A 120,600-nucleotide genomic window follows, 5' to 3' on the forward strand; every position below is an offset into this window, starting at 1 on the left:
ATTTTAATTTATAAATTTTTATATTTTATTTTATTTTTATCTTAAAATATTTATTCAATTTTTTTGATATTTTTTTAAAATGTGATTTTATATTTTTCAACTATATAAATAGTTAGTTCTATCAAATATTTATGACTTAATAAATTAATTTTAAAAAAATAATTTTTAATTATTAACTAATTTTTAAACTTTTTAACTGACTTTCGAGTTTTTAATTAATTTTTTAACTAATTTTATGGAATATAATCTAGTGACAAATGCCTAGGTAGTATATTCACACAAAAAAATGAGTTTAAATATATTTTTTTTTGCCTAATCATATAGTAGTTCAATTTAAGCTTAGCTTGAAAAAATCGTGAAAAAAAAAAAGACTTTCGCGGAGTTTGAATTTGGTTTTGGGAGTTTGAAGAAAATGAATAGTTTTTGGTTTGATATACTATAAGTCATGAAAACTGAATCCTCTCCTGCATCTCCCTTGAGCTGCTTTATACATCTTAGCAAGCATTGATCGTTGAATGCATTATGTCCAACAGCCACACGCCTTCGTGTAGTCCTTCACCTGTGTTGGGTCTGTCACAAGCGGCGAATCCAAACTCGTCCTTCGCTTGCGACATTGGCTTCAACATTTGCCGCCATTATTTCCGCTTTAAGCGGAAAACCCAAATCAACCTTAATCATCATTAGCTACCGGTCTTCGTTTGTGTGTTCTGTTGTATTTTGTTTAAATTTTTTCTTCATTAAATATTTTGTGCGCATATGAAATAACTAGCTAATTATCTATAATTGTGATTGTTTATATATAATGCTACAAGCATTTTCTGATCTTCAGTGTCCTGATTCTTATAATTGCACACCTTATTATTATGTGGGGAGGATGAACATTACAGTTCTCTGGAATTTGATTAATATAGGTATTTTTTAAAATTAAATACCAATTTAGAGTATTCTTCAAACAATTTATCAAATTGAGTCTTATCATGTACAAAATTGATGACACCAATCAACTTAGCTCCATCTAATGGTGTTATTATGAAAAATGTCATTTGTTTAGTGTGTGAATAACTTGGTTTATCTAGTTAAACATATTTTTTAATTTATCATTAAATTTTGTTTTTCCAACGTGCATGAAAGACTACACTTGATTGAAAAATATATTTGATTGAACGAAGTTATTCAGTTGACGTTATTAGATCATTTACATATTTAATTGGGTAAAGTTTAGTTGATTGACGTCAACAATTTTTTTAGCATGATAAATTATTTAAAAACCATCCTAAAAGTGATATTTAATTAAAAAAAACTTATATTGGTCAAATTCCCACAGTTCTCGAACATTTCTTATGATGTTAGTTGACCCTTGGGATTGTTTCCAAATGAAATACAAGTCAGTAGAGTATAATATTTCATGCAAAAATGAAATCATAAGCAAAAAAAAACAATACATTAAGAGTGAGCAAAGTTTGCCAATTCTTTTGCAAATCCACCATTAACAAACCCTTTCTTCCAAAAAACATTTCTATATGTTATCTCAATCATAGTTAGAGATTCATTATGCTATCAGGTTTGGCACCAGGGCCAGAGTTTGTGGCGGTAAATGATGGAGCAGCTGTTGCGGGTGAAGGACAAATTCGGGTACAACGCTTGAAGTAAAGCCAACGGTGGCAAACATTAGAAAGGTCGTCATGAGTGAATAACAAAATAAGACTCTTTGGACACAAAACATGACACGAGGAAAGATGCATCTAACCATCAATGTTTATTTTTTAAACTTATAATGTTAACCGTCAGATGCATCTTAGGGACAATAAAGCAGTTGGAGAGGAATTCATAGAAGATTTGGATTCATAACTCACCACCACCCATGTCAGATTGAGTAATCTATTTTGTCACGTATAATCTTACAAAAGGAAATAATTATTTTATTTGTTTAATTTTTAAGAAAGAAAATAAACAAATAATGAAGAAAATAACATGCATAACAAAAAAGTGAAGGAGACAATATAAAAAATAAAAAATAAATGATATTTATATAACAAATTATACAACAAGGTATATAATTAAGAAAAAAAAAGATGAAAGTTGAATTTAAAATGCAATGAACGATAGAGTGAAGGAAAATATAAAGACAAAATATAATATTATATAAATTATTATATGTATATCATATCTCATATTATAATTATAATGACATAACTACATAATTAATTTATTGGGTAACAGATGTTAGTCAACTAAAATACTGTAGTAAGTAGTAAATATTTGACATTATTGTTAGGAGTGTTCGTTCAGTTTAGTTTAATTTTTTATCGAAAATTATTCGAATCCAACTTAAAAAACATAATTGGTTTGGTTTAGTTTAATTTTCATTTAAAATAAATTTCAAATCAAACAAATATTTTATAGTTTAGTTTAGTTATTTTTTGTGTGTTTTTTACTAAAATATTATTTTATTAAAATTTATATACTTTCTTTTCATATTTTAAATAAAATTATATTAAAAAAATTATTAACATAAATCTAAAAAACTTATTAATATGTTAAGTCTTTTGCAACAAAAATTTACAAAATATTATATATTTTAAATCAAAAATATCTTAAAAAAATCTTTTAAAAAGAAAAAATAATATATATGTATGAATTTCGTATACATGATATTACAAAAATATTCTAAAATATCAGTAGTACACGTAACACTAAAGTAATATTAGTGTTAGTATAAATGTTACAATTTAATTCGATTTCAAAAATATAAATCCAACCGAATCAATCAGTCTGAAAAAAAATCATATCAATTTGATTTTTAGTTGTTTTTAATTTTTCTATGATCGATTTGTATTTAAACACTTCTAATTAAGTGTATTTCATTCGGGTAAGAATAAATATAACGCAAGAAAATAGGTAGAATAGAAACTAGTGGGGATTTTTTTTCTTGCCTAGGTAAAGAAAGAAAAATAGGTAAAGAAAAATGAAAAAAAAAAAAATCACATTCAAGAGTTGTCTATCCTTTAATGCAAAGTAAACTAAAAGTGTAAGACAACTATCATAGATATCCATTGAAACCCCCGGTTCCGTAATATCAATAATGCACTGAATTAAATTTGAATTATAATATTACTAGTAATGCACTTTTGTAACTAAAAACTAAAAATAGAAAATCAAAATAGAGAATGTTTTCTTAACGATAAATCTCTTTTACAATTTTTATTCATTTTTAGTTTCTATGGAATTTCAAAAAATTAATTTTAATTCTTCTATTTTTTTTACTCTTTTCATTTTTTTATCCTCAAAATTAATCTTTGAGAGGATAAAAAATGAAAAAAAGGAAGCAAAAATCCAATCTTCCAATAACAAATTTTGAGTATTAAAGATAAAAATGGAGAAATTTGATTAAAAATGTTAGAATGGCTAAAGTTATTCATTTGAAATTTGACCAGAACTAAAAATCAACAAAATTTAGAAGCGAAACTAAAAAAACAAATCTGAAATAGGTGAGAAAACAACTTAAATAACCCTAAAAATTTCTTCCACAACTTCAATTTCTGGAGACAGGCATTTGACTATCACCCCTGGGGTATAAACACAAATAGATCTTGATAAATGATACTAATGGATAGTAATTTACATATTCTGATAAGTGTTGGATGCGCATGAATGAGAGATTGTAGCCAAATCGTCCAACTTCACTTCAATGTATCCGTACGTGACACATGCCTACCATTATATCAAGCTAGATGGAAAGGAAACCACGTCTTTATGGAAGAAGACAGCACCTGATCTTGAAACCTGTTTTATTTACCTCACTGCCGCGACATGCCGACATATAAACATGTTCTGATTCTTCATCATTTTTTTTGCTGTTTCAAAATTTAAGGGAGTTAAGTTTCATGAATTCAATAAGATAAAATAAAGTTCAACCTTTTAAAAGTGTTCGCAGAAATATTTATAAATTACAACTAGTATCGATTAATAAAGTCTTTATATCAACGACAAAAATTTAAATTTATATTTGAGATAAAAATCATACAATCTATAACAACTAGATCAATTTTGTAGACGGGTTTCCATCAGCTTGGACCAGGGTGTTGCATGTTTGAATACTTATCCAATTTTGCTGCTAAACGCTAAGCAAGCTAGCTTGTGCAAGCTTGAGGATGCACTAACGACGGTAGACGAAGTTGTCACCAGTACTGAAGAATTTTTTTTATTTTTTTATAAATAAGATATCAAGTTTGAATCTTCTTAAATGAAAAATATGACTAGAAAATAAGAAATTCACTAAAGATGATTAGTTAGTCAAATTTTTTATAAAAATTAATTATTAATAAAATTAATAAATATTTCATAGATAAATAAGATTATAAAAAATATAGTCTTTCCTGAAATAATTAGCCAAACTAAGAAATTAAATTAGTCATGAAAATAATAAATTTATTTAAAAAAAAACAAATTATGATGAAATGATATTTTTGAAAAAATTCATAAAGAGAAAGTAGAAGATAGTAAAGTACTGGTAATTAACTAGAGAGAAAAGATATAGAGCGTGTGTTGTCTAGATGCAGTTTAGTTTATGCTTTGTGTTTGGGAGGGTAAAGAGTGTGAAAGGAGAAAGGAAGGGTTAAGGATTACGCGGCGTGGCGATACGAGATTGTTGATAAGGCAATAATGGCGGACGCCTTAAGTCAACGTTGGGTGAAACGGTAGCGGCTCGTCTCGTCACTGCTTTCCTTGGACTTGGACCCCACACCAAATCTATCCTATTAATTATGAAACTTTGTCTTTTTTAATGAGCTTTAAGAATTATTTAATATATTTTATTGAATATTTTAATTATTTTAAATAAATATTAAATAATATTATAGTTTAATATAATAATATTTTTAAATATTTTAATATCGATTATTTTTTTATTTATTCAGCTAAATAAATCGATAGCATAATTTTCTGTACAATTATCTTTTCAAATATTCTCGAGTTGATTTTTTTTGTTTATTTATTTAAAGATATAAATTTCTAATAAGTAAGATTTATATTTTCCAAACAAGGCTTATTTTACAAAATATAATTATATTTTTTATAATTCTAGATTTTAGCAATAGTTTTTTATACGTGGTCTTAAAATATTTATTAAAGCGACTTTTACTTTTACGCAAAAATAACGAAAATTCAATTGGGTTTTAGGATTGGATAAGGATCAGAAATTCAGAATAAGGTAAAAGGTCTCTATGCTAAATAATAATAAATGCATCATCTCATGCTTGTCTAGGATAAAGACGTTGAAGTGTAAATAAAGAAAAGATAAATTACTATAATCAAATTATAAAAATTAAAATATAAAATAATATGTATAAATAAGTATATAAAACTATTCAATTATATGAAATGCCAAGGGTTATTTATTTATTTTTTAACGTAAGCTGTGCAAACTTAACGATTTTTATTTATTTATATTAGAACGTAACCATGACCTAGCACAAGAAGACAACGCAAAATGGATCTGCGATGGCCTTACGAGTTTCGAATACCAAATTGGATCACTTTCAAAGTGTGCCTTTTCATCATTCACAAAAATTAGTAATTCGCCGTTTAATAATAATCTCCAAAAAAAGAAATTGAGTGAAAAACAACACTATTTTTATACATTTCCGTCTTAATATCTAAATTTTCTAATTTTAACGTCATTTTGTTTTTGAGTTGTATTTGGTAGCACTCAGCAATGGAACGACAAGACCACGCTCTTGAGTAGAACGTGCGGTCACGCGCAGAAGCTAGGTCAAGTTTGCCGTTTGCACCGTAAAATACCTCTGGTTGTGACTCGTCCCCAAATCCCGTTTAGGGGAATAAATATGGAAAGGGCTAAAGAGCAATGGTCAGCATCGCTTAGCTGTGTCCTTTTTATTCCGTTGTCCTCTGCTCAGTTTTTTGCGTTCGTGAGCCAAAGATAAGCCCTCACAAAAAAGGCTGGCCATCCGTTTAGCACCATCTAAAAAATTAACTTCCAGATAGTAAATTTTATTTTAAGGGATTGATTTTTTCTGATAAATTATTTTTCATACACACGAACACAAATTGATGCGTTTAAGCACAAAATTATGCACCAATCATGTGTCACCAAGTTAAATTATATTAATCTTTAATTTCTCGTTTAAAAATATATATATAAAAAAAAAGTAAGAGGAATCTATTCCCTTATCTTCTATATCTCCCAGCCGTTCGACCTTTACACGTAATCCCATGACATGAAATTTCAACCGTTGGATGATCATGGTCCCACCCGCACTAATCTTTTCGCCCAAAAGCGGCGAAAGCTGAATCTGGTTTGCGGGTGCAAGAGTAAAGTCCACGCGAATAGATCTGCACTATGGAAGTTTATATATTCTAGCAATCAACGGTGTGTGTAATCTATGTGCAAAATTAGGAGGACAAAGACAATCTGGATTGAATGGCCTCGGTTTTTACGTTTTTAATTTAAAAATTGGTTTTAGATTATTCAAATTTTTCTTTACGAATATCAATGGAAAATGGGGATTGCTTTCCCAGGTTTTTCAAAGAATATACCTTTTCATATGCGGATCTTAGAATGCACGTGCCATGTTTCAGGATGAGTCATCCCAGGTCACCACTCACCACTCAACAACACAGCATTTTACAAAGATGATAATATAAATTAAATACTATGTTGTTCTTGTATTTTTTTTTTTTAAATAACGAAATAAAAAGGAAAAAGAAAGGGAGGGCAAAAGAAAGTAGAAGAAACAACCAACAAAAGTGACATCGTCGATCTCGAGTCTGGGACTTCGAGCATGTGTGCTTCTTTGTCCCACCAGATCTTACCTCTATATCTTATTCTTACTACTTGCATAGTACTATCACTTTTTAAAACAAAATAAAAAGAAAAATTGTGCTATTAGGTATCTTTATACTGTGGGGTTTGGGCAGTAACTCATGGCATTACATGAAAAAAACTGTCTTAGATCACAATTCACATTTTTTCTTTTATAACAGACCACTCTGAGATAAATTCAGCTTCAACTCTTGGTAATTTTGCTTAATAGCTACGTAATTATCAATGAAAAGAAAGTTATATATAACAGTTTTCTATTGAAATAGTCTCTTGATATAACTTTTGTTTAAAAAATCAAATTATCATATAGTTATTATTCGTCTACATTAATACTATTATATTTGTATAAATAAATACATTATGATAGTTATTATTCCATTTGTATAAAATATTTTTTTAGTCATAAAAAACTTTAGAGATTGGTCTGAAGATCGTCTATATATTCAAGCGTATGATCTATTCATTTATTGGGGTGCTTCAAGGTTGAAATATGACTCCATAAACAGTTATCCCAACGTGGGAATGCCCTAGTACAATTGTGTCATCACTATTTGATCCTCAACTATCAAGATATGTAATCTAACATTAGTCAAACTAACCCTCCATGAACTGAAGCCAAGTTTTAAAGCCAACTCGATATAAGAGCACGATTTCTAATTTTGTCGATTATTTATTTATTTAATCGAGGGGTGTGTATTAAATACTTTTCCAAGCAAGGCAATTGCAAAATGGGATTTCAATGTTGTGTGAAATGTGAAATAAATTGTAGAAACATGGAAGTGGGAAAATAATAATACAAGTGGAGGTAAAGGTTTGGAGCGGTAGACTGAGAGTGACGTGTGTCCATCCACAATCGTCCCTTTCACCACTTTCTCATTCAAAGACCTTAGGAATGGCCAAGCTAATGCCACGTCTGCCACTGCAAATTTCCCCAACTTTTAGGTTTTAATCCTTTCACTCACCTCACATGCCTCTTTTTTTTTTTTTTATCACAAAATATCTCCCCTGAATTGGAATTGAAATATATTCTTAGCTTCATTTCCTGAAATACTTGTACGTGTTGCATATAAACAAGTTCATTTTAGACTCTGTTTATAGGTTACAGATCTGAATTGGTACACGAAAAGAGAAATTATACCACAAAAGAGAGAGAGAGAGAGAGAAAAAAACACGCACTTGACACTAGCATATATAATCACTGAGTGATTAGAGATGTAAATGACTAAAAATATTGCGGAGAAATGTTAGATCGGATAATACTTCGAAGATACACTTTTTAATATACCCGTTCAACTACATAACGAATTAGAGAAATTTATTAAAAGTCACAACTATTTGTTAAATCTCACACGTAACTTCTTAATTTTTAATTAATAGTACAGAATATGTCAATATAAAAATGATTTAGGTTCAGATCTTTTAAATAAAATTTTGTATTTAAAATCTCGTGGACAAACATGAATATAATTAAGATAGAAAACCTCACTAGAATGGGTAAATCTTTTTGTAGTAAAATTTAACTATAGATTAAGCCAATAAATATTTCATACTTATAATATTATAAAATAAAATATTAAAGAATTTAGTTTTAATACTTTTTAATAAAAAAAAATCTCGCTAACCTATACTCTTAAAACTTTGATCAAGAGCTCAATAAATATTTTTATTAGAAATCACAGGTGATCAATACTTTAAAAATTACAATGGGATACGTTGGTATCATTTTTTCCGTAAAATCTTTTTACTTTAAATATCCTGATCTGTGTCTTTACGGGCACTTATTAATATCTTCCTAAAGAAAACAGTATCCTTACTACACTAGAGCTTATATTGCAATTATTCTCTTAGCACACAATTTGAATTCAGGTTGAACCAAGAATTGAAGACGCGCAAGGAGAACGCACCCGATCCATAGAGTCAATATTTAGTTTCTCATCGCTGCATAAGGTATATTCCAAGACATACACAAATGTAGTTTCTTCATGCTTCACCCATAGTGCACTATCTACGGAATATTAAACTGTGGTCAAAAGAGCATCAACATATATATACATATTCTTATGCTTGTAATAATGTTAGCCGCCCTAACCCTAACGAGGGACAGTTGAGTCATGCATTGTCTGGTTGGAAGAACATGTTCTTTCCCAATAATGGTTCCTTTAGAGGAACGTCAACCATGTCGCTACTGTTTATAGCAATCTCTCAGATTTTATATTAGATTTCTTTGGCTGAAATTTATACACAAGACAAGATTTTCGTAAGAATCAGTTTTCCATAAACTGTCTTGCAAAAATCTTTGGTGATTTCTGACAGGGCCTTCCTTGGGCTCAAGACTTTCTTAAGCTGACATCTGAGTTCAGTTTTCCAAGTTTTTGATCGAAAGTTAGCCCATATAATATAAACGCCCAAAATTTGTAACATTGTCCACTTTAAAATATGAGGCCGAAACTTGTAAACAAAAAAAAAATAGTGAGGCCGAAGCTTTTCTATGAATGGGCCATGGAAAATCACAACATTTTTTCTTTCCATTATTCTTATTAATTATAAGTTTGAGTAAATTATACTAATCACTCACTCTTAAAATTATGCAAACTCTTTTTGTTTCCCCCCTATTTTTCTAAATCTATAATTTTAGTTCTCCTATTTTTTAGTTGAGACATTTTGTTTTTTATTTTTAAAAAATTTACAATTTTAGTCTCTATTTTTTAATTGAAACATTTTGTCCATCAATTTTTTTAAAAATTGTGATTTTAGTCTCCTTGGTTAATTTTAGATTTCTTCACTATTTAATTTTTAATAAATTAAGTTTGTTACAAATTAAATAATTTAAAAAAAAATTGTCATGTGTATAATAATCAAATAATTGTAAGTAAATGTTTATAGAGTATACATATCAATCTTTTAAATTGACCATAAGAATTAAAATTACAAATCTTTTAAAGGTGGGGATGAAATGTTTCAATTAAAAAAATAAAGGACAAAAATTATAAATTTTTTAAAAATGAAGAACAAAATATTCTCATTAAAAAATAAGGAAACTAAAATTATAAATTTTAAAAAATAAGAAACAAAATTTCATTTTAACCTTTTTTTAACATTTATAATAATTTTCTTTATATGAAAATATGACGTAATTTTTTTCAAACAATTAAAGGATGTTAATAAAATATATAAAAGGATATATTTTTTACAATTTAAGGAGAGTTAGTGTAGGACTGGACAAAAGTAGGGACTGTCAGTGTAATTTCATAAAACTTCAAGATTAATAAGTGTATTTTTTTTTTACAGAAGCCTTTTTAGAATAGGAAGAAGCATAGTTTTTTTAGGAACGTTTGTTTTAGGACCATGGCTAATATGTAAGTGGGATAGGTCCTGCACCGTGAGAAACAAAGACGGACCGTCAGATATGATGGTTTTCGGAGATTACTATGGTCTGTCTATACTGGACTAAATTAAAAAGAATATTTTTTTTCTTTCTCTCTTTCCTCTTCCTCTATGACACCGCGCCTTCTACAACCACGACCGCTACCTCCGTCGCGCTCTCCGACTAATGCGCAATGTGGGGATCCCTTTCATCGTCTTCCTCTCCGCGAACAAGATCTCCACTCATGTTCAACCAAAAAAGCCAAGAAATTGAAGGTACAGTTACGAGAATGAAAGCCACCGTTCAGCCGCACTGGTGAGCGCCAAGTTCACGACGGTTGCTGTCGCATTCGCATCAATAGACCCTCCATCATCGGGGTCCCGCTGACCCACTTCGCAACTGCGCAAGCTTCCCTTCCCTCAAAGCCCCCAAATTTTCATCGCACTGGAACCTACGAACTAAAATCGACCAGAAAACTCAGAAATTTCTGAAATAAAAATCCAAACAATGAAAAACGTTTTCTTTTTTCTTCTCACATGTGCAGGTGTGCTTTCAACAACAACAGATTGGAGCCATATCATGCGATGCGGGGGAAGAGGAGGAAGGAAGGAGGGTAGTTCAATAGGTTGGCGATGGAATTCGGTGGTGCCACGGAAGCCATTACTATTGTCGTGGCGTTGTCGGAGGTCGTCGGAGAAGACGATACGACCGAAGAGGAGTGGTTGAGGCTGTATTTTGAAGTTTACTTTAGGATTTTTATTTTTATTTTTTAAAATTATATGCTACTTTCTATCCCTTGGCGCACCCTCACCTATCTATCCCTTCATTTTGATCTTACGGCTTAAATAATTTTCCCATAGTGCAGGACCTATGAAGGTCACGTACAGTAGAAGCCGCCTTGTTATAGGTCATTAGAAAGGAACATAGACTGCAAAGTTAAGTTTCAGATATTTGCAATATATTAATGGGCTGGTCCAAAAAAACGTTGAATGGTTGCAATTGCTATAAAAACTTACCCCTGGCGGTTGGTGGAAAAAGTACCCGTTTAAGTTTCTTTTGTAAACTATTTATTAATAGGGGTCTGTTTTTAAACATTTTTTTTAGAGATCTGTTTTTATTTGCATTGCACCAAAGAAAGGGGCGCAATACAATGGGGAGCTGACATGTGGTATTGAACAGCTATTGTGTCAATAGATATGCACAATGAGTTATTACAGTTGTAGTGGTGCAATCACCTTTTGTCAGCATAGGCGCAAGGTTATAGGCACAAGTACGTACGCATGTGAACATGTTGCGCCAAGGGGGTTGGCGCAATACTCCTTCCCCCCAACTCTCTTTCTTCGCTTATAAATTGAAAAAACACATGCATGCTCCCTCACTTGTAACAAACACCCCCCTCTTCTAGCAGTTCCCTTCTTCTTAGTAAGTATTTTGTTGCTCCATTCCCTCCCAACTTGTTCTCTCTCTTCTAGTTTGCTCTCTCTCTCTTATAATATTTTTATTTCATGTTCTTTATTGTTGCTAATGACATTAAATGACACTTACATGTTTTAAAATATGTGATATTGTATTTATATTTAAAATATTTAATGAGTACATTTAATGACATTAAATGACACTTACATTTTTTTAAATAATTATGATTTTGGTTTAGAATTTTTTTTGGAATATTAGCTTTTTACAATTTTTTATAACATATGATATTGTGATTTTTTTTAACCTGTCATGTAACTTAATTATTATATGTGAGATTGTAAATTGAATTTTTAAAATGTTTGTGATATATGTTGTTATTAATATGGTTTTAAATAAATTTAACTATGTTTGTAATATGCAGTGTATTTGATATGGTAAGTTCATCATCCTCTTCATCCAGTTTTGATGTGGTATCTAGACCACGTGAAAATGATGTGTTGTGGATGCAAAATCAACATGTATCCCAACATATTTGGAACGGGGATACAAATAGAAAATTAAGAATGAGACGAGCAATTTCAACTTATCAGGGTATAGAACAACCACCGCAAAAAATTATTCCTCTGTTACAGCAGTATAGATTATACACAACAATAAAATTGTGTAGAATCAAAATCAATGGAGAAATTGTAAATGCCTTTGTTGAAAGGTGGAGGCCAGAGACACATACCTTTCATTTGACGTGTGGGGAGGCCACCATCACACTACAAGATGTGTTTGTGTTGCTAGGTCTTCTCGTGGATGACAATCCTTTAATTGGCAGCACAAATATTGATGGGATTGATATGTGTGAACAATGCCTTGGAGTCAGGACAAATGCTAATGCATTGGCTGACGAAAACACATTGAAATTAAGCTGGTTGGCTTCAGAGTTTGCAAATATCCATGATTATGTGGACGACAAAGAGCACCTCAAAATGTTTGCACGTGCTTGGATTTTGAGATTTATTGAAGGTGTCTTGTTGGTGGATAAAAGTAGTAAAATAGTCCCCATGAGATATTTGCAATTTTTGGTAGATTTTGAAGAGTGTAGTAGTTATGCGCGGGGAGTTGCTGCATTGAGTTATTTATACAAAGAGATGTGTAACACAACAGATTATAATGTGCAATCTATTGGCGGTTACGTTCTCTTGATTCAATTGTGGGCATGCAACTACTGTAGCCAACTTAATGAATGGAATAGTCTCTATGAAAGATGGTTTCAAGAAACGCCACCACAAGTTGGGCCCCTCAATGTGAATTATGAGTATATGAAGTGGTTTAGGCATAAAACCAAATTGTATATCAGCCGACAACATGCAAGAAGAGGACTAATGGTATTTATTAATTATTGTAGCTCTTACTTATTTATTTAAATATTCTAAAAATTGGTTATTATTTACATACATTTTCTAAATATATGTATTATTTAACAATTTATAAGCAGGGTGAAATTATAGAAATAATGCAGTTCATGTTGCTCCCATATGGGAGAAGTGTGTCAACTTTGGATGATCTGGCGTTGTGCCTTGATAAGATGACTCTTTTAGCTGAGGAAGATGATAGAATTATTGAGGCACGCGAAGAAGCTCCTCCTTCGGTTCCACAATTTGAAGGTCAAGAGTTTGACATGTTGGGTAGGAGTGTGGAGCCCCAAGGTTTAGGGCGACATAGGGAAAGTGTGGATGCAGAAGCACATGTTATTCCTGCGATGCCAGAGCGACAACATGGAATGTATTACACACTTGATCAGTTCACCCAAGTGTCGTCTCAAATGTCCCCCCTGTATCCGTACCCATATCAAAGCGGAACTTCATGAGGTACAATTTTTGTGTTAATTTAATTTATGATGTCCATTAATATTGTATTTTATTTAATTTATTGTTTATTTATTATCTTATATATCGTGATATGTAGATGCATATTTCATGGGAACGCAACCTCCGCTACAACCAGGATATATTACGGCTGACTTATTTGGGTCTCCTTCTCCTGCGGGAACCCCTTCATTTGCACATGGTTGTCAGATATCAACGCCTAACGCCCCAATGGGCCCTCAATGGAGTGTGCCGGGAAACATTCCTAACATTATTGATTTATTAGGGATAGATTTAGGTCATGAATTTTCTGCTGAGGCTGATGAAAGGAGGGGCGATAGGATAAGGAATCCAGATTGACAAGCTCAGAGATGGGAGCGACCATGTTGGACGTCCTCCCACCATCGCACACATCGTGATGATGATGATTGATTAGTTTTATTTTAAATTGTTTGAATTAATTGAAGAACTAAGTTTGTGCCCCCCCCTCCCCTACTCCGTAACTTTCCATGTATCAGTTTTTTTCGGATACAATTGCCCTCATATAAAAAATGCATAGGATGTCATCACTTCGATTTGGGCAACAAACGACATAGTTTTATGATTTTGATTCAAGAACTTTAAAAGTTTGGTGCACCTTCATAACATACTATTGCAGTGCATTCTTCACTGCATTTTTGCTTTCAAATTCCATGCCAACAAATAATTTTTGACCAATATTGAAGATTGATGCCATATTGAAACCACAAATGTCTTCTTCATCGGGATGACTCCAATTAATGTTACTATAATGAAAAGCGGATTCCCAAAATGCACTCTCACTTCCACTTGCAAAAAAATCTTAACATACGATTCTTTCTCGAACATATTTATGAAAACAAATCTCTTTTAGTGCTATTTAATGTCCATTAATGGTTTAAAACTATATACCAATACGGGCCTCTGTATACTATTAACAACAAAATATTATAAGATTACAATATTATTTAATTAAATATACCTTCTCTTAAATTCTTTGGTTTCCATGATGGGTGATTATTAAGGAGTTTATTTGACTCCTTTTTTATTAAAAAAAAAAAACAAAAGACTCCCTTTCCTTTAGTTTGAGCCCAATTTTAAAACTTTATGAGTCTAATTCCAAAATGTAGAGGGAAACTAAAAAAAATCCAAGAAATCGATCAATCTTCCAGGAACAAAACAATCATACATGCATGTTAATCATTATTTAATAAATTCTAAATAAGCAGAATAAATGACGACGTCGAGCTTAAGCCGTGGAGCCGTCATATACATATTTAGAAAAACTTGGGTACTAAGAGCATGAGAGAACTCCTACGTACGTACGACGTCGTATGATATATGCCTCCAACACATTAAAAAGATAACATAAATGACAGAAAATAAGAAGAAATTCACGGCTAGCTTGATTGATTAATCACCAACATTCGAACAAGTTAATATCCGCACGAAGCCTGAAATAAACTTCCCCTTCAAATGCATCCGTGGAGAGAGTGGCGACACCCCTAGTCATGAAGAAGTCACCTGTCCCTCCAATTACCGAAATGTCCCTGGTCTTATTCATCAAAGGGTCAGCACCAGCGAAGTTAATGCTACCTCTATGGTGGGTAGAGTTGAAGACAAAAGAGAAGCCAAGCCAAGCGGTGAAAATCTCCTTCTTATCGTAAACGTAAAACCCTTGGGCACGTCCAACCGGTGGCGAGTGCAAGTTGTTGTCCAAGGTGATGGGGTCATCGAACACAACCAAGTCACCGAAGTGGTTCTGCCCCGCTAGTATGGTCCTGTTTCCCCATGCGGGTGTTCCAACAATTGCGGAAGTGGCATTCTTGGAATTGTGGCCGTTGTAAATTATGTCGTGGAAATAAAACACCAACTTCTTGCACGGCTCGCGAACCCTTTTTTTTCTCCAATGCTGTGGAGAAGCAGAAGATCCCACCGTGATCACTAGCAAGAAGAAGAGAACCGAAATGAGCCTCGTCAGTTCCATATTTTTATTGAATATTACTTGGCTGGCTAGCTCAATAATGTGTGTCACGAAATTGGATTTTATAAGCAGTCTAGACTTCACGGATACACTAAAGTTACCATTAATTAAATATATTCGTGTCAAGACTTTCAAGTTTAAACTGAACAACTTCATTTTCTAGTTATTTGAAGCAATGTACAAGGTTAGGAATGCTTCTTTTTTTTTATGATTAGATAAACTTTTATAAGATGACTAAATAACACAAGTTTCTTTTTTGGTTTGAGGGTTGCTCTAAAGAACATTATCTTAGCTGGCCTTTTCTCTTTAATAACTAAGCTTGGCTTTAAAGGTTTGGTTAATATCAACCCGAGAAGAAAATTACAGAGAAAAAATGGCCTATATTGGTTTGCTTTATGTGTACGACTCGCAAAATCATTGGATGCACTACTGTAGACGTAAAAGGTCTACAGGGAGGGACCCAAATGGATAACCACTAAACGTGTTTCTGGTGCAACTAAAGCTGGTCTAATTGCTGGTTGGTGCTGCGTCGGAAGCAAATAGCTAGCAAGCATCTCATCTCCAACTCCAACACTTAGATTAATATTTTTTAGTTTTAATAAATGAAAATCCTAGTGCTATTCTCTTATAAATGAAATTTTCTTAAATATATGCTTTAGGATTGAGTTTGCTTTTATTGAGTACGATTTAATATATGCCACAACTATTATGAATACACAACTTAACGAATATAGTCGTCACACATATAAAAATGTTTATATAATGGGAAATAGTAAATCACATTAAGCCCATCCTATCAGAGAACTGGACGCGAGACACATTTTAAATGTTGCAAAAGTGAAAAACGTCTCTTACTGATCATATAAATATTATATTTATTAGACAATAGGAGCAAAAGCACCTGTGCAATATTAAAATTTAACCTTGTTAATTATACTTATGTTACGGATTGAAATAGCTCAAATTTACTATTTTATATAAACTTTAATTTCCTGTTTAAAACTACTAAATATTCAATCAATTTTTTGCTCTAAAATTTCAAATTAGAAAGAAGAGGTTCATTGGATATTAGGACCTTTCTAAGTCAAAAGGAGTAGTTACTCCTACTTACAAAATAATTATAAATTTCAAGTAGAGGCTCGGTGTAAATTTGGTGTTGAATCAATATTGCAACATTCTAGTGGAGTTGTTGTGCCGTATTTGCTCCATTATAGTTATAGGTTATTATGAAATAATAAATCACCAAACCAGAAAGTCAGATTCAGATTTCGTAGTTCTATTGTCAAACCCTTCACGTTCCTAGCTAATTGATTAGTAATTGAACATGCATACAATAATCGGAATGTGAGAAAAAAAGTAAAGTGATGACAACCTTTTCAAATTTATATCATATATCAATAAATATAAAATACAAATGATTTTTTTATTAAAAATTTCAGAGAATATATTGATTATATTTTTTTGAAAGACCACAATTATATTATTGCAACTAATAAAGGTACCAAACCCAGCCTTAGGAGTGCTGTTATTTGGTTACAAGTGAAAATTTACAAGAATCCAAGAGTAAAAGAGAGACCAAATTTAGAGAAACTTGATAAGTGTAATTACAAAGATTTCCCATAATATGGTCACTATTTCCAACCAAGATATAAAACATACATTAGACTTGGAGCTCAATAAAAATAGGAACAGCATGTGAAATCCGAACCACATATGTTTAGTGATTGTAACTTGATAGCTTCCACGTTACATCAGTTGCAATAACCTTTGCTTCATCGTGACCTTGCATCAGAATTCTCATCAATTACCCACAAGTTCAACATCGTGACGAAATTCAAACTAGCATTGTTTTGTCAGCAATTCAGCAAAAACTTATATTTGTTAAATTAATGATCCAAAATTCTTGACGGTTTTATAGTAGGCGAAAATCCTTTATGTAGTTTTCTTTTTTGACAGTGGAAAAACTGGTTTTATTCAATAGCATTAGAATCCATTAAATCATTTGAAATATGAATGTCCACTTGATGAGGGACTTCATCTAACCAGTTTGTGTTGTTGTTCAATAATTAGTAAAATGCTTTTGGAAATCACTTGTTCGAGTCTAGAGACTAGGTTAGTAGAATGGTAGTAAAAATAATGTGTCATTTGAAAGCAGGAAAATTTCTACAATTTTTTTTTTTGATGAAAAAAATTTCTAGAATTTGTCATATGCATTTAAGTGATTTTCGATCTCTTTTTGATAGCTCTTCCTTATAAGTTGCACGTTACATTCATATGGCAGTGAAGTATAAATTATTAGAATGTCGTACTCTTCAGCGGACATTCTCACCAGTCAAGAATTTGTAACTGCATATTAACAAGAACTTTGTTGCGTATAATTAATACTTTTATTTTAGTAAGATTGTCTCCAAAAAATATATGTATCAAAGGAGGAAAAAAAAATCCTTACCACACATTTTTTTACAGTTAGTAGCTCATATTTTATAATCCTTCACACTAAATTAAATTAATTAGTTATTTATAAAAATGATATTTTTATTTTTCTTAGTTTATTTGATAAGTATTTAAATTTCTTCGGTTAATATAATAAAATATACTTACAAATCACCAATAAAATATTTTTTTTGCCAATTAAATCAATTTTTATATTTTTACAAACTAAACATTTAAAAAATATATAATTTTGAATATTTAATTTAATTTTTTTACAATAAATTATATTTAATTTAAACTATTTTAAAATATTTATATTTTATATATATTTTTATTTTACTAACATCTATAAATTGTTATACCATAGAAGATTTTTTGTTGTTGTGAGAAATATATAATACACGTATCCTAATAAGATAATATAATTATGAATGATAATGTTCATTTGAATGATATCAAATTTGATCATTTCAAGTAAAATCTAAGGTTGTTAGGGATGATCAAAAGAAATTTCACTAAAATAATTAATTAAATTTTTTATAGATTAATTATCAATAAAATTAACAGATACTTTGTAGGTGTCAAAATGAGATTTTTTTTTAAAAAAAGTCAGGAGTTTGGATATAAAGTTGGTAGGTTTAAAATTCTACTTGTTGGTTGAGTATGATGAACTTGAGTACAAATTTTAGTTAGGTTCAATAATTCAAAATTAATTTTATATCCTTTTTAAAAAACCCGTGTGGTAATTAAATATAAAACTAAGGTTTAAATATGCTACTCAAAATTTCTATTTTGTCAAATAAATATTTTATGTTTCGTTAGTCTCTCTCATTCTTTATTCTATTGTTTAGGTTTTAGGTGATAACGTGACCGAGACAAAGTATCGTGCCATTAAATTTAATTACTACAAATCATTGACCATCGTCTTTTTCCCTTCTTTTCCTTCTAAAATGGAGACCACCATCATCGCGCCAGCACCGTCGAACGCGCCACCCTGCTGGTCAGCTTCTCCTTCCTCCCTTCCATCACCCCCTCCATCCTCACCATGAACTCCTTCTTCCCCGTCACCCTAAAATTCAGCTTCTTGGCCACCCCCTGCATCCTCATTTGTATGTTCCGGTGAATCCAACAGGGGAACCGTGTTCATTGCGCCATGGAAATCCTGCCCTTTCCCTGCTTCTCTCTCTCATCACTGCTTTTTTCCCTTTTCATTACTTTTTGATCGAGTAAGGTTAAAAGGAAGGAAGGAAGAATGAAACGAAAAAAGCGCCTCGGGATCCTCGCACCTCAACCGGCTCGCCAAGAACATCGCCGCCGACGTCACCCCCGACCACTACAAAAACATCAGACTCGCTATCGACTTGCTCTTCCGCGACAAGCTCCCCAAGTCGTCGTGCCGTACCTCACGCTCGACTCTGACAACGAGAAAAATCCCCTTCGCCGGAAGAACAGTGACTTCATTCCTTTATGATACCTAAACGAAAACACCCTTGGCTTCCCCAACGATCCAAACGGTGAAGGCCTCTTGCTCCAGAAACTACTACTCCCTCTACGGTACCGCCACGGCGACGCCGTCGCCGGTTCCATCACCATTCTCTCTGACGGCAGACTCTGCATGTTCAAATCCAAACGAGTAAGATCTCTTCATCCCTAAAACAATCCTTTGAATTCATGTTCGCATGATTCTGATTCCTCCTTGGAGAGTTCTCGTCGACTCAGGGTGTAATCTCCGGCACGGAGGAGATAGCTGATGCAGGATGTGGAGTCATTTTAAATATATTGTAACTGCAGTAGTTAACTTTGTAACTGCAGTAGTTGTATTTTTGAAGATTAAGAAAAAGAGCATTATCTCTAAAACTTGTATGTCATTGTTCTTTTTAACAATGCAGGCTGCAACGACTGATTGATGAGAGGATCTATACTGATACGGTGCAGAATTGTGTCGTCGTCGAAGCTTGGTCGGATTCTGGTGGCCATCATCGGAGTGAAAGGTGAATCAATGAAGAGAAGGCTGAAAGACACGACATTTCGTCTATTACGTGATTATTTAACAGGATTGAACTATAACAAACTGATATTAAATTGAAATATAATTTTTTTAAGTAATTATTTGAAAAAAAATAAATTTAAGATAATAATTAAAAATAACCTATTTTTTAAATTATAAAAACATAACACATTGAAAACTCCAAATTATGATTGGAACAAATATTAATGGTATGGAAAATTCCCAATTGAAATTTCTAAGGATACAGTACTAGTACTCTGCGGAGAAAAAACGTACACATGCAATCCAATGTAAAACATTTGATCAAAGTTCGACATTGAAAGGACACCTTAAATATTACTTTATTTAGCATAAACTTATACAATAATTACTCATCACCAATAAAATAATTTTTTTTCCAATTAAATCAATTTTTATAATTTTACAAACTAAACATTTTAAAAATATAATTTTGAATATTTAATTTAATTTGTTTACAATAAATTATATTTAATTTAAACTATTTTAAAATATTTATATTTTATATTTTTTTATTTTACTAACATCTATAAATTGTTATACCATAGACGATATTTTGTTTTTGTAAGAAATATACAATACACGGGATACTAATAAGACAATGTAATTATGAATGATAATGTTGGTTTAAATGGTATTGAATTTGATCATTTCAAGTAAAATTTCATGTTAAAATTTTAGGGATAAAAACTAATATGATTAAAAGAAATTTTATTAAAGTAATTAATTAGATTTTTCAATAGATTAATTTTCAGTAAAATTAATAGATATTTCGCCTAATATTAACTTTAAAAAAAAGTTATTTTGTGTCAAAATGAGTATTTTTTTTTAAAAGTCAGGAGTTTGGACAAAGTTGGTGGGTTTAAAATTCTACTTGTTGGTTGATTTCGATGAACTTGAGTACAAATTTTTGTTAGGTTCAATAATTCAAAATTAATTTTATATCTTTTTAAATAACCCGTGTGGTAATTAATTATGAAAATAAGATTTATATATGCTACCTCAAAATTTATATTTTGTCAAATAAATATTTAATTTTTTATGTTTGATTAGTCTCTCGTCCAGTTATTAAATAACATAATAGATGAAATATCATGTCATTAAGTTCCTTAATCACACGGACGATATTAAATAACATAATAGATGAAATATTATGTCATTAAGTTGTTTAATCACACGGACGATGTATCATTACTTAATAAGATTAAACTAATAATAGATATTAAGTTAAAATATAATTTTTTTAGATAATTATTTGATAAAATAAATTTCAGATAATAATCTAAAAATACTTATTTTTTAGATATAAAAAATATATTTAAACCTACAAATTATGATTATGATTGGAACAAATATTAATGGTATGGAAATTCCGAATTGAAATTTCTAAGGATACAGTAATGTAAAACATTTGATCAAAGTTCAACATTGAAAGGACACCTTAAATATTGCTTACTTTATTTAGCATAAACTTATACAATAATTACTAATCACCAACACTCGTAGAACTTAATAAACTTCACCTTCAAATGCATCGGTCATAATTGTGGCAATTCCTCTATGCATAAAGAAATCTCCAGTGCCACCAGTGACGGAGATATCTCTAGTCTTTTGCATGATGGGGTCAGCTCCAGCGAAAGTGATGGTTCCGTCATGGTCTGTGTTATTGAGAACGAACGTAAATCCAAGCCAGGAAGTGTAGGTATTCTTGGTGTTATAGATATAAAAGCCTTGTGCCCTTCCAACGGGTTTGGAGTGAAGGTTGTTATCCAATGTGATGGGGTCATCAAAAACCACTATGTTTCCAAAGTGGAACTGATTTGCCAATATGGTTAAATTGGCACCTTCTGGGGCTCCTACTATTGCGGACGTTGCATTGGCTGCATTGTTTCCGTTGTATATGATATCGTGGAAGAAGAGGACCAAGTGTTTGCATGGTGTATGATATTGCTTCCTCTTGCCTGGGACGGCTGAAGAACATAAAGCAAAGAGCATAAAGAAAACAATGAGGGAAACTAATTAGAGAGAGGAAGCGAACAATGAACCTCGACTTCTAGCTTAGCGATGTAAGCAATAAGCGCAGCCTTATCTATGTGCTTAATCAATTCCTCATAGAAAAAATAAAATATAAAAATACAAGATTTTATTTAAAATTTTATATAAAAAAAATTTATTTAAATTTTTTTAAAATCAGTGAATGTTAAGCAAAAGTTTTCACAAATTATTTCAGTATTCGATAGCCAATAAATCCAAGAGATAATATGGACAGATTTGCAAAAAGAGACCGTTGAGATAATTCTGAAGATAATCACCTATGTATTAGAACAATTATCAGTCTCACTTTTTACTAAAATAAAGTGTTGACTGATAATTCTAGAGATAACCTAGTAAGTGGACAGAGGGGAAACCTGTAGTGGCACACGAGTTCAAGGGAGGCCCCGGCGATGCCGTTAAGGAGGGTGCTATTGCGGGAGTCGGTGGCAGCCTTGGGCGATTGGTCCTTGTTAGGACTTTGGCAAGTGCACCAAATCGTGACAAGTAGTAAAGCTCGGAAGTCCGAGTGTCGTGTCCGCAGGGATTTTATTGCACTTATTCAATACCTCTCAATTTGTAAGTGGGAGTAAAGTAGTAAAGTAGGAATGAAAGTAGGAATAGAAAAGAGTGCTATTACTAAAACAAATAAGTAAAAGGGAAAACAATTGATAGAAATGCCAAGACCAGACAAACCCAATTGGTCTACGATGCATGTAAGTATGATATTCATTATCAATGAAATGGTGTTAGTTCTACCCACATCTGTTGACTACTTGCCCCTGATGCCTCACGTTGGCAAACCTATTTTAACTACCTATCTCCCAAATGCCTTTGTGAAGATTCAATAATTAAAATGCATTAAGATTACGTTCTAGATGTTGCTTAAATGCATGGGCAGTGAGTTATCATTCTATGCCTAGCAATGTTAACCCAATGATTCTTTTCTTTAGATGTTCTATTAGGTGTTACCCTTTCCCAAGCGATTAACCCCTAAAACTGATGCATGCATTGAATCTTAAATATTATTGAGAATTACCCTCTCCCGAGCGATTAAAACCCAAAAAGAGATCTAAGAATGAATGCAAGAGTAAAAGAAAAGAAATAGAACAAAAAAACCTGGAATAAATTCCTTTGCATTGATAACTCTTGAGGCTCATTGTACATCGTTGGCTTTTTAGGCCTGCCAGGCCCTAGCTAGGGGTTTAGCCACTCATGGCCATTGAGGGCTTACAACTGGGGATGAAAGAAAGAATAGGCTAACAAAACAAAGAATATAAAGAGGGAAGAAAACTCAGGCTTGAAGTACTGAGAGTGATGCTCTGAGATGGGATGAAATTTCCTTGGGACTGCCTCTCTATTTATAGTGGCTGAAGTGGGCTTACGGGCCTTCGTAGTTGCGCTCAGCGCCACACCTCGCGCTTAGCGCATTCAGATCGCACGCTGGGCGCGCCATGCACGCAGCGCCTCCAGTTAGTTGCTCGCTTAGTGCCTGATGCGCGCTGAGCGCCCCTATTGGATTGGGCCTGATTCAGAATTTCTTCTTTTTTCTTCCTTTCTGTGCCACTTTTGCTAAATGCAACCTTATTTTTCGTATCTGCAACCAGAAATTCAATTTAAATTAATTTTCTCTTTTAATTATAAATAACTGCTAAATAATTAATTTTAAGCCAAAATTTGACTATTTAACTCTATAAATTCACAATTATTTAGCAGTTATCAGTCCTCCTGGAGGCGGACGACGTAGACTTCGAGGACGTTGGCGACGGTGACGACGGTGACGACGAGGTTGGGGAGGGAGCCGACGTGGTGACGAGGGCGAGAGGCCCACTCGACGTCGATGTCGTCGGGCTGGAGAGGGACGAAGTCAAAGCGGGAGTGGGTGAGGAACCCGACGACGCAGTTGTCGATGCCGGTGGGGCACTGCATCATCTTGTATGTCGCGAAACTCATGGTGGAAGAAACACGTTAGAGTCGAATTCGAAGTTGAGATTAGGGTTTGGGTTTGGCGGGAGTCAGTGTTTCTGTGTGTCCTTGACTTACTATGATGTGTCAGCGTAGTTCAGTCTCAGTGGCGAAAGAGAAGAGAGAGTATGAGAACGTGAGAGTGAGATGGTCAACTGAGTGGAGGCCAGCAAGGAGAAAGATTCAAGAACTAGGGTTCGCGAAAGGAAGGTGGGAGGATGCATTTTGCTTTTTTTTTTTTTCTGAATTACTACGGTTTTTTGCTAAAACCTATTGTAAATTTAATTACATATAACATTCTAAGGCGGTTTTCAATAACTGTCTTAGAATGTGTGTCGTAAAATGCTCTAAACCTTATAATATTTACAAATATGTCACCGTATCACTTTCTAAACCAGTTCCTATACAATCGTTATAGAATAGGTGTCGTAAAAAGTTATTTTTATAGTAGTGTCATTATTTCCTAGCTAAGGAGAGGGAGAGAAACACAATACCATGCACTTTGAAATCGATCGGGAAGGAAGCAATACTTACATGATGAGGTTCTAGTGTCCTTTTATAAGGACTGATGATTTGCAATTTCTTGAAAACAATTGCTAGGAAATACTAAGTTGGAAGAAATTTAATAAAAGAAAAAGATGAAAAGGATATTAGTTTTTACGTACCATATATACGTTCGCAAGATATTTTGATAACGAGTTCACATGAATTCACTGAGATGGGATTGTTACATCTTAATATATATATATATATATATATATATATATATATATATATATATATATATATATATATATTCAAACACTAACCATTAATTTGACCTTAATTAGTGAGTAATATATATTTTGTGAATAAATATACTGTATCTTTCTACAATTTTTATTACCTTAAAAAATATTAAATGGAAAAATAAATATATTTATGATCTTAAAATATAAAAGATATTCAGCATATAAAAAAGTAGAAAAAATAAAATATAGATTTAGATTTGTTCTTTTTTTTATATAGAATTTAGACTTGTTCTTTAGTAATTCATTTTTTCCCTTTTATTTTCTTGTGATGTATGTTGGCTATTAGTTAGGGTGCCAAGTTGGTGGTGTTAGGTATATATTGATTTTTAGTGGCAAATGAAGACATTATAATAGGGGTTGGTGAGTCGTGCTTGGCTAACCCTATTCACCGTTGCAAATTCCACAGATGCACAGCACCACATAACATTGGGCCAATGCTTTTAAATCGATTTTTCCTGTTTCGGCTTCATCTACTAGCCATTATTATGTTAACGAATCTAAGACGGCATCACAAAAAGGGATACGTCGGTGGTGTTGGGTCAAGGAGAACTGAAAAAAAAACAAAGCGTCTACACCAATGAGCCATATAATGAACCATTAGTATAGATGCGACGTTGTATTTTTACCCAAAATTTCAAAATATTATAGATATGAGTCAATTTTCTTATATTATTTTCATCAAGTCCAATCTTAACTATTTTTTTTACTGCCCAATCTTAACTATGTGAAATTTACGTGCACGTCAATTTCCAACTATTAAGTTTTATAAGCTAAACCTATTTGCTTAAAGGAACATTTTCCGTTCTCTATGAATTGAAATCCCTCAATGAAGTTGTTGACCTAAACGGTTGACATCGATCCTTGACATATTATCAATGGCCTTGGTGGCCAATAAAGAGTGATATATAGTTATGTAGAATAAATGAATGGTTGAATTAGTAAGTGACAGTGTCTTAGACTAATGATGCAGACGAAGCATTTTATTCAAAACGTAGTTGGAATAGAAAAGAAGACCAATGGAGATCTTATAGAGTCATTATCATTATTATAGAAAAACTAGTGAGACGCTTGTACACGGTTGCAATTTCACCCATTATTATTCTGATACTCCTATCTACGTGAACTAGATGCAGTCGCAGGATTAGCTTATATTTTTAGGGAAAAATAAATAAAAGCAAAAGAAAAGGCTAACTGGTTTCGATATGTTTTAAAATAAATGACAGAGAATTTCCTAAGTATAACCAATTTAGTGTTCGGTAGGTGTTTTTCTCCTCCTTAATTATCAGATTTTCGTTTGATGGATACACAGAAAAACGAGAACAAAAGAAATTGTATTCATCACACTCAAAATTAAACGCCATGTAACCACACAGTCCACACAAAAAATTAAAAATCACGAGGACTCTACACTCTACAGTCTATACCACCACAAGCTTTTCTATATTAGTGCGGCCATAAATATGATGATGAACAGAGTACATGATCCATTGATGAACATGGTATTTGTTCTAAACTAAACAACTCAAAATAACACTAATTTTTCAAGATTCAAACATTTTCATCTCTAGTGATACGAATAAAATAAAATAAAATAAATATTTTCATCTCTAAAACAATCATAACTATGCTCCACTCTATGCTTCTTTATATGAACTAGAGAATCAGTATGTTGATTGCCATTGTCGATCTGCTACTAGTGCTTCCTTCTTCATCTTCAACAACCGACAAGGAGGAGGGAGATGCATGGTAAACGAGTTGTTTGAATAATAGGTAGAAGAAAGATAACTGCAAAATTCCATTTCCTACCAATGAAGATAAAGAAACTATTAAAAACAAATAGTAAAGCCCAAATGTGCCGAAGCCTACAGTATAATAGTTCACAACACAATATTTTCCATTAACGAACACACGTGGTGATGGCAGCGTCGTTGAGGAGGATATTACAACTACACAAAGCCTCTCGCTTCTACTCAGAAGGCTTGGGCTTGAACACCAACGTGTGCACTCTTCGTTGGGCCGAACTTCAATCTGGTCCTCTCAAACTTGCCCTCATGCAATGCCCAAAGTACATTTCTTTCTCTTTTCCTCGCATGCCCTCCATCTATTTGATAATTTGTCAATTTGTGACTTACCAACACTAACAACGACAACAAAGAGCTTTTTTACACAAATGGATAATTTTTCTGAAAAATTACAAGAATAGGTAAATTTTAAAAATATTTCGGATATGAATAAGTCGTGGTTTAAAATACGACTTAAGAAAGTTAGGTTAAAAAATAATAACATTAAAGTTGTGTTTTAAAACATAATTTTAAGTATTATTTTCTTTTTTTAAAAGAAAAATATGAAGTCATGATTACAATCACGATTTTAGTAACTTTTTTTAAAAATTATTGAAGTCGTGATTACAATGACCACTTTAATCTTTTCTTTCTTTTTTTAAAATATTGAAGTCATTTTTTAAATCATGACTTTAGTCTCTTTTTTTAAAAAAAAAAATATTGAAGCTGTTTGCTAAATTACAACTTTAGTTTTTTTTCTTTTTTATTTGAAATATGAAAGTGGTGTTTATTTTTTTATGCAATAGGTATTGGTGTTGTGTATTTGAAATATATTACATGTATAATTGTATATTATTTTTATTATTTTATAAATGTGATAATTATTTAATGAGTATTTTTTTAAATTTTTTGAAATATTAATATTTTTTAAAAATATTAATAATATAGAAAATTACTCAGAAATGTAATAAAAATTAACATGAAATATATTACAAATACATGGAAAATAAAGTTATCTGTGGGAGGAAGTCCCACATGTTGGTCTTTTTATTTGTCGTTTTGATCTTTACATTGGTTGTTGTTGACTTGGTTTAGCTTGTCTTCTCTTTGTTCTATGACCATGCCGAGTTGGTATGTGTTGTTTTTGTGGTAGGATCCTCATGTCTACCCATTTGTCGACGTAAAAAGGACATAAGTTCATGATGCATCTCATTATATATGTGGGCAAGTATGAGATATCCTCCCACAAATAATTTTATTTTTCACATATTTGTAATATATTTCATGTTAATTTTTATTACATTTCTATGATTAATTTTCTATTTTTTTATATTATTACTATTTTTTAAAAATCATTAATATTTCAACAAATGAAAAAAGTACTCATTAAATAATCATCACATATATAAAATAATATACAATTATATGTATAATATATTTCAAATACACAACACCAATACCTATTACATAAAAAACAAACAACACTTTCATATTTCAAATGAAAAAAAAGACTAACATCATGATTTAACAAATGACTATATTTTTTTAATAAAAAGAAAAAAATACTAAAGTTGTGACTGTAATCATGACTTTATAATTTTTTAAAAAGAAAATAATACTTGAAGTCATGTTTTAAAACACGATTTCAGTATTTTTTTTTTAAATATGACTTTCTAAAGTTGTGTTCTAAAACACGACTTTCTCAATACTTTTTTTTATATGAAATCGTATTTTAAAACATGACTGACCCGTAATATTTTAAAAATCTATTCATTCCTGTAATTTTTTTAAAAAATTTACCCATTTGTATAAAAAAGCCCAACAAAGCATTGTAACTCTCTAGTTTTATTTATCGAGTGTAGTGTGCTTAAGAAATGTTACCACATCACCATCCGGTGACAAAATTTTGATCATTTGTATTCTACACAAAACATCAAAAAATGTTTAATTTCACAGTGGCCGTCATGCAGAAGGAATACTCCTCATTTCTATCATTTACGGTGACTGACATCAATGGAACCGTAACTAAATTAAAGGCATTAGGAGTTGAACTAGATGATCCTATAAAATATGAGATCCATGGAAGGTAACGATTCATTTAATTAAACATTCAAAACTACTTATTGTCAAAGCTTTTGATACCAAATGGGTAAGGTCTCTATGTGATAAGGTTGCAGCTATGCGGTGTATTGATGGGCATATCTTGGGCCTCTATATATGAACCAGCATAACAAAGGAACTGCAGTAACAGGTTCTTTTGCAATTCTAATGACTTTAGGCTGCTTTAGAATCATGGTGACTTTTGAGGGGAGATAGAGCAAACATGTGAAACATCTCCTTTTTTTGGATTCCATTCAATAATTGATAGTGTTTGTTTATCCAGATCAATAAGGGCAGTACAGAGGGTGTGAAGTAATGGACCTGAGAATAGGAGAAAGAAAAAGTGATAATCAAGAGTATATGTACAACAAGGGATCCAAATGTGAGATGTCTTCAGTTTACCAGTCGTGTAGATAGGGTATTTTTTGTCGTCCATATCTTCTAGAAGTGACAGGAAATCCCCTTTTGATTCTTTTGTCAAGACAGCTGCCCTTTTCTGTCTGCTGATTGAATTCTCATCTTGTACCTTTGAATCAAATCCAAATGATATTTTAGTCTTAGATACGCATGTTTCACTCAGAATTTTTTATGATATCTTGACATGCAATTTGCTCAATAGTTCAAATATTCATTTGATGAAGTGAATTGAGACATTTCCAAGCAGTAAAACATGCCCATGTGATTTGTTATGGGGTTGTCTGAATCAGACAAATGCAAAAAACAGGATTTTGTATCTATCACTTGCCTGATTAATAGGTAGGTGGAGGTACATGTTTGCATGGAAGAAAGGTGTATTCCCCACCTCATAAACTGAAATCCGCTTCCTAGATGCGGTTTCAACATTAACAATCCTGCGCGTGCTTGTTTCAAACAGGTTATAAGAATGCCCCACAGAAACTTCTGACGATTTGATCCTCTGATGAAATAATCGCAGAAAGTGAAAACACTAATCTTATGAAAGAGTTCACTAAGATGGGAAAGAAAAGGATGCAAAATCTAACATTCATTGCATCATCCATGCTTGTAGCTTCAAGAAGGTCTCGAGAAATGAAGTTGCGCCCAATGCCACCAGCCACAATCTCATCTTCAGCTGGGGGATCAGAATCCAGAGTGAATGCCTGCAGATCATAAAGCCAGTTTTTTTTTTTTACTTGCATAACATTTTTTCATACAATTAGGAGGACATTGCTAGGCTCCATGACTAGGTTTGAATTTGATAGAAAAACGTGGAATGAAATGAATTAATATTGAAGTATAATAAAATATAATAGAGAATAAAACCTTTGTTTTGTTGTTTGGATATGTTACGAAGGAAAAGAACAAAATTTCCATTCCGTTATTTCTCCAAAATTTGGAGAGAAAACGAAGGTAAAAAATGAATAAAGTAGAACAGGTTTCACTTGCTTCTATTATATTCCATCCTCGTTTTACTAATTCAAACAATGGAACATGATACCATTATATTTCATTCTCCTTCGTTTTATTCCCTTCCATCAATCCATTAGACAGAATGTCCGAGAATTTACATTTTAATGTATTTAATTACATGGTAAATCCTTAAATTTATTAGATTACATATTTTAAATTGAGAAATTTACTTTGAGGGGAAAAATAAAGAACCTTGATTGTTGATGAATTCATAATTTGCCTGATACAGTGATTATAAACACATATTCTATTATAATTATAAGAACAGTAATAATGAAAAAGGTTTCTATGATTTCTTACCAGTCCCTGGCTATTGAAGCCAAATGCACAGTCTACAAAGAAGAGTCCATCCGGCAAGATTCCTTTGATTAAAGTAGCTGCACATGCATGTAATTCCACACATAAATATTCGAATTCTGAAGCAAGGAGGAAAAGACGACATGATGAATAATCAATCAGCAAGCTAGCTTACGTGTGGCCAACAAGGGCAACATTTGCATCTTCGTTGTGCGCCGCAATAGCCATAGATTCACTGATAACAAGAACATCAGAGCAATCATCCGAGGTATCAACATTGTCACTTTTTGCTCCTTCTTTTGGAATAAACGCCAGAATCTACTTCCTGAAGTTGATAAGCAAAATCTGCTGACACACACACAAGACAGTAAATATTAATGTTGTGGCAATGTGGCATAGTAGCATTTGCTTATGTATAATAATATGGTTTTGCAATATTTACATCATGAAGTGGCACACCGCTTCTCAATACCTTGGAAATTTGGTTTGGTTGTTAAAAAAAAAGTGGTTTGAGGAGTGTGGGGAAATGGTCGAAGCTGGTTTTGTAGAATGAGGTCTGTGACCACTCTACTCATCATTTCGGAGAATCCTTGTCCAATTAAGAGACCCATTTCGTAACCAGCTTTGCATGGTCCAACTTCGAACACCCTATCCACACTGCAGCTTCCCATTTTGCTGCTTGACAAGGCTAATGCATAACTTCATTCAAATTCTCTTACTGTATAAAAACATTAAATAAAAATAAATATATTTATTGTGTTAGAAAAGGTAAGAAAATGTGAGAAACCATATAATAAGCAATAATTACAGACCCTTGGTTTTATATAGGAAAAAAATACATCAAAATAATTTAATTTTTGCAATGGGTGAATTAAAAAATAGGTTCGATAAATAGAGACACCAAATGGATACACAATTTCGGCCCAAGGAATTTCGGGCTACCAACTTTGGAATGAGATACAAGCATTGATAAGGAAAACTAAACTAAGAAAGGAGATTTTTTATTTTCTCAAATTATAAAATAAACTAAATCTAAATACATTATTTTATTTAAAATAAATATCATAATTATAAAAGCTAGGTCAAAATTAGGTGTTTAAAATTATGAATAAAAAAAATAAAAAACTATAATTATATTGAAAATTCAAGGAATACCTTAAGATAATTGTTAATAGATATTTAGTAGTAAGTACATTTTTTAAGGCTAAAATTTAAAAGTCTTGCATATGAGATCCCAACTCAATTACATTTGTACTAACATAATGTTGGTTTTTATTTTTTTAATTTAAAATCGCATTATTATTAACTTGTTATACAATAAAACATATAATTTAGTCATTTATAGTGATTTATAATTTTTATATTTAATTTTTTATAATTTATTTTATTTTATTATTCAAAATATTAATATGATAACTTCCCATTCGGCCATAGTTTAACCTTGGTTTGGTTGAACCAATAAACTGTAAACTAATGTGTTTTTTGATTCAATTATGAGTCTGATTTAAAAAATATTGATAGATATTTTCTTTTTTCATTTTAAATTTTTTTTTGAAGGATACATGGAGAAGATATTTATTTACTTTGAAGTTTTAGTCTGAACTCTTAGGTCTAGACAAGGGTTGAACTTTCAGTCTAGTCTAACTCGTGCTCAAACATGGCCTGTGCTGCGAAAGTTTGTTAGTATATTCTTATGCTTCTCGTTGTGGAGGAAGACTCGAACAAGAACAAAAGAACCTTCGCTACTCCATACATATCTAACAATTGGAAATCCATATTGAACTGAGTGCTATTTAATTTTTCCTTCAAATTAACAAGTTGAAAGTTAGCCATATCAAGTTACATTCAGATACCATATCAAGATACATCTTGATTGATATGCTAAAAGAGCTAGCCAATGTCATTAATTAAAACTAGATTGAAAGTTACATTCAGATACTATATCAAGTTGTATTTTACTTCCATTTGTTTCCCACTACCAAATATTATTATTATTGTCACTTCATTTAGATAAGCTCCTTGCATGTAGCTAGCAATACATTACATCCATGTGCATTTTCTCTCACTATAGCTTCTTTTTTTTTTTTTGTGTGTGTGTGTGTGTGTATTCTCTTCGTAGTTATTATAAGGAGTGGAAAAACAAGTAGAGCCCTTGCCTTGACTAGCTACTGTTTTAGGAGGGGCAGACAGATTCGCGAGCAGCCCACACTGAAGATTTATTTATTTCAATATCTTATATACTAGTTTAATACCAGGCAAGGCTTTAGTGATTATAGCAAACTATCCATTTCACCATTTCCAAATGGGTTGGAAACATCTAGGCCCCATAGAATAAAGGAACATTAAACTTTAGGTAAATCAAAAAGATTTGCATTTTAACACAACGCAATCCTTTGTCAAAATTCCAAGTACTATATATAATGTATACTTATGCATTAATTAATCAGTTAACCAGTGGTCCTTTAAGTGATTAGCACGTGGAAAATTAAGATATTTATTTTGTTAATTGTATTCAATGACAAACAACTTTGGTTATTGTGTTGGTTAAAGATGGGGCAATGATCAATATAAACAAAACACGTAAAAAAGGCTGTTAGATTCGGTTCAAGTGGAAGATTGTATTGTATAGCTACAAATCCAACAACAGTGTCTTCTGGGTTTATGGAGGTGAAAGGGCAGAACACCTGCAGGCAATAACTTCCCTTCCATGGGATTGCTATTTAAATCTACTATTTTCTTAAAAGAGAAATCCTAAAAATTCGTTGTAAATCTTCCTAATATTATCAATAAAAATAAACACATTTAATATTTTAATAGTAATTAAAAATATCATGCTTCCTTAATCATAAATAAGAAAATAAAATTTTAGAATCATTATTTCTTAAAACTTTTCTAGGGCTCCCCCGCTCCGGCACCCTTTGTAATAATACACTCATAATCTGCACTCATTTGATTTGTAAATTTTATAAATTATTATTATTCTTATTAAAGTAAAATACGTCTTTTAAACATTCCTCTAATTGTGAACTATTTCAAATAAATCCTTGGGAATTTACTCTAACAAGGAAACAAATGCTGTCAGATACACACAAAAAAAGACAAAAAATCATCAGGTGATGTATATACATAATACACTGCTTTAACACAAGAGTATCAAAATAAAATATTAGTCTAGAAATCCAATTCCACCCAAGTAAACATTGGTGGCACTACATTTCTAGTTCATTTCCATTGTTTGAATCTTATTTTGGGGAGGAAGGAAAAAAAGGTGCCTAAATTTTTGGAATGAAGAAGCAGAGAAAGGATATATTGGTAATTGCACTTGCTTTGTGGGAGACATGACGTCTAGGAACTTGTTGCAGAGAAAGAGCGCCACCCGAGATGAGGGGTAAACTTGTACTGTACTGGAGTATGGGCTCGAGCCATTTATGTCTCTCATTTTCTCTCCTCAAGTTAGTACTTGGAACTTGAATAACACTTGCAACATTTATTACAAAAGAGACAGTTTTATCTCGGATACGCAAACCCTTGATGTCATGTTTTTCTCAGAAAAACACACCTAAACAAGCTACAAACCTTAACCTAACTCTTATTGGAAAACTGTGAAGCCCATTTTTAAAACAATATTTTGTCAAAGATCTTACATGACATCCCAGTAATATTAATTGATAAGCAAAAAAGTTACACCGAAAGAAAAAAGAAAATTGTAATTAATCAGAATCTGGGAACCAGGGGTGGAACATATAATTTGGAACAGCATATATATCAAGTTAAAAAATTGAGTTATGAGTTATGTGATATACTACCTTAAATAGAGATGAAAAATGATATAAAGTTTGTCATGTGCAAAATAGAAGAAAGGAAGAGAGAAGATACAAAAATGAGTTATGTGATATACTACTTTAAATAGAGATGAGAAATGATATAATGCTTGTCATGTGCAAAATAGAAGAAAGGAAAAGAGAAGATTCAAAAGAAAAAGGGAGCTCCCTTCAGTCCAAGTACAGGAAACTTAAGAATCAATTTGTCTCCCGCATCATTCACTCATTTGCTGAGTATCTTTCTTCGCTTTCACTCAGCATTTGGATGAATGAGTCGGCAGCTAATTGAAATCTTATTGTCACCCATAAGTGGACTGAAGAAAGCTCTCTTACCGTCGCTTAGGACTTACCACCAACACCACTGCACAGATCTGCGTGGTTTTCAACAAAACGCAAACTAAAAGGTGCCCATCGTTAATTAAACAAGTGCACAGAGGCACACAAAGGGTAGTACTAGTAACTGGTAACTACGAATAAGTATTGAGAAGGAAATAACGAAATTAAACTAAATATCTTACAAAAGGATTATCTTCAGAACCATGCCTTACAACAATCATGAAATGAATCTCTATAAACTATCTAGACCGAGGAAATGAAGGGCTATTTATAAGCTAGAAGAGAAGGAGGGTTCTGCGTTAAGTCCCTGACGGTTAAAATTTACTAAATAAAAAAATATATGAATCGGGCAAGAAAACAAAAAGCAATAGATATATGTAAATTTTGAATTGCATGTATACTGTAAACCGTAAAGTAATGGATGAAAAATATTAATCACTTATTTGTATGCGTGTCAAAATTATGCCAAAAAACAAGCTAAATTAATCAAGAAAGTCACCAACAATATTTTCTTATGACGCATATAAGTAATATCCTAAAAGACTTATTTGTATATCTCACGTAAATTTGTCAGAATATAATAGAAAAAATTCAAAATCAAAAACAAAAAAGAAAAGAGGAGAAATTTTTCACGATGTGTAAAACTGAGTCAGGAAGGGTCGCATATATAACATAGGTTGACACCTTTTGTGACCGTTTGAAATTAAAAGGTAATAAAAGCATAATTAAACTAATTAATTTAAATAATTAATACACCCATTAAAACGTTTAATGACCAAACGGTAAAGAAAATGACGAAAATCCCATAATATTCGAAATCAAGCCAATTTCAAAATAATTTTAAAAAAGAATTTAACTAATTAAAAACTTAAAACTTTGCGCTACCAAATCAGAGAATTTGCATGAGAAGCCCACGTGATCCAATCTCATTTGCCAAGACTTTCATTACTTACTAATCGCTTTAAAAACTCATGTCATAAGTAAGTTAATATATAAACTAATGAGTAAAAAATATCCTACATACTATAAAATTTTGCCTTTTATAATACCCATCAAACTATAACACATTTTTTCTCTGTTTTAATAAAGAGTTATTCATATTCTCCTTTACTACAGCAGTAGTGTCACCCGTCAGCTCTTGTCTCAGGAGTAAATAATTTAGAATCATAAATTTAATAAAAGAATAGAAGAGCCGGAGGACAATGGAAAATTCTGGATAGAGTATATTTTCATATGAACCGAGGATCAGTGCCTTCGTTGTTGTGGATTCTTAATTCTTAATGTGAGAAAACATGTAGGTATTTTGATGTTTTTGGTGTTATTCTTTATTAGAATTATATTTTAGTAATTAATTTGTGTAATAATTGCATAAATTAAATCTCAAATATAAATTATGGAAGTAAAATTTTAGTTTTAATTGAATTTTTTATTTTATTTATAAGAATTAAGTTTAAAACGTTGTTTTTTATAATATTATATCAACAGTGACATTTATTATTTTTATACTAAAAACTAGTCTTATGCATAAAAACGGATTTAATGAGTTAATGGAGTGAAATCAAATCATTGGATTCTTTTCTTTCCTTAAAAAAAAAAAATACATTAACAAAGAGTTGGTTTGTAAGTAGTTGAGAGTTTAAACAGTATGCACAAAGTTTTAAAGTTTAATTTTCATGTTGCCATTATTAAAAAAATTAATAGTTAAAAGAACAAATATTAATTCTGAAGGAGTTTTTTGGCGGGAAAATGCATCATGTGATTTGATCAATTATATTTTTATTCTTATTTTTTTCACAAAATCACTTTCAATTTATCAACATTTTTTTTTATCATTATTCAACCTCAATTATTTTTAATTACTAATTTTTGTTCCTCTCATAAGATAACATTGTTAACCGATCAATAATATAAAAGTCACATGATTTTTCATGAGGACTACTATTTTTCAGTATTTATCCGCTCATGACATGAATAATAAAATTATGTAAACATTTTTAATATATAATTATATTAAATATTTTAAAAAACTTTGCAAAAAAATATTTAATAAACACATAATATATCAACAAACATCTAAAAAAATTAAGAAAAAACATATAATTATCATAAAATTTATAATATAATAAAAAAATAGAGTTGAAAGTTAAAATAAATAATAATCTGTGTTGTATTATTCTATTTCTGTATGACCATCACATCAAATTATGGATGGGTCTTGTCGAAGGGAAAAAGCTGAGTAGCAAATGAGGAAGAGATAGGAATGTCCCATACACTCCTCTTTCCCCACTTTTTTCCATTTTCTTACTCACTCCCTTCTGACCTGTCCATCCATCCATCCATCTAATCTTTCTCCCTGAAACACCTATTCACATATGCTACTGTCTATCTATCCCTTTACTTTTTTTTCAAAACACCTACAAAAGTTGCAATTGCTATATTTCGTGTACGGACACCAAATAACATCGAGTTCCTGACACAAGTTAATATCAGAGTTTAGGTTTAAATAAATACAGTTATTTTTTGTTTTTTTATTAATTTTTTGAATCCATTAAGATTATTATGAATACTAATTTTTTTCTTTCATATATTTAATAGTTATCTATTCGAGACTGAAAGTCGATAATTCCTTTAGTTAAGCTGCAAAGATGAATTTTTTAGAGTAGCTGCAATTCTGCGAGATGATATTACATTGTAGAAAAGTATAAAAGATTAAAAAAACCTTTAAATGTAACTACTCACAAAAATACTTCAATAGAAAATCCCTTAAACAAGAATATAGATTTTTTAAATATCTAATGTATTCTTTATACAGTGTACTATTTTCAACAAGTTAAGTTATATATTATATTTTATTATAAGAATAAATTCAAATTATTATATATTTTTATTCAATTAAAAATAAGGAAAAAATAGTTCTTTTCTTCTATTTTTTAACATCAAACATTTTTTTTTATTTACACTTCATGTTCAAACGGAAAATAACTGTTTTGAGTTTTTTTTCATTTACTCATTTCCATTTTAATGGAAAAAGGAAAAAAAGTCTAAACTTCAGAGGGGGGGAAAAAAGTTCGTCCCCTCCCTGCAATATTTCCGAAGGGCGATAAAAAAAATTATCAAGCAAAATTTCATGAGAGGATGAATTGTTGATGCAAATTAAAAGGCATACCACGTGATCAGGTGTACAAATTATGGTGGGAAAGCACGTTGCGACTGACTAGGAATATATTATTATTAGAGAGAGAAAAACAGGCAAGGCAAATTGTTGATGAAGTTCTACTAGCTAGTGAGCTACGAGGTCACTTCATGGCCATATGTCGCAGTATATAATTCAAAAGGCAGAAAAGGAAAAAACTTGGAGATTGGAATTATTTAATGTTAAAAGATATTTACAACTCAGCTTTTAATTTAAAATTTTAATGAAAAAAATATTAAAAAAATTATGTATCAATCATTTTTTAATGAATGTATTTATCTTTTAAATATTCAAAAAGCAAATTATGCATTTGCTTGAATCTTACACTTTCCAACTTGAATCATATTCCCACGTTATTTAGTGAAAATATAATAGTATCTTTAATGAAATTTTTAACTCCTATCTCTTAACCCTAAAATCTTCTTTGTCTCTTCTCTCAACCCTAACACCCCCTCACAATAACACACCACCACTACAACAATCCCTTCCTCAGTACACCATGGCAATGACACCCCTCCCTCCCACGGTAGCTCCTCATTTTCCACACCCTTCATTTCCATGCTACCTCATCCTTCGTATAAACTAAAACTAAAATGGTAAAATAATAAAATCAATAAAAAAATTAATTAATTGTAAAAAAAAACTTGTGAAATAGTCTTTCTATAAACAAAAATGCTTTTGGACTAACCTTTTCGTAAGCTAAAAATGCTTTCGGTATGACCTTTCTGTCAAGCTAAAAATGCTTTCGAAATGACTTTCCGTATGCAAAAAATACTTTTGGAATGGTTGTTCTATAAGCATTTTTGCTTACCGAAAAGGCGATCCCGAAAAGTGTTTTGTATATTTCATAAAGGGGGTTCTGAAAATCATTATTGTGCTTATAGAAAACCTGTTTCGGAAACAACAATTGCAATCCAAAGTATCCTTTCTGGAAGTGTATTTTGTATCTTCTGGATTAATCATTATGAAAATTACTATTTTTGCTTATGGAAAAAGGTGTTTTGTAAGAATTTTCTGTCCAAAAAGGTCATTATGCAAGAGTATTTATAACCTTACGAAATGTTTATTCTGGAAACAGATCCAAAACTCAAAATAGGAATGCGATAAAACATACCTGCAGAGTGAAGAGTTGAAGGAGAGAGACTTTTGCAGCGTCAATTTGGACATGCTTTGGACCTTCAATGGTTGCGGGAAAAAGAGTTGAGTTGAGTCAAGAAGAAGAAAAAAATGAGAAGGGATAGGGTTTAGACTTGTGTTGGTTGATGAGGAAGAAGGAAAACAAAGAAAGAAGATACAAGGGGTAAGTTGGGTTAAAAAAAAAAGGGAGGTGATTAGTGCAATAAGAGAGGTATAGAATTCAATTGTCAAACTTGAGAGAAATATGGATAAGTATAAAAAAAAATTAAAACAGCCCCTTTCATACCTCAAACTCAAATTCACTTTGCTTTTTCCGAGAACGGGAATGGGGAGAGCTAAAGAGCTAAACTCAGGTTTTTTTTCCATAATTACACCTATTTAATCTAGAATATTCCCAAAATACACTAGTTTATTAAAAAATTCCTAAATTACACTAGTTTCATGAGACAGTAAGGAAGTCGGGTTTGGCCACCTTGATTTTTCGTGTGTTGATATTTTTTTTAATTTAAATTATTAAAATAATATAAATATTATATTATATAAATATATTTTTAATTGGTTTTAAAAATACTTTTTTATTAAATTAATTTTTTTAATTTTCTTGTAAATTTTTTAAGAGATATATATAGATAAAGAAAAATGAAAAAACAGGAGAAAATTATAGTATAATTTTTTAGTTACGATGTATGTATTTTTTTAGTTAAATTTATGTGTCATTGATGTTTTTATTTTGTTATGTTCGTTAATTAAAAAATAAGAAAATTAGTTAGTAGTATTAAAACAAATTAAAAAAACACAATGAAAAAATAAATAATACATTTGTCTTATACAATAGTCAAAATTTAAAAGTGTGATAATTGAGATGATAGCTGAGAATAATAAAACATATTAAAAAATATAATTGCAATGAATAACGGTCAACAAGAATCAAATACATACATGGTAAACGAATTCGACATACACAACTACACATTTATTGTAACAGAGACTCAATCCCCATTTCAAACACCCAGACCACCTGGAATGTAGGTTTAGAGTAATGTTACAATTCCAAAAGTATGATTGCGGTGAATATCAGGCTAAACACTTACCGTGTTATCACGTCATGGCTGTCTGCTAAATCTGTCAATGTTGATTCCATAAACTATGTGCTACCGCTATTCACTTTACAACACATTTTGCACGTTACTACAATTTCTTTGATTTACTGCCACATGAATCAATATGGCAAGAATATGAAGGAGATTAGTGGGGTCTTGATCCAAGGAGAAAGAGGATTGCAAAGGGTCGTCCTGTTTCAACTAACATTCCCACTGAGATTGACCCGCTTTAACTCGCATTCCTACTGAGATGGACGAAGACAAAAATGAACGGGAAAGTAGAAAAAAAATGTGGAATTTTCCAATAACATGACCATAATAGAAACAATTGTCCCAACATGTCTTCATTTAAGTTTTTTCTTACCCAAATGTGATTGTTGAAGTATTTTATTGATAATGTAGTATAATATTCTTCTATAAATAAATTGTTAAACAAAAAGTATTATCATTTTTAAATAAATCTAATGTCATAAACAAACAAATTATATTTAGTAAAATAATAATGTTAAAAGTTTTAATTTTTTTTACTAAAATAAACATATTATTATACAAAATTCAGATTTTTTAAAAAAATATTCACCTAAAAAGTGTCTTATGTAAATTAAATAATATAAAAAATAATAATTGTATTTAAAAATATCATTTTCTTATTAAAAAAATAATTTAATAAACTCTTAAAAAATTTAAAAAATTAATTTAATAAAAAATTATTTTTAAAACCAATTAAAAATATATTTATATAATATAATATTTATATCATTTTAATAATTTAAATTTAAAAAAAAAAATCAACACACAAAAGTCGAGGTGGTCAAACCTGACTTTCTCATTGTCCCATAAAACTAGTGTAATTTATGAATTTTTTTAGTAAACTAGTGTATTTTGAGAATATTCTAAATTAAATAGGTATAATTATGGAAAAATTCCGCTAAACTTATCCCAAACTCATCATGTTATCATGACTAAATGTAATCTAACAAAGCATCCTTTATTGTTTTTTTTTATTTTTATTTATTTAGTAACGAAGCATCTTATGAAAAATAAATGACTTGACGTTGGTGTTACCAACAACAAGGGCAACAAAGGATATTAAAATAGAGAAAGATAATTTAATTTAGTTGAATTAGTAAGATGTGTGAATATTATAAACTTAATTTTTACTAATAAAAATACAGCTTATAAGAAATGGAAAGAAAACTCCGTTACAAATAAAACAAAGTTTTGGGTTAAGAATCAAATTCACAATAGAATTTTTTTTTCTGTATTTGATGTAACGAAAATAGACCCATTAATATAGCATGGCCAACTAATTAGACGTATACGGACCAATGAGGATCACATCATAAATGAATTGTAAGGCCAACCAAACAGAGTGTTAAAAGTGATATTTTCTCTTAAACTAATTAAGAAAATCCACCATTTCAATTTGAGTTAAACTCAAATATGAGAAAACCTAAACTTGTATTTTTCAACTTTTTTAATTGATTACTTGTTTGCTTGCCGTTATACGTGGTGGATAGAGAAGGTAACACTCAATTATTGTTGAATTAATAAAATACTATAAAAATGTATTTAATAAAAAAAATTATGGACACTTAGAGAAATCTAGGTTTTATTTATTTATTTTATAGTTGTGGTATGTCAACAAAGTGTAAAAGACAAATATTAACAGGTTGCCTCATCGAGTGAGAGGAGCCATCGGATGCCTGTAAGATTAATATTGAATTTACGATCAAAGTTGGTCTTATCACCTCCCAAGTGATGTAACAAGCATATGGAAAGATGATATGATGTTACATTGTGACACATTTTAGGGTACATTAGCCACTTGCATGGATAATTAGATTATCTTTGAGATGAGCGTTTCATTTCAAGGAGTGTTGAGTGGGTTTACACCTTTAAGGCATTTCGGGTCAAGGCTTTTCTCAAAGATTTTCGTTGCCTGAAAGCTTTTAATACATACTGGAACTTCTTGATCATGGTTGAGGTGCCAAAATAGTGACACTAATGTGCATAACAACCAAGTACGTTTTTGCTATATTAGTCACTTATCAATTTGAACATATGTATATTGGAACCGTAACATGTAGTTTTGGGAAGTCACAACTGTAGGATTGAGCCTCTTTGTATTACTTCAATGCGAAATGTGGGTAGTTTTTGTTATAAATTAAATATTTAGAGCTCATTAAGGTTAGGCATGCTCATGAGTCCTTACATCAATAATAATAAGATTTAAACTTACATCCTTATGAGATACAATTTGAATCCTTACCAAAACCTACCTTGGTTGGTTGAGATGTGGAAAATTAGGAAATAAACTCAAATGTGTCCTTAGTAATAAGTTGATGTGAATTTAAGGATAATTAGAAAAAAGCAAGCAACAAAACTTATACTGAAATAAATAAAAATATGAATAATGTTGTATAGTGTGATGAAATTATTAACTTCCAAAGATTTTCTTTTGACAACATATAACATCTAAAGATATGATGTAAAACTCCTTGATGAAAGTTTTTCATAAGTTCATTTGATGTCTCTAACCTAGTAATTGTTTTCTTTTTTTGTAATCTCCATTTTCGTGACTCTTTGTTGTGCCTGCGGTGTCGGGGACTTCCAAGTTTTAGGAGTGGAAAATATTATATTAATAAAACAAAATTGAAATTAGATTATTTTTATCCATGTGTAATTACGATATGGGTAAGAAAATATAATATTCATACCTGAAAAAAATAACATGTAGTTTTGATTTTCTAAATTATTTCCTATCAAATCAATGACAAAAAATCCTATCGAGTACACTTTCGTGGTCCACTTACCATTCCTCACCTATACTTTAAGACCAATAAGTTGTTAGAGTTTAAGTGATATTAAACTTAATCCCTTTAATTAAAATTTTAAATTTAAGTCTTATGAATAAAAAAATATTATTAAAAAGGAAATATTCTATTAAAAATGATTAATCAGATTTATCTAACCGATATTAATCATCACTAAAATTAATTGATATTCCATACCAATAACATGATTTAAAAAAAAAAAACATACGCTCAAAATTTCACTAATTATCTACTCTTTTATGCTTTGACTTTACACAACAAAGGTCAGTTACTGTGTTTCTGTCACAATATTGACAGTAATGTTTTTTTTTAATAACATTAACAGTAATGTTTACATCTTGCTACTTTATTGCCAAGAAGCTCAAAGCTGAAATAAGCCGGAAAAACTTAGGTCATAACAATCAGAAGTAAATCAAATCAAGAACACCGGACAACTGGACTACCGAAAATAATGTTATTTAAAAGACAATAATTATAAGTTCACAGAAGCAATGGCTTGATAGCTATTCAGGTCAAGGACATGAAGACAAAGCTTTTGCTTTGGGATATTAACATTCCAGCGGTAACCAAACAATACAATCAAAATCTTCAAGCAACAATTTGTCCAAAGAGCTGCTTTCGGATCTGCAATAAGGAGCAAGAAATTTCATAAGAATCTAGTCGTTAGACATGGTTAACCCGTTCACCCCTTAAAAGTATTAACCTTAAACCCCTTTCCCAAGAGAAAATAAAAGAAAGAAGAAATGAATGAGTGGCTGCCACAGCTTCAACTAAACCTATGACCTTCCAAATTTTGCTTCCGATGCAATATCCAAAGTCAACAAAATAGAGTAGACGAAAGTTGGCCAATAATGAATTCATGGGAATACAGTACATTTGATAGGAAGGAGAAAGAAAGTAAGGAACAATTAGTGAAAAAGATCACTTGGACCAGTCTAGCAAATACAAAGGAACAGAAATAGGGAGGGAAAAAAAGACTCATTGGTTTTAAAACCAAATCAAAAGTAATTTTTAGTTGGTTATAATTTCAATACAATCAATAGAAAGTGTATATAATATTGCGGAATGAAGTGAATAGCACTACCCAAGAAAATACATACTACTATCTTGCAGAAGGGAAGTGAATCATAAATGCTGCATACAAGTTATTTGAGTGAGAGCAATACGAGAGTCAACAGTAAAAACAATTCAGCAACAAATATCTAACATCACAGAATAAGAACTGCTATACTCAGTTCTTTTTTACCTCTGGAAGCTTTTTACGGAAAACTACATCAAGACGTGCATCAAGTGTATTTTCACACACAATCTTTCCATCACGAGAAGCCAACACCACCCCACCAGAGCTGAATATCAACAAAAAAAATCAGGTGTGCTACAACTGAAATTTGATATCAAAGCAGTTAAAAGCTAATATGATTTTATTAATCTCAAGATTTGAAACTGATACCTTTTCATCAGAAGATAATTTTAAATTATAATTAATCAAGAAAAACAAAAGGTAAAGAATAAGGTAAGAAAGCAAGGCCCTGACTGGCAAGGCCAAACAGTTAGTTAAGATATAATTACAACATGAACATTACCAGTAGAGATCATGAGAATTTTGATGAGTGAGTCCAGGTGGAAGATAGACTTGGTTGTCAACAATGATCTCTGGGGGATCAACATTTGCTTTCTCAGCATACTCCTGAGCAGCTGAATCCAGCACATTCTCTACCAAGTGCAGGTCATCTTTCCGACATCTCAATAAGACAGAAGGCTCTTTCAGTCTTAGCAAACACTGCAACACAGTCCTTATATTATCTTCCAAGTCCACATACTTACGCATAATAGCAAAATATAGCATTACAAGGGATTGAAAAAGGTCGTGTAGACAAGGGAAAGAGGATGGGGCAGGGATTGAACCAATGGCATTAAACACACCACATTAAAGACCAAGGTTGATTCCCACAACAGTAGTTATGATTCAAAACAATCAATGATATTGATTCATTGATGTCACCGGGTAATAGCAATTTGAAATGAAAATATTAGTCACCACAAAATGATACAAAAGTAGGGCACAATAAATACATAACAGCAACACAGGTTGCCTACGTGCAAGGCTCTCACAAAAAAAAAAAAGGAAACAACAATCTGATAATGATACTTGGCAGAACAGCAAAAAAAAGCTTATCAGAACAGCAAAATCAAACTATCAAACCAGAGTAGGTCACCATATTTAAAATTCAACTGACCTGAACAATGAGATCTTTCAGAAGGTTTCTATACACATGATCATCATGGTGATGACTGACATTCAAAAGTTCCTTGGATGCAGCTTCTTTCATGGAACTGATCACGTCATCTTGAGCTTGAAGAACTTTAATCCGAGAAGCATTCAGCTGCATTGAGTACTCACTGCAACAAACAATTAGTTGTGCCACAAAACTTAAACTAGCACTGTGTTTGCAGCTTAGAAACAATACAACACACTGTATTTGACATAGGGAAATAAAATAAGCCTCAGAAACTAAACTCTCAATCTCACTCATCATTTTATAAGACAATTTTCCATTCATCAAACATTGACAATATCCTCAAGTTCAAGTTATAATTTGGCAAAAGATGTCAACAGCTTGAAAGAAATTGAACATCAAACAGAGTTAATTCAAAACCAAACAAAATAAACAAGCGAATAAAAGACACTAAATTGAAATTCAAGCCATATTTAGCAAATGTAAAAGTTCAAAATGGAGCTAACCTTAATTATTGATTTTATTGAATAATACGACAAGACCACAAGGATCGGCTAGACTATTTCATTAGGATTGCCTGTATCACTATTCAACGCCTTCACACATTTAGGAATTCAGAACTGTTGGATGAAGATCGGAATGGTCAAATTTTAATCAACTTGAAAAACACTCGAAATCTCAACTGTCCGATCTTTAACCAACGATTATAAATGCACTGAATGCGTGCAAAAATAACTGCACTGAATCCAGTTCCATTAGAGATCAAGCTTAGCAGTACCAATAATCACAGTCAGTAGAGGTTGCGGTATTATGAAACGCAGGGATCAAATCAAGACCTATACGAGTAGGACTCACACTCCAGAATTTAATTTTAATCGATGTCAACGGACGAGATGACCTAGTTAATTTCGAACTCACAGAGACAAAAAAAAAAGAGGATAGAGAGTTATATAGGAAGTTACATCTTCTTGCGAATTTCGACTTGGCGCTCTTTGCGTTCGTATTCTTGCCTGATCTTCTTCTTTTCGGCTTCAACCAACTGCAGCTTCTCGATATTGAATTCCTGCAGAAGGAAAAGTACGATTCAGTTTGAAAACGACGAAAGAGGGGAAAATGGTGAAGGTAATGAAATGAAGAGAAACCTCTTCGGCAGATACAGAGATCTCGTTGGCTTTCTCCTCAGCTTCCTGGCGGATGAAACGCACCATCTGCTGGATTTGCTTCGAGACATCTGCGTCGTTCATTTTGGAAGACGATGAGATGCACCGGAAACTGCTTCTGCGATTATTGATGAAGATACGTGTCGCTGCCAAACTACCACAACCCTCACGAGTTCACCTCACCTCTCTTTTATGCAACTTCACTTCAAGATACTAATATTTTTATATTCAAGAATTTTAATATTTAAAAGCTTACGCGTGGAAAATTTATTTATTTTTAATTTCTTTCATATTGAATTTTTTTACGTGAATTAAATATATTAATTTAATTTTTATGTACTTTTGTGTAAATCAGAAAATTTCAAGATAATTATGATAAAAACAAATAAATATATCAGGGACGAATTCAGAAATCAATAAAAAAATAAATTAAAAAAATATAATAGATTGACAATTTAAATGTATTAAGAAAGAAGAAACTTAAACCAAAGTCATAAGCTACAACTTTGCCTGTTGGAGTTGTGTTTTTTTTATCTAAATCGTATGCATATTTTTCATATCATAAAATTCATCGATATGTATCAAATTTTTTAACAATCATTTTTTAATGTATGTAATCAAATAATATGTCAGAAATTTATCTTTCGTCTTATTTTTGAGTCTATTTTGACAATTTTTATAACTGAAAAATGATCTTTTAGTTGTGATCGTTAAAAAAAACTTAAAAAATTATAAACTAAACACCATATACATTTTGAATGTATGTAAAAAAATATATGTTATAATTTCTAAACATTAAAAAAATTCATCTAGAAGACCATATAACAACAACAACAAATAATGAATTTTAAATGTAAAATAATGTCTAAACTAAAATAAAGAGATTCATTAATATTAATATGTTTATCTTAAATCTATTTTTTTATCATGTTAATAAAAATAAATAGTGGGCACAAGAATTAGGAAAAAATTTAATATTACCTTGTTTTTCTCCAAACAAAGATTACATATATGCGCTCACAATGTTGAATATTGGACAAATTCAGCCAAAATCTAAGAATGAAAAAAGAAGAAAAATTGATATGTCCAATATGAAATCTAAAAAAAAAAAAGTCTCAAACTTTGTAGCTTGCCTAAAGAAAATGCATGATACAGCAAAGTTAGGAGCATCAAGTGTTAGAGTACTTGAAGAAATTGGCAAAGTGAAAAAAGGAGGTGTGACAATTGAAAAAACAAGACTGCGTGAAGTAATAATAAGTAATGATAAAGAAAATGTGTAATTGCGTAAACATTTTACGTTATCTTCTCTAATTTTTTTTTACAAGATTATATAATATTTTAAAAGATAACAATATCTTCTTTAAGTAAATATAATATCAAATCATTTTCGTAACTTTGGTATGTCCCTTTTAAGAAAGAAGTACAATATTTTTTCTATATACATATTATTGTAATTATATTTAATATTAATATAATATAAATTATACTATATATATATATCGTATGCGTGTTAGATTTGAAGAGGGGGGCTGAAGCCCATGCTTGCCCCAGTAAGTCGGTCCCAGTATATCATACGTAACGATTTTGTAATTAGATGAGTATATGAGTACATTTACACAATAGTATATACATAATTTCATCCAAAAATATTTTCGAGTAAACATCTCAGAGATTAACTTTGTTTGGAGTTTAATTTTAATTTTCATACATTGTGAATGCCAATTTTTTTTTTTTACAATAACAATTAATCAAAACTGATAAGTATATAGTGGAAATTTGGGCTGGGCATCTACGTTTGGGCCTACATGCTTCATGAGCCCCTGAAGGTTTGACGGGCCAAAATTTGGGCATATAGTGGGAATTGTTGATTATTCCATTTGTCTCCCATCGAGGGGGAGAAAATGAGCAATCAACGCATGCTAAAGTTGGTTCTGGCATTGTAGTGACAAAGATTCTCATACACAAGCACACAGCTCATTAGATGGAATCAGAGTGCCCCTAGTCAATGACTTTTTGAGCCTTTCTTCCCTCTGGAGTCAGTAGTTGGGACCCGAACCTGAGCATGCTTCTTCTTTGTGGAAAGTAAACATCATTGGACTTGGTGCTTCCTATATGAAACAAATGAAAAAGCAACAAGACCCAAAACAGATCGCCGTATGTATTGGTCCTTCCATTCCTTAAAACTTGTCTAAGCTTGTTCTTTTGCCGAAAGTGTTAATGGGATCCAACATGAACTGGGATTTCATCTGGGTGTTGCTTCTCACCTTGTGTTGTTGCTGCTGCTCCTTCGGGCACAGCTTGGACAACACTGCTGCTGCAAGTGAATCATTGAATTCCTTGGTTCAAGATTTTGCTTTCAGGTCACTGGTCAAACACAGGCCTCAAACTGGTGCTCTGTATGATGCTCTTCTTCCAAGGAATCTGTCTGGTATGGATGTTTCAGTAGTCCGTCTCAGAAGCAGAAGGCTCTGGAACAAAGGTGCCAACTTTAGCTACTTTCGGATCCCACCAAGAACCATGTCCATTCCCCATGTCAGGAGGTTGGCCATTGTCTACCAAAACTTGGGCAACTGGTCTTCCCACTACTACAATTTGCCAGGTTACTCATTCATTTCTTCTGTTGTTGGCTTCATGGTTTTTGATGCCTCAAATGTAACAGACACAAGTGAGAGAAACCTCACTCTCAACACAATGGGGCAGCCCATATCTATTCAATTTCCCAACATTACATTTATGGCTAGGGGTAGCAATAGCATCAACACAAGGGTGAGATGTGTAGCTTTCAATGACAATGGAACATTTCAGCTTACTGAGATGAGTTCCCCTGGAGTGTGTAACTCCAGAGACCAGGGTCACTTTTCAGTTGTACTCCCATTGGAGAAGAGGCGGGGAACATGGTATCTTTGGGTGATTGGCTTTGTTGTTGGATATTTTGGGTTGATCATAGTGGGATATGTGGTTTTTTCTTCTAGAAGACTTCTCAAGACCAAGAGGATTCAAGTCATGGAAAAACAAGCCAGTGAAGATCAGGTTCTAGAAAGTAGATGGGTTGGCAATAGTAAAATGCCCTCCGCAACAGTGACAAGAACTCAGCCAGTTCTTGAGAGCGGTGTTCTTTAGTTCGCTGCATCTTCCGCATATAATCTTTTGTCCAGTTACCCTTTTGTTACTTTGCTAATACTCTTTTGTCAGTGCATGTATAAAAAAACAAACAAGGCTCATCCATTCTGTGCAATGAACAAAGCATGTGTATTGTCTGACTATAAATGAAGGAATAGTTTTGTAGATGTTTCAAGAATGAAGATTATTACTAGTCTTTTAACTCGTGCAAGCTTCTCCAATGAAGGAGATTTGACGGTACATGGATCTACTCAGATAATTCTTTGATGTTTTCGCTTGGAGCTACGCCGAACTGGTCTGGACCGAAAGAATTGCCACGATTTACACGTAACCATCTTTCTCAATGGCATTAAGAAATTTGCATTTGTTAAACAGTCTCGTACAACTCTAAAGTGTATCGTTAAATTTAATAAACTTAAGCAAAAAAAGTTGCGTAAAACGCCAAAAGAAACAATATCATAAAAGCATTACTGAGTCCTACCTCCAGGCTCCAGAAGGTTGCCCAAAGGAAAACCAGCTAAATAACAGCCTATAAACTATGAAGCACGCTACCATTTACCAAAGGGTAAAAATAAAAACTTGGCCATCAAGGTACCAACAAGAAGCACAAAATCTTACAAGTGCACATGCATGTAAAGTTACAAAGGGAGGAAAAAGAGAAAATCCTTCACCAGATACACCAGGATGACCTATAACGCAATGCACACCAACCAGAATACATCTTGATACATAATCAACACAATTATCATCATATTTTGTCAAGAAATTCATGAATGTCTTTTACACAAAATGCAAGGATCAGGTTCCTCAGGCGTGAGCAGCCTTCTATAGAGAGTAAAGTAGCAATTTGTCATTGATGAAAAAATTAACCCTCCATATCACATGCATAACAAATCATGAATGTTAAAATATCGACAGTTGGTTTTCTTATTACTTAAACATTCCTCACTTCAGAGGAGTCAACACAACTCGCATCATATTTTGTCAAGAAACTCATGAAAGTGTTTTATATAAAATAAAATGCAAGGATCTGTCTCTTCTAAAGTGATACTTTAGAGAATAAAGCAAGCAACAACCTCAGTCATTGATGAGAAAATTTGCAGCCAGCATCACAGGCATCTGGATAATAAATCATGAATGTTTTGAAATATCAACAACTAGGTTACTTATTTTAACCTTCCTCACTTTAGAGGAATCAAATCCAAAAATGCAATTACCACTCTAATCGGAAACAAACATACAAGAGACAAGAAAATCAACAACTTGTACTCTACTTAAGCAAAAGCCAGTGGAAGCCAAATGACACGCCTTTGTTTTATTAAGATTAAAAACAGTTATAGCAAGAAAACAATAGCTGCTCTCTGCCTACCAAAGATCCTCAAAAGAAACAAACAATTACAACTCAAATGCTGCACTGCACGACAATCAAGCAAACAACCAAAACCCATCATCAATCAATTGAGTGCACCAACTCCAGTCCCACTCTTGCGGGCGAGCTTCGTCCACTCGGTATGAAAAGCCCCGGGGCGATCAACCCTCTCATAAGTATGCGCCCCAAACAAGTCCCTCTGAGCCTGAACAAGGTTTGCCGGCAGCCTTGCCCTCCGATAGGTGTCAAAGTAAGCAAGACTGGCACACATTCCGGGAGTACTAATCCCAGCTGAAACTGCCAACCCCACAACCCTCCTCCACGCAGCCTGCCTCTGCACCATTTCCCTGGCGAACTCCGGGTCCACTATCAAGCTAGCCAAATTAGGGTTCCTCTGATAGGCCTTCTTGATTCTGTCCAAGAACACCGCCCTTATGATGCACCCTCCCTTCCAAATCCTAGCCAATTCCCCCAAATTCAAGTTCCACCCTTTCTCATTGCTCTTAGCCCTCAACAAATTCATCCCCTGAGCATAGCTACAAATCTTGGAAGCATACAAAGCCTGCCTCACATCATCAATCAACCTCTTCTTATCCACCCCACTCACACTAACCCTCCCCAATTCATCACTCAACCCCGCCTCCTTCAACACCGCTGCGGCACTCTCCCTCTCCTCCTTCAACCCACTCAAGTACCGGCAATCCAACGAAGCCGCAATCGTGGGCGCCGCTATCGAAAGCTCCGCCGCCTGCTGCACCGTCCATTTCCCGGTCCCCTTCATCCCGGTCTTATCCAAAATCTTATCCACCAAAAACCCTTCACCATCTTCATCCTTCACTTTAAAAATATCTGCGGTAATTTCAATTAAGAAACTCTCAAGTTCCCCTCTGTTCCACTCGGCGAAAATATCTGCAAGCTCGGAATTCGACAAGCCACCGACGTGCTTCAAAACATCGTAGGCTTCAGAGATGAGTTGCATGTCGCCGTATTCGATTCCGTTGTGGACCATTTTGACGAAGTTTCCGGAGCCTCCCTCGCCGATGTAAGTGACGCAGGGGCCGTCCTCGACCTGGGCGGCGATTTTGTGGAGGATGTCCTGGACGTTGGAGTAGGCCTGGTGGGACCCACCGGGCATGAGGGAGGGGCCGTGGCGTGCGCCGTCTTCGCCGCCGGAGACGCCCATGCCGAGGTAGAGGAGGCCTTTGTCGGCGACGAGGCTCATGCGGCGCTCGGTGTTCTCGTACCACTCGTTGCCGCCGTCGATGATGCAGTCGCCGGGGTCGAGGTGGTCGGAGAGGGCGGCGATGGTTTGGTCGACGGGGGCGCCGGCCTTGACGAGGATGATGACGGATCTAGGGCGCTGGAGGGAGAGAACGAAGTCGCGAGGGGTGTATTGGCCCGTGAGAGGGAGGGAGCCCTCGTTGCGGGCCCGATCTACGGTCTCGTCCACTTTCGAGGCTGTGCGGTTGTAGACGGAGATAGGAAACCCCTTTTCCGCGATGTTCAGGGCTAGGTTTTGGCCCATCACGGCCAGGCCCGCCAGGCCTATGCGCGACAGAGCTGCGGATTCCATTCGAAGAGAGATAGGAATTTGGAGGGTTAGGTGTGTCAAAGTGTCGTCGTCGTTGTTGTTGTTATAAATCGTTAATCGTTAATCATTAATTATTAGTATTAGGGGAAAAACTGACAAGGGCTTTTTGGGGGGTTTGGTGAGGTTGGCGGACTCCTCGAGGAGCTGCCGTAGACGTTGTTGCCTCCAACATCTGCTCAATGGGAACTCACTTCACAATCAAACGACTGCGTTTCGATTGCATCCAAATCAGTCAACCCAGATATTTATATTTCATAGTCAGCCCTCTTTTAGTGGCTACTTTTTTTTTTTATAAAAAAAAACTACTAATATGTTGACGTGTTTGAGTTGATATTTATGTATGTGCTAGTACTACACTGATTTATATTTATATATAAAAAATTGATATGAATTATGTTCGTAGAATTAATTGAAAAAGTAGTCGAAAGTTAGTTGCGTACGTGAAAATTAAGCGTTATTTATTTATTTTTGGTCTGTAAATGCAATAACTGTAATATTGATTTATAATGTAGAAGTTAGTTATTCTTATTTAAAGAAATCAAATAAAAATAGATAGAATATGGAGAATGTGTCATATCATAAGATTAGCATCCCAAAGAAATGGCATTCTTAACAATGGAAATAAGAATCAAATTCTACCAATATTACTATTAATTGAATTCATAGTAAAAGACTTTGCATTGGGTAACATGTCGGCTTTATGCTAAATCTCAAGCTTGATCTACGAAACATTATTTTCACTTTCAAAGTTCATCATTGACTTCACGTGAGATTCAAGACCAAAATAAATTTACCCCACTTTGTTAGTGTTACTTTTAGAAGAAAAAAATCGCTTAAAATATTTTTTGAAATATATAATAAATATTTGACTTGCTTCAGTTACGAACTTACGACAATATAGAACGTTATATTTCCGTCATAATGTTGAGAGTAATGTTCAATATATTACATCTGGTACTTTATTGCCAAGAAGCTCAAAGCTGCAAATAACAACCATCGCTAAAGAAAATGTTGAATAACGCATGCCCCCATCGTACCCAATATGGGAACAACTGAACTACCGAAATATGGTGTTATCTAAAAGACCATTATAAGTTGACAGAATCAATGGCAAGATAGCTATTTAGGTCCAAAGACAAGCTTATGCTTCGGAATATAAATATTACAGGGGTAACCAAACAATACAATCAAAATCTTCAAGCAACAACTTGTCCAAAGAGCTGATTTCGGATCTGCAATTAGGATCAAGAAACTTCATCAGAATCTAGAAAGTTAACCAGTTCATCACTTTATAAATTATAAGTTGTGTTAAATGAATTACATATTATATATTACAAAATGTTAGAATTACTTGATTATAAAATTTTGATAAATAATTATACAGCTTAGGAATTTTGAAGAATTCCTTACAGAAAAAAAAGGTATTTTGAATAATAAAATGAGAATTGATAGGTTATATTATATGAGTCCTCGAATAAATGTTGCCTAAAGTCCCAGAATTAAGGAACCCAGCCCTCGTTTCAAACATAAATTCGTTCCAGTTAATTGTTCTAGTTGTCCATCAGTGTGAAAGTTTCAATATCTTATTTTATTTCAATGTCAAAGTTTCAATACCTTGAAAATAACAACTTTCTACTTGGAAACAATATGAAAGTCAGTAGCAATACAGCGGCAAATATCTAACAAAAAGGATAGAGCCACACAATAAAACAGTTGTTATGCACAAAATATTTACCTCTGGAAGCTTTTTACGGAACACTACATCAAGTCGTGCATCAAGAGTATTTTCACACACAATCTTTCCATCACGAGAAGCCAACACCACCCCACCAGAGCTGAATATCAATTAAAAGAATCAGGTGTGCTACAACTGAAATTTAAATATCAAAGCAGCTAATATCTAATATAATTTTAGGAAGCATTCTCAATCAACTACAAACACTAGAAATGAATTAACCTTAAGACTTGAAATTAATGCTTTTACACCTGAAGATAATGTTAAATTAAAACTAATCAAGAGAAAGAAGGTAAGGCGTGGGGTAAGAAAGCAAGGCCCTAATTGGCATGGACAGACAGTTAGAAGATTTAATTATAACATGAACATTACCAGTAGAGATCATGAGAGTTGTGATGATGGGGTCCAGGTGGAAGATAGACTTGGTTGTCAACAATGATCTCTGGGGGATCAACATTTACTTTCTCAGCATACTCCTGTGCAGCTGAATCCAGCACATGCTCTACCAAGTGCAGGTCATCTTTCCGACATCTCAATAAGACAGAAGGTTCTTTCAGTCTAAGCAAACACTGTAACACACAGCCCTTATGTTATATCCCAAAAGTCCACATTCTTAGTAGAAGGTAGTCCATAAAATGACATCAGAATATAGGCATTATGAAGGATTGAAAAAGGTCTTGTATACCAGGGAAAGAGGGAAGGGTAAGAGGATGGGGTAGGGGTTGAACCAATGGCATTGAACACACCACTGTAAAGACCAAGGTTGGTTCCCATGGCAGAAAATAGTTATGATTCAAAAGAATCAATGATATTGATTCATTAATGTTGCCAGGTAATAGAACTTTGCTATGAAAACATTAGTTATAGATACAATGCCGTGCCATCATCACAAATAATACCAAAGTCGGACAAAATAAATAAATAACAGCAACACTGGTTGCCTATGTGCAAGATTCTTACCAAAAAATGGAAACAACAGTCTGATAATGATACTTGGTAGAACAGCAAAATCAAATTATCAAATCATAAGTAGGCATACCGTATTCATAATTCAACTGACCTGAATAATGAGATCTTTCAGAAGGTTTCTGTACACATGATCATGATGAGTCAAAGTCAAATGATGATGATGACTCACATGCAACAGTTCCTTGGATGCAGCTTCTTTCATGGAACTGATCACGTCATCTTGAGCTTGAAGAACTTTGATCCGAGAAGCATTCAGCTGCATTGAGTACTCACTGCAACAAACAATTAATTGTGCCACAAAAATTAAACTATCTCAACTGGCACTGTTTTTGCCACTTTGGAACACAGCACAACAATCCATATTTCACATGATGAAATAAAACAAGCCTCAGAAACTAAACTCTCAATTTCACTTATCATTTTCTTAAAAGAAGAGAGAATTTTTCATTCATCAAACTTCGACAATATCCTTGAGTTCAAGTAATTTGCCACAGACAACAGCTTGAAAGAAATTGAACATCAAACCAAACAAAATAAATAAAAGAGACTAAACCTCAATCCATATTTTCTAAATGCAAAAGTTGAAAGTGGAGCAAATATCAATTACTGATTTTACTGAATAGTAAAACAAGACCACAAGGATCCGCTAGACTATTTCATTAGTGATCTGGATTGCCTGCATTCACGCATTCAGCAATTCAGAACCATTAAAGGAAGATCGGACGGATAATATTTTAATACTTAAAACACAATTTTAAAATCTCAGCAGTTTGATCTTCATCACAGTCAATAGATAATGAAGTGAGGATCAAGACCTGTACGAGTAGGACTCACTCTCCAGAATTTATTTTCAACTGATATCAAAGGACGAGAAGACCTAACAAATTTCGAACTCACAAGAGACAAAAAAAACCAAAAAACAGAGTAGAGAGAGTTATGTAGGAAGTTACATCTTCTTGCGAATTTCGACTTGGCGTTCTTTGCGTTCGTACTCTTGCCTGGTCTTCTTCTTCTCGGCTTCGACTAACTGCAGCTTCTCGATATTGAATTCCTGCAGAAGGAAAAGTACGAATCAGTTTTAGAGCATGAATGGGAGACGAAAGAGGAGAAAATGGTGAAATGAAGAGAAACCTCTTCGGCGGAGACAGAGATCTCATTGGCTTTTTCCTCAGCTTCCTGGCGAATGAACCGAACCATCTGCTGGATTTGCTTTGAGACGTCTGCGTCGTTCATTTTCGGAGACGATCCACAGGAAACTTCCTCAATGATACGTATTGCTGTGCTGCCCCACTACCACAGCCCAGACCAGCTCACCTCTTTTTTTATATGCATGTTCAACAAGGTGACAATTTATACTACATATTTTGGTTCAAGCGTTGAAGATTCATTTATATTTAATTTCTTTCCTAGCAATTTCTTTTTGTGTGCATTAAAAATGCGAATTTAATTTTTTATGTTATTATTATTTATATGATCTTTAAAATATTTATAAAAAAATAAACTTAATATATATGATAGGGTGATTTTATGATTTAATAACCGTGCAAAAAAATTTATTTCTTTTTTATAAAGATTTAATTATTTAAAACAATTGAAGTAGTTAAACAATATAAAATAACATACATAAATATATTTATATAACATTTTTCTATAAATTTTATTTTATGAATAAAGTATATTTTAGTATTATAATTTTAACTTTTTAATTTATGTTAAACTCTTATAATTTTTATTTATAGATAAATTATTTTTATTATATTTTTATTTTTAACTGTTACATTTTTCATATTATGTATTTCCCCGTTAATCTTATATTATATTTTAAATTTTTTAATAATTTAAAAATAAAAAAAATTACACAGATATTATACTTTTATTGTTATGTTAATTATTGTCATATTTAAAACAAATAATCTAATATAAAAAATTCAAAATAATAATAATAATCCAACATTTATTATTATCAATTTCGTGAAATATAATGTTGAAATAATATTATAAATAATATAATGGCTAAAATAATAGTATAATATAATATAAAAATTGTGTAGCAGGAACGAGTAAAAGAAAAAGAAATAAATAATAAATTCCTGTCTATTTTTTTTTTAAAAAATGTGGTCCACTTACCACCTCACATGCACCCGAAATTTCACTACTCTCGACTCTCGCGTTTTTACTTGTACCAGACACGACAAGAAAGAATGGTTATATCTCTGTCACAATGTTGCCAGTAATGTCCAATATATTATACTGTATCTGGTACTTGATTACCAAGAAGATTAAAGCTGCAATGAGCCGGAGCAAACACTTATCGCCATCGTCAAGGAGATAACAATCATCACTAACGAAAATCTAGAGCGATGCATCCCCCATCATACACGACATGGGAACAACTGGACTACCGAGATACGGTGTTATTTAAAAGACAATAATTATAAGTACACAGAAGCAATGACACGACAGCTTTTCAGGTCAGAGACAAGCTAATGCTTCGGGATATAAACATTTCAGGGGTAACTAAACCATACAATCAAAATCTTCAAGCAACAACTTCTCCAAAGAGCTGCTTTCGGATCTGCAATAAGGAGCAAGAAACGGCAAAAATACTGAAAGGGTCATTTTTACAAATTATTTATCAAAAAAGGACTCTTGTAATTATTTTTGGGGAGTCTGTTTTTTTATTGTAAAGGATCCCCAGACACATGCCTCTACTGTGCACGTGACACGTGACACAGCAGGTAGCTGCAGGCGCTATGGCTAGCGCACCCAGCCTCTTCTTCTCACACCCCCAGTCTCTTCCCACACCCCCAGTCTCTCTTCTTCTCACACCCCCCAGTCTCTTCCCACACCCCCACCCCAAAATTTTATATTTTTTATATTGTTTATCAAAAATTTAAATTTTGTTTCATCTTTGTTATTAGTATTATTTGTTATTTTTTTATATTCCCACACCCCCACCCCAAAATTTTAATAAGATTATTTTTTATAGACTCTAAATTGTATATTTTTTAATTTGTTTATCAAAAATTTAAATTTTTTTTATTTTTATTATTAGTATTATTTGTTATTTTTTTATATTTTATTATTCTCTCATTTTGAAGTATATATAAGTACATTTTCACCTAAAATACATTTTGAAATCCTAAAATGTTTTAAAATATTTTTTGATTTGGTCAATTCTTTTTTGATTTGACCATTAAATTAGGTTAGAGATCACTTTTGATTTATGTGTCATTAACATTATGATTATTTATTTTTATTTATTTTAAAAGCATTGCACGATAAGATTGAAACGACAAATATTGTATGTGATCTAATTTGTGAACCATTTATACAAAACTTACATGGGTTTTCTGTATGGAAATTGCTATTTTTCCTAAGTTTAGCCCCAACCATTTAATGGTTTTTAACCCAACTATTTTTTTTATCGCTAAATGTTGTTAATATTACCGAGCATAGCACCAATTAGATATTAAAGATAGTCAACAAATACCAACTAAAAAAATTAGTGCACGGACATAAGAATAATTATGTGTTCACAATATTTGTGGACATAAGAATTTCTACAAAAAGAGGGGCAAAAAGAAACTTAAAGAGCACATGGTTTAAACTTCATAAATTCTAACTTCGTAAGCGGATCAACTTGTGTTATTTCATTTGCCCTATAAAACTGTAAATTTTGGATTTTTAAAGTGAGAATAGTTTATTGAGAATAAATTGTCATACTATAAATTAACGGTAGACTTAGAACATGATGTTTATATGAGTTATTTAATTTTAAATTATGTCATTTAATTTTTTTTTATTAGAGCATATGAAGTAAAATTGTTTATATAAGCTTCTTTGTTTACGAAAATAATCATTATTTAATAATATTATATGATAAATAACATATTTTCAAATATAGTAAAACTCATAAATTTAATTTAAATATTTATTTTAATAATTTTAGCATTAAAACAATTTTTTTATTTAAAATATTTAAATTTATATGAAATTATAAGATATATAAAATTATAATAAATAATTCAGGTAAGTAACTATGGATTACATATACTATTAGGAACCAGAGCATTCCATTGTGAAGTCTGAATATATGGTATATTTTTGTCACTTTCAATCTGAAGATTTAATTTTTACTTAAATTTTTAATGCATTTTTATTTCTGATTATAAAATTATAAATTAATCAATAAAATATGACGTGGACAGCTCGATTATTGGGCCATATGCAATTTTGTCCACGAGTTGATTTTTTTTTTTTGGTTTATATATTTTTTCTATAAAATACACAAACTTGCAAAAAAAAAAATTGTATGTTTTCTTCTCAGGATATCAAAATCTGTGATTTTTTATTCGGAAAGAGGCTTGATTTTAATTCAACCTATGTGGCATATTTTTTAATTTTAATTTAAAATATATTTTTTATGATCCTAAAACAGCCAAAAATTATATAAAAAATAATAAAAGATGTCAAAACGCAATAACCTACTATTAAAGATCGTCACAAATTATAAAACAAATACTGAATGGAACCTTCTTCTCAGATCCAGAAAGAAACAAACGAGCACAACAATAAAATCTACGACAAAATCATTCTAGATAAAAAAAAAAAATCAATATTAAAAGCAACGTCGTTGGAGCCTAGGTGCGAGGATGATGTCGCCGGATCTGGATAGTGGTGGTGGTGGCGCGAAGGCGACACGCCGTGTTTGGGTTTGAGGGGGAGGAGGTTGGATCAGGCGTTGTCGGGGAGGGTGGCAACGGCGAGTTCAGATCTGGACGGTGGTGGTGGTGACATCGGAGGTGGGTGATGGATTTGAGGGGCTCGTTGTGGAGGGAGGAACGGACGTGGGTAGAGGAAGGAGTTGGCGGAGAGGGTGGATTGAAAGGTAAGGGAGTGACGGGAGAAGCGGCAGAGAGAGAAATGGCTTGACAAGTGTTGCACAATCCACTGCCATGTAGGTTCCGTTTAAACCATGCCTCAGTCCAAGTAAAAAAAAAAAATTACGGGGACAAAGAATATATTTTTTCTTCTATTTATTTTCGTCTTACCACTTGCATGTCGAACCAGAAAGTGTACCAATGCCCTCGCCCCCATCCTCAGCCCAATCTTCTTTTTACTCTTTGAAGCTACATTGTGAATGAGAACACAAAGTATCATTCTTCCTCTCTTTTTCTAGTTCTAGTATTAGATAATTTTACAAACTAAAAAATGTCTATGTAAAGTCCACTGCAATCTATCTATTTAGGAGTCGCTATCTTCACTGTGTGAATGATTGATGATCATTTCCATCATTCCATAATTCTCCAATCAGCAATTGCAATAACAGGCTCATTGGCTCAGGCATTAGCACTTACTTACTTGAATGTTCTACCATCTATATATATTATTTTCATAAGAACTGGAAGGGACCATTTTTTTAAGTTTGAAATATGTCTCCTTCCAAACTGTTTAATAAACCAAACTCGGCTTGTTAAGTAGCCGGGTCGTTAAGTCTGTTATTGCAGTCGCGTGTTCATAATCAGAGGGGTTGAATCTCGGAGCCCTTCTACTTCGCCTTTTTATCTTTTGAGATAAGAAAAACTTGGATATAAATTGTGAGGAAATACAAATGATGTATCTAAATTTTGACTTGAAACCCCCTTTATTTTTCTGGTCCAAAACTCTAATAATCTGTCTAAGAATTTGCATCACAAGAAAAATATAAAACAAAAAAGTGTGGGGTACCTTAGTTGACTTTAGTTGCAGACAGTGAATTTTATCATGTGTTTTCACATCTCACCTGTATTGTCAATTGAATCTCAGAATATTTGAGGCACTGATCTATATTATTTAGTCCAGAGCTTCAAACTTCGGTTAAGGGTCTCTTTGTCAGGAGAGGAGATGGATATTTAACTATGATTTCTCGTGTTAGGAATGTTAATAGCAGGCCTTTCATCTTCTCCTTTGCATATCATACATATTTCTCTTTCTCTGATATCAGGATGTAACAATACTAAAAGCACTTAAAAAAAACTACATTTAAGTTTTGTCCATACCATTTTTTTTAATCAAGTTGGGTTACTCAAAGTTAAGTGTATGCAAGGCCAGGGCTTAAGATCTTATGATATTTTTTTTTTTTGTGTTAATGCAGAATGAGGTAGTTATTCTAGATCATGAAAAGAAGCAAAGAATTGTATGGTCCCTTGCACTTTAAATGAAATGCTTAATGACGTTGGTAGGTTTGTGTCATTTCAAATGCAATGTAACAACTTAAACAAACCATTGCATAGCTGTTTGGAATCCTTGGGAGAAAAAATACAAGGCAACAGTGGATTTGGGTGATAAAGAGTACAAAGCAATTGAGAAACCAATCACTTTGAATTCAGGCGAATAATGAACTGGCTGCTTGGAGCTCTATATGGTCCCTTCAACTTGATATGAAATGAATGGAGATGCAAATAAAGTAGGATGAATTTTAGCTGGAGTAATTTGCATGTATTTTGTTATCAAAATTGAAATTTTATTTTGACAAAAAATATCTAAGGCAGGTGCTGGAGTTGTCTAATAAACTACCAAAAACACCCAGCATTCTTTTTGGCAAGTGATGAAGCTGTCAATGCCAACTGAAACGTACAAGTGATAAGATTGTAAATAAAAAGGACAAACCATAAAAATGAAGTTCAAGCCCTTTTTCCCAAAACAGAAGTCCATATGTAGTTTTGTTACGGTGAATTGGAAAATGGAAAACCTCCACCCCATTTTGCATGGAAGAAAAAGAGAGATAAGAAGGAAAAAATAAAGTTAAAAGAAAGAGAAACATGAGATAAAAATGGGGTAAAAATAAAACAAAGAAAATAAATGTATGTTTATAATAAAGCAGCTGAATTTTGAGCTTGCTGTTAATGGAAGTGCTTTCTTTGAGTTTAAGCTGGAAACATTTTTTTAATGGATGCTTGACAATTTTTTTTCTTTTTATGAAAGCTGAGCACAAATTTTGATCGTATGAAATTGGAAGGGTATTATGGAGAATGAATTTTAAAAGAAAAATCAAAAGGGATTGGGCTTCTGAGGTAAACTTGTGTAAAAGGTCAGCACCATTATCTTGTGCATTTGGCAGACGAGAAAACACAAATGGGTCATGCTGATCTCCCTTGTATCAAATAATAATGATATTATGTTTGTAGGGATGTGTTCTGTTTAGTGCTCTCTTGGGCAATTTAAATGGGATCAGACTCTTCTAAGAAGAAAAGACAACTTAAGAAAAAACAACAACGTAATTATCTTTTGTGCTTTTGCAGAACGATAAATTAATATCGATCTAAAAAATTTACAAACAAGGCATTGAAGTTAACTCAATTCTACAAAGAGTCTATTTGTTTAAACTTTTTTAAAAAAAAAAACAAAGTTTAAAAATCTCAGAGCCCAAAAAGTAGGACTATTCCCCATCATACTTCAACATTCCCCCACCCAATTGACCCATCAAACTATAAAAACTTTGAACTAGTCACGAAACACTTGCATATGAACAAGTCATCGTTGTATGTCTTCCCCACACCACAGGATAACTTCTGGCCCTCCTTTAACCAAACTAACTTACAAACAGTACAGTCTCAGCCACTCCATACAGAATTCAACACCAAAAAGCAGGCAAAATTATTAAAGGCGATGAGAATAGTTGAGTAAACTTTGCAATATTAGAGGTCGTAAAAACGCACTATTGTAGTGAATGTTCCTCATACAATGACATTTAACTAAAAATATTCCATTCTAGAAGTAATCTACAAACAATAATTGGATGGTTCCTAAACAAGTAACTGTTTATTTTAATTTCTATTGGAAAGGAAAAAAAATGATTGTTACACATTACAATAAAATTTTGGATCTTTATTAATTAATCGTGTGTGAGAAACTAGATCCTTAATTTGCGAACTGCTTGATCCAAAATTAAATTTGAGTCTTTGTGCATTTAATTATTCTCATCTAAACTAAACTCCAAGCCAAAAAGTAAAAACTAATTTGTCACAGGGCTGTATGCACCGTCTACCAAACCAAACATTATTCCATGTTATCGCTTTTGCATGACACAGATGCACAATCCTAATGAGGGATTGATCCACATTCCCTCCCGACCAACCGTTTTTCTGGACAATGACCTGTGTATTAAGGCTTTGTTATGATAGCCATCGAAGAGGACAGAGGTAGTTTAGACTTTAACGTTGGCAGTTGGAGGAAAAAGACAATCATAATTTGGACTGTTTTTCTTCTTATCTTGTTTCTTGTTTCTTTTTCTTAAACCTCAATTCGCAAAACGATTACCGTACTATATCATTGAGCAGCAAAGGATTGAGCGTGGAACGCTAATAGTGCTAATGCCACATGTACCCGTCTCCTATATTATGAATTTAAGGCTAGTCTTTTTTATGTACAAATTTGAACTTAAGATCTTTTATAAATTAATCATCCAAACTTTTCATTGGATTAGTACGTTTGATGAAGATTAACTGTATTCTTTATTGGAGACTTGAACGATATAGAATCATTGTTGGAAAAAAAAAATCTTCATTCTAATATGTAGCGCAATTATATATCTAAAATTTTGTTTCAATAATTTATTAAGCTGAAACAATTTCGTCATTGGAACTCGAGACCATCCTTAAAATCAATTACTTTTTATTCATTCTGAAAATCAATTGTTTAGATTTAATCAAACTAAATTTATAATCTCATTTTTACTGTTAAATATTATTATTCTTTATTTTTTTTAATATTATCTACTTATACTCTTTTATTTATTTATACTAATTATATTTTTTTATAATTTTAGATATTGTTTCTGTTAAATGTTTTAATTTATATTTTAAAATTGTATTTAAAATAAAATATTTGTATACATGATTTTGTAAAATTCTTGAGTTAGAGTAAAGAATTTTATAGTACTGTGGACTAATTCTAAATCATTATAGAAATAAATTTAAAATAATTATAAAAATGAACAATACTATTATATATGACAACTTATAATTGGATGATGGTATAGTTTTTTTTTTTATATTATCAACATGTTCTAATTAAATTCTTAAAAAAACGAGTAAAATAAATTATGTTTTAAATTTTTCATATACAAAACAAATTTACAATACAGTTCAATGTTAAATACTCAACTAAACATGAAAGTCGTAATTTTCCACTTTTAGTTTCATATAAAATCAGAAACAAAATTACGTTTGATAAAAACAAACCCAAACATGTTTTTTCTCTGAAAACTCCATGTCTCCATTCATATATAAACTTCAAAGATGAGTTAAAAAAACTCCACGAGGCACATCCAAATACAGTAATAGTTTTTAGCTATAAACTTTCAAAATTCACATAACATTTTTTCTTAAACTAGATTTAAATTCTTAGTTAAAACCTAAAAAACACTACTTACAAATTATTCCTTTGTTTGAAATATAAATTAAAACGTATTATCTACTGCTTTTGCAAGTCGCACACAGTCTGAAAACTAGTTTATGGTAAGGATATTTTTGTAAAAGAAATTACAAAAAATAGACAAGGTGTACAGACTACACAGAGAATAAAGGAAGGATGTTATTACATATATGCCTTTTTTAGGCTTAGTATATATGACCTTTTTAAAAATTTAGTTTGATTTGTTAGTCCATGTAAACGCCTACTATATATTGTGTAACCTATATTTAAATAGGTTAATCTGTTGATAAATCAAAACGAAAAAATCTTACAAATTAGGAAAATTAAAATCGCTGCTACTAAAAGTATGAGACAAAGATGAAAATAATATTACTACTATCTAATATTCCAATCAGTACCTTACAATTTGATTACTTGTCCTATTTTCAAAATTCTTGCCAAGTTTGACTCTGCACGCACACAAGCAAGCATTTGGGTGTTTTCACCCCCTTTTATAATAACTTTTATATTTTTTTTGTGGAATATAATAAATTTTATATAATCTTGCACGATTCCATGCATAACATTTATATTAAAAATAAAAACACATTACGTATCGGATTTGTCATCATAGTTACAAATTTTCCCTTAAACTATTTTTCTTTTTTGACAAATTCAATCATAACCTATCATTATGTTATCAATAGTCTCTTGCAGAGTTGCAGATCAAATTAATCGGAAAAAAAATTATATAATGTGGAAAGCCATCACATGATTCACACTAAACTTACTAATTTACCATTGACATTATTTTGCAAATTATTCGAAGAAATAAGTAAATCTTACAAAAATATTGCTTCTAAACGATCACTATTTTCATCAAAGCTGGAAAAGAATTTGCATAACATGCGCAATTGATGATGAGATAATAAATTGTGGTAGCTAGGATACTAGAATGATTAAAGATTGATATAATTTACAAAGATGGATACAGTAGAAGTAATAGATAAGATATGCTCGTATGTGATTTTACATCGAAAAACGTTAAACACAAATGAAATTGTATATGTATGCAAATTGTACAAAATCATTACTGGATTTTTGGGGCAGTTGTACAAGTCCTTTTTTGCGTTGGACCATTGACAACATTGAACATTGACTGTTTGTCGTTTTTGTAAAAGGGCTAATGATCATTTCGCCACTCACCACTCACCAGCCACTTAAACCTACTACTCATTGCTCCCACCTCCCCACATTATTCTCCTAAAACAGGTAAATTAACGAGTAGATTAAGTTGAAGGTCTTTATCGAGTTAATTGTATGATTATACACTAGAGTTACTAATGATAACCTAATGGGTAGTTACTAATTATAATTTTGCTTTAAAAAAATCATATTTTTATAAGTTAATATTATCACACCTCTAATTTTGTTTTCCAACTTAATGCAAATAATGAATAGATCTACTTCAAGGTCTTTATCTTCTTGTATGATTATATACTCGAGTTGTCAACAGCTATAGTAAATTAGTAATGATTATACAAAGATGTGGAAGTTTTCAAGGTTACAAAGATGTGAAAGTAGTTTATATTAAACGACTTTTTTTTCTTATTTCTATCCAGGAAGAAAGGAAAAAAAATAGATCTTCAAGTGGGTTGATTGTTGGAAACTTTGGTTGATCACACACAAATATATGTAAGATTATGTTATATTATTTTAATAATTACATATGTCAAATTTTAAATAACTTATATTGTAAAAATGTAAATCTAACAGTAAAAATGTATAATGAGGTGTTGTTAATTATTAGATTTTTAATAAACGGTATAAATTTTTGTGTACTCAATGTGATTCATAGAACTTTTAATTTAAAAATTAAATTAACAAAATTTAATCAATCCACATGTTTGGTAATAAACCACAGGTACAATTTGAGCGTTGAAAACCCTTTAAAAAGAAATACTAGTAAAATTTGATGTAAAAATAAATCCAAAAAAGAAGGAAATATAAGAAAGGACCCACATGTGAAGAGGTAATTGGCGCACATCAGTGATCCCTATAAACCCATCCTTCCGTGAACTTATGAACAGCGGTTTTCCGTTCCAACGTTCACCGTTATTCTCTCTCTCCTCTTCTTAGTGGCGCTGCCATGCGTGTTTCTGTTACTCTTTGAGACGTTCCAATTCTTTCTCTCTCACTCTCACGGAGGAATAATGTCTCCAATGCCACTCACACCCACTTGGTAGTAGTATTTCACTATTTTCTTTTCCACTCACATTCTCCATTCTCTGTTACTCACTCTTTCATTTTGCATTCCTGGCTACTTTTAGCTTTGCTAACTTGACAGCACCATACCCATTATTCCTTCCCAACGCATAACTAGTACGTTTTTCTCTACTCTCTCCCACGTTTCTCTCTGTTAATTAATTAATTAATTAATTTTCTGAGTTCATATTAGCGCAGCTGCACAAGGTTAAACTTAAAGGCTGTTTTGTTTTGTTTCTTTTACGGGACAAAGAGGACATTCTTTCTTTCATCAGATCTGCAAAGGAAAAGAAAAAAAAATGTCTTAGATAGCCAAGTGAGTTTCAACTTTGCTTATCTTCCGATATATTTTGAATTTTCTCGATTCTGCCATCTCCTCTGAAAAGTTGCTACCGAATAAAGAGCTAAAAGATGCACCATATCTGCTACAAGTTGAACACACACGCTACTTTTTTATTAAAAAAAAAAAAAGAAAATTGAATATACTAGTATTATTTTGCTTTTTTTTAAAAAAAAAAAAAAACTTAAAAAACACAGCCTGCGAGCTCATTCTTTTATGCACAAGTTTCTCAGTGTCCGCTTCTACTTTCTTAGACAATATTCTAGGAATCAGATTTCCTTTTCCAGTTTCCACACTTTTTTTTTTATTATTTTTCATTCTCTTTTTCGGTTTTCCCCTTTGTCTCAAGAGGGAGGGAACTTGTGTCTTTTTTGTTTAAACTAACTAACAAACTTGTGGTGATTCATTTAAGTCTATGCAGAATTAGTCTTGTGTTGCAGTGTGAAAAAGGGTAGAAGAGCAGAAGAAACACCTCGTTCCTTGCTGCTGTTTGGAACTGGAAGGAAAAATTGTGAAATGGAATTTCTACCCATTTTGTCTTCCATTTCCCTTTTGTTGTGTTTGGTTTTGTGGCAAGGAAGTGGTGAACCTGTTGAAGATAAGGAGGCTTTGCTTGACTTTGTGAACAAGTTCCCTCCTTCAAGGCCTTTGAATTGGAATGAGAGTTCCCCCTTGTGTGATTCTTGGACTGGAGTGACTTGCAATGTAGACAAGTCCAAAGTAATAGCAATTAGGTTGCCAGGGGTTGGATTTCATGGCAGTATTCCACCTGATACTATTAGCCGCCTCTCGGCACTGCAAACTTTGAGCCTCAGATCCAATGTAATAACTGGCCATTTTCCTTCTGATTTTTTCAATCTCAAGAACTTGTCTTTTCTCTATCTTCAGTTCAACAATATTTCTGGTCCTTTGCCTGACTTCTCAGCCTGGAAGAACCTCACTGTTGTCAATTTGTCCGATAACCATTTCAATGGCACCATCCCTTCCTCCCTTAGCAAATTGACTCAGCTTGCTGGTTTGAACCTTGCAAACAACACCCTTTCTGGAGAAATTCCTGACCTCAACCTGTCAAGACTGCAGGTGCTGAATTTGTCCAACAACAACTTGCAGGGCAGTGTTCCTAAATCCCTGCTAAGGTTTTCTGAGTCTGCATTCTCTGGGAATAACATTTCCTTTGGAAGTTTTCCCACGGTTTCTCCGGCGCCTCAACCAGCTTATGAGCCGTCTTTCAAGTCCAGGAAGCATGGAAGGCTCAGCGAAGCGGCGCTGCTGGGAGTTATTGTTGCTGCTGGTGTTTTAGTCCTCGTGTGTTTTGTTTCTTTGATGTTTGTGTGCTGCTCAAGAAGAGGTGATGAGGATGAGGAAACATTCAGTGGAAAGTTGCACAAGGGAGAAATGTCTCCTGAGAAAGCAGTTTCAAGGAACCAGGATGCAAATAATAAACTGGTTTTCTTTGAGGGATGTAATTATGCCTTTGATTTAGAGGATTTATTGAGGGCTTCTGCTGAGGTTCTGGGAAAGGGAACGTTTGGAACTGCCTACAAGGCAATACTTGAGGATGCAACCACGGTTGTTGTGAAGAGGCTGAAGGAGGTAGCCGTTGGAAAGAAGGATTTTGAGCAGCACATGGAGATTGTAGGAAGTCTTAAGCATGAGAATGTGGTTGAGCTCAAGGCATATTATTATTCCAAAGATGAAAAACTCATGGTATATGATTACCACAGTCAGGGGAGCATCTCTTCCATGTTGCATGGTATGTACCATTGTTTTAGCTCATTGTAATTTGTCTTCCAATTCACATATGTTCTTACATGTAATAATGCGTCTAAATCAAATATAAGTTAAGATATATAATCAATTTTACCATTTTAGATTAACAATATTCGTCAGAAAAACGGGTCTGTTGATTATTCAAATAGCTTCATGTTAGATATACATGTTCACTTGTATGACTTAGTTGTAGTCACTGACAACCATACCCAAGTGTTAAAATACGAAGGCTTTCTTAGACTTATTTTGACAAAACTTCATTGGTCTTCCTTATATAAATTTGACTAGTTTAAAATAAAGTTTGCAAAGTGAGAAAGTAAGGTATTTCCATTGTTTTGAATTAAAGTATATCGTGAAAACGGGTCTGTTGATTATTCAAATAGCTTCATGCACATGTTTACTTCTCTGGCTTAGTTGTAGTCTCTTTCAAACATACCTAACTGTTAAAATACGAGGCCTTCTAATACTTATTTTGATTGTACTTCACTGGCCTTCCTCTTATATACATTTGACTCATTTAAAATATTGTAAAGTGAGAAAGTAAGGTATTTCCATTGTTTTGAATTAAAGTATATCGTAAAGTTAACTCATTTCAACTCACCAGTGAATACATCGTTACTTTTTTTTTTTTACTTTACGCATCTCTTTACTTTAGAGGAGCCAAATCCTCCTCCTGTACATTAAACCTTGAGCATATACTTCCATAATATGTGTTGAAACATTTATCATATTTTATCCTCTTGGACTTCTCTCATTGTAACTCGTATCATACCAATCAAATCCTTATCGTTATGTTAATGACTGTTAAGCTTCATATTATGTACGCTTATCAAATATTGATCATCGGAAAATCATATAAGCCTCAGGAGGAAAGTAAATATGTTGGTACTTCTGTGCCTTTTCAATATTTGAGTGCTTGTATAACTTTAATGCCCCCATAGTAAAAACATCTTGCATTTTCTCACTCTCAGTGTACCTTACACACCATATTTTCTGTTTTGCAAAAGAATTCAAGATTCAAACTATGTAAATAAATAATTTGTCTTGAAAATGCTAGTTTGGTACATTATACACACGACTACATTTTATACACTGTCCTTGCGTGTAAAAGCCATTCTGCTTTCTGAAAATTTCAGGCAAAAGAGGAGAGGATAGGGTGCCTTTAGATTGGGATACTCGGCTGAAAATAGCCTTAGGTGCTGCAAGAGGCATTGCTCGTATCCATGTTGAGAATGGTGGCAAGCTTGTGCATGGCAACATAAAATGCTCGAACATCTTCCTCAATTCCAAACAGTATGGCTGTGTGTCTGACCTTGGCCTGGCAACCATATCAAGCTCACTTGCCTTACCAATATCACGAGCAGCCGGTTACCGTGCACCCGAAGTTACAGACACCAGAAAGGCAGCACAGCCCTCAGATGTTTACAGCTTTGGTGTAGTGTTGCTAGAGCTTCTGACTGGGAAATCCCCTATCCACACAACTGGTGGTGATGAGATTATCCACCTTGTGAGGTGGGTTCATTCGGTTGTGCGCGAGGAGTGGACAGCTGAAGTGTTTGACTTGGAGCTGATGAGATATCCTAACATAGAAGAAGAGATGGTGGAAATGTTGCAGATAGCCATGTCATGTGTGGTTAGGATGCCTGATCAGAGGCCTAAGATGTCTGAAGTTGTGAAGATGATTGAAAATGTGAGGCAGACTGATGCACAGACTCACTCATCATCTGGGAACCAAGCAGAACAACTTAAATTTTCTCAACGTGACAATGGTAACTCTCCTTCCACTCCCTCCTACTTCCAGAGAGGAAGTGAATGAAAGAACCTTTGTTTGTGATTTGAGTGCATCTTGTCAATGTTTAACTCCAAGTTCTGAACAAGAGCGTGGTTATTATTATTATCATTATTATTTTTTCTCATATTTAAGTTGCCTGAGTTATTTAAATACTATTAACTAGTGGGCTAGTATTTGATTTGACCCTGCCCAAAAGGAAGCGCCATGCGCTGCCGTACAGCAATCTAAGTGGTTATAACTTATAATGTGAAGCATTTCTTTTGTGTGTAAACTGTGCAGTCTTTACCAAGAAGGTGCACCTGTTTGTTTTTCCCTTGCAAGAGGTCTAACAACTATTACCTCTTGTTTATTTATTATATTAGAATTTTTTGAGAAATTTGCTTGGTTCCTCTCCAAATTGTCTATTGTATTTTTTTTTTTTATCAAAATACTTTAAAATTATTTTACAATTTACTTGTGATCTTATAATCAATAAATATTACAAATTAATAAGACAAATTTTTTCTGTCCTGTGAGGATTGGGAAAAAGGAGTAGTTAGATTAGTTGCCTTACATTAAAAAATAATAACTTTCTTCTCTTATAAAAATTGGGAAAGATGACTAGCTATAAACTAAAATTCCATAAACGCTCAAAATTTTTAGCTTCGTCCAATGAAAGCCCAAACATGAACGTAGTCTGTTTATGCATTGAGCTATGCTTGATTGATATTTTCAATGGATGTATTGAGATAAGCTGGCATACCAATATCCTATACGAGTACAATACGCGAGCATTATCAACTTTGAACTTTGAAGTATCGGTGCATCATAGATGATTGTCATGTAAATGATAGTTCAGTCAATGTTGAATTCAATTACCATTGGCCAATGGCCATGTTGAGGTTCTACGCATTCTAAAGATAACCTTGGCCTCTAGGACTGAAATGTTCAACACAATATTACATACTGGCAGAAATTACAACAGATGGGTGGTACTTGTCAATTATCATGCAATTTTTTTTCTACAATTATCATGCAATTTTTTTTTACAATTATCATGCAAAGTTAATCATATAGGAGTAATTCATTTCATTTTGTTACATAAAAAATTGGTTATGGAAAATATTGCAAGATGAGCATTGGGCTCATGATGACGCAAAATATTGCAAAGCTGGGTTCTCAGACAGAAGCTTGGGCTCGGGTTGTTTGGTCCAATAGAATCTCAGGCTTCACAAATTATGCGAAATCACTTATTTATTCAGAATGAAAATTTCACTCTCTTTTAATATTCTTCTTTTTTTCACACATTATCCTCACTAAATAAATAAAAAAATCTCTCAACCGTTTCAAATTATTTTCTTTCGATTGCTGCATCTAATAGAATTTCAATAGTTGTTTTTTCAAAAAAAAAAATCAAAAATTATAAAACCTTATATTAAGAATTTAACTTGTCCATTCTAAATCTAAATAACCAAAGATAATTAATTTTAATTATAATATAATCTATACAAAATTTGGATTGAAGTAAATAATTACCCCTTTGATTACCTTTGTTAGTTTTGCATTAGTTTCAACAAATTTATGGCAATAATCATTAATTCTACCAACCAAAATCACTTTTAAGTAATCCTTTTATAAATTGTGTTACTTAAATCTTTTTTAATCAACATTAACTTCGTGACATAAAAATCGTTATATATCAAGTGTGAAAATGTTCAATCAAATGCACGTGCAAACTGAAATTTGGATTTTTATGTTGATCGAACATTTTCGAAATTAGGAAGGTTCCATTAAAAGTTCGAAATTAGTACCGTGTGGACTGTAGTAATTCCTTTCCAACATCTTTTTTTGGTATTATACCTGCAGTAGGGGAAATTCCTACTCTTACAGAAATAATGAAAAAGGAGAAAGGTAAAGATCGTATTAATTACATGTGCAGCTAACTTCGGATATATAAGCAGATCAAGTCAGCTAGATCACGTTTTCAATTTTCCATTTATTACTCTGGTCAAAAGGATCTAACATCAAGGTCCATGTTAAAAAATTTCCTAACTTATTGAAGAGTCATTACGAAGGTGCTTAAATGTTTCCACCAACTTTTATAAATTAGCCTATAAAAGATGTCGATGCCATCCCCTTGCCGATTAGAATTTTGGAGTAGATAAAAGAGCAAAATAGAGTATTTTTTTATGCCCGCATGTATAACAATCAGATAGACTCTAATGCTTCAAATAATGTAACTCGTGATATTGCTTCTTGAATGCTTGAGACAGACTCTAATAAAATAAATGAGGTAATCTATGAGAAAGGATATACTCTACTTCATAGTAAATGTGCTGAACGTGTAAGCCTTTAAAGTGATTAGGAGTGAGATAGTCTCAAAATGAAAGCAAAACGACCACAAATTAAGGAATTTGTTACCGTTAGATTAAGTAAACATTTCATATTGTTCTTAAAATGAAATTATATACAAGCAACACAGTAAATTAATGAACCGCTTAATTAACTGAATAGAGCCTAATAGGAGGTGTGGTACGTGGAGTCATGTGAAAGCTTACATTGTCTGTGACCCAAAACGAGAGAAAAATAAACAGTAGGTGCTACTCTTTCAGTAAGACTCTTCAAACTAACACTAAGCTTGCTATCCATCTTGAAACTTGAATTATCTAATTAAGTAAAGAAGAAGCTCAGGGCAAAAAATAAAAAAATAAAAAAAATCAATGCTATTATAGAAACAAAATAGTATGTGTGTCATGCTTAATGTTTTGGAGAGGCGAGTAGTGCTTATCAGATGCTACAATTTGATGATGCAGCTCGTGCACATGGTCCCCTCAATACCAATATATTAATTAATTAATTAAAGGATAGCTTATGTTGTTCCATTGAATCTTAATTTCTGCCACACAAGTCTGTACCAATTATTCTTGCCCCCAAGAGTCTTCTTTTCTTAGGACATCCAAAACTATGAGTAGATAAACATGTGTCAGAAAATAAAATGAACTAATAAAGCGAAATGAATTAAAAACAATTTATGGAAACATTAGTTGAAGGGTTTTTTTTTTTAAAAAAAAAAGGGTTAAAATCGTGTAAGTAAACTAATAAATGTGATTTATTTTATTAACTTGAATTATTTTCTTCTCTTATAAATAATTGTTGGGATTTAATTTAAACTGATTCTAATTGATTGACTAAATCAGAATAATCAATAACTAATCCTTTTGGGTCAAGCAACTAAATAAATTCTAAATTTATTTTGTTAATTAAAATGTTTATTTACACATTTTCACATAAATGATATTCTTTTATAAAAAAATAATATTGAGGTGCATTTACTATGCTGACATCTTACGTCCAACATGCAGAATGTAATCATGATGGATAGATTGAGCTCTATTCCTAGCCTATGCAAACACGATTCGGTCTCGGTAATAATGGAGAAATCATGAACAACTTCAATGCAAACCAAACTTAATAAATTTATATAAGGTATGAAGATGATCGAAATAAGTTTTCAACTCCACATACATGATTAGAAATCAACCATTTATTAGTATATTAAAACTCAACTATTTATTAAATATGTAGCTCAGACATGTTGTAGGCAAATGTTTCATTGTGTATTTCCTATCTATTATAGGATATTAAAAACAACATGTCCTTATGGCCATTTATTTACCAAAGAAAAATAAACTTCAGGGTATATAATTAATATTCACTATTTGTCTTAACAATTATATGATTAACTGGTTAGTTAGCCCAGTCATTTCTCTATTTTTATACAAATAGTACGGAAAGTGAATAAGTGATACGAAGAAGAGTTTGTGTTTAATGAATAAAACTGTGAAGGATATTTTATTGGATCAAATTAAAAAAATAAAAAGCTTATGAATTTAAAAAAGAAAAACTAAAGTTAATGTTAACTTTATTAAAATATTGATTCCTTTTCTTTTTGCAACTAAATGTTCGCAGATGGCTTTTTCTTGTCTGTAAAAAACTATATTAATAAAGGAAAAGCGAGTAATAATCTATTTGTATATCAATTATCATCTATCTATGTCTCTGATTATCAAAGTGTCAATCCTTATTATGCAAATCTTCTTTAATAACGACTCACAATAGGTTAATACATGAAATAAAATAAGAAAAAATTGAAGTGCACTTCTGCCGCGATTTTTTCAGAGCTATTACAATGGCAAACGAGGTTTAAATCAAACTTTGAGAGATATGTATTTTTTTAAAATGAGAAAATTATACATTGAACCATTTTTTTCAACTTATGTCTGATGATTTTACTAATATATACGGCTTTTTTTACCTGCTTATGTGTTGTTGTTGTCTTTTAATCAAAATGTGGTATTTTGCTTTATAAAAATTAATGTAAATACCTTTTTGTTGCTTTATCAACGTATCTTTTTAGTTGGCAGCTCTAAACTTAAACTTTAGTAGTCTTATGCTTGAGTGACCCAAAATTTATTAACCATGTTAGTTATATTATTTATATCGTATTTTTACAATTTTAATTTTTCATTCTTTTTATTTATTAATAATTGAGTAAAGATACTATGTATTGTGATGTAAAATATTTTTAAATTAATATTCAATCACAAATTATCATGTATAAATTTTTTTAAAAACTTCTATAATAAATATTTTAAACTTTTAAAAATTTAATTCATATAACTTTTTTTCTTTTTTTTTTCTTATTTCTATTTATTTGCTGTAAAATTATATATAAATATAATTTCTCAAATAATATGTTGATGGTGCGTGGAGAATGGTCACCCTTGTATTGTGTTGTCTTGTATGTTCTCCAACATTGTACTTGAACTTTAGACTCAGGCTACCGTGGTCAAAGAATGAAATTTGTGTTTCATGCACAAAATTTTCCTCTTTTATAATATAATATTCAATGAGTAGATTCATTTCGTCTGAGTTATTGTAGTAGTTAAATAATATTTTAAAGATAAATGTATTATGACTTTTGTATCCCCTTTTTTTAAAATGAAAATTATTAATGTTGATGTGTTTTACCCATTTGTCCTATCATTAATGGGTATATTCAAGAGTGTTTGGTACTTTTTTTATTTCCTTTTTGTCGATGGCGGAAGGCAAACATTGTTGCTATAACAGATTAAATCCTCCATTTTTGTTAATTCGAAGGTAATGCCCATTGTCGGAGGTTAATGTTTGGCAGAGGTGAGGTTGTTTATCAAGCCTAAAGGTTGCGTGATATTTAGCATCCTATGTATTCGATGAAGACGGTTTAATGACAGAATTTGTTTAATACATTTTTAATGGGCAAAAAAGACATTAATGTTGTCGGAGGACAATAATGTCTTATTATCTCATCAACTTCGTCTTTGTCTATTATTATTATAAAAAAAAAAACAGACAAACTTACAATACCAAGTTAGATTTCTTTATGCACCAAACACATAATTTACTTGTTCACTGGAGTACGCGCTTGAACTTTATACAATGAGTTCAACACGAGTTGTTAATATTAATTCATAATTTTTTTATCGATAGGAATTAAAAATAATATTAAATTTATAACATTTATGTATCATCCTGACTCAATTGAGCTAAACATTTTTTATAATATTAATCCATATATTTTATGCATCTACACACCGACCACACAATATACCAGAAAATCTGGCATCTTCCTATTTCTAATTAGAGTAATTTAATCGCCAACTATAAATAGTTTAATAGTTATGTATAACTAGCTAGTTTAAAAGTTTAATCAATAAAAAATTATTGCTGATATAATTTTTAAACTAATCATTAAATTTAATTTCTATGAACTATCAATATTAAAAAAAAATACCATCAATCAATTATAAATTACTAATATAAGATAATTATTGTAAAAATTATCAAACATATCATATGTAATAATTTAAGTTAAATATATTTTTTATCCTTCTAAATATGAAATTATTTGAAATTAATTCTCTTAAAAATTTCTATTTTTTTATTCTCTCAAAATTAAAATATTTTATTTTCATGACCCAAGATAAAATTTAAATATTTAAACTTATGTGTATTATTTTTTATATCAATTATATACATAATTAATATAAAAAAAATCATTATGGTAAGTATGAATTTACTTAAACCCATATCACAAATAAAAAATAGCACATTTTAATTAAAAATTTTATAAAGACAAATTACAAATATTTTCATATTTACATGATGAAAGATATATTTGAATTAATAATTTATCATTTAAAAATAATGTCAAAATTTGTGTACTTAGTACACACTAGTTATTCAATCCATTATACTTTTAGTATCTGAAGAGAATATTGTGTAAAAAACTATAATTTATTTCACTTGAATTGTATATATTGTCCTTACTAAATAGAATCGCAGCCTGCATACTGCTCTGACACAGAAGACTAATCAAATGAATTGGTGATTAATTAAGTGTAACTATTGACATGATTTTTCAAATTCCTCTTCATAGCATATGTAGCCAGTTTCACTTGTAGTAGTATATTTTTCAATCATTCGCACATCATTTGCTTTTTGGCCACATATATCTATTTCTTTATTTTACATTCTCTTTGCTTCCAAGTGTTGACCATAGTCAAACTGTCCGTGGAAGTGCAACTCATAACCGTAGTATCGCATTGAATGTATATTTTTGTTTTCTCCTGCACTGTCAGGTTGGCCAGAACAAATTTTTTTAGTATAGACGTGTGAAGAATTGGCAAATCAAACTCAATTCTACCAACAATATTATAGGAATGAAAATCAATTCTCACATTTTAAAATTTTCTCACTCTTTTTACTTTTCTTCATTTCTCTATTTTTTTCTTGTAAAATTTATTGTACAAGTTACTGTACAATTATAATTTCTCAAATTTATAATGTCTTATTTGACGGAAGAAAATTATTGTGACTTCAACGTAAAAACGAAAATATGAAAAGCATATTAAAAATTTTATAAGAATGAAAATTATATTTTAGCGTTAAAAAAATAATTTAAGAACTTATCTGAACAATTATAAATAATTTAGAGATCTATCGAGTCATTTAACCTAAATTTTTGTTCGGTTCAAAAAAAAAAACTGGTAGAATAATAATAATAAAAATTCCTTGCCAACCAATTTCAAATGTTTTTAAACTGGCTTTAACTGATTTTCAAATCAGTCAATTTTTCAAATTAAACGTACTAAACACTTGATAGCTTTTGATCAATATTTTAGTTGAATTTTTAAGCAACGGTTCAAATTGTACATATTTAGAGCAGGGAAAATACCTTCCTTTATCGTAGTTTTATATAAAATCAATTATATGAAATTAATTATTAAATATAATTAAAATTTGTATTTAAATCAATCTCAATCACATACTTACATTTAGAATATATAAAAATCAAACTAAAAAATATTAAGTGATTAATATAATTCTATTTTGATCATATTAGGCTCAATATATTAATATTTCATTGGTCTGCAACTAAATCTAAACCTTTTAAGTAAAATTTTGATTCCAAATCTTGTTAATGAAAAAAGAAAAGAAAAAAAGATTTCACTAAAATTAATCAACTAAACTTTTAGACGAGCATTAGTCACAAATAAAATTTGTATATATTTCACACTAAGTTTATGGTAATTAGTGATAAACTTCTAGTGTTTTTTTACTCATTTTATAAAATTCTTTTCAATGTCTTACAAAAAAAAAAAGACAGAGGGAGTATTACTAACTAAATTAATTAACATTTTTAAAGAGGGTAAATTAATGAAAAAAGTCTTATATTTTAAAATAAATGTAATAATTAATATTAATTATTATATTCATGTTTTGGCCCATACACACTTGACTATGTTGTCCCAAACTCCAAGCCTACGGAAACCGTAATTCAATTTCTTAACATAATTATTTAACTTTTTTGAAAGAAAAAAAAAACCATGATTATTTAAGTTTGACCAACCGCTGGTTTTTTTCTTTCTTATTTGTTCATGAGACAATGAATCAAGTCATTCCATGGAGAATCATTATTTTCTCTCATTTTTCTTATGTCTTTTTGAGTTTTTATAGTACTACTCGTACTACGATATAGATTGAAATATAAGTAAGATAATCAAATATTGTGCTAATTAATTTTTTTTTCACATATTAATTAAAATGATAATTACTTTTTTCTTTAAAGTTCTCTGCTCACATATTAATTGTTACTATTTTATATATTTTTTTACTTGAGTGTTAAAATTCGAGGGATGTCTCTTTTTCTACAACAACATTGACTCAATAAATCATCATTCTTCTTTGTGGTATCATTAGTGTTTAATTGGAATTTGGAACTAATGAAGAATCACTCATTTATAACCAAAACACAAAAACCCTTAACATTCAATTAATCATTATTGTAATAGCCCAAAAATGCTGAATAATAAACCGTCCATCCCATTTACTTATAATTAGGTAATTTTTCATTTTAATACAAAGTCTACTATTATAAATAAGGAGGTATATTTATAAAATATGTTTGCATAGGAGTGAAATCCAATATAATCGACATTCAATTCAATTAAACTCAAAGCTTCAACATATTTTCTTTAAAATTTTTGGATTTAGAAAAGTCTAAGAAACAAACGATAATGTATTATATAAGAAGCAACTATAGGGGTATTGAATTTTAGTTGGAGATAAGAAGGAGGAAGGGGAGAGTATCACGACAGTCAAAGAATGGATGGGTGATCTGAGCCAAAGTGTCTCACCTCACGTGATCGGTATGCCTTCTGTCCTCACACGTGTCCTTTTATTATTTGCCTTAATACTGCCACATTTCATATGTGTCTCCTATCTACACACATCACGTCCTCAAAGGCTAACCCAAAATAATATTAAAAAAGAAAATCACACCCAGGAATTAAATAGCATTTAAACCGGGCGTTGTAAATTGTAGTAATGTAACTTATAGATCCGTTGGATCCTATAAAATAGGTTTCAGGTAACAAAAGACACAGTAACTTTTTTTATCCCTTTCTTCCTTCCATTTCAGCTCTCTTACCTTCTGCAATTCTTTGCTAGAGAGCACAGAGTTGTTAGTTAGTTCATCCTTGGCAACAGTTATTACTTTTTTTTTTTCGGTCATAGAAACGGTTAAAAATTAAATCCTCTTTATTTATTTTATCCTTGTAACTTTAGCAGAAACAAAAAGAAAATAACTTTTCCTTCGTCCCACAGGCTCCATGTGCTCTGGTGTTGGTGCTATACAAAATTTCTTGTTGCTCCACGCTGCAAGAAGTGAACGCACACTGTTATTCTCTCCTTTTAAACGTAACTTTCGTTGAACCTTCTCGTTCTTTAATGTAGTAACTTTAGAAGCAGTATTTAGCCCGCTTTGTTTTCTCTCTGACGTGTTCACTCCTTTCTCTTCTCTTCTTTATTTATATTCTCCCACCCCTTCCCCCCGCCCGTGTCCACTCTCCATTCTCCAAGGAATCTCTCTCTCTCTCTCTTTCTTTCCCTTTTTCACTTTCTCATTCATTCTTATTAGTATTTCTATTTCACTTCACCAACCCACTCCACCGTTTCCCCTTTCCTTCCATGCTATTATGGCTTCATCTTCCATCAAACACACTCACCACCTTAACCGCACAAAACTCTTCATGAAAGAAGAAACCCTTTTGAAAAAGAAGCATCACTATCCCAAAATCATACGAATACGTGTCACCGACGCCGACGCTACCGACTCCTCCAGCGACGACGACGAGCCCTCCATGTCCTCCACGCGCCGCAGAGTAAAAAACTTCGTCAACGAAATTACCATCCAAGGCGGCGGCGGTGGTGGTGGCGACGTTAACGTTGTTTCTAAGAAAAGAAGATTCAAGTCCGGTGCCGGAGCTCCGTTATGTCGGCGGAAGACGGGGGCGAAGAAGTTCCGGGGAGTGAGGCAGCGGCCATGGGGGAAGTGGGCGGCGGAGATAAGAGACCCGTCGCGCCGCGTCCGGCTGTGGCTGGGAACCTACGACACCGCCGAGGAAGCTGCCATTGTGTACGACAACGCGGCCATTCAGCTGCGTGGCGCCGACGCGCTCACCAATTTCATAACGCCGCCGCCGGAGAACAGAAAAACCGGTTACTGCTCCGGCGAGGAGTCTCGCAACAACCACGACTTGCGTTCCCCCACTTCGGTTCTTGGGCGCTGTTCGGTGTCCGAGGAAGCTGTAACTGCAAACGACGTATTTGGAGGCTCTAGTGAGTGCGAGTATTCATGCGTTTCGGAGTCAGTGTTTCCTATTCCTAACGAGGTGGTGTTTGACTTTGAAAGCACGTTAGATATGTTTGATGAAGGGATTAATAATGTTGTGGCAGAGACTAGTATATTCTTGGCGGAGGATTTAGATTTGGGTTTTACGAGTTGGCATAGAGAGTGTGATAATTTCCAAGACATTGGGGGGGATTTGTTTGTTTGGGATCCTCTTGTCGCTCTTTGATTGAGACACAGACACCATTCTCTCGTCTTTGTAATTCTATTGCCAACGAAAATGGGTTGCTATCAGTTTTGTTTCTTTTGGGGGTTTAGGCAAAAACCTTGTGTCTAAGGAGAGGTTTTCTAATTTTTTATTCTAGCAGTATATGTTTATTAACCACTAGTTGTAAAACCGTGCTTCCCACGGTGTTGCCGTCTTTTTGTTTCTTATATAAAATTATGTCTCATAAGTTACCCTTTTATTTATTTATTTTTCCCAGCAAATGGTATAGTTTACCTTCTTGGTTCACGAGTTTTGTATGTAAAAAACAAACAGGCATTGCTCATAGATATTTAGAAACGTTCGTCCCATATATTAATATTCACAACCATCTAGTGGTCTAGAGCGTTTAATTTTGTCTTTACCTGACTAGAAGTGTTAATTTAATGGGATTGTTTATTTAAATTCAAACTTAATCGGATTAAAACTTAATAGTCACATTTACGATTTATTTATTTTATTAAAATTGTTAGAAATTTGAGATATTTGAATCGGTTACCTTTTTCATTCTTTTACTCTTCTCCAATTAGTTTTAATACCAGTAAATTATAATATTATATAAAATCTTATTAAATAAGAAGTTAGTATTAATATATACATTTTTTGATCTATAAGAACGGGACAACCATCAACACCCGTACATCCATCAACGACATATTAGTATTACAATTTGTACGGACACAGTTCTACCGAAGTATATGTTTTTGTCACTGTGTTAGTATAAGAAATGATTTTTTTTTTTATCTGATTTTGAAAGATTTTTTATTTTCTAAAATTTATTTGTTCTTTAAGTATATTGGAAACTATTTGTCTCCTAAACACATTTTTTTTTTTTAAGTTTGTCTCGAGAATAATTGAGTAAGACACTTAAAAAAGATAGAAAAAGGATGAGAAAATATTTCTCAATTGATTTTTTTTTTGGATTTTAAAACTAGATAAATTTCTGATGATAAATTAACCATTTATATATAGGAATAAACTTGTAGTATCCTTTGAGTTTATAGCATATCTTATTATTTTTTTACCCTTGGTATTTTAATTAAGATTCGTTTCTATCCTCTCACAAATTAAACCGAAAACTCTAGCCCCTACTATATATCTCTCGAGTCACATACCTTTCCTTGTAGACTGTAGCATCCAACCACCACCCTCATCGTCGTTAGTCTCTTGGCCACTGCTTTTAGTGGTATCGGCCTTAATGTGTTATAGTAGTGTCCATTTCCACATTCTCATTTGCATGCCATATTACACATACAAAATTAAAGGATATTTAGTGTCTTATGCGAAGATAAGGTATTGTCACTCCCATCTTTTATTTGAATAAGGGCCTACAACTAATGTTTAAAAAGTCTTTAAATGTATTTATTCATGCATATCTTCAAAACTGAATAGAAAGTCTTTTGGAGTATTAAAGAAAAGATGAAAGATATTTAAGGACATGTTGTAGAGACAATTGAAAAACTCAGAATATGATATCTTTTACAATAATTGAGAAACATTCAAATTACACGCCTTATCATATATAATCCTTATTTTCATAAATGAAAGACAAAAAAAAAATTATTTATGAAGAGCAAAGACTACATCTAGCCTAATGTAGAGACTATATATATATATATATATAGAAGATGAGAACAATTTGAACAGAATATATGGCATCATTATGCTACACCCTATAGCTTATTTAATATATCTGGGTATTCGCATTGTATTTAGTATTTTTGGATACAAGTATTACTTGTTCATAAAGTCTTACGCTATGGTAAATGAATTTGGTTTTTGGCACGTAACGCTCACACCTAACCTAACTTGTTTATTGTACATATAGTACATGTGCCCAGGAATATTTTTACTGTATTTATTCATTTTTAGAGTTTGCTCAGGTGAAATTAATGCCGTTACCTACACACTTCACCGGATATTCAAACCCTTCGAACCACTTTCTTACCACAAAAAATTGCTATCGGATATTTTCGTTCAGGACTTCAAGGAATCAATGTATAACGTATATTTTGGTTAATTTGTGCAGACATGGACCATCCACAGTAGACCCTAGACGGCAGAGGATTAGAATTGTGAAAGACATTTTTCCTTGGAGTTTTTAAGATATGATTTCATTTTAATCTCTTAACCAAAAAAACTCATCTTAATCTTATTGATAAAAATTAACATGTTATTTAACTATAAAACATTAGCAATATATTTTAGCTTGTCAAGTCCAGAAAGTGAACTCTATCATTTGTTTCTGCTACTCACTTTTTTTTATGTTCCTCCGATGCTAAAAAGCAATTAAAAGAAAAATACTAGTTCTTTTGCCCGTCTCTAATTAAAAGCCAAATCAAACGCACTGTTAAGCTTCTTTTCCATTTATATTTTCTGTTCAGGCCAAATCAAGGCTTGTTCCCCAGCTTCACAAGAAAAGCAAAAGAAAAAAAAAATCAGACAGGATCTTTAAGATAAGATGTCAATTGTGGCGCTTAAATGCATGTTTGAGTTAAAGTTTATAAACTTAAATTTAATTAAGCTTAAGTTTGGAAATTGAGTGTGCAAAAGTAACCCAAATTTTCCTTTTGTAAAATTGAGTTTCAAGATAAAATTTTCATTGCAAACATACTTGTAGGAATAACCAAACATGTTAGTAAGATGAATTTATTTTCTAAAAGCATGTTAAAGATCCAAAAATACTTTTTCACTTCAACTAATACCCAAGCATAACCTGAATTAATATTGAGTTTAATAAATAGAATGTTGACATATTCTTAGTGTGTATTTGATTTATTGTTGAAAAGTTCCAAACAATTGTTGAATAAAAACTGTAAATTTTTACTTCTTACAAAAGGTGCATAAGAGAATATGTACATGTTGTTTCAACATTAAATCAAACACATACTTTAGTCAGTGAAGAGTTAGAAATTTATTTTGTTTTGTACTATTAAATTTAAATTGCCACTTAATTATGCTTCATAATACACCTTATACTTATAGGTGAACTGGTCCAAACAACAGATTGATTTATCAGCAGCATGATTGTTGAAGTTTAGATGGGAAATGCCATGCTGTTGAAAAAAGGAACGAAGTTTTATAAATTCACCGCCATTGTCAGAATAAAAGGTTTTGATTTTTGTGGTGAATTGCTTTTCCACTAGATTTTTAAATATTGACATTAGATTTAAGTTTCATAGGATAAAGCCACACATATTTGATTTGAAATGTATGTTTTTATTGATAAATTGAGTGATACATCAGGACTGTGTATATACAACTCTGGGGATAACAGAATCAAATAATCAATAGGAACTGAATTACTTAAAGATAAAGTTGTTGTAACAAGACAATAAGAGATAACAATAATATAAAACAATTATAATAATAGCTAACATATATAGCTACAATTATGTTGCTGATAAAATCAATTTGCTGCTTGGGCCAGTACAACTATAATACTTTTGTCATGTTTTTAATTACTAATTTAGTCTTGATAATACCCATGAAATAGTATATAATAAAAGAAATATTTCACTCTTAAAACACTTTCTACAAAAGGGAACATGAAAATGACGTTTGGCCTTTGAATAAGGAAACCGGATCAGGTGCAGTTTTTATTTATTTATTTCTGACACAAACAGAAGGGAGCAAGTGGCACGATGCTTGAATACTTTTTCATGCCACTGCCATTAACCGGATGGGAAAGCAGACATGGATAGGTTAAGCTTGGTTCCGTACAAATTTGTAGATAGACATCACTCTTGAAATTGTTTTGTTCTGTAGAAAAAAATATTGCAGTATAAAACCCAGTTCTGTTTCACTAGAGAGAGACATCGCGGTCCTATAAGCTTTCCATTTCTCGTGTTTTTAACTTTACTTTTTAGAAAAAATATCAAATCAATCCTTAAAAGTTTATTCAAACTTTTAAAAATACAATTTTTTATCAAGAAAAAACATGTATAATATAAGAATATACTAAATATTCTCTTTCTTAATAAAACTTATTAATTTTAAATGCTGGACATCAGTTTCAAGAAGTGATATACTCATATACGCAAAATCCTTATTGTTCAAAGAAAAAGAGTGTGGAGGAACTTAGAAGATAATGTTAGAGTTTTAGTTTGAATTTATCTCAATTTTAAAAGTTAATTTTTAATATGAAGATTTTTTATTTATATATATTATTTTATTTATCATATTATTAGTTATCATAAGATTTTTAACATTTTTATTTATTGAGGACCAAATATATCTATCATAAATTTCATACAAAATTGAACATATGAACATGATTTGAGAATTTAACATCCCAAACTCTAAGTTTACAAGACAAAACATCTCAATTTGGTTCAATAAATCCAATAATAGTGAAATGATAGGCCTAACACAACAATCATTATGATAAGATTTGACACTATCTTAAAATCTATATAACCTAAAAAATTAACTTAAAATGGTTGTGCTTAAATAAACGTTGTGCATCATTCCATAAAATTGAAGTGACAGAACAAGATGAATGGATTGACGTTGACTGTGATTTCTAATGAAAATTCAAATACACTTACATAATAAAATTGTTTTCATTTATATGTATTATTTTAATTAGTCGCTGAAATCATCAAATGTACACTCAAAAGTATACTGGTATTTATTTTCCAACTCAGAAGAGATCAACGGTTCCTGATATTATATTCCTCGTGTGCATCATGGTAAGCTGTAGAGTTACCGTGTTAGGTCAATTAGTTGTTATTTCCTTACATTAGTACTAATGCCAATGCCATATAAACACGTTTTAACAATCAAATTGAAGAACATGTTCTTCCGACTCGACGTACCCAGTACCTTCTTGGATGTGTCATTTCCAATCAACCTGGCAGAGATTAATTTTATATATATATATATTATTAAGTGTCGGGTTATGAGAAAATAAAGATCAATTTGTAGGGTATGCATGCGTGTATTGCGTGACGACGTTATGTGTGATAAAAAGGCCAAAGATAAGTCACTGTCTTGTAGATCCAGGCATCAACTATATAATAATGCAGGTTTGAAATATTGAGGGAAAAGGGCTGGCCCAGAATCTCACAAAGAGTGTCTTATTTAAAAAAACTGGGATTTTGGAACTAAGGAAAGGAAAAAAAGCCCAGTTGGCGCTCGAGTTTTCCCTTCCCATATATCTTGGCAAGCATGCGGCAGATTATTATATAGGTCCCCACTCTCATACTAGACATTTATATATGCTACTGGCAATTAGGTACGTGCCTTTGCATTCTGCATGTTTGCATTTAAAACCTTCATCGTATCATATAATGTATAATAAATGCAATACACAGAACTTTGTCTCTGGAAGCATACTTGCTTTGATTGATTGAATTGAATTGAATAGTTTGTTTGCTCTTTTAAGCAGAGCCCAGGGCCAGGGCCATATCTACCCATCCAGCCCCTCATAACAGCAAACCATTTTCTTGACACGCAAACAAAAAATAACTGGATTTGCCCTCTGGAAATGCCAAAAGACCTTCCACATATGTATTCCATTATTAATAATCATTCAACCACACACACAACCTAGACTGACATTATCCCAAGATAAATGTTTTCTAAGTTTTATCTTATGCATCTTTAAGCCGTTACAAGACATTAAACATACTTATTTTTTATTTAATATTTTCTTTATAGAATACTAATAAAGGAGTTTGTCAAAAGATTTATAAAACAAAAGGAAGTACTGATTTATACCAGGCCTCCTACGTACAAAATGTCACTAACGCTATGTACACGTTAGGCAGTACATAAACATTATTAAAACTTAAAACCATCCAAAATCATTTTTTTATAAATATTTTACAAATATTTTTTTAATAATACATGCAAATTGTGGAAAGGCACTAGAGCAATTATACAAACAAATCCAATGGGTTGACCAGTGGTATAAATAATCTTGCTGCACTCACAATGATCAATTTAACGAGAGATGTGCGTTCAATTTTCACAATATGTAAAAAAAAAAAAAATAGATTAACAGTAGTCATGCACCTCCAGAGCCTAAACTATGTATAATTAATACAGAAGATAAACAAATAGTAACATTTGTGCCCACGATCAAGACTTGGAGAAATTGATGAAGTTGATGAGAGGATTTGCTGCTTCCCTCAGAAACAATAACATGAAGCTTTTGGCCAAACTCGCAATGCTTGCCAACAGAAGAGAAGTAAAAATAGTCCCCAGGCTTCTCCAAAGTAGAAGAGGAGTTTCCTCTAGATGATATTTCTGGTAGTGCAATGATCGTAGTCGTTCTTGTCTACTTGAACCACCGTGTTCAATCCTGGGTGGTACTGGAAAACTGCAATATTTATTTTATTTCATTACTTTGCTAATCAATAGCTAAACAATAAATTACTTGTTCCTGTGCTTGCCTAATACTAGTTGTTTCAGGAGTGTTAGAAATATACTCTTAACATTTTTTATTAGTTGAAATTCACATAAATTTCACTAACTTAGGAATTAGACCCATTAAATAAAAAATGAGAGCTAAATATTTACTGAAACCCGGTTAAATTTCATAAAATAAAAGAGGGTTAGAGAATATAATTACGAATATGGTATCTATTTTTTGTCTAGCTCGCCAATCGTTGAGCCCAAATGAAAGTCAAAATCAATATCAATATTAATATACATGTTGAAGAAAAAAGATGAAGCATGGATATGGGAGAATTATGACAATACGAAGCACGTCACCAACAGCGAAGGTTTTTTTCTTGGCCCATTCATCGTAGAACCCTGGGTAACTGGGCATATTCCAACCTAATTTGTCTCCGACAATATGAGTTGTTATCGAATTCACAGATACCAATAGCATGCAGTCAATGGTGACATGCTATTGGTATCTGAGTTCGATAATTTGTGTCAGTGTTGCCTTAATTTGTTCGTTAACATGTGAATTGTGATGACATCTAATTGAATCAAAAGATGGATTGAATTGAAGATACCCTTATAACTGTGGTCATTAAATTTGGTATTCTCCTCCCGCTTGTGCAGTTATTGTGAAGCTCGTTTTTCTTGACCAAGCCATTTTTTTTTATTAGAAATAAGAATGAATCAAATTCTAGTTTTCAAATGAGGATGGTACCTATACCCCTGTTCGAATTAAAGGAATGGGAGTGCTTTCAGTGTCACCCCAAAACTCAAAACAACCAAAATGAGACTTTTGTTATTCAGAAATCACTTGAAATTTTGACTAATTTAAGTTGGGTTAAATAAATTCATCAATTTAAATTGGGTTAGATAAATTTAATTTAAGGAGTAAAATTTTACATGCTTGTACACATAATTTATTTATTTTTTTAAGCTTGTTGATTTTTTTTCCATACATAGTTTGTGAATATTATGTACATTTCTTTAAAGCATGTAGCATATGTATTCTAATCTTCAAAGAGTTCTATTTCTTTTCCTTAAACTTCTGTTCAATATATATAGAAAAATTATAATCTTTTACTTTTTCTCATTGCTCACGGATAACTATAGAAGTTGGACTGAAGTACCAAGAAAGTTGAATAGCTCTATTATTTAATTTGCCTCATATCAAATAAATTAAAAGAGTATATGTGTTGGTGTTAGAATATTAATTCATGCACTTAAATAAAAACTCATTCTAGTGATGTTATACACTAACCTAGGTGTGGCAAAAATGTTGGACCAAATCTTCTTAAAAACCCCTGACAATGTCCTAATACGTGTTCACTTGTAAGGATTTTTGTATTTAAATTAGTGCTAGAAAGAGTTTCTTTTTTTTTTAGACTGCAAAGACCTCGTATTATATTATATAATTAAGAATGAGAAAATGGAAAAGAGTTGAGAGGTATTGGAATAAAATGCCAATTGTCAACAGTATAATGAAATTCAGGCCACAAAGGGCCCAAACAAAAAAGCAAAGACTCCTATAGGAGTAGCCCAGCAGTACATGGACTCTTAGTGCATGGGCTGTCGGATATGTTTGGTATGTTTATGGCAGATGCTTTGTGCATCTGAATTATTTCTTGCATTTTTTTATATACTTTAAAATGTATAATTACATTTTAGATTAATGATACTTTTTACATTCTAGAAAAATTATTCTAGAATATAACTTTACATTTGAATTAGCCTTTCCAAAATATAGAAAAAAGCACAGAAAACAATCAATGGAATACAGGAAGCAATTGGCTAGTTTACGTTTATGGAGAACACGATACTACAAAAATGTTTAATTTGAGAAAATAATTTTTTATTTTTATTTTAATTAAAAATATGACGTTGATTTTTTCACTTATTTTGTTTAAAGAATAGGAAAAACAAATTATTTTTATTTTTAATTGTTTTGTATATAAAGTTGGAAAATTAAAAAAAAAAAAATTAATATACATAACAAAATTTTCAGATCAAAACCTAAGCAAGGACTACAGAGGAGGAGTAATAAATGGTCGTGGCCCGTGGTTTAGCAAAAAACTAATTGCCGCCTTAGGAATTACCCTCACCTTTAGATTAAGAAGAAGAAGAAGAAGAAGAATGGTTTTAGTTGAATTGAACAATTGTGCGTAAAACCCTAATTTACTAAAAAGCGAGGATGGAAGAAAGTAAAGCGAAACCGGTGTGTGCAGAAGAAGCCCTCGCTCTTCTCAATTGCGTCACTCACTCTCCATATGAAGAAGACAAATGCCTTCCCCTTTTGCATTCCTTGCGCCACTGCGTCCTCGCCAAGGTACTCTTCTTTCCTTTCGATATCCCAACCAATCATTTATGAATGATTAAGCTCCTAATACCTGTCTTCATTTTTCAACAATGCGTTCTATGTTCAATTGGCTCGTTTAATGTTATGAATGTTGATGAGGGAAGTAAATTATACACGTTTGGCATGTACACAACACTTCTTTCAAGGATCTCTTGAATTTGGGGATTATGAGTGTTTTTAATCCTTTTATTTTCTTGGTTAAATTAGTTATTTATTTCTCTATCGGATTCAATTTGGTTTTCTATTTTTTTTAAATTGGTTTTAAAGATATGAGGATCAAATTGAATAAAAAAATTAAAGGATCAAATTAAACCTAAATAATAAATTAAAGAAAAAAAAATTTAGCCCATTTTCTTCATTTAGTAGTTGATGGTCAAATTGGAGATTTTTTTTTAGCAGTGCAAGTTTAAATCAGTACTGGGCAACCAATCATAGATGTGTTTGAATATCTTACAAACAACCACAATTACTTACTTTTCCCTTACATTAGAAGAACCAAATCCCTTTGATTATAAGACAGGTGTCCACAACAACAGAATGCGAAAGTAGTTCGTATATTATTGGAGTTGCACTCGATCTAGCATACAAAACATGATTTGAAACACTTTAGTCAGAATGCATATATGGTAGTGTTGCCTTCTCTTGATGGAACATAATTATGTGCTTTAGGGTTGATTGTTTATGGCCTTGCCTTCATATTCCAACTTGATTACCGGATACATTTGAGTTTATGTTTTCAGATGTTTAAACATAGTTATGCTTCTGTTTTTTAAGTTGGTTCTGTTTTCTGCCTCAACAGAAAGTGAAGAACTTTTCCCTAGCTGGACAGGAAAAACAGGAAACTAAACCCAGTGGCAAGAAGGCTTAATTGGCATCTCTGCATCCCAAGTGCCTTCTAATTCATATCTTCATGTACCAGAAACTGTTCAGTTTCAAATCTGAATTTCTCCTATCCACAAATAATTGATTTTAACATTTTTTTTTTTGGTTTTAAGTGTAAAGTTGAATGGGAAGTGAAATCAATGATGGTTTGCATCTCTCATCATCGGTTATTATGTTAGTTTTGCCCCTTCCTAACCACCTTAATCATAACTGTGGTGTGTGGTTAATATTGCCTACGATTTCCACTTTACCCTGTTCAGCTTAAACACTGAACCCCTTTGCAGGATGGAATGGAATGTATGACTTGTTACAATGAATGTGTTTCTAGCTAACTATGAATACAACTTATAGTTTGAGAACCTTGATCGTTATGGGAGTAGACAAAATATATGCCATTTTCCTCCACTGATGTTTAATTGATTAGAGTCATTTAATTATTTTTTTTTCCTGAAATTCATAGCCGTGAACACAACCCTGCATCTGCATAGGAAACGATGACACGCCTCATTTGCTCCTACAAAAAAAAAAAAGTTCCCCTTTTCTATGCTGGATTAGTTCATTGCTGATTATTATTAATCTAAGATAATCATTATGCCAAAAGCAAGATAATTATTGTATTACTAAGAAATGCATCGACAATAATAGCTAACTCTGTAACCTGGTACTAACCACAACCACTAGCCACTAGCAACTAAATGGCACAGACCACTTTCTTAACTGGGAAAATAAACATACCACCTACTCTTGTAACAAAAGTATCATAGCAATATTACATTTTCCACTTCTTGCTACACAATGTACGAAACTTGTTAATCATAACAGACACAACAACCCCCTATCAAACACCCATATCCCTTTCTGCTCTAAGTTCAGAAGGTGGAGGAAATTTAGGGCGAATGGATGATGTATGTGAGTACCAGAGCCAGCAGCATCAACACATATGCTATCCCTTGATCAAGGGAGGTCCCTGAATTACAACACAGCACAAAAACAATGTAAAAATTAAATAAGGCAGAATTATTTCATTAACATTTATTTGATTTAAAAATTTTATTAGTAAGAATCAAAGACAAATAACAGAGTTTACAACAATTAATTCATTCTGTTTTATCAATTGAGTTAGATTCACTTAGTATAAATTTATTTGAGATATGACAATTCATCAGAAATAAATAAATAATGCAAGTACAAAATTGTTATGGGTTTCCAAAAAAGCCTCTTAACAAGGCTGATTAAATTAAAGAAATATACATGAAATCATATTTGTCCCTAAAGGGACTTCAATTAGAGAACATCCTGCGTAATTTGAACAAGACTATTATGATTTATGAGCATTAAAAAAAAATCTCTGGATACAACTTGAATTATTGACTAATGATTATGTTGAAAAAATTACACACTAACTAATTGATTTACACTCCCTACCAAAAATAAAAAAAAATTGACTTCCACGCTTGGTGATACTTGAAATTACATTTATAGTGTAATGATAAATAAAAGTTTAGTTTTTATTATTTGCATTCTGGTTTTTCAAAGCAAGGAACTGGAATATGGAAGTGAAGAATATAAAGAGTTGTGTTAGATCTGGGAAGAGGAATACCGTCGCTAGTAGGTGCAGGTGCAGGGGATGCGGATTGAGCCTGAACAGCGGCGGGCATAAAGAGAGCAAGAATGAGAGTGGCGAGCATCGCCACAACTCCGAATCCGAACAATTGTTTGGGAGCAGCACCCGCCATATTCTTCTTCTCTAGCAGCGTCTTTCTCTCTCTTGGGTGCGGAAGGGAGAGAAAAAAAGAAGAAGAAGAAGGCTGGAGCTGAGATTGTGTTGTGCGTGGCGTGTGCGTTGGCGTGTGCGTGTGCGTGGGCGTGGAAACTGGAGCGTTTAAAAGGTTGTCAGTTGAAGGAGGGAGAGACAAAAGAGGACAAAAATGTTTCTACTTTGTATTGTGGGGCGTATGTTTCGCTAAACCCATGTGATCTCATTTCTTTTTGTTTGCCCTTTCGCTCTGCTTTCAAATTTCATTCCCACTTCCCAACAATTCTACTTTGGCGCCATCCCCTGCTTCCCTCTCCACCTTTTTCCTTTTTTTGGTTCTTCTCTGCTCTACACTATATGCCACCCTGTCTATACAGAAAATAAATTCTTATTTATTTCTAAGATATTTATTAACTGTTTTAAAAGGTACCCAATGCCTATGCATAAGTGGTGCCAACTTGATTTTATCTTCCATTTCTCTACATAAAAAAAAAAAAAAAATTGACTCACGAGACTTTACTGTTGTGTTAACTTCAAGAAAAAAAATACATAACTAATCAGTAAAAAAAACACGAATTAACGTAACAAAGAAAGTTAAGGCAACTGTACAATACTACGATACTCATGGAAAGATTTTAGAATTGATTTTGGAAGAATTACTTGAGTTAGAAACAACTTTCAAATATTTTTTGCATTGGATAAAATATTTCATACTAAGTTTTATTCCTAACTTAATTTTATAATAAAAATATTTAAATATAAATTATATCACTTTATAATCAACTTAAGTCAAAATTAATTTTACAATAACCAGATGCCGTATAGATGCCATTATATAGCAAGAAAGAAAATAGAACATACACACGCAACTATCGGGGAAAAACCCAAAGATGATTTCCTTTGAAGGTGTTAGCGTTACTGGAGTTGCTTTATGCTTTAAGCTACAAACATCTCATTACAAGTGCACAATTGCTAGCTCAAAGATACACTTACACTACATTCAGAGATATTGACTATAATATTGAAACTAAAAAAGTTAGTAGAAATTCCTGCCATGTCCATTCTTAGGTGTTAATCGTTTACACTGAATCTGCTTCCTGTTTTCAAATTGATCCTCGAGACTTTATGCATAACAGGCCTTTTCTACAAATGCCAGATTGAAATTCTGGTTTAAAGCCACCTTCAAATTAGAATATCTAGATTAAGATTCCTTATGTTTAATCCCACCTTCAAATTAGAAGATCTGGATTAAGATTGAGACTGCTTCTACTTCTAATTATGCCTGAAATAATCCCTTCTACATCAAATTATGACGTCAACAGAATTTTTGGATACACTCGGAGAAAATTGATGGGATTAACTTGAGTGACACGAGTAAAACACTAAAACTAGAGGACTGTACAAACTGTAAGGGCAAGCTTTCTCTCAAACCATCTGTAGAACTTTTATACATCCACTTGAATTGGCTGCAACAACCATGTCTGATTTTCCTCTCCAGCACACACTTGAAACAAACAAACCATTGTCATCATCTGTCTCTTCACCAGAAATAGGATCAATGGACCCAAACCTGTGCGAAGTGACTGGCATGGGAAGAGATTTATGGTAGACATAAACCTGCAAGATCATATACTGGTATCATCACAAAATCTGTGCATATACAAATCACATAACAGGATGAGTGTACTCTCATTTCAGAGAGGTTTGTGAATAGTTGATATAAAACAACACAAGTGAAATTAAAATAAGCTATATGGATAAAATACTAATTGAATTGCCATATTTGTATTTGGTAACTTAAAAGCCTGTCTAACAAATGTTATAATGAAAAGTAATATATACCTCATTTGTTTCTGAACCACATGCTATATATCCATCGGCAACTGATAAACCCACAAAATTCTGTCAAAGCAAGAGGTGGAACATAAGTCATCATCAGTCTTTCTGATTTTCAGATGAGTTGCTCATTGAAGTAGTTAACAAAATAATATTATGGAAGGTAAATCTGGATTTTGTAAATTTGTTTTCACTACTCAGTACTCAGACCATCAGAATGCTATATCTAACACCACAAAAAAGTTGATTTCTTTTCTTTTTTTAAAACACATTTTGGAATTTACAATCAGTGCAACAATACTTAAAACCAAACCTTCTCATTAGTATGTCCAGACAGGGTTAAGCTGCAAGCACTAGTTGATGGACCCACAGGAGAGGTTTTATTGAGATCCCAGATCTTCAACATGTTATCGGTTGATGCAGAAACAAGTGTTTCAGAGTCCAAGAATTTGACATAGCTTACAGCTTTACGATGGCCAGCCAACACACACCAAGGGTTTCTAAGATTGCGAAGATCATAGCAATATGCTGAGTAATCAGCAGATCCAAAGGCCAGCAAATGAGAGGAATGAGTAGAGAACTGAACACAGCAGACATTAGCAACATTCCTGATTGTGGCTAAACTGTTTTTCTGCAAAATAATTTTGCATTTTATAAGCTCTGGATCAATTATATGGAACAAACTATCATGTTATTTTTTGCTGTAGCTTTAGCCAAGATCAGATTCACCAATGCCATAACAACTTGAGAGAAAGCAAAAATCAATAGTAACCCCAGTTTCTTTAATTACTGTTTTTCCATCAAGCAAATTCTGCACATTCAAGTGGGTGTACCTAATTGCCTATGAACTGTGTATGCATGCTAAAGAGCTTAAGCTTACCTCATTGATATTCCACAGTTTCACAGAACAATCATCACTCCCACTGGCAAATTTAGTAGGGCATAACAAAGAGAAATCAACAGACCAAGCCCTCTTTTCATGTTCGGTGAATCGAGAAAACCCTTGGCCTGTATTAGCATCCCATAGCTGAAAATGCAGCCATTTAGGCAATGCAATTAGTAAAGCTGGAAATAAGAGCATACCAATTATCAAGAAATGGTTTCATTTTTCATACTAAAAGAAAAAATTTCCAACTTTTTTTTTTTGCTTTCTGGTGGATACCAATGTCATTCTAATTTATCAGACAAACTCTACATGATGGGACCCAGTGTATCATAACATACTCATGCTCATTACTACTTTCTCTGCTTCCTAGAGTACTACATTAAAGAAGTTAAAAAAGCAATCCATCTTTGAACTAAAATAAAGCCAGCAATTGGACGTGGTCATCCTTAAACACTTCAGGTCAAAAAATAATCATACAAGCACCATAGAGAATCATGGAAACCAATTAGAAAAGCCAAGAAAAGAAACCAACAATTTACTATCAGCTCATTAAAACTCGGATGCCAATCTGGACAAAATTAAAGTACAGTTCTCCATTTGTCCCTTTAGGGTTAGTTTCTCTTATTCTTGAAAATGGGAATGAAAAATTAAATGATGAATTTTCAGTACAATTTTTTACATAAATTTCATCCACAATGTTTTGCTCCCATTTTTGAAGGTGTAACAAACTCACCCTTAGAAGCAATTTTATCCCAAATATACAAGCTTATTTAGTAGACCCTTGAAGATAAAACCATTACATTTTGGTTCAGAACAGCATGTGCAAAAATGTAACTGATGAATAAAACAGAGAATGTATGCCAATGATATAAGCAATAGTTTAAATGGTATTTAATCTAATGTGCAAGCCATACAAACAAACCTTAACAGCACCATCATAGTCTGTGGAGGCAAGATAGTTCTGGATGTAGTTATTCCAGCAAACACAACTGAGCCTTGATCTGTTTGACATCTCAACTACAGGATAATGGATGTCAATGGAATCATTGAAAAGTGCATTGAACTCAAATATTTTAATTTTCTTTGATATCCCAGCAGCAGCAAAGTAATCTTCATCCCTATCAAAACTCAGAGAGCATATTACATTTGCAGGATTATTAAAATCAGTATTTCTTAGTATGCCCCGCACTTCAAACTTGCTATAACGTGCATACTTGCACAAACTGTCAAAGAAAGCTCCTAAAGCATCTGTCGCTTTATGTTGTTCCATGTCTTTTTGAGCTCCACACCAATTGTCATGATTTATCAGTATATCTTTATCTGGGTGAGTTGCAGTATCTGTTTCAGGAAGCTTAATTTTGGATCTCATGGAAAAGTAAGCACTTTCAAGTCGGGGTATAATTTTCATCAATCTCAGTTCATTTGCATTAGAAATTATGGATTCTTTAAGAGATACATTCTCTATTTGAAGAGAGGAGTCATTCTGCAAGCTTGAGGGAAGCAAGGATTTTCTCAAGTCATGTCTCCTCTCCACCTCTTTCACATCTGATTCTAAGCATCTGATTTCTTCTGCCAATTTGTTGGCATCCATGTGCTTCTGCTCTTTTAGTGAGATGAGGAAATGCAATAGCAATTCTGATTCTGCATCATCTTGATTGAGACTTGATGATAATTCCTCACAGTACACCTCATGGATTCCATTAATCACTTCAGATTGTAGGATCTCCCTGTTGTGCAAAATAAGTTATTACTTCAGGAAATCATAGTGGGCTGTGGTAGATATAGAACTTGAACTCAAAAAGAAAATCGAACCTCCTTACAAGACTAATAAATTGATCTAGAACAAGAACAAAAAGAAGCCTTCTCAGAAAATTGAGCCCAAGGTGAACCTCCTGTAGTGCTCAATTTCCACTAGTCCTGCCTTCTCCCCCCCCCCCCCCCCCAATCTCCCATCTTATCCCGTTCAAGTCATTACTTTAAATTTGGGGATTCTATTTATGACTACACTCTAATGTCTTGTTATAAATAATACGCATGTGTGCACCTGAGACAATTTTCAGAAATCTTTTATCTATATCCCCTAATCTTTGCTTGTGTCTAGGATCTTATCTGCCTCTCCACTCTCAAGCTGCCCAACTGTCTAGTTCATCCCCCCTTCCCTCCTGGGTAACTGCCTGTTCTTTTGGCAAGACCTCTGAAATCTGAACAGTTTTCCTTTGCCGTCCCTCCCAGCTTTTTCTATTATAAACTCGTGTTATTGGAGGCCTATGAGTGCATAACTCATATTTCAGGCCCATAATTAAAGGACAAGCCTAGTAGAATACTTACTTGAGACTTTCCTAAAACTGTATTTAAGGACTGAAAGGGAAGAATATCAATTTTCAAAATTCACTAAGCCAAACAATAAATGTGATATGTTTTAGTACAGACTAAAATGAAAACACACATACCGTTATATAATAGTCGGTAGTAAGTAATATCAAATAAAAGAGTTTGACATCTCTAAGGAAAAAAATCAACTCTACAGAATTTTTTTTAAAATAATAACAACAAAAAGAAAAGAAAATTCACATTTGGGTATGCACTTTCACAATCTAGTTAAAATGGAACTCTATTTTTACTGTACTTGATAAATAAAGAATTTCTTCCCATCTTTCATTTTGCGGGTTGATGCATCCAATGGGTGGTTAATAAATCTTTAACTAATATCTGGATATGTTCAAGTTATGGGTGGGAACTAGAATAGGAGAGGAAAAGTAGCAAGAGCTCCACAACATTGTCAGCCATCGGTTTCCAACCAATGTGGAGTTGAACCCTGTTGTGTGATGCTCTTGATGGAGCCTAGCACCACCCCAACCAGTTACGTTAAGCATTGGAGCCACCCTTTCCAGATAAGTAAAAATATGGTAGACTTTGCTAGCTTGTTTTGGATTTGAAAAGAGATGAAGCATTGCAGAAACTTATTTTGGATAAATAGTCAGAAAAAAAATGTGATTTATACAAATGTGTTTGGTTGGGGTTTGCGAGATATTCTTTCCAAAATGCATTCACCAAAAGGTAGTATATTCTTCTTCAAACTCTCAATGACACTGGAGAGTAGTTAAAACAACAGGCTGTAGACCAATGATGACAAAATTTTAATGGGGTGGACTATGAAATCTTTGTTGGTTAATAGTAGGCTGGGGACACAATGGAAACCTTATCTAGAAAAATATAATGGGAGATTTTCTGCTAAATATGAGATGATTGATGAATCCAATGATGATCATGATACTCACTCAGAAAGGAAAAGGCTTGAGAATTCTTGGAAGGAGTATGGCAAATGGATGGACAGTAGAATTAAAACTATGGATACATAGCTTTCTGAACAATCATCCCAGAGAACATGCCATGATTTCGTTTTATAACATTTATCATATTTACATTTAATTTAATTAAAGTAAATTTGATAACTATGATACAAAGATTTCCGTGTTACCTTAATGTTGGACGTGATGATGGTTCAGGATGCATCATCCAAAGGCAAAATCCTGCTTCCATAGGATACTCTGATAGGAAAACTGAAGGAAGAATCCTATGGCGAAGATTAGACATTGCAGCAATATGTGCTCTTTCTGAGTCAAAATGATTAAGTAACTGAAAGAAATGACCTAAAATATAATCAGTCCGTAACTTTATGTAAACTAATGCTGCTGTAATGTTTCAATAAGAATTGACTAAGAATTAGTATTTAATAAAAGAATATCAGATCATTCAAAGGTCTACCAAAACAATTAATGGATTAAATTTATTATAGCAAGTAATTGATTAGAAAGGTTTATTATTTATTTAATGTTAACGATTTCAAAACACAGACAGAAGCATGATTAATTTATTTCATGTTAGAATCAGATTAAAAGATTCAGATTTATTATTTATTTAATGTTAACGATTTCAAAACAATGAACAAGCATAAGTAATCTCTTTAATAAGTTATTTCATGTTAGAATCAGATTAAAAGATTCCTCAAACTTTAGGCCAAGAAACATCTCTTATAGAGAAAGTGTCAGAGTATCAGAGTTCCATTGCAAGGATGTCTGTAAGGTAATTCTCAAAAGAAGGAAAGACATCCCCCCTCCCCCTCCCCCCAAAACACAGACAGAAGCATGTTTCCTAGTTCATACATGTGTACTTCGTATTTAGAAACACATCAATTTTGAGAAGTCAACAATATAACAGAGTAAGTGAACATTGAATTCAATTAATGTAATAAAGAGGGCATCCATCAAGTACGCTATGCACCTCAAAAAGAAGGACTCCAAGACAGTAGATATTTGATGATGTTGTGCAACCACCCTCAGGACTTGCATACCATTTATCTTCCAATCCTTCATTTAAAGAAGTCAATTGCAATTGACCTGCACTAGATATGTGAGGGATGCGAGACATTCTCCCAATATTATGTTTAGAAAATTGGATATCTTCCTTGTATTCATTGTAATAATTTTGTGATCCCACTGCATTGACTTTAATATCATTGGCAATTTGAAGATACAAGTCAGTCCTAGGAGGGCATTGACTCCAATCACCAGCAACTCTAGCATTTTCATTGAATTTCTGTTTCTTCAATTGCAAATTAAGAGAGGGAGATATTACCGTCTCTGACAGCCTTTTTCTAATAAAAGAATTATCTAGCTGAAGAACTTCAGAATTTGCAACACTATCTAATGTCTGTTTCTGAGCAGGCAACCCAAGGTACATAACCTGGTTTGATGGCAACAATTTAATATAAGAAGGGTACAGATTGCGCATTGCAACTCCCTCGAAGTGAGAACCATCAACCAAATCCACAATTTTTCTAAATATACTTAAATGATCTGTTTTGCTCCGTTTGTGGTGCCTAGATTTCAACCATTCTCTCAAAGTCACACCATCAGTGTCAGACCCACCAGATCCTGGCCCTGTAGCATTATGAGGAGACTTTGCAGTCTTTAAACCTGAGCTCGGCAATGCATTAGAATCCATCTGAGTGTCAATACCAGACTTTATCGGGTTCTGATCTCTAGACTCAATATATAAGCCATTAGAAGATGGACCTTTACATACAACACCCTTTCCCTTCAATGTACTTCTACCAGAATACTCTGCAAATCCTGATTTGTGTATAACTTTTGTTTGTATTCCTTCGTGAGCATGACCTTCATCCTCTTTATGTTCAGCGGTATGCACGTCAGTGGACAGGTGCTGCATGACATGGCCCTGTTCATCATTGACTGGTTTTCTATCTAACATGTCTCGAAAAGACGTGGACCCAATATCCTCCCAAGCACTAGATGACTAGATGTAGCCTCAACACTCTTTCTGGCTATTATGCAATCACTTCCCATGCCTGAATCACCAACCGGTTGATAAATATGCCGCCATTGACTCCGGCTATTATGCAAAGGCCCTGGATTGTTCAAAGTACCAATATGTAGTCTAGAACCATTGTAACTTTTCACTGTTAGTTCTTCAACCATGGCACCAGCACCATCAGAAAATAGACTTGGGTGCAGATGCTCCCTTGCTTCAACCACATTCTTATCTTGTGAGATGTGGGAATAGGAAGTGTATATTTCTTGGGGTTTTAATATTTTGGGGAATTCAGGGTTTAGTGAAAATCCATCATCTTTGGTTTGATGTTGCACACCCTCACCAACCTCCAATTCTTCGTCCATACTGTTAAAACTTATCATTTCATATCCCCTGGCACCCACAAACTACCTACATGACATGACAGAGCAATTCCAAGTTGTGGCAACCCTATATTAGGAAAGGTACTTAAACAATTAGCAATTGCAGACACACACCCCATTAAAAGAACATGCTTTTTTCAATAATAAGTGAGGGAAATATAAACAATAAACAACATACAGATAACGTATTTACATTCAAAAAATAACTGACCTGAAGGAAGGGAGAAAAGGAGAAGGCTTTGTAATGAAACGCTGAAAAGGGGTTTTAAAATGAGTGTGTGGGTTTTTGTTCCACCGCACACCGGATAATAAAAGTAAAACTAGTTATTCATAACTTGTTAGAAACGTCATGCTGCAATTTACAAGTTCTGTTTTCGAACAGTACAAATCTTCGTGATTCACATCCATGCTACATTCCACGTCAACGCTTCCACAAACAAATTTTACATGTTCTAACCTCTACATCATTTTTATACTTGTTTTCTATTAATTTTACAAATGTAATTTAATTTCACTTGCTGATACCAAAATTTACACTGCTCACCACTTATTATGTTAATTTCTATACTAGTAACCATTTTAAAAAAATACACTTACCCTAATCATGCATGAAAATTATAATAATAACCCACATTTCATTTTGCTTCTTAAAAAATTAATAACAATAACCCACTAATAAACTGTCTTTTTCTGCTTACCGTCACTTATTTTGTTTACCAATTTTTCTTTCCATTACTAACATCTTATCCGATAGGATTTGGAAAGCTTTTTATAACTCTCGAAACAGGTCATTTCAAGACTTTTATCCAATTTTCCATTTGTGGAAAATAATACTATATGCAAAGCACTTGACCTATATAAGAAAATTGCATTTATTGTTGTACTATTAAATATATTCACCTCGTAGTATTTGCACTGCTGCACAATGGAAAGTATAACACAAACGAGTTTAAGGGTATAAATATTTGTTTCAAAATATAACAAATAAGTTATAATGATAGCTAAATTTATATGTTTATTTTGAAAATATAATTTTTGCTTATAAAAAAGTCTGTTTTCTTTTTCTAGTTTTAAAAATTATCTCTATATTGAGAACTGGCGATGAATGATCCACGTTGATCTCGTATGGAACAGTACAGACGCAAAATTGCTTCACGTCCACTGATTCGTGATATTTGCTTCTTTCTTTTCCTATTTTGGTCAAAACCATAGCTCGTAGCCTCCTACTTTTATTTACTTTAATGTCTTTGGTTCCTCTGATGCGACGTCGTATTGGGCCCAGCAAACCTCTCGCTATGCGGCGAGGTTGAATTTTTCCTTTTCTTTTGTGCAAGTTGGAATCATGTAGGTAGGCTATGTTTAACTTGCCAAAATAAAATTAAAGCTGATTTGATTTCATTTAAACATTCATTTAGTACGACTATCGGTAAAATTGATTTTTTCTATTGCAACGGTCCACACCCAAACGAAAAAGAATTAAAGTTATAAATGATTTTGTAAAAAAATTTAAAATAATATAGTTTATGTATAAATATTTTTGTTATGTTTGTTAAATTCACTTAGTTTTCAAATAATTATCTTAAAATCATTTAAATAATAATTTAAGATTAAATGATCATATAAAACTATGCATAAACATTAAACTTATACCTCTAACAAATAAAAGATTATACTAGGGGTGGAAATGAGCGGAGCAGCTTGTTGAAGGCTTTTGGCTCGGCCTATGTAAGGTTCGGCTCGGCTTGTTTACTATAAAGGTCAAGTTCAAGCTTTTTTAAAAACCTTTTTAGATAAAAAGGTCTAGCTCAAATCATAAAAAAAACTTGTTAAGCTTGACAAGCCGGCTTATTTACTAATAATAATAATAACTTTATTTTATCAAATCTTATCTTATCATCTTATTCTATTTAGATTTTATTTTATTCAGATTTTATTTTGTCCAGATTTTATTTCATCACATCTTATCTTATACAGATTTTATTTTATTTCGTTTATGGGTTTGGACTTAAAATAGATTTGTAAGCTTTGAGGCTGAGGACTTATATAACAACACCAAAGTTTTAGTTGAGGGAGTTTTTTTTTCGGAGAGGAGAATAATTATAGGATCTTAGAATTTCAGTTTTTATTACTATTCATGCACACTGTTCACGTAGAATAAAATTCATTTTCTGCAAATCATCTCTAATCCATACATTTTCTAATCTTATGCTCTTTTTATTTTCTTTTGATATACTTTGGGCTTTAACGACTTGAATTCAATATGATTTTGTTTATCAATTATTTTTGAATTTGTACATTACTTATACGAAATTTTATAAGTTTCATTTTTTAATTAGTATTTCACTAGGTTTTAAAATAATTAATTAATCAAAGACGTCTTTAAGCAGACTTTTAAATAAGCTTGTGGGTCAAGTCAAACTTTTATATAAGCCAAGCCGAGCCTTAACAAAAAGCCTATGATAGATAATGAGTCAAGCTTAAGCCTTATGTATTCAACTCAGGCCGAACTCAAGCTTAGTTAGGTTTGATTTGGCTTGGCTCATTTCCACCTCTTATTGATAAAATAAATTTATTTTTACACACTCATTAATTTGTTAATTTTTTAAATAATTATCTTAAAATAATTTTAACAATAATTTGTAATTAAATAATAATTTAAAATTGTTTCACACTGTTAATACATAAATATTAAACTCATATCTTAGAGGAAAAAAGATTATATATTGACCGTGTAAAACACTAATATTATGTATAACTAGTTTGTTAATTTTTTAAATAATTATCTTAAAATAATTTAAACAATAATTTATAATTAAATAAAAGTATAAAGAGTGTATATCAATACTTGAATCCATTATATCAAATCTATTATCTACATTTTAATTCACATAAATATGTTTTGACAAATCAATAAAATACAAAGACCTTTTTTTGTTTAAATTTAAAAAAAATTACTGCAAGATTTTAAAGTACTTTAATTCTAATAATAAAACATTACGAATAAGATTATTTTAACTTAATGGAATAAAATAATTTAAATCCTTCAAACAATAGCAAAACTCTTTTTTTCTTTATTAGTTCTATGTCTTCCGCGTCCCTATCTCCTACCTCCAACCAAATAAGACTAGCAATAAGACACCTTTTTTTGGGTCTTGCATCATAATGGGTAATTTTTTTAAAAAAAATTATCATAGCAGAGATATTTTAAAAAAATGAAAATAGATAAATTATGTTTTGAAATAAGATTTTATTTTTTAGAAAATTATTACATTAAAATCATATATACATATATAATTTTAATTTCTTAATTATTAAAAGTTGAAATCGTATTTTAACATACATTTCATATAAAAAAAATTAAAATCGTACTTTAAAATATTTTAAACAAATAAAAAATAAAATCGTATCCTGATATATAATTTCTTTTTTGTCAAATCTTATATCAAAATTTATCCATTTTCATAATTTTTTTAAAAAAATACACATTATGATAATTTTTTTAAAAATCTCCATTTAATTAACCCCTTTTTTTAAATCTCATTAATCATGCGCGGCACATTCAAGGGATTCTCAATCGTAATAATTTCAATCTTTAAAGGGCATTTTATTCTAAAGAAATGCCAAGATTACCTCACCACCTTCACCAGAGAAGGACCAAACACAAAAGTAATAATAACAATACTGGTTATTCCATCTTTTCGACTCATCATGCGTGAGATATCTCGTCAAAATTGTTTATTTTCTTTTCATCGTTATACTCTTTTACTTTTTATCTTTAACTTTCCTTTTTCAATATTTCTTAATCAATTTGGGTTGTGGTTATCAAGTTCCATTCCCAGGTAGTTTTCTCATATCTTTATCTGGAAAAAACAGAAATTCTATTAGATCAATTAATTGCTTATTTACTTGATTTGTTTATATTTATTGATGAAGAAAATGTGTCATTTGATTTGTGGCATAATCTTTCTCTCGGGATGAATTTGTTTGTTACTTAAATTTGGAATAATTAATGTAACAAATCTAATTAGAGCATATATGAATGATGAAAGGATTCAGGATGAGAAAAATTATTGAAAACAATGAATATTTATGTCATAATTACCATTATGTTGGAATTTTTCACACATGCATCCAGGATGGATAGTTATTAGGTTTTAAAAGCTGTTGGCGTATTCCATCTCCACGTACATAGAATTTTCTCATGTACCCTCTAGATTCAATTGAGTTATGATTAAAACTAATAAGACTTTATGTATTTTTTTAATTATTTGTCTTTTTCCTAACTTGCAGTAATTTATGAATGCCGTTTATTTTTCCCCTCTATTTATAAGTGTTTGTTCTTGAATATGTTAGATTTTTGTCTTGTATTGAGTTGTTGAGACTTCTTTTGTTTTTCTTTTTTTTTTCAAACGATAATTCTATCGATTCTTAATGCAAATATTTCAGAAATTATGGCTTAAAGTTGAACTTAATCCATTTTCATTATTCATTACCATCTTTCTCTGTATAAAAACTAGAAAGTGACACCAGAATAAGAATTTCGTACATGAAAAATACTATGGTTAGTTAGGCATGTATCATGATTATATGTTAAGAGAATTTTTTAAAGTGATTAAAAAAATGTGAGCTTAAGAAATATAAGTTCTTAGTTGTTCCACTTGTTGGACTTTCATTCTTGTCCATATAAAATATATGATAAACAAGTGTTGTCAACTTGACTTGCTAGGTAAATAATATATGTTTTTGTAGCATTTATATCGATTCGCCAATGAACTTGGAGGAAATGCTAATGTCCATTCCAGTTTAAAAGGGACCCTAGTTTGTTCAATAAATCAGGAAAACAACAAATACTAAGGTGTTTGAACAAGCTTATCTTTATGGAAAAAGGGGTGAACTTGGTATTGGATGTTCTTGTTTTGCAAATGAATGTGGGAAGTTGACATATGCCCAAACATAGGTTTGCCACATTTATGATATAAGTTTGTTTCATGAGCAAAACAATTGGATCTCTATTTGTGTGGGTCAAGGCGTCAAGCCATGACGGATGCAAATGTTTACCAACATCTGTCCACAAAGCATTAATAGTAAGAAGAACCCAAGTGGATTTGAAAGAGTTTTAATGTTTTATTACACATTTTCTGTCTTTTCTTGTTAGTAGAATTTTTGTCATTATGAATATTGGCCACTGTACACCAAGTTTTTCTTTCTTTTATTTTCTTGTTCATGATCAAGTTTTTTTAATAAAAAAAAATTATTTTATTTTAAGCCATTTACGTATTACAAATTCTTGCAAATAGAATAAGTGTATACACTTAATAAATAGAAGAAATAAAATACATTTTTCCCACAGTAATACATAGAGTAAGCAAAAATGTTGTTAACCTCACAGATTATTCATCAGTTAAAAAATCCTCTGTAAATGAAAAAATCAGTCACTCTATTATTTGGACATTTTTTTAGATGAAACTTAGTTGACATATTAGTTTGTGTGTATTTATATGTTGGGAGCAGATGAATTTATACTAGTGTATCATATTTATAGTCCTTTTTTTTTTTACCGTTATTGTATAATTAAAGGACATTACATGCATTTTAACCTAAATATGATGGCATTTATTTACATCATAAAAAATATTATGACAGTAAAATTAGATAACTAGTGTATCTGTAAATTTTAATTTTAATGTGTTTCTATATAAACTAATGATCATAATAAAAAGGATAAATTTTTGCATATCCACATTAAGTTTTTATGTGAATATTCTCAATCATTATATTTTTTTTTTTATTCTCTTAGGCATGATCATCAGTGCTTGATTCAATCAAGGTCCTTTCTTGATTTGAGATTGTCATTCACTCCTAATGTCCTATACAACAAATATAGCAAAATATTTTAATCACCTAAAACATGATCTAAAGACTGTTTTTTTGGTAAGGAGAATTTTTTTTTGTAAGAGATCCAAAGACGGTTTAAACTAACATAAAGTTGGATAATTATTATAACCTAAATTTTTCTTTCAAGAATTTCCCATATATTGATTTATTTCCTAGCTACTATTAAGTGACAACTGCATATCTGGTAAAAAAAAGTGACAACTACATATGTTATTGTCTGAAATGTTATCTTTGTTTCCATATGCCTAATTTTAGGTCATACAATTGTTGTTGTGTTTGTACTTTGCACCAATTCTATAGTTGTTACCACATCATAATCAATTACTAAATTGAGTCCTAGTTTTACAATGCCATGTGCATACATCATTTCAAAACATTTGTCTTTATTTTCTCTTTTTCAGGATTCCTACTCATTTGTGAAGACAAAAAGGAGTTACTTGACTGGAATTTATTTTTAAATGTAATATTTGTTGATGTCCTATAGTAAGGATGACAAATCACCACACAAGGGAATCAATCAAGTTTTTAGAGAGTCTAATTCATCCTAAAAATGTTGAAGACCTCCAAAGAACCAAAACAGGTTTGTACACACTGGTGTCACACATGGATATTAGAATAATATATAAGATTAAGAAGTGCTCAATCGTTTTTCCAAGAAAAGAAATGAAGCAACACTTCCTTAAAAACTTGGTATTACATTAATAAGGAGAAAAGAAAAATATAAAAGAATTTGAGTAAAAAAGAGATGGAAGAGAGCGTCAGTATATAAATATAATTATTCTATAACCTTTGCATTTGGTGGTGTTTGTAATTCAATATGTTGAAATATTTGAATTCCGTTATTTAAATATATAATTATTTCTCATTCTTTGCAGATATTGAAAATAACGTCTTTAAAATTCTTGAGCTTATCAAGAACAAAAGCCATTCCACAAAGGGGACAGAACTTGTGGGGCTAGTAGAGGATTTATACCAGAAGCAACAATCACTTAATGCCCTATATGATCGAGTCACTGAAGAGTTTGAAAAAGAAGTTTCTCGCAGAAGAATCAAGAAGTCTGCAATGTCTTTCTCTGACTCGGACTCTGAATACTTTTCTCCAGAGGAAGTAGATGGTATTAAGAGAAAGTCAGAAAAAGAACATCACATTGTATCTGATCTTGACACCCTTAAGCAGGAATCCGATTATAAGATTAAAGCAACAACAAAATTTGAGGAACAATTAACTTCACTAACGAAAGAGGTTGAGAGTTTGAGCCAGCAAAAAAAGAATCTAGAACTTCAAGTTGAAAGCCAAACACATGAAGTTGAGCATCTAACCTTGAAGAACATTGACTTGTATGATCAAGTATCTGATTTGCAAACACAACTAAATAACAGCGAGAGCCAAGCAAAGTCCAATGTTGCAGATTTGATGGCAAAGATCAATGAGCTAGAACTAGAGACCAAATCCCTAGAGACACAGAAAAATGAAATGGGAGAAAAAGTAGAATGTGACAAAAAAGAAGCATCAACCCAAAGAGAGGACTTGATGGAGCAACTTAGCGTGATGCAACAAAGGTTAGATTCCATAGAAAATGAGAAAAAAGAACTGCAAGCTGAGATGGAAAGGCAAAGGGAACAAATTTCTCAAGACTTTGTTCAAATAGAAAATTTGAAGAACATATTAGCTGAAATAAGATCAGATGAACACAATATGGTGGAAGAGAAAGAGGGGTTTCTTAAGAAGCTAAAGGAACTAGAACTAAATTTGGAAAGTCAAAACAACCAGAAAAATGAATTGGAAGAGAAGTTAAGAGACACAAGTTATGAGGTTAAACAACTGGCAAATGAAAACAAGGCCCTTCAAGACAGAAACCATGAACTGAGGACAACAATGACACAGAAAGGGGAAGAGATCTCTATTTTTATGAAAGAACAAGAAAACCACAAGAATGGAGCCTCCATGGAGGTTATGTCTTTAAAAGCAAAACTTAACGGTATGAGACTTGAGCTAGACACTATGCATGAGCAAAAAAACAAGCTAGAGCAACAAAATGAACGAAGTCAAAAGGAATATGCCGAAAGCTTAGCAAAGGTGGAGAATTTGAACACTAACTTGGAAACCCAGATAGATGATCAAGCGAAAATGATTGAAAGACTTAACGAAGAGAATAAACAAGCAAAAATCGTGTATAGTAAATTGAAGTTAATTCAGGTAACAGCGGAAAGGAAAATGAATGAATTGGCAGAAGAGTTTCGAAGGAAAATGGAAGACAACATCAGGTTGTTGCACCAAAGGATCCACGTGGCGGAACAACTGAACAACGAGAACAAAAATAGTTGCAAAGTGACAAAGCAGAGGTACGAGGACGAGAACAAGAATCTGGGACTGAAGATTGCGAGTTACAGAGAGGAAACAACAACGCGTGTTCCAATTAGGTTTGAATTGGTTGCACAAAACAGTTTGGATTTGGTGGTTGAAAAAGTTGAGGAGCACACGAGTCGCGTGACTAGAATGAGGTGTAAGGTTGAGTTTGTGAAGGATTGGATGAAGGAAAGGAATGGTGAGGCGAAAGAATTGAGAGAGAAGGTGGATTGCCTTAGGGAGTTGTTGAACAAAAAGGAAGAGCGAGAATTAGTTTTAAGGGAGAATATGTGGAAATTAGAGGCGAATGCAAGCAAGGAAGGAGGGGAGAAGTTGAACCTAAAGAAACAAGTGAGCCAACTTGAGAAGAAAGTGGGGAAATTAGAGAAAATTTTGAAAGAGAAGGATGAGGAGTTGGTTAGTCTTGGGGAAAAGAAAAGGGAAGCAATAAGACAACTTTGTTTTGTGGTTGAATTTCATAGAGATCATTGTAACTATTTAAAGGACATCATACTCGCCAAAAAAAGGATAAATAACATGATATGAGTTTGGGAAAGAAAAAGAGGGAAGAATCTCTCCAAAAACCTTATTTTTATACATATTGTATGTAATGTGGATGATATGCACCGATACTTTTTCTTTTTTTTTTACCTCACTTGCATATTGAATTTTATAGTCTCAATTTCCTTTCTCCTTTTTGTTTGGTACAAATTTAATTGTAAAGTGAGAAATTGTTAAATTATATTTATAACTTGTTATATTTTTTTCCCTGAAAAAACAGTTGCAAGGTATACATATTCTTAATATATATATTAAACATGATAGGATAAGTTAATGTAAAGTATTATAATTTTGTTAGTTGGATATAAATAATTTTATCTTATAAACTTATACATCAAAATTATGAATATCTTAATGTTTTCTTTGGACAAGAAATGAAATAGAAAATATGAGTGTAAAAGTGGTTTGTAATTTATAAAATCATAGTCTCGTCTTTATCATTTTTACAATATTCCCTAAATAATAAATTACAATTTATAACTATCACATCATTCGTATATATTAACATAAAAATATCACATTATGTTTAATGGATCAATGATCAAAGAAATTAAAATTGTGTAACATAACTTAAAAAAAAACTAAAATTATAGATTTTAAAATAATAAGAACAAAATTATTGAAAAAAAATTATAAGAGATCCAAATATTGTAATTTTACCTAAATTTTGTGAGTGTTTGAAAATACATCCAAAGTCCAAACTGCGGTCAATAGAGAAATTTGGCTTTTAAGACAAAAAAAACGCTAAAGCAACGTGGGGAAAACTTTTTCAATTCCTACGCAAATACACTTATCTATATTATGATAGATATTTTTTTTTTTTATAAATTGTAAAGCTATCGACGTTGATTTCAATTAGACAATTAAGTTACTAAATTGAATTTTTTAATCATAAAGAAACCAAATTGAATCAAATAATTAATAAATAGAGAAACTCAAAAGATAATTTAGCTACATTTTTGGGTGAATCAAGATTACCGATTAATAAAAAATATAGAACTAACCTCTTAGAATATTGGAATCTACTTAAAGTTTGACCACTCTCATATAAATGTTATTCTATATATTTGTTGGTATTATACAATAATACATAATTCTCCATTTCTAATTTTTTTTAATAACCACTCTCTATATCTAATGTGCCAACAAAAAATACTTAATTCCATAGTTGATGAAATCAATAACATTGTATTTTATTTTAATGCCTGATGGATGCAGTGCATTATATCGTATTGGAAAAACTACAATTTAATCATATATATCTTTCTTAAGAAGTTTATTGTTTTATAGCATGGCTTTTGAAAAAACTATTAAGTTTATGATCACGTGTTCACTATATATAGAATTAGAGTTTGACATATTTCATATCTGCACTATTCTTAATCTCGTGTTCGAATAGAGGAAAATAAAATAGAGAAAAAAATTAAAATAAATAAGTTTCCTCTTATTAATTTAAGAGAAAATAAAGAGAAAGAAGATAAAAAAAATTTAGAGAGACTTAAAAATTTCAAAAAGTTTAAGGAACAACTAAATGATTTAATAAAAGAATTGAATACTACATTAAGCATATTCCATTTATTTGATTACATTGATTAGAGAGAAAAATCGTTTACAGAAAAATACATTACACGGGAATCAAAAGGAACAAAAAGAGGAATCGAGGAACATGCAAAGAGAATCCACCGAACGGTGAAAGACTGAAAAAATAATAATAAAACTGTTAAAGTTTACAATAATATTTAGTCCAGTGACTTGTAATTGCAGGCAGGAGGAAACGGGCACAGAGAACATGAAAACTGCAAGTACGTGGCGCAAATGGAGTCTGGAGTCAGATCATCATCATCATCAGTATCAGCTTTGTCTTTTTTATTTAGAGGCAAGGAACATTCTCAGCTTACAATTATATGTAATTTAATAGGGGTTCCATTTTAAAATAAATAAATAAATGTTTGACATCACAGTTTACAATTTATATATACCAAACAAAATTTATGATTATACACGTCATCAGAGTAATACACACACAATTACTTATCGTTCCATTTTTGTTCATGTTTCGTGTTAGTTATTTTAAAAAACAATTACTTGTATTAAAGTTTTACAAGGAAGTAAAAATAATAATTCATAGAAAAATGAATGAAGTTCCTTTCTAAAAAAAAAAAATGAATGAAGTATGTACATCAAACTCCAAGAAAGATAACGGATGCATCTTGTGATCCACGAAAAAGCTCTTAAAATTAAAAGAAAGTGACCAATAAGTTTGTTTTTGTGACGACAAATATCTTTTTTTTTTTTTAATTATGTTTTAGTCACCAAAGAATAATGAGTTGTCAAGCTCTTGCTTGTATCTGTCTCATAATCATCTTTACCTAACAAATAATTATTACTTTAATTTTTAATATAATATTAATTATTTTTTTCATTTATATCTCTTATAATATTAATGATACAAGTTACAAAAGTTATAAATAAATTAATGATGTCAAAGTTGATTTTATAAAATTATTATTTTATTTTATCTATTTATTATTTTTTTATTTGTGTAAAATAACCCAAAATAATAATTATAATAAAACATATGAAATATTTAATGTAATTGTATATATAAAACTCATATTCAAACTCAAAATCATTAATTAAGTGGAAATAATTATATTTTAGTTGATTCACACACTTGGTACCTACTATTGTGTCTTTTATCAAAAAGTTAGAAATCTTGTTAAATATTTTTTTTTAAATTAATTATTATAAAAATTAATAAAAAAAATTAAATTCATATAAACTTATGAGAAAAAAAGTATGTAAAAAAATAATCTAATTATAATCTATCATATATAATAATTTTATTGATTTTTAAATCTCATACCAATAATAATTTATGATTATATGATATAATAAGTTAATTTTATGCCATCAAATATCAATGCATGATTGTTATACTCTAAATGTATTTGCAATGATATTAATTTTAAACATTATATTATGCTATACCCTCCTATCCTTGTAAATAAAAACACTACCTCCTGTCCTTATAATTTTAAACAAAGATATTACATATAATTTTATATACTAGGTTCTTGTATTGAGTAAAAGATAAATCACAGATTTAGGTTGTGTTTGTTTTAGGAGAAAAATAGATAGATAAGTAGGAGATAAATAATATTAATTTTATGTGAATCTTATAATTTTTATAGTCTATTTTAATTTAAATATTTTTTTATTTACAACTAAATACAACATTAGTGTCTGTTTTTTTCGGTGTTAGGGAATTAATTGCTATACTTTTTAAAGAAAGATACTCGTTTTAATTAAATTTATGGCTGAAAACACATTTTAATTACATTCAGGTTTAAAATTAATTATATGCAGTTTTAAAACAAACAATCCTTAAAAATAAAATAAAACAAAGGACGAATTATACTCATATGCTTAGAATGTAATGTAAAAACACATTCCGTACCTCAGTCCTTTCTTCACATTATTTGACTTTCTTTTATTTGTATAATTACATAAATAAATTAGAAGACGTTTATATTAATTTGAGAGAATAGTAGTGTAAATTTTCCTAAAATAAAATAAACACATTAATAATAGAGTCTTGAGTTGTCTTCAAAGTGGCATTATAGTAATAAAGCGAGAAAGAGGAGGGCAAAGATCTGAAATGCAATCCAAAGATTCCATTCCTGAAAGCCACTTTGCTATATAATTAATAATTTATTTATTATTTTTAATTGTAGGCTCTCTATCTGTCTCTCTTGCATTGAACTGAAGAGCTTCTCTTTAGTTACTTCCTTTCTTTCCTCTGCTCCCGCTTTCACGATCTTCTTTTCAACTCTCACAGGTAACCTAACCTCGAATTTCGTATTCACTATTCAGAATATTCTTTCTCTTATTGCTTCACTTCAATTCTCGAACCTCTTTTGTTTTTCTTCTATTGTTTCAGCCTCGGATTCGATCGAATCAACTTCGTTTGCTTCGGAACTCAGCTTCTGCTTTGATTCTTTGTTTGTCTGCTGTTGCACAAGGTAAACTCCTATAGTCGTATCTGATCTTTCATCTGAATCTTTTATTGTGCTGTTAATTTTGTATTGGTTATTATCATGTCGATCTTGGACGATTTTGTTCTTTGCTATTCTTTCGCTTTTAAGGAAATAAATTAACTTAGATATTACTAGTTACCAAGAAAGAAAAGATAACTATTGTTGCTTTATGAAATTATTTACCATTATTTGTCTTTGGTAATTTTATTATCATCTGATACATTGGTTCCAGATTTGAAGTTGAAATTCACTCATCTTTTGCAATTTCTATCTCCTTTTCTCTATTTCAGGTACCTAAATTGGATTTGCCAAAATAGTGACAATTATTATATGAATCTTGAACATCAACATTGGTGGTTTTCTCTATTTTTCTTCCTACAATTACGAAGATGGTTTTCTTTTTCTTAGTTTAATTCCTTTGTTGCCAAAATAGCTTGTTTGTTTAGCTGTATCATTTGAATTCTAATCCTTTCTGGGTGATTGCCAGAGTTGCTGACGTGGCGCCACATTATTGTTGGCACATACTAGTTGCACTGTTTCTTGCTCTCTTCTTTTTTAACCTTTTTTTAATTACCTATGTAGTTATATATATATATATATATATATATATATATATATATATATATATATATATATATATATATATATATATATATATATATATATATATTTTGTTCGTTCTGAAAATTTGACTCTTCAAGCTGGGCGAATAAAACGTTGGTCCAGCGATGATATCCATTAGTATTGTATTGAGAATCTGACGGTGAAGGGTGGACCCAACACAATTACACATTCTTCTTCTCTTTCTCTCTCTATTTTCTAGATTATGCCCATAGTCAATCCCATAATTGAACACCAATTCCCATATTCAAAAAGTGAAATAAAGCCGCTAGAAAATAATAGTGGTTGCTCTTTTGAATGAGCCCTATATTATACTACTACAATCTTTCCCTATATTTCAATAATTTATGTTTTCCCTATGACAAGTATTTGCGTTAAATTTCCTGCCAAACCTTCCGATTGTGATATTATATTAAAATATATGACTTAAAATATTTTTGTTCACATGTCAAATATTGCAGACCAGTATACCACCATCTTGCGGGCGACACAGAAGATGTATGAACAAAATCCTTTATGACAAAGCGTTGGTGTTAAAGAACGGCCCACGGATGTCACATGTACTCTTTCCGTTATAACTAAATCAATAGGCAAAGAAAAAAATCTAAATGTTGGTCATATTAGTCCTTATGATAAAAAATTGAAATTATGCTTAAGGTCAATGCATAACTAGTATTCAAGGGACAAATCTACAGTCAATGATTGACTGAGTACATATTCAAGGCCTAATTTAATAACTGAAAGCAGATTTAGGGAATACAAAGTGCAATTTCTATCAATTAGGGACTCATGATCAACTTGTATCATTCAGGGACTATTTGTACATGTTTCAGTTGTTCTCCTATAATTTATATTTGTTTAGTAAGTTTGATGGGTATAAATAAAATTTTGATTTCTCAAAAAGTAGCTAGATTTGTATTCTCATTATGACATTTGAAAATTTCTTTTAAACATTGACCGAGTACATATTCAAGGCCTAATTTAATAACTGAAAGCAGATTTAGGGAATACAAAGTGCAATTTCTATCAATTAGGTACTCATGATCAACTTGTATCATTCAGGGACTATTTGTACATGTTTCAGTTGTTCTCCTATAATTTATCTTTGTTTAGCAAGTTTGATGGGTATAAATAAAATTTTGATTGCTCAAAAAGTAGCTAGATTTGTATTCTCATTATGACATTTAAAAATTTCTTTTAAACATCTAGAAAATTGTGTGCATTACAGGGCTCAAGTTACAGATTATCTTGATGTGATACTGCTAAGAAGTTGAAAATCTAAAGAAAAGATGGTGAAACATCGCTTTAGAGACTATTAAATCTTTGTTTGGAAGTCACATTGACCCTAATAAAGAAGAGCAGCTCCAGGAAGCTAAAGCAGGTACAATTTTTATGAAAGATTAAATTCAGCTGCTACCATGACAGGATGATATGATATCATTGAAAGTAGTGATGAAGAATTTACTATGATTTTCATGTATGATGTATCACCTTATGATCATCAAACCTATGATTTGAATTTTTTCTACATTTCCTACAGAAATTGAAGACAAAGTGAAAAGGATATTGAAACTTATTAAAGAGGACGACCTTGAAGAGGATGGTACCCCAGTAGAACTTTCTAAGAAGGAACCGCTTGTTGAACTGATTGAAGATTTCCACAATCAATACCAATCACTGTATGCACAATATGATCATCTAACGTGCGAGTTAAGGAAAAAGATCAATGGCAAGCAAGAAAAGGGGAGTTCTTCATCCAGCTCAGACTCTGATTCAGATTCAGATTATTCTTCAAAGGAGAAAGACAAGAAAAATGGACAACTGGAAAATGAATTTCAAAAGAAAATTGATGGCTTAAGGCAAGAACTTGAAGTGGTGCATATAGAAGTGGCTGAATCAAATCGGAAGTTGACAATCACACATGAAGAGAAGGAGGATCTTAATTCAAAATATCTTGCAGCATTGAGCAAGATACAAGAAGCAGACAAAATTAACATGGATTTGAAAACTGATGCTGAAGCATTAGGCACTCAAAGATCAAAACTTTTGGTTGAGAATGCTGAACTAAATAAACAACTGGAGACTGCTGGTAAAATAAAAGCTGAACTGAGTCAAAAATTGGAAGACTTAATGGCAGAAAAAGATAGTTTGACCATAGAGAAGGAAACAGCTCTCCAACAGAATGAGGAGGAAAAGAAGATTACTGATGGCCTGAGAACCCTTGTTGATCAACTGAAAGATGAGAAATTAGCACTTGGCAAAGAGTTAGAGGCAGTTGCAGGTGAACTTTCCATTCTGAAACAGCAGTTGGAACATACAGAACAGCAAATGACAGATATAAGCCACAATCTGAAAGTCGCCGAGGAAGAAAATGAATCTTTAAAAGTGAAACATTCACAGGCTTCGAATGAGGTACAGCTGGCTCACAATAGAATACAAGATTTTGTAGCTGAATCAAGTCAGTTAAAGGAGAAACTCGATGAGAGTGGAAGGGAAATTTCTGCCCTCACTCAGATGCATGAAGGGTATCAGAAAGAATCCTCAAATCAAATCAGGGAACTGGAGACACAACTCACAAGCCTTGAGCAGGAATTAGAATCTCTGCAAAACCAGAAGAGAGATATGGAAGAGCAAATTAAGAGCAGCACCACTGAAGCAAGGGAATTAGGAGAGCACAATTCAGGACTACAAAACCAAATATCAGAACATGAAATAAAGTCCAGAGAAAGAGAAGAGGAGCTATCTGCTATGATGAAGAAACTCGAAGATAATGAGAATGAATCATCTTCTAAAATGTCAGATTTAACATCACAGATAAACAAGCTGCTGGCTGATATAGGCACATTACATGCTCAGAAGAATGAATTGGAAGAGCAGATCATTTCTAAAAGTGATGAAGCTTCGACACAATTCAAAAGCATTACAAATGAGTTGAATGCGTTGCAGCAAGAAGTGGAGTCCCTCCAACACCAGAAATCCGACTTGGAAGTTCAGTTAGTGGAAAAAATCCAAGAAAATTCCGAGTATGTGATTCAAATACAAACTCTGAAAGAGGAAATTGACAGAAAAATCCTGGGACAAGAGAGACTCCTGGAAGACAAGGAAAATTTAGCCATGCAGCTAAGGACATTGGAATTAGAGATGAACACTATAAAGAACAAAAACATTGAAGCTGAAGAGCAAATAAGGGCTAAAAGCCATGAGATCAGTCACATGAGTCAGGGAATGTTGGAGCTACATGAAAAAATAGCAGAAATAGAGAAAATATCAACAGATAGAGAATCACATTTCTTAGTTCTCCAGGAAAAAATTATTAACACAGAGAAAGCAGTTTCAGCTAAAATACAGGCCTCCAGTGAACAAATTAAGAATCTTGGACATGATTTGGCATCCCTGCAGCAGGAGAAACAGGAATTAGAACAGCAGTGTGAAAAGCTGAAGTTGGAGGTGGATTCCATACAGAACCGGAAGAGTGAAGTTGAAGAACAAATGAGAGCTAAAGAGCATGAGAACTCTGGGCTGAGAGAGGAAAATTTGGGATTGCAGGGAACAATTACTGTGCTGGAGAAAACAATAGCCGAGAAAGAGGCAGAGTTATCCACTTTACAGGAAAAGCTTCATGAAAAAGAGAGCGAGGCTTCAGGCCAAATAACTTCCTTCACTGTCCAAATTGATAATCTCAAACATGATTTGGTGTCTGTGCAGAATGAGAAACATGAATTAGAACAGCAGTGTGAAAAGCTGAAGATGGAGCTGGATTCTACAAACAACCGGAAGGGTGAAATTGAAGAGCAGCTGATAGCTAAAGACCGTGAGAACACCAAATTGAGAGGGGAAATTTTGGGACTGCAGGGAACAATAACTGCACTGGAGAAAACATTAGCTGAGAAAGAGTCAGAGTTATCCACTTTGCAGGAAAAGCTTCATGCAAACGAGAGCAAGGCTTCAGGCCAAATAACTACCTTCACTGTCCAAATTGATAATCTCGAGCATGATTTGGTGTCGGTGCAGAATGAAAAACATGAATTAGAACAGCAGTGTGAAAAGCTGAGAATGGAGCTGGATTCCACACACAACCAGAACGGTGAAGTTGAAGAGCAGATGAGAGCTAAAGACCATGAGAACACCGAACTGAGAGAGGAAATTTTGGGATTGCATGGAACAATTACTGCACTGGAGAAAACATTAGTTGAGAAAGAGTCAGAGTTATCCACTTTACAGGAAAAGCTTCACGAAAAAGAGAGTGAGGCTTCAGGCCAAATAACTGCCTTCACGGCCCAAATTGATAATCTAAAACATGATTTGGTGTCCCTGCAGAATGAGAAACATGAATTAGAACAGCAGTGTGAAAAGCTGAAGATGGAGCTGGATTCCACACACAACCAGAAGAGTGAAGTTGAAGAGCAATCGAGAGCTAAAGGCCATGAGAACACTGAACTAAGAGAGGAAATTTTGGGACTACAGGGAACAATTACTGCACTGGAGAAAACATTAGCTGAGAAAGAGTCAGACTTATCTACTTTACAGGAAAAGCTTCGTGAAAAAGAGAGTGAGGCTTCAAGGAAAATAATTGCCTTCACATCCCAAATTGATAATCTGCAAAAAGACTTGCTTTCCTTTCAGAAAACAAAAGAAGAACTGGAGCTCCACTGTGAAAAAATTAGCAAAGAACATGCACAAAGCCTTGTAATGGTAGAGAATGAAAAGAATGACATGTCCAGCAGAACTATGGATCTTGAGAGATCACTGGAAGAGCGAGAAGAATCATATCAGAAGTTGAATATAGAATATAAACAAATTGATAGTTTGTTTAAGGAATGGATGGTCAAACTTGAAGTTGCAGAGAAGAAGATTGAAGAAATGGCAGGAGAGTTTCATGAAGGCATTGAGTCGAAAGATCAGAAGATAGCTGATTTGGAACATACGGTGGAAGAGCTAAAAAGAGACCTAGAAGAGAAAGGAGATGAAATCAGTACTTCGCTTGAGAATGTTCGGATGCTTGAGGTTAAGCTTCGTCTGTCAAACCAGAAGCTCCGGGTCACAGAACAATTACTGAGTGAGAAGGAAGAAAGCTTTTGGAAGACAGAGGAAAAGTTTCAGCAAGATCAGAGAGCCCTTGAGGACAGGATTGCTACTTTGTCAGCAATAATAACTGCCAACAATGAAGCTTTTGATGAAATTGTCTCTAATCTTAAAGAGTGTGCAAACAGTGTCACGACTGGCATAGAAACTATAAGCTGGAAAGTTTCTGATGACTGTAAAAATTTCAAGGACAGTGTCTCAAACGTCTCACACGAGCTTGGGGTTGCAAAGGACCATGTGAGGGAGATGAAAAGGGAAAAAGAACAGTTAAAGAGAGACAAAAGGCACTTGTTGGAGCAGCTGCAGGTTAAAAATGAACAGGAAGTGACTTTGAGGAAGAGTGTTGAGAAGCTTGAGGCAAAGGCAAGCAAGGAGGAATCAGAGAAGATGAATCTGACAACAACTGTAGTTCAACTAAAGAAGACAGTGGGAGAGTTAGAGAAAATGATGAAAGAGAAAGAGGATGGCATGTTGGACTTGGGAGAGGAGAAGAGGGAGGTCATCAGGCAACTGTGTTTGTGGATTGATTATCACCGCAGTCGTTATGACTATCTCAAGGACATTCTATCAAAGTCTCGCAGAGGCCAGAGAGCTGCATAAATCCTCATTTTTTGTTTTTTTTTTTTTTTTTTTTTTGTATTATGCAGCAGCTTGTTCAATCAGCTATGTTGTGGTGATTCAACTTCTCATTAGCTCATTTTTTGTTCATGTGAATTGATTCTTTTTGTGCGTGTTTGTAATTCAATTTGTCCAGTATCAGGAGCATCATATAGAATTAGTTTTGTTCTTCCCTTGAATTTGAAGTGAATAATGTTACAGAGGTTTTTTTCCTTAATTGGTAAACGTAAATATTTTGACAAGCAAGTCCCCACTATCAAGTTCCTCTTCGATTCTTTCATTTCTGTAACACTCTTTATTTTACATTATTGTTTTCCACGGTTGATTGTCTTCTTGTTTTGCCATTTCCACGCTTTCACCGAATATCAAATTTATTCGAAACTTGGCTTACATTGGATCTTAAAAATGCACCAAGTAGAGGTTTACCATGATGTATTACGATGGGTCTTATGATTGCATGATTAAAGTTTTGTATGGCATGTCATAGTTTAACTAGTTACTTGCATTGTTCAGAGACAGGAAGTGTATAACACTTTGTAGCTTGTATTAATTAGATTGCATTCACGGCAGTCCGTAGAATGCAGCTTTCAGTTGCTTGAAGCCAAAATTTCTTTTGCCAGGCAAACATAAGTATAA

At 32.1% G+C, this 120,600-nt stretch overlaps 13 protein-coding genes and 1 long non-coding RNA gene across 24 annotated transcripts; 5 read left to right on the forward strand and 9 right to left on the reverse strand.

Annotated features, from left to right (window-relative positions):
• Nucleotides 1-3,501: 3,501 nt before the first annotated feature.
• On the reverse strand, nt 3,502-4,251 carry LOC114421978. Its single transcript, XR_003668595.1, has 2 exons — nt 4,025-4,251; nt 3,502-3,854 (listed from the first exon to the last, which is right to left on the reverse strand). It is a non-coding gene; the product is annotated as an uncharacterized LOC114421978 (long non-coding RNA).
• A 10,391-nt stretch (nt 4,252-14,642) lies between these two features.
• On the reverse strand, nt 14,643-15,532 carry LOC114423898 (disease resistance response protein 206-like). The gene has a single exon (XM_028390808.1). It carries the CDS (start codon nt 15,480-15,482, stop codon nt 14,913-14,915), a length of 570 nt encoding a protein of 189 aa, XP_028246609.1. The 5' UTR covers nt 15,483-15,532; the 3' UTR covers nt 14,643-14,912.
• A 5,835-nt stretch (nt 15,533-21,367) lies between these two features.
• Nucleotides 21,368-21,970, reverse strand: LOC114422632 (disease resistance response protein 206-like). Its single transcript, XM_028389090.1, has one exon. It carries the CDS (start codon nt 21,931-21,933, stop codon nt 21,448-21,450), a length of 486 nt encoding a protein of 161 aa, XP_028244891.1. The 5' UTR covers nt 21,934-21,970; the 3' UTR covers nt 21,368-21,447.
• Nucleotides 21,971-28,262: 6,292 nt separating this feature from the next.
• LOC114424719 lies at nt 28,263-31,002 on the reverse strand. The gene is made up of 5 exons (XM_028391563.1): nt 30,804-31,002; nt 30,507-30,656; nt 30,335-30,411; nt 29,608-29,724; nt 28,263-29,522 (listed from the first exon to the last, which is right to left on the reverse strand). The coding sequence occupies exons 1-5, from the start codon at nt 31,000-31,002 to the stop codon at nt 29,310-29,312; spliced, it is 756 nt and encodes a 251-aa protein (XP_028247364.1). The 3' UTR covers nt 28,263-29,309.
• Nucleotides 31,003-43,023: 12,021 nt separating this feature from the next.
• LOC114421059 (V-type proton ATPase subunit E-like) lies at nt 43,024-46,346 on the reverse strand. Its single transcript, XM_028386827.1, has 6 exons — nt 46,135-46,346; nt 45,955-46,055; nt 44,993-45,155; nt 44,339-44,535; nt 44,002-44,101; nt 43,024-43,379 (listed from the first exon to the last, which is right to left on the reverse strand). The coding sequence occupies exons 1-6, from the start codon at nt 46,234-46,236 to the stop codon at nt 43,344-43,346; spliced, it is 699 nt and encodes a 232-aa protein (XP_028242628.1). The 5' UTR covers nt 46,237-46,346; the 3' UTR covers nt 43,024-43,343.
• Nucleotides 46,347-48,369: 2,023 nt separating this feature from the next.
• On the forward strand, nt 48,370-49,272 carry LOC114424720. The gene has a single exon (XM_028391564.1). It carries the CDS (start codon nt 48,370-48,372, stop codon nt 49,270-49,272), a length of 903 nt encoding a protein of 300 aa, XP_028247365.1.
• Nucleotides 49,273-50,546: 1,274 nt separating this feature from the next.
• LOC114421060 (6-phosphogluconate dehydrogenase, decarboxylating 3, chloroplastic) lies at nt 50,547-52,451 on the reverse strand. Its single transcript, XM_028386828.1, has one exon. It carries the CDS (start codon nt 52,212-52,214, stop codon nt 50,727-50,729), a length of 1,488 nt encoding a protein of 495 aa, XP_028242629.1. The 5' UTR covers nt 52,215-52,451; the 3' UTR covers nt 50,547-50,726.
• Nucleotides 52,452-53,119: 668 nt separating this feature from the next.
• LOC114421061 (V-type proton ATPase subunit E-like) lies at nt 53,120-56,273 on the reverse strand. The gene is made up of 6 exons (XM_028386829.1): nt 56,068-56,273; nt 55,887-55,987; nt 55,028-55,208; nt 54,340-54,536; nt 53,968-54,067; nt 53,120-53,464 (listed from the first exon to the last, which is right to left on the reverse strand). The coding sequence occupies exons 1-6, from the start codon at nt 56,167-56,169 to the stop codon at nt 53,429-53,431; spliced, it is 717 nt and encodes a 238-aa protein (XP_028242630.1). The 5' UTR covers nt 56,170-56,273; the 3' UTR covers nt 53,120-53,428.
• A 10,130-nt stretch (nt 56,274-66,403) lies between these two features.
• LOC114421062 (probable inactive receptor kinase At4g23740) lies at nt 66,404-70,875 on the forward strand. Of its 9 annotated transcripts, none has more exons than XM_028386835.1 (5): nt 66,404-66,574; nt 66,663-66,714; nt 66,791-66,913; nt 67,350-68,690; nt 69,844-70,875. In XM_028386835.1, exons 4-5 carry the CDS (start codon nt 67,454-67,456, stop codon nt 70,521-70,523), a joined length of 1,917 nt encoding a protein of 638 aa, XP_028242636.1. In that variant the 5' UTR covers nt 66,404-66,574; nt 66,663-66,714; nt 66,791-66,913; nt 67,350-67,453; the 3' UTR covers nt 70,524-70,875. The 9 variants fall into 9 exon arrangements, with proteins under 9 accessions (XP_028242636.1, XP_028242631.1, XP_028242634.1 ...); XM_028386830.1 differs by having other exon boundaries at nt 66,796-66,913; XM_028386833.1 differs by having other exon boundaries at nt 66,796-66,913; nt 67,359-68,690.
• Nucleotides 70,876-79,610: 8,735 nt separating this feature from the next.
• On the forward strand, nt 79,611-81,180 carry LOC114423872 (ethylene-responsive transcription factor CRF2-like). The gene has a single exon (XM_028390778.1). It carries the CDS (start codon nt 80,057-80,059, stop codon nt 80,936-80,938), a length of 882 nt encoding a protein of 293 aa, XP_028246579.1. The 5' UTR covers nt 79,611-80,056; the 3' UTR covers nt 80,939-81,180.
• Nucleotides 81,181-91,197: 10,017 nt separating this feature from the next.
• LOC114421065 (arabinogalactan protein 41-like) lies at nt 91,198-92,549 on the reverse strand. Its single transcript, XM_028386842.1, has 2 exons — nt 92,209-92,549; nt 91,198-91,575 (listed from the first exon to the last, which is right to left on the reverse strand). The coding sequence occupies exons 1-2, from the start codon at nt 92,342-92,344 to the stop codon at nt 91,496-91,498; spliced, it is 216 nt and encodes a 71-aa protein (XP_028242643.1). The 5' UTR covers nt 92,345-92,549; the 3' UTR covers nt 91,198-91,495.
• Nucleotides 92,550-93,234: 685 nt separating this feature from the next.
• On the reverse strand, nt 93,235-101,188 carry LOC114421066 (protein SPA1-RELATED 2-like). 2 transcript variants are annotated; one of them, XM_028386844.1, is made up of 8 exons: nt 101,012-101,188; nt 99,368-100,828; nt 98,565-98,722; nt 96,009-96,813; nt 95,081-95,227; nt 94,514-94,831; nt 94,207-94,266; nt 93,235-93,981 (listed from the first exon to the last, which is right to left on the reverse strand). In XM_028386844.1, exons 2-8 carry the CDS (start codon nt 100,355-100,357, stop codon nt 93,790-93,792), a joined length of 2,670 nt encoding a protein of 889 aa, XP_028242645.1. In that variant the 5' UTR covers nt 100,358-100,828; nt 101,012-101,188; the 3' UTR covers nt 93,235-93,789. The 2 variants fall into 2 exon arrangements, with proteins under 2 accessions (XP_028242645.1, XP_028242644.1); XM_028386843.1 differs by having other exon boundaries at nt 99,368-100,867.
• Nucleotides 101,189-107,184: 5,996 nt separating this feature from the next.
• On the forward strand, nt 107,185-116,230 carry LOC114424721 (COP1-interactive protein 1-like). Its single transcript, XM_028391565.1, has 7 exons — nt 107,185-107,275; nt 107,571-109,532; nt 110,822-110,832; nt 111,368-111,451; nt 113,547-113,628; nt 115,805-116,139; nt 116,225-116,230. The coding sequence occupies exons 1-7, from the start codon at nt 107,185-107,187 to the stop codon at nt 116,228-116,230; spliced, it is 2,571 nt and encodes an 856-aa protein (XP_028247366.1).
• On the forward strand, nt 113,347-120,210 carry LOC114421067 (COP1-interactive protein 1-like). 2 transcript variants are annotated; one of them, XM_028386845.1, is made up of 5 exons: nt 113,347-113,444; nt 113,547-113,628; nt 114,726-114,824; nt 115,493-115,645; nt 115,805-120,210. In XM_028386845.1, the coding sequence occupies exon 5, from the start codon at nt 116,260-116,262 to the stop codon at nt 119,944-119,946; it is 3,687 nt and encodes a 1,228-aa protein (XP_028242646.1). In that variant the 5' UTR covers nt 113,347-113,444; nt 113,547-113,628; nt 114,726-114,824; nt 115,493-115,645; nt 115,805-116,259; the 3' UTR covers nt 119,947-120,210. The 2 variants fall into 2 exon arrangements, with proteins under 2 accessions (XP_028242646.1, XP_028242647.1); XM_028386846.1 differs by lacking the exon at nt 114,726-114,824.
• The last annotated feature ends 390 nt before the right edge of the window (nt 120,211-120,600 follow it).

Source organism: Glycine soja, chromosome 8 (assembly GCF_004193775.1).
Source record: "Glycine soja cultivar W05 chromosome 8, ASM419377v2, whole genome shotgun sequence".
NCBI classification, from domain to species: domain Eukaryota; kingdom Viridiplantae; phylum Streptophyta; class Magnoliopsida; order Fabales; family Fabaceae; genus Glycine; species Glycine soja.

Bases quoted from the DNA above. Each gene is read 5' to 3' on its own strand.
- LOC114423898 (XM_028390808.1), bottom strand. From the start codon at position 15,482: ATGGAACTGACGAGGCTCATTTCGGTTCTCTTCTTCTTGCTAGTGATC.
- LOC114422632 (XM_028389090.1), bottom strand. From the start codon at position 21,933: ATGCTCTTTGCTTTATGTTCTTCAGCCGTCCCAGGCAAGAGGAAGCAA.
- LOC114424719 (XM_028391563.1), bottom strand. From the start codon at position 31,002: ATGGGAAGCTGCAGTGTGGATAGGGTGTTCGAAGTTGGACCATGCAAA. The intron at 30,657-30,803 runs GTATTGAGAAGC...TATCAACTTCAG, and splicing joins AACCAAACCAAATTTCCAAG to GAAGTAGATTCTGGCGTTTA. The intron at 29,725-30,334 runs GTAAGAAATCAT...TATGATCTGCAG, and splicing joins GCTTCAATAGCCAGGGACTG to GCATTCACTCTGGATTCTGA.
- LOC114421059 (XM_028386827.1), bottom strand. From the start codon at position 46,236: ATGAACGACGCAGATGTCTCGAAGCAAATCCAGCAGATGGTGCGTTTC. The intron at 46,056-46,134 runs GTTTCTCTTCAT...TTCCTTCTGCAG, and splicing joins TCTCTGTATCTGCCGAAGAG to GAATTCAATATCGAGAAGCT. The intron at 43,380-44,001 runs GTAAAAAAGAAC...TCCTTATTGCAG, and splicing joins TCCGTAAAAAGCTTCCAGAG to ATCCGAAAGCAGCTCTTTGG.
- LOC114424720 (XM_028391564.1), top strand. From the start codon at position 48,370: ATGGGATCCAACATGAACTGGGATTTCATCTGGGTGTTGCTTCTCACC.
- LOC114421060 (XM_028386828.1), bottom strand. From the start codon at position 52,214: ATGGAATCCGCAGCTCTGTCGCGCATAGGCCTGGCGGGCCTGGCCGTG.
- LOC114421061 (XM_028386829.1), bottom strand. From the start codon at position 56,169: ATGAACGACGCAGACGTCTCAAAGCAAATCCAGCAGATGGTTCGGTTC. The intron at 55,988-56,067 runs GTTTCTCTTCAT...TTCCTTCTGCAG, and splicing joins TCTCTGTCTCCGCCGAAGAG to GAATTCAATATCGAGAAGCT. The intron at 55,209-55,886 runs GTAACTTCCTAC...TGTTTGTTGCAG, and splicing joins GTCGAAATTCGCAAGAAGAT to TGAGTACTCAATGCAGCTGA.
- LOC114421062 (XM_028386836.1), top strand. From the start codon at position 67,454: ATGGAATTTCTACCCATTTTGTCTTCCATTTCCCTTTTGTTGTGTTTG. The intron at 68,691-69,843 runs GTATGTACCATT...TGAAAATTTCAG, and splicing joins CATCTCTTCCATGTTGCATG to GCAAAAGAGGAGAGGATAGG.
- LOC114423872 (XM_028390778.1), top strand. From the start codon at position 80,057: ATGGCTTCATCTTCCATCAAACACACTCACCACCTTAACCGCACAAAA.
- LOC114421065 (XM_028386842.1), bottom strand. From the start codon at position 92,344: ATGGCGGGTGCTGCTCCCAAACAATTGTTCGGATTCGGAGTTGTGGCG. The intron at 91,576-92,208 runs GTATTCCTCTTC...GTTGTAATTCAG, and splicing joins ACCTGCACCTACTAGCGACG to GGACCTCCCTTGATCAAGGG.
- LOC114421066 (XM_028386844.1), bottom strand. From the start codon at position 100,357: ATGTTAGATAGAAAACCAGTCAATGATGAACAGGGCCATGTCATGCAG. The intron at 98,723-99,367 runs GTGCATAGCGTA...CATTTCTTTCAG, and splicing joins TTGGAGTCCTTCTTTTTGAG to TTACTTAATCATTTTGACTC. The intron at 94,832-95,080 runs GTAAGCTTAAGC...ATTATTTTGCAG, and splicing joins AACTGTGGAATATCAATGAG to AAAAACAGTTTAGCCACAAT.
- LOC114424721 (XM_028391565.1), top strand. From the start codon at position 107,185: ATGACAAATCACCACACAAGGGAATCAATCAAGTTTTTAGAGAGTCTA. The intron at 107,276-107,570 runs GTTTGTACACAC...CATTCTTTGCAG, and splicing joins CCTCCAAAGAACCAAAACAG to ATATTGAAAATAACGTCTTT. The intron at 111,452-113,546 runs GTATCAGCTTTG...CTATTGTTTCAG, and splicing joins TCAGATCATCATCATCATCA to CCTCGGATTCGATCGAATCA.
- LOC114421067 (XM_028386845.1), top strand. From the start codon at position 116,260: ATGGATTTGAAAACTGATGCTGAAGCATTAGGCACTCAAAGATCAAAA.